At 43.2% G+C, this 119,757-nt stretch overlaps 2 protein-coding genes across 9 annotated transcripts; both read left to right on the top strand.

The window, feature by feature from the left end:
• The first annotated feature begins 1,926 nt into the window (after positions 1–1,926).
• Positions 1,927–31,355, top strand: LOC140915674 (uncharacterized). Of its 7 annotated transcripts, XM_073355751.1 has the most exons (12): positions 1,927–2,002; positions 3,963–4,126; positions 5,809–5,909; positions 7,313–7,428; positions 10,786–10,995; positions 11,834–11,991; positions 13,359–13,468; positions 14,790–14,899; positions 21,750–21,816; positions 26,472–26,518; positions 27,137–27,215; positions 31,250–31,355. In XM_073355751.1, the coding sequence occupies exons 1-12, from the start codon at positions 1,936–1,938 to the stop codon at positions 31,260–31,262; spliced, it is 1,242 nt and encodes a 413-aa protein (XP_073211852.1). In that variant the 5' UTR covers positions 1,927–1,935; the 3' UTR covers positions 31,263–31,355. The 7 variants fall into 7 exon arrangements, 4 of the variants coding, with proteins under 4 accessions (XP_073211852.1, XP_073211853.1, XP_073211850.1 ...); XR_012160241.1 differs by lacking the exons at positions 26,472–26,518; positions 31,250–31,355 and adding an exon at positions 17,787–17,929 and having other exon boundaries at positions 20,639–21,816; positions 27,137–27,168; XR_012160242.1 differs by lacking the exons at positions 27,137–27,215; positions 31,250–31,355 and adding an exon at positions 17,787–17,929 and having other exon boundaries at positions 20,639–21,816; positions 26,472–26,483.
• A 446-nt stretch (positions 31,356–31,801) lies between these two features.
• Positions 31,802–114,689, top strand: STK32A (serine/threonine kinase 32A). Of its 2 annotated transcripts, XM_073355754.1 has the most exons (13): positions 31,804–32,099; positions 32,310–32,484; positions 51,756–51,811; positions 52,802–52,953; positions 60,460–60,633; positions 79,507–79,544; positions 94,391–94,480; positions 100,263–100,360; positions 102,561–102,677; positions 106,399–106,524; positions 107,431–107,559; positions 111,963–112,027; positions 113,265–114,689. In XM_073355754.1, the coding sequence occupies exons 2-13, from the start codon at positions 32,433–32,435 to the stop codon at positions 113,356–113,358; spliced, it is 1,191 nt and encodes a 396-aa protein (XP_073211855.1). In that variant the 5' UTR covers positions 31,804–32,099; positions 32,310–32,432; the 3' UTR covers positions 113,359–114,689. The 2 variants fall into 2 exon arrangements, with proteins under 2 accessions (XP_073211856.1, XP_073211855.1); XM_073355755.1 differs by lacking the exon at positions 106,399–106,524 and having other exon boundaries at positions 31,802–32,099.
• The last annotated feature ends 5,068 nt before the right edge of the window (positions 114,690–119,757 follow it).

The raw sequence follows: 119,757 nt of genomic DNA on the forward strand, positions 1-119,757 counted from the left end.
TTTGAAATCACGTATGCCAGAGTACTGAAGCATGTCCCTTGTGGGTGATGTACATTAACTGTGTGCTCCTTCTCGGATCTCAGGAGATCTTCTTTTTGCAAGAGCCCTCTTGGGACCACAATATTGGAAGCGAATAATTTGGCTGCAAATGTTTAGCTTGCCCTGAGAAGAGTTACTCAGCCCGTGTCACTAGACCAGGGGTTCTCAAACTTCATTGCACTGTGACCCCCTTCTGACAACAAAAATTACTGCTTGACCCTGGGAGTGCTGGGGAGGAGGGACTGAAGCCTGAGCCTGCCTGAGCTCTGTTATCCTGGGTGTGTGTCAGGGGGGAAGCGAAGCCTGAGCCCTGCCATCCAGGACTGAAGCCCATGGGCTTCAGCTTCAGCCCTGGGTGGTGGGGCTCGGGCTTCAGCTTTGGCTCTGGGCGCTTGGGCTTGGGCTTTGGCCCCGGGCCCCAGCAAGTCTAATGCCAGCCTTTGTCACCCCATTAAAATGGGGTTGCAATCGACTTTGGGGTCCCGACCCACAGTTTGAGAACCGCTACACTAGACAATTACAACAGCATTAATACATGTCACTGCTGTAAAATCAAACATAATTAAGAATGCCCTGGAATGTAAAGTTCTCATTACGCCTAAATAATTCTGTGGTACTTGGTGATCGTTTATAGCCATTTGGAAAGCCAAGTAAATGAAGTGAGTTTTGCAGCTCTTATGAGCACAGCAGCATTGCTTGTGCTGGCAGAGGGCAGGATTCCTGGACCTTTCTCTGCCCGCCAAAATGAAACAGGTGCATGGAGTGGAGAGGGCTCATTGGGGTGGCGTACACATGCATATACATGATCACATACGTCTATAATAGCAAGATTTTCTAGCCTTGACAGTGTCCTTTAATCTACTGCTGTACCTATGTTTTACTAGCCAGAAATCGGGTTTAGTGTTACCTCATTAGATAGGGAATTGCATACCCTGAGATATGAAATAAATAGCCTGGAAAGAACTATTCTAGGTACATATTGAGTGAGGTACCCCTGGCCTCCGTATCCTGTCTCTTCTGCTTATTATTACAGTGAGCTGTAGGACTTTTACACTGGATTCCCTTGTGTACTATGCCATGGTTTCAATGATAATTTGTATCCTTTCCAAGTAAATAAAGTCTGTGCACATTTTCATGGTTGAGGCACTAATTGGTTTGATTTAGATTCTTGTCTCCATAGTAATTTCTAAGTCTCTTTTCACTGTCTATTTTTGCAGCTTGTGCCCCAGGGCACTATGGTCCTGAATGCCTGGGCAGTTGCACTTGCAGTAGAATTGAAAACTGCAGCCCCTTCACTGGAGAATGTGCAGAGAATTTACAGTGTTCTCAGGAATATGTGGCACAGCAATGCCAAAAAGGTACGTGATACACAACCCATCACAGTGGAGAAAGGAAAGCAGCTGGCAAAGCTGGCACAGAGCTTATTGATTTTACTCACACTCCCATCAGAAGACATAGCAGAAAATTCCTTGGCTTCACTATTGTTTTGGTTATCAGCATGTTGGCCATGTATGCTATTAAATGTAGTCTGCTCAGCTATCCCCATAATATTTGTGATTCCCTAAGACTATTAATCATTGTGCCGGCCTTTGAGTAATTTTGCAGTTTCTGTTAGAGAAAGAAGCAGACAAACCCAGGAGAAAATGTGTCTAAAACCTTCTTTCATTCCTGGGTTTCATGCCTCACTGTGCACCAAGACTTGCTCTGGCTGGCAGCTTCCAACCCATGTGAATGGTATATAAACAACACAGCAATTGAATGTCATGTGACATTTCAACTTGTGTCCTTGGCTTCAGTGTGTTCTGAATAGTAATCCTTTGTACTTCTGTGCAGCCTCTCATCAGAGGGTCTGAAAACACTTTATGTTCATCAATTAACTCTAACCATGTCTATGAGATGAGTATTAATATCCTCGTGTTGCACAACGGGAACAGAAGCATGCAGAGGTTAAGAGAGAGACAAGGTTGGTGTCTCAAAAGGAGCAGAGGTAAAGCCAGGAATAGCATCCAGACCATAGCTCTAACCACTAGATGGTACCAATTCCTTCTCTTTTTGTACTGTACTTTTGTAATACATAGCAATATACAGTTGTCATAAATATAAAGGGAAGGGTAAACCCCTTTGAAATCCCTCCTGGCCAGGGGAAAGCTCCTCTCACCTGTAAAGGGTTAAGAAGCTAAAGGTAACCTCGCTGGCACCTGACCAAAATGACCAATGAGGAGACAAGATACTTTCAAAAGCTGGGAGGAGGGAGAGAAACAAAGGGTCTGGGTCTGTCTGTATGCTGGGTCTTTGCCGGGGATAGACCAGGAATGGAGTCTTAGAACTTTTAGTAAGTAATCTAGCTAGGTATGTGTTAGATTATGATTTCTTTAAATGGCTGAGAAAAGAATTGTGCTGAATAGAATAACTATTTCTGTCTGTGTATCTTTTTTGTAACTTAAGGTTTTGCCTAGAGGGGTTCTCTATGTTTTTGAATCTAATTACCCTGTAAGATATCTACCATCCTGATTTTACAGGGGGGATTTCTTTTTCTATTTACTTCTATTTTTTATTAAAAGTCTTCTTGTAAAAACTGAATGCTTTTTCATTGTTCTCAGATCCAAAGGTTTGGGTCTGTGGTCACCTATGCAAATTGGTGAGGCTTTTTATCCAACATTTCCCAGGAAAGGGGGGGTGCAAGTGTTGGGAGGATTGTTCATTGTTCTTAAGATCCAAGGGTCTGGGTCTGTAGTCACCTAGGCAAATTGGTGAGGCGTTTTACCAAACCTTGTCCAGGAAGTGGGGTGCAGGGTTTTGGGAAGTATTTTGGGGGGAAAGACGCGTCCAAACAGCTCTTCCCCAGTAACCAGTATTAGTTTGGTGGTGGTAGCGGCCAGTCCAAGGACAACGGGGGGAATATTTTGTACCTTGGGGAAGTTTTGACCTAAGCTGGTAAAGATAAGCTTAGGAGGTTTTTTCATGCAGGTCCCCACATCTGTACCCTAGAGTTCAGAGTGGGGGAGGAACCTTGACAACAGTAAAAGCTATGTTACTCGGCACTTTACCAACCGGAAAGCTCTAGAAACCAATACAAATCTTCAATCTAGTAACTGGGACCGATGCCGAAGCTACCTGGAATCGATGCTGAAGCTATTCGGAACCCAAGTATTTCCGAGAGTAGTCAGACTACGCTCAAGTTAGCCTAGAAGAGCCGAATGCTGTTCTTTCTGTTTGTATCCGCCACTGTGATCCATTGGTTTATTACTCAGTGTATTGTCCTGTGTTTATCGTAAAATATCAATGCCATCCTACCGTTATGGCATCCAAAATACGGTGAAAAGCAAAGGAGAGAAGCATAAGAGAGTTGTGTTGACATTAAAACAGAAAATAGATATTTGTACATGTTTTGAAAAGGGCGAGAATAGGAATGTTTATTCATTTTATTGTATTCTAATTCTTTTGAAAATTGGTAATCCATTGGTAAGTATAACTCTTAGCTAACCAGAATTTTTGACTAACCAGCACCTCCCATTGTCCCAACAAAGCTTTTACTGTAATGTGAAAATATTGGTTCACTGAAAGCTGTACTGGTTTCAGTGAATTGATGTTTGTCAAAGGGATAGTCACATTATAGGCAACTTCCAGTCTTGAGAGATCACCCCACAGCATTCCCAAATACACTGCCTAAACCAAAGTCCATTTGAAGCCAATGGAAAGACTTGCATTAAACTTTGTGAGTTTGGGAATAGGCATGTAGTGAGAACATTTAAGCTTTTATACGAAGAAGCAGTTAATTTCATTGGATTCAGTAATGGTCACTAAAGCCAGGTTTCACTGTGTTGAATAATGGCACTTCTTTAACAAAGCTCTGGGCTACTGTTTCCAAAAGTGAGATTTTATGAGTGTTCCGGTTGTTTAAAATATCTCTGTTTGTTCCTCAGGAGTGATCAATATGAAATGCCCAGAGGATCCTGGATGGTGGTACTGGAATGGCAGCTGTTATTATATGGAAGAGACTAATAGTTTGACCTGGCTGGAAGCTAAGAATTACTGCACTGCCTATAATGGCACTGACCTACTATTGCTGGATAGCGCAGAAGAAAAGGTAAAGTGTTTCAGTTTATGCATTGTTGAAAAGGTGGTTATTGATGGACAAATGTCACCTTGCACCTTCAGAGAGCTGCTCCCTATCTGTCTTCAAAGTTATCGATGCCTGGTTTACAGGGATAGCCAGGCTTCCATAGCTGTTAGCACAGCTGATGTAATTTACTCTAGCTCCATTAGAGCCAGAGCTGCCAACTGAGCTGTATTCTGCAAGTCGAGCTTCAGTGAATCAGTCTTTATTGATGATCGGGGTGTGTGAACTTGTGAAAATATTGTCACAGTTTCGTGTTGGGTTCTCTGCTGGAGCAAAATATTACTGTTTGTCAGAAAAGGGCTTTGTGCATTGAAACATAAGACAAATTCCAACTTCGCTAAGGGCGATTCAAACATTGATGTTCTTTTGAACATATCTGTGAAAAGTGAGGTTTCTCCATTTTAACTCCAAAACAGTTCTACAAAACACAGCGACAACACTTAGCATGCCTGAAAGGATGATTCCTCCCTGTTACACCTTGTGTGCTGCCCGGTGCCTGGCTGGAATATAAGTAGTGACTGGGCTTTAGAGTTTGGCTTGACTGCACATACCAGTCTGTTATGGTGGAGCCATACAGCAGCAAATGGCTTTTTAACACTGCGTCTACTGGTGAAAAGACACTGAGCCAGGTCTCACTTAAATAGTTTTACACCATGCACATCATTACAGTTACTCCTGACTTACAACAGTGTAACACACAGAAACCAGTCAATACACACACTCTGTTTGAGACCCAATGCTACAAGTTCAAGCGTCGGGTCAGGTGTGTATATCCAGCCCAGTTGCATAGCCTTATGGGGCAAGCTAATAAAAAATCTGACTCTTACCATCCCAGTGTCCTGCACTCCCCTGTCTCTGACCATCACAGCATGAGCACATCAGCTAATCACTGTATAAAAGAGGGTGCTGGACTATGCTGACAGTGGCTCTTTTTATGGTGCTGCTGCAGCACAGTACTGGAATACACCTGGAAAACGTTTCTGTTGTATGTTGTAAGAGTAAAATCTCCTCACAAGTATCACTCACTCTTCCACCCTTGGACTCTCGTAACTCTTTTATCCAGGCTCTTTGTGTTTCAGACAGCAAACTCCTGAATCGTCCGTTCCCAACATTCTACATCCTTGGTCTAATTGCCAGGGTCATGCTTCTCAGCTATAAAACACATTATTGTGCAGCACATGCAAAAAGCACATCATAAACCAAGCGTGGTGTGAAACGGCTTCCGTACAAAAAGATTAGTGAATGACTTGTGTACACCCTTCTCAGTTTGCCTAAAAAAATCTTTTAACCAGCTGCTGTCATAAATTGTACTAAAGTGGTGATGTCATTGCTGTCTTATCTCTTTGTGGTACCCACATCTTTTCTGCAAAGTCTTTTGCTACAGGAGTGTTCTGTGTATTGCACAGATAAGAGCTGTTTGCCAAATTCAGATCTCGATTTGACTTTTGATTTTGAACCCCTCTCAAAAGTCAGAAGCTGTTCGGATGGTTTGCATAATTGGATACCAATACTAGTACCAGGACAAATGTTTACGACTGGAAATCCTGCCCTAAGATCCATCAAATAAACCTCTGCCATTTACCTGTTAATGGGCATGTCCTTCTTTATATACCTTAGTTCTCTAACATAAGTGTGCTTCTAACTTGCAGGCCTGGGTAACCTCTGTGTTACAGAAACCTGTTTGGATTTTCTCGTTGGGTGCCTCACAAAGCGATGCAGAGAAATCAAGCAGGAAGAATCAACATGTTACGTAAGGCGACCTTGCTGATTTCATAAAAATGGGGTTTAAACAGACTACGCATCTAATGGGGTTTTTAAAACACTTTTCACCCCAAGGGTCAGATCCTCAGCTGATGTAAATTGTAACTCCATTGACTTAAATGAAACTGTGCCAGTTTACACCAGCTGGGGATTGCAGGGAGGTTTGCAAAGACACATATGCCATTTAGGCTCCTGACCACCAATGACTTTCAGTGGGAGTTGGCTGCCTAAAAGCCATTTGTGCCTTTGGAAATCGGCCTCTGTCCAGAAATTTCTACTGGCTTCTTTGTGAAGTGGTTTTCTGCACATGTCCCTTATGAGCACAGTTCCTCCCTTCATCCACAGAATAGGACCAGCAGCGGCAGCAGCAGGGACCATGGAGAGACCACCTTTAGATGTAAGAGATAATGTAGTTTCCATGATAATTCAGGGCCAGGAGCCTTCCTTCCACACGGGGGCCAATTACAATTGCCATCCCTGTGCTTAGGGACCATGGCTTCATTGGGGACCATATTCTTGCCCCCTTTCTCCTTCCTGCACCGCCTCCTGGAGCATGCTGCTCCATCTCTCCACCTGAAATATGGGGAGCTCCCTCTGGGGCAGGACAGCTCCAGACAACTTGGCCCACAGTGTCTCTTCTTTCTCTCCACTGAGGCTACCAGGAATGGCTGGTTGCAAGGATGTATTTTTGTGACATGGATCATTGTCTACCACTGATAGCCACCTCCACTGGAAATCAGCTTCACAACATGGGAACTGCCTCTAGCCTTGATCTTGGGTCTGCTTATTTGCCTTGATCTTGGGCCTGCTTATTTGTATGAGGAGTCCATAGCCATCACAGCTTTCATATTGGCTTTGTGTCTTGGTTAAGGCTCTGCTTTCTGGATCCCAAAATGTATATGGAGTTTGGTATCTAGAGAGTGGTTTGGAGGCTAAGGGCTAAGCTAGAGGGAGCTGCAAAAGTGGGTCTAGTATGACGGAGTGAAAAGAATAAGGGGTATAGGAACATCCTGGGGGAAATGTACTTGGAGTCATTGGGAAGTAAGTAAGATATCTTGGAAACTGAAATAATAAGAAAAAACATTGCGTGAGTATCACTCAGGAGAGAGAAATGGAAGGCTAAAAAGGCCTATAGAGGATACACATTGCTAAGGCAGGACCCTAAATCCTGTATGAGTGCCTAAAACGGACATTTGGGCCCTACTTGCTGCTTTGAGTGCTCAAATGACAGACTGAAAATTTGTCTTGCATGGATTTGTTATGAGTCTTTTCATGAGGTTTAGTATAACTACAGTGTTTCTGAAATCATTTATTTTTCTTAGAGCCAAAACCCTGGCTCTCTCATCTGATGTGATGTTTAACATCCAGTACTGTGTGCTTTTGATTGTTCAGGCTAAGCCCCACCAAGAGTACTGCTCCAGACAGTTGTGATCAGCTGAATGCGAATGGGAGCTTGAACCAAATTAACTGTTCTTCTCTGGCTTTCTGGGTTTGTGAAAGAAGGGAAGGTAAGAGAGAATTCGGTGGGATAACCATTTGGGAGGTGTTCATCTTACTCTTCCAGGACAAAAAGCTCTGGCTGAACCGACTATACCATATATACTGTAGGTTCACATCTGTGTATGGCAAATATATAGGGCCTGATTCTGCCATTTACAAAGGTTGATCTGCTCACAGAGTGGGTACTTGGCACTGTCAGTAAGGGTGACAGAATTGGGTCAAAAGTGAAATTGATGAGTTTAGCTACCGTGTATAAAACGTGCCTGCGGCCATAGATAGCTAGTGCTGTGAACTGCACAGCCCTTAAAAGCTAAGCGGTGTCATCCTGGGTCAGTTCTGAAAATGGGAAATCTCTTCACAGCAACAAAACCAAAAGTCGAGGACATGGAGTTGGTGACTCAGTATGAACAGCCTTCTCGAGAAGGGCCAGATTGCACGTTTTATGCTCAGTACTGATGCATAGCTGCACTGCCACCAGAAGCTCCCAGGGAAGCAGCGTTCTGCAGAGAAGGAGTTCTTTCCAGGGCTCCCTGTCCGTGCCAGTGGAGGAGGAGAAATGTACTACAGTCCTTTTCAGGGTGCACCTAACTCCCTCCTCCCCCGTGCAATCAGACAGCTCCCCAGAGCACTGAAAGCTAAGACCTGGGTAGCCTTAACTCGAATCACTAAACAGTAGTGGTGGATATCCTTACTCTTCCACGTGACTGTGTGGGTCTAGTCACAATTAGAGTTGAGAAAATAATTGATAACATTGGTTTGGTGGCTGAACTGAAATCAAATTCAGGTAATTTTGGACTGATATTAAGTGTGGTTTCTTCTTCGAGTAGTGTCCCTGTGAGTGCTCCATGTTAGGTGTCGGTGCGTCCCTGTGCCGGAGATCGGAGATTTTAGGTAGCAGTACTTGGTCGGGGCGTGCGCAGCAGCTGTCTCGCGGTGTCGTTGGTGCCTCTTGTAGCGTGCGCGACCTGACCCCTCCATTCCATCTCTACGTCCTCGGCTGTAGCCACAGCTCAGTGGCCGTGCTGCCTCTTCGAACAGCTCTCGAAAAGAAAATCGTTTACGTCGTAGTTTTAGCGGAGACAGTTTGATTAGACTCTACTTAGCCAGTTATTTTTTACAAAAAGTTTTTTTTTAATTTCCCTTCAGTTTTAGTTTCTTAGATTAGCAGTAGAAATAAAGTTTTCTTCTAACCAATTTCTGCATTTTTCTTCACATTTCCCATCCCAGTTGTGGGAAAAATCATTGGACACAATGCCGGGCTCACCTGGGTTTAAGAGATGTGACTTTTTTTTCTGCCAATTTTTTTTGTCGAAACTATTCATAAAATTCAACTTAAATGTGCAACTTGTTTCAGGGTCTTGAAAAATGCACTTTCTTTGCTGAATTTCTGATTCGCCAAAAAAATGTCGACAAGTTCTAGTCACAATCTAGCACTAAGTTGGTACCAAAGCCTAGTACTAAGCCTAGTACTAAGTGACTATTCAGAATTGTCAAGCAGCGTCTGATTTGCAGCTCTTATTATCCGCACACACAAAACAGAAAAGCAAAGATCATGCTCTGGTAATTATATTTTAGGGCCATTTCTTACAGAAAAGCTTCTGAACTCGAAGTGTTGAATTCAAGGAAATGTCAGACTTGTTTAAGTCAGTCCCCGACTGACTTTATTTTACAGATCTTGCCACATTTAAATGAGAATGCTGAGCCTGGAGCAAACGAGGCTAATAGTATCCGTTTGTATTAAATTTAATAGTCTCACATTTGATTTATTTACCAAAAGGAGAAACATGACAGCAGTCTAGGAGAATTTAATGCATCCAATCTTATGAACATGAACTAGACAGACAAGGTCACTTCAGTCTGGATTTTCGATTGTTAAAGGGAATGATGCCAAAGAACCTGTGTTGTTTTTTTTTTTTCCCCAAGGTAGAAGTGTAAAAAGTCAACAGGTGTGGCTGGCTTTGAAAAACGGTTTGCAGTGATTGCCTGTGATCCAGCAAACAAGCTGCATCTAATTATAAAACACATTTCAGAGTGTTGTGCTTTGCACTGCTCAGGAAGACCATTGTCAGCTGCTGTAGTTCAGCAGGTCTCTGAGCTGATGGAGGAGCATGTGACATTGATCATGTAATTTGAAATGTTCAAAATTTGTGCCCATTTTTGAGCAACATTGTTTCTATTTCAAAAACATGCAAACCAGTTTGGTTTTTGCAGCTAAATTTTTGGTTTTGTGAACACAAGAAATGTGAGGGTGGGAATGGGGGTATGGAAATGGCAAAATGAAATTGCAGAATAGCTTATTAAAAAAAATTGTTCAGGGGATTTTTGTATAGTCCTAGAAAATGAATTGCACTTATTTGAATTGTATTGTTACATGTGCCCTGTCTTCCTTTCTTCGAGGTGCATATGTTAACACTGCTAGATAGAATGGCAGACCTGCTTGAGTTTGTGTTGATCACATTGTTAAACACTGTCACACAACCTACAGCACTGTGTGCATGTGAAATTGTGATGCCATCTTGGGGTAATCATTTATTTTATTGCAAGTGTGACTGTTTCTCAGGTTATTATTGGTGGAATATTATCCTGGTTCCTATGTGGACATAAGCTCTGAGGGGCTGAGATTTTTTATGAATTGACTGTTCATTGGTGTGAAAGCTGGATACATATATGGAAATAACACAGACCAGCAGTGTGTGTGTTCTTGGTTCCCGGATTTTCAGCTGACCCGTCAGGTCACCCAGTGTGTCACTCTCATTCTTTTCCATATATTTATATTGCCATTAAGATATTTGTTACAAAAGAACAGAGAAATGAGAGCAGGAATTGGTGTCAAATAGTACTCTAAGTCTCAGGTTTGAAACCCCTAGACTCCTAGGAAGCACAAGTTTGAATCCCAGCAAGCTTGGCTCAGCCCTTCATCCTTCTCAGGTAGGTAAATGGAGATCCATGGGTTTACTGCAGGGGTAGTCAATTATTTCTTGTCAAGGTCCAAATTTCTTGGTCAGGGTATAGTCAAGGTCCAGACTCCAGAGAAAAAAAATAAACAATAATAATGAGAAGTAAATCAAAAGATTTTGGGGTCTGTTCAAAAGCGTATGGTAGTCCAGATTTGGCTCACTGTCCTGCTATTGACTACCCTTGGTTTACTGAGTGTCAGTTTTTTAGATGAAGTATTTAAAGCAAAGGTCCTGTCTGATGTGCATTGACATGAAGGGCTGCACTTTCCGTGTGCAGAAAATGTGAGAGCCATTGCTTGCTGTTCCTCAGCGCCCCCATCTTGCACAGTGAAGGAAAGTGTAGTACAGGGATTGGCTCTGTAAAATGCAAAGAGAAAGTTTATGGATGCTTTTCTAAAAATCTTTCAGGTGACAGCATGTTTTGGAAATACTCCGGAAGGCTGCTCACTAAGCCTTCAGGGAGAGATACATATTCATCCTTGGAGTTCGCTCTGTCAGCCTGTATTTTAAAAGCAGATTGCACTGGAGTCACCTACTGGGGAAAGCGTTACATACCAGTCACTGGTAAAGAACTGATCTTCAGCAAAAACAGACAGGATGCTGTGTACCTGAGGAGTGGTAATTGTCGTCTTGTTTGTGCTATATATTAAGAAAAGGATAATGCTGTAGCTTTGTAAATTTGTGCATAGAAAAGGAAACGAAGGCATTGCTGATTGATTACTTTTTAGTTGTTCGTTTATTTTTCTGTGTTCCTTGGAAGTTTGAAACTGAAATGGAAAAAAATAAAATAATTCCTATAAAGCATGTTGACAGTATAAGTTTAAAGTTTAATATATCAAGCAAGTTTACTATATTATATTTCAAGGTAACCTGGCATTTTGTCTTTGTTTTTCTTTTCAAAAAAACAATTCAAATTTTCAAGAGATGCCAAAAATGGAAGCTAAATTTAGAGGTGTGGGTTTTTTTTTTTTAAAATTACTTTCAGCTTGCAGCAAAGGACATTATGGTGCCTATTGTCAAAAGAAATGCCCCACCTGTCTCAATCATACCGTGTGTAATAGACTCACAGGGCTGTGTGATGGTACAGTGACATGTCAAGAAAGGAAAAAATTAGAACTCTGTGAATACCGTAAGTACTGCAGCCGAGGAAAAATCAGCAATTGTTTTAAGTATTTTTAAAGAGTCAACTACTATCTAACAAGATACAAAAGGGCACCTTTTAGTGGCCTGCTAATAAAACACCAGAATGACTGAAGCAAACCACAACTAATGGGCTACCAAAATAGACTTTGCCCTGTATTATGGTATAGTACATGCACATAACATCCTACAGTTATATAGGAAATCATGGACAATATGTCTTTAAGTTGCAAACAACTATATAATATCTTTGCCTGCCTAATAGGGCATAGTGTTTGTTGCACCTTTAATTTGTGTGTCTGTATGTTTCAAAAAGGCCTTACAAGCAAGTTCTGTTTTGCCTCTTGGAAGTACTGGAATGGAAATTGTTACTACGTTCCTCCCTATGGGGTGCTGAATAAGAGCGAAGCAGAGTTCATGTGCAGTCGGTTCCAAGGGGCACAACTGATCAAATTAAACAGCACTGAAGAACAGGTCAGTCATATGAATGTCAGATTGTTAATAGGTTTCAGAGTAACAGCCGTGTTAGTCTGTATTCGCAAAAAGAAAAGGAGGACTTGTGGCACCTTAGAGACTAACCAATTTATTTGAGCATGAGCTTTCGTGAGCTACAGTGCTGTTGAGGTTTTTGCTAGTCTTTAAATTTGTATTGTTTTGCATTCCATTGTGTCTGAAATGTTGAAATAATATTCTCAGCTTATTGGATCCCTTTTATCTTCTTAAAGGAAAAACTAATAATTGTTTTTATGTATTTTATGGATCACATGCTGACATGATCCTCATTCTTTCACTCATTTATTTGTGTGCCAACATCAGCTTCCATTTCTTTTTCACTTAAGGGAGCACCCCCATCCATAGTTCGGTGATGCCAGGATTTCTGGAGATGGGGTTTGTAGTTATCTTGTAATCCATCAGCCAACTGGCTGGATATGAAGTAACAGAACACAAACTGTACTTAAATTGTAAGCTTTCTGGGGCAGAGACCATCTTCTTGTTCTGTTTGGACAGTGCCTAAGCACAATGGAGTTTTACTTCATGACGGTCTCCTACATGCTAACATAATATAAATAATAATAATACTGAGCTAAAGCTAGAGGTCCTTATTCAGGTAAAGTCCCACTTGATGCCAGTGGGAGTTTTGCCTGAGTAGGGACTGAATAAAAACTAAACAAGGATCTCAAGATTTAGCTATGTAGGTCCTACATCAGAAGTGGTTATTTTTTAATTTGTCTTCAATTTCTCAACAATTGAATGGTGGATATTTGCAAAAGTTCATCCCTGGAGATAGAACCAAGTCAGGGAGAGCAGAAGACACCATGAAGTTCTCTAGAAACCTCACCAGTCATCTGGTAGTGGTTAGATGATACTATGGGGATGGGCAGTATAGACAGAGAAGTTAGATTGTGCTGGGATCTGGAGAACATTCATACCCAACTAGAGCCATTATAAAGTAAATCAAAATTGGCCCTCAACTGCTTGACAGCACCCTTTTAACAATAGATACCAGGTTTAATACTTCATTATGTACTTGTAACTAATGTTTGCTTTGGTCACTGGTGAACTGTTACACAAAGTTAAACCTACTCCCATTTAAAACCAATAGCAAAACTACTTGATTTCAATAGGAACAGAATTGGGCCCTTAATATATTAAGCTAGTTCTCAATACCAGTTAAAAAGAGAATCCAAAAGTAATGGGCCAAATCCTCAGCTGGAAATATGTCCACATATATACCGATCATCCAAAGAAATGAGGCTGTGCTTGATGGTTACCGATTGCATTTATTAATGTATTTTAGCCACAGTTTATGTCCCAACACTGCTTCTGCTAATTCTTTGCAGAGATGGATAGCTAAAGTCATCGCTAGAAAAAGCTGGCTTGGCAGCCTGAGCTATAAACTCCAGTCAAACTCCTGGATCATGCCTGATGGAGATAGAGCAGCCCCTCGTTGGTAAAAATAAGCAGTTCCCCTTTCTCATTCTGTTCACCTTTCCTTTATTTAAGGGTGATAAGATCATGGGGGAGCTTGTCTTGGCCATATTTCAGTTATTTAAATATATTCACCCTATACAGAGAAATAGATGTCTGCTCTTTGAGGGCTCAGTCCTGCAGTCCTAATGCAGATTGTCCCAAAACTCAGGCTGTGTACTCTGCCCTTCAGTGCTGCTGGCATGAATAGATACCTCTCTAAATCAGTAATTTTGTGGTCCAGGGTATTAGTTTCGTGGCTGCTGGGTCTGCGAGATACTAAGCAATGTGTCAAACTGCAACTGCATTGTTTGGTTTTATTGCTGTGGGTTGAGCAAATACCTTAGAAAGGATCCCATCAGGAACACATGGCTGCAGAATGATCTCCCATGAGGAGGTGAGATTACGAATTGCCTTTTGACCTGACTAAGCGCACCTGGATTTATTGTGTCTTTTCCAAAAGGCATTGTCGAATATTTTGATCAGAGTGGACTGAAAGTTCTGTGGAAGTCGCAGCTATGGTCTAAGGTGCCAGCTGCTTTTGGAAAAGGAAATCCTTCATATTGACACCACTCTGGATGCATTTGTCTTGAGATGGTGACAGTATTCGGCTGGGAAAGGACAGTATGGTAACACATGAGTGAAACTGATCTTAGAGTCTCTGTTCAAGCATTTCAGACAGTTATAGGGCCATATGGAGCTATGTCAACTTATTCCAACTGAGGAGCTGACCTGTCTTTTTATATAAGGTGATGGTGGTAGCTATTCTAAGAGCAGTCAGTGGAGAATGATGGGGATTTAATACAGCTGTCTTGTTTTTCACACATGACCTTTGTACCCTGAAATCTTGGGGGACTCTGATTCTCAGAAGGATTTGGAAAAATCATTTTCTGCACCTTCCTGTGCAAGCACAGAAAGTAAAAGTTTGAAAGATATATGAAGCTGATACAAGTGTGAACCTGCGGGCATAATCAAGGCCATGACAGCTAATGTTTTTAATTAACTAACTAAGGGTGGTCATTGATTTAGATTTCTTTCTAATTGTGCCTATTAAAAGTGCTCTAGGCCTAGTCCATGAGTTAAAAAGTGACAGTGGAAACACACTCCACCCATTTTCCCCCCCGAACCTCTTCCCAACACCCAACCAACTCTACCTCCTTTATCTCTTACCCTTTTCCTCCACCCTCCCCGAGGAGCGCCATGGGGAATACAGATGAGATGTGTGTTTGCAGTGACTTTTGCTCATGAGTTGGAAATGCAGACTCGTGTAAAAGTGAGTTCCATTGCTTTGTTTTGCTTTGCAGGGGTTTCAGAGCAGTTCAAGATTTGTGTGTGCAGATTGAACCTGTATCTGGAACCTTAATTTCCTTTGCCTGCTCTGAACGGGCTTCGTGGATCTGCAAGGGAGCCCCAGGTGAGAGTGCGCCCTGCATACGATTCAGTGTTTTTAACAGCTCTCCCCGTGCAGTGACATGTCAGAGGGGTGCCTGAGGTGCAGCTTTCCAAAGCTCGTCTGCCGCTCCACGCCCTGAGCAGGATTCCTCTCCCTCTGCAGGAACTGCCTGCACCCAGCCAGAGTCTTGGGTTGGTATAGAGAGGAGTCCCGATGTGTTTTACAAGACACACCAGCCTCTACGCACCCTTGATCCTGGTCTGTGGGCATCTCTACAGTGCAGGTGGAGGTGGGATCACACTTGTTAGTGCTGGTACAGCTACACCTAGCTCGCGTGGCTGAAAAGAAGCAGTAGCACAGGCTAGACAAGCCCACTGAGAACTGTGGATATGTTCTAGTGTTGCTCGTCCGTGCTACCACACCTTCCCTGCTATTTTGAGCTTTGCTAGCTACCTTAAAGCTAGTGAAGGTATAAGCCGCATTCGCCCCTCTGAGAGCACTGTAGACGTACCTTTTGTGTGCTAGCTCAGCAGCCTAGCATAAATTACACGACTGCCAACATTCCCAAGAAGCTGGGATCGGTGAGGTGTAGGGAACCCTTGGCCACACTTTGTACAATGGAGATGAGCTGTGTAGGACCAGCTACGCTGCTCTTATGCCAAAAGCAGCCTCACGTCATCCTACAGTCTGGGCCACTAATTTACAAATTCAGGCCCAATCAGTGGGGCTAAATTCTGTGCCGACTTAGATCCTGAGTAGTGCCATTATAGCCAGTGGGGCTGGAGGGGAGTAGGGGAAACCAGTGCAGAGTTGGTCCAGAACCACGTCCTAGGTTTAGCATCTTTGCTCTTTTTCCCTGTTTGTTTTGCCAGTTCCTGGAGCGCTGGATTCCACGTATAAGTGGTGGACAACGTTGACCTCGTCCCTTTTCGTTTCAGTTTTCGTAGTTGTTGTGAGTGCGTTTGTTACATTTAAAGCTGCCCAGTGGAGAAGACAAGTGCTGGTAGAAAAGACTGATGGGAAAGAGCAGAGAAGTAAAGTGGGGATGGAGATGACACAGCACCCCTTTCAGCAAAGCAGAACATCCCTAGAACATGACTAGTTAAACACATTTCCTTAAATCATCTTGCATTTCACTCAGAGACGTTTTCATCAGTGTTATTTCTTTTTTAAGCAGTTCAATAAACTCTCAAATAGAAAATACGGCTTTGCTTGCTAGATGATTTTACAGCTGTTCAGGGTTTTTTTAAGCTGTAGGAAGGGGTTAATGGACTCTAATACATTCAGCCTTTTGCATCATTTTATCAAATACTATAAGGCCAGATTCAGAGCAGGTGATGTAGCTCCACTGAATTCTTCTCTGTGTGTCTTGGTGCTTCACTTCTCCAGTTTACACAGCTAAGGACTTGGTCCTCAGCATTAAACACACTTGGTCAATGGTACAATATTTGTGAACCAAATTCTGCTGTCAGTTACAGGCATTTAACTCAGTTATGAACACGGTTGTGAGCAGAATTTGAGCCCTTGTATTATTTATGCAGTATGGATTGAAAGCTGAAGTCCCTTAATCAGGAAGAGCTAATTGATACGAGCAGACGTTTTCCCTGACTAAGGGCTTCAAGACTGTTTTAAATACACTGGGGCCAGTTCCCCTCCCGCTCCAGGTTTATGCAGCTGTAACTCTAGTGCTGTTACTTCTGGCTACCAGCAACATGAGGGGAGAATCAGTCCCACTCTGCGTAAGTAACAGAAAGACTGACAAAATCATCAAGAGCCAAAGCAGCAGAGAGGCTGAAACTGGTTAATAGTAACAACAGTAGGAAAGTGAGCACAAACTGTCAGATTTAAGGATATGCTGACCATTATCATAGAAACGAGGTGATACCGAGGACAAAAGCTCATGCTTACGTAAGGATATTTACCTAAGGGATCTCTGTGTTCTGTTATATAATTACCTATTTAATATTTTGCTGATCTGAACCACAGAGCATGACCAAGTTAATATGAATGTGCATAGTGTAAAATAAAGCTACTGGACATTTGCAGTTTCCACTTCTCAAACATTAATTAACTGAAAAGTCCAAACAAGCCTAAATCCATATTATCAGCTCATTGGTATCCATAGCACTGACAAAATGTCACTCAGCCCATTAGCACGACTTTGATAGCATCTATAAATATACTTCTGAGAACACCTTGCACGTATAATGCATAAAGAGTCAAGTTTGGAAGAAGAAGAGTAGGGAAGCAACTACTGTTGCCTCTTTCTGCCATGGCTTCCAAAAACAAGTGAAGAGTTTTCTGGTAAAGTGCCTGGACAGTAGAGATGTTACATTTGCTTGCAATGAGGACACTGAACAATGGACTTTCCTAAGTGAAATCAAAAGGAAAATTCCTAAACTGTAAAGGAAGATGCATAAAACTTTATGGAAAATGGATCTTAAAAAAAAAAAACAAAAAACGTCCAATCAGAAATACGGGCCAGCATGGGAGTCTGCTCCATGCTGTTCCGAGGAAGAGCATTCGGATGATTATTCACTTTGAAAGTGCAGCTTTCTCATCTTAAAGGGGACATTTATGTGCAAATTTAGAATTGTGCGGAGTACTGTCTAACTAGAGGCCCTTGATCCATGCTACAATCAGCAGGAGATGGTTCAGCACTAAAGCATTGTCTTTTTCATGTCCGTGGGAATACTTAAGTGCCTCTTTTCTAGTCTTCCATTCTCTATTTAAAGACCCAGAAAAGAAATCTGCATAGTTTTTCAAAGAGTACAGATTGAGCTGTATAAATGGTGAAAGGAAAGTAGGAAAATGGTAGATTTCCTAGAGGCTAGAAATGTAAAAGTTACCTTGTCCCCTGAGCCTCTGGTTTCCTTGTAAATGTTAATACAGGATTTCATTTGTGCAGAGCTTTATTTTTGTGAGTTGGGTCTGCAAGACTGGGCCCTGGATCAAGTCTGTGAACACAGCAGACTGGCAACCTGGAAAATGAGACTTTTTGGTGAAATCTTTGCCCTTTTTTTTTTTTGTCAGAGGCAAGCAAAATTTGCGGTGAGTTCACTGGAGCCAGGATTTCAAAGCTCAATGTTTTTTTCCCTGAAATTAATAGACAGCAGGTTTAAAACAAACAAAAAGAAGTATTTTTTCACATAACGCACGTCAGTCTGTGGAACTCCTTGCTAGAGGATATTGTGAAGGCCAAGACTATAACAGGGTTCAAAAAAGAACTAGATAAGTTCATGGAGGATAGGTCCATCAATGGCTATCAGTCAGGATGGGCAGGGATGGTGTCCCTTGCTTCTGTGTGCCAGAAACTGGGAATGGGTGACAGGGGATGGATCACTTTATGATTACCTGTTCTGTTCATTCCCTCTGGGGCAGCTGGCATAGGCCACTGTCAGAAGACAGGATAGTGGGCTAGCTGGACCTTTGTCTGACCCAGTATGGTTGCTCCTATGTTTTTGTTATGTTTCTGACAAAGCTCAATCCCACAAGATGGCCTCAGCTCCCAAGCCCTATTGGCTTCAGTAGGAATCAGTCACAGAATTGGGTCCTTTTAACAATTTGGTATAAATGTATTGTAATAATTGCAGCAAAAAACCAACCAACCATAGTTTTAAATTGTTTATATTCAAAACAGCCATGTTCACTGAAACTCACTGCCAAAAGCTTTGAAAGGCCTTTATTCAGACCAAAGATCGGAGTGTTTGTTTTTGACATTGGCAGCATTTCACATGATCTGCTGAAGACAATGACTCCCTTATATCTTTTCAAACTCAGCCCTGTAGCCTCGGAGAAGGAAACTTCTTTCATGATTCAGGTTTTAAACAAATCTCATGTCTTGTGACTTTGAGGGCTCTTCAGAGAGAGAATAGATTATCCCTTTGTTTTTTCTGCATTGTTCAGTAACAGATGAGCATCTATAATGGCCCAGATCACTCAGCAGCGGATAAACATTTTTATTTTTATTTTTTTGAAATACTGGGCTGGAGTAAATGGACATATCTCCATTGGAGTCAGCAGAGTTACACCAGCTGAGGAGTTGGCCCACTGAGGGACCCCGGTCCCTGCTGTGGAATAACATACCTATGAGGATCAATCAGAGGCATTTGCAAGCAGATCTGCTGCTGTCTGAAGCTCACCAAAGTCGAGCTCTGTGGGACCAGCAAAGGGAAGAGATTTCAGAGGCTTAAACCACAAGGAGCAGACACTGGAGTGATCAGTCACCACACGAGGTGGCAATGCTACTACTTGATTGAGATACCAGGTGTGTGTCGAGGGAAGGGTGTGGCTGGGAGCCTGGGAGCACTGGAATCGACTCCTGGATCTTGTCTTGTTCTTCAGGCAGCACAGGGTGACAAGTATAGCTTTGGACAACATTGACCCCTTGTGGCCAGTGAGAGAGAATAGCATTGTCAGTTTCTGAAAGGAGGCTGGATGAGATCTCCAGGAGTGGAAGAATAACAAAAGCAACATAGGGTGGGACTTTTGTTCATAGGTGCACCCGTGAGAAAAAAATGGGTGTACCCATTGGCAGCCCCAAGGATCAGCTCCTCCCCCTCCCCCACAGTCCTGCCCACCACAATCAGCTGTTCAGTGGTGTGCCAGAGGCGCTGGGGGGGAAGGGAGAGGAGCAGGGGCAGGAAGGGAGGTGGAGATCAGGAAGGGGTAGAGGTGGGATCTTGGGGGAAGTGGTGAAGTGGGGGTGGGGCTTGGGGCAGAGTAGCGGGTGTTGAGCACCCCTCAGGAACTCAATAAGTTGGCACCTCTGCCTTTGTTACTCAGGGAGGAGCATTAAGAGGGGCTAAATGAAGGACTTATCTAGACACAGGTTAACATTCTTAAAATTGGTTATGTAAATCTATCTCTATGCTCTTCATGTCAGAGATGGGGAGCATTCAAAACTCCAACTTCATTGGAAGTTGAAAATGCTAAGCATGTCTGAAAAATCAGGCCTTTGGGGCAGTAGGAAGGGTTGGCAGGTTTTCAGCAATACATTTAACCCCCCCCCCCCGATATTTGGAAGAAATATCACACTAAACATCCATGACCCAACAATTGTGCTAAATGGGTTCAGTCTTGCAGGACCTGGAATTCCAGGATCGTCTTGTTTTACAGCATCTGGAATTTTTTAAACATCAAGATTTTAATAGGACAGCAACTTAATTTTGGACCCAGTCCTGCAAATCTTTAGGGTCATGTCTACACTGCAGGCAGTATGACAGCACAGCTGCAGCTATGCCACTGTAGTTCCACAGCATAGATGCTTCCATGGCAACAGAAGGGGTTTTTCCATCGATGCAGGTAATCCACTGAAGGGTCAAAATCCATTGCTGCTTATGTAATAACCTGATATAGGGATTGTGTCAGCTCTTTTTACAAGGCCCAAAGTCCAGAGTTTGGTCAAGAGGTCAGAGGTCTAGCAAATAGTGATCAGCTAAGAGAAGCAGAATAAACAAAAGATAACCTTGCTTTTGCGAAGATAAGTCTGGTCAGCAAAACGCCAGATGCTGAGAGCAATAATTGACTTATTTAAAGTTGCAAACAGAACAAAGAGGCCCTGTTTTTGTTGTGTTTGTTTCTTCTGTAGGGAGATGTTCTTCTCACACACCAACCTTGCGTGTTTGAAAGGGTTCAAGCAGGATATGGCCTTCTCCCTTTCCCAGAGACCAATGCCTGCCTTAAAAACACAAATAAGCAACTTGAAAGACAATCTTTATTGCCATATACTTTTCAATGTTTCTTTGCTTTTACCCCTAGATATGTACCTGTTGGACAAGCAGAGGAGTTGCTTCATTCCTATGGACCCCAAATTGAATTCAACATACATATATTTTATACTAATACATTTTATTGAAGAACTAATTAAATGTTACTTGTTAACCTGAAAACCATGGGCGGAGACATTATGTAACCTTTGACCATTGGCTACTGTGCTTATCTTGTCTTGCCACTAGACCTATCCGGGGTTTGGGACTACTTACCCAGTCACTTTCCCCCACCCATGGAGAATCCATATAATCCATTGTAATGAATTCATTAACAGTGTCTCTGAGCCTGATAAGCAAGGTGACACTCTACCAGCGCTGTGCATAATAAACTCCTGTGCTTGACTTCTACACGGTGTGGATTTATGTTCCTTTTTCCACCTCCCTGAGAGGTGGTAGCTAGGTTGATGGAATATTTTTTCCATTGATCTAGCTGTGTCTATGCTGGGGGTTTTTCAGATTAATTATGGCGCTTCAGTGATTTAGCCAGGTTGATCTAAATTTTAAGGCTAGGCCAGGCCTTAAACTTTCCGATCATTTGAAACCCAAAATGTAGTTGCAGTTCTGTTAAAATCAAAGTACTAGCACGACATTACCAATAGTTTTAAAATAATCCTCTACAGCAGCAGCGTGATCCTGAATGTTCAGCCCCTACACAGGGCCTGCAGGATTCATTTCACTAATCATTCTAACAGCCACTTTTCAGATAAAATGTGCCACCGTTTAACAGCACGGAGCAACTGTTACGCAAGCAGTTAGGGCAGGAGTACTGTATCCCACTGAATCTGCACAGATGGTTTGACATGGGATAGTTGCCTGATTTGAGCAAGACACTGAAGTTGATACCCCTTCCCATTGCAAAAGAGTCATGGGATCTTTAATGACCACTGGGGTCAAGACCTTATTTTTGTTCTCTTTTCCCTCTGGACTCTATTCCTTGTGTCCAGCGTTTCCTCCGTGGAGAAGGAAAGAGATCATGTGGCATACAATGTTGATCTGTTTTTTAAATAACTGATCAAAATATAGGAGTAAGACAGAGACTATTTTAAAGATAAAGTTTTCTGAAATTTATTTCGTTTGCATCACTGCCTTGTCTCCACTAGGGGGCTCCAGAGATCTCCAGAATGGCTTCAACGTCGCTCCTTCTTCCTTTAAATTATTTGAAATAAGGTAAGAACTTAAAAGCAAATTTCTATTTTCTGTTTAGTGGTCGGTGCTCTCGTTAGTACTGTTCCCTTCCTTACAGTATTGCTTTCTCTTTGTAGGGAGTTTTAAATAGAGCCAATGTGGTCCAATGGCTATGGGGCATTGCTGCTCAGGGGACTTGGGTTCCATTCCCAGCTCTGCCACTGACCTGCTGTGGGGCCTTGAGCAAGTCACTACACCTCTTGGTGTCTTTGCTTTGTCTATAGAGGCAGTAAGCTCTTTGAGGCAGGGACTATCATTGACACAGTGCCAAGCACGATGGGCCTGTAGGTGCTACTGTAGGTCAGATGTTACTGTTTCTGCTTGCATTTTCTTACCACTTTTGGGGCACGTTTTACAAGTACCGTTGGATTTGTATTTTGAGGTCAATGGGAGTTTGGGCAGGGCCCGGACTGCAGCTCAGGCACCATGGGTAGCAGTGCCATTATAAAACACCTACTGAGAGGCCTCTTCCATCAGCAGCTTATTTACCGGAGCCCAGGCTGTGACAGGATTAGGGGCCAGTTCTGAGTGTTATCCGCTACATGTGAAAGACCAGAGCCTGTCTCCACTGCCTGGCCAAATAGCCAAGTTGGGCAAATGTGTGGCAGGGGGAGTGGGGTAGGATAGGAGGATCACTGAGGATAATGGAGGATACAGATCATTACCCTGGCCTGTCCGTGCCCTAAACTCAACTCATCACACCCCTAACACACTGTCAGCAGAGGGTGCTTGATGGTAACAGTGAGTTAAGTAACTGAGCTCTAGTGTTGGGGCTAGTCTTTTCGTGCAGAAAGTCCTGGGTTCTATTCCCACTGATGAGTCCTCCAGATGGGATCTGTCTAGTACATTGAATTAACTACTTTGGTGTAGAACCAATCAAAGAAATTTGAATTTTGATTTTTTTCAATAAGCAATAAAAATATAGTATTCATGAATGTTTTTGTGCAATAGGAGACTCTATTTTCAGTCAAGGGGAAAGATTTCCAAAAGCACCTAATGACTCAGGTGCCTAAGTCCCTTACGGTATGTCTACACTGCATCAGGAACACGCCTCCCAGCCCAGGTAGACAGACTTGGGCTGTCAGGGCTCATGCTAACATGCTGAAAATAGCGGTGGAGACATGGCCGCTCAGGCTGCTGCTCCGGCTCTCAAGCCCATCTGGCCTCCTAGAGAGCCTGGCCTGCAGCATCTACACAGGTACTTTTAGCATGCTAGCTCAAGCCCCGTTAGCATGTGTCTGTCTGGGCGGCTCATCCCAGCTGCAGTGTAGACAAACCCTTAGGCAGTTTTCAAAATGTCACTCTACCTCTACTTTGGAGCCTTTGAACACAGTGGGATGAGTCTGGTGTATCCCTGTAGACAGGCATCCTTGTCTCTGGGGTGCCCTGTGTGCCCAGACACAGCATTGCAGGGGACTTGGCCTCCAATATTCTCTCTGACAGCCATCTGCTCTGCCGGTCCCTTCTCTGGACTCCCTTCCCGTGCTGTGGCTTAGCCCTCTGACCAAGTCATGTACAGTTCAGTCCCCTTCCAGGGTTAATTAAAGGTCCAGCTCCAAGTCCAAAATCAAATACTCCAAACTAACAAACTAGTGGTTCTTCTGCCCCTCAGACTCCATCATATCTTCTGTTTCTTCTCCGGCTGGATTCCTCTGCAGCCTCCCTTCCCCAGGGATTCTGACAGCTGATGGATACCCTGCTAGAGTTGTTCTCGTAACTGCCAGTTCTTCTAGCCCATCTGGGCTTTTCTTCTCCTCATAGGTCCTGGTTACTCACACAGGAACCTACTCTGCTCCCTATGGGTCTCAGTCTGTCTCTTCCCGGAGGGGCCCTCCCCTTTTTCCTCCCTGCAGGGGCTCCTCCTCTCTGCTTGCTTCTCAGCTCTATTTAAAGTCTAACTCCACCTCTTCTTGCCAGGAGGCAGTTAATCAATCACACTCGGGGTGCGGAGCATGACTGATTGGGGTCAGTTTCTAATTAAGCCCCATTACATGCAGCTGGGGTCACTAATTAGCTGTTAGTTATCAGCTCATGAGAGAGGCTGAGGGTTAGTTGCTAGGTCATGGGCAAGGCCGAGCCCAGCTTGCCTCAAAGGGCCATGACAGTCCAGTCCATGACAGTCCCGTTCCCTAGTTGAACAGAGCTGTGTCTGGTAAATGTGCCCGCTGCCCACATAGGCTGGGCTGGGAGAAGTTGCATGGGGTTGCGGAAATATATCAGGAGAGCTGCCTTCTCTGGTGTCCTGACTTCTGGCTGCAGGCCTGGCCAGTGGCCTTGTTTTAATATAGTTGATTGATGTTGTTTTACTGGACCACGAGAGCTGCAGTGAACAAACCTGGATCAATATTTATTTATTTTTGATTTACGAGAACAAACAAAACTCCATCCTGGTGTGGCCTTACGCCCCATATTCTTCATAGTAATATTATTATGATATAATTATGGCAAAACGATGATGTATTTTATGTAAGATAGGCCATGTGAGATATCATTGAATAGGTTATGATTCACTGAATATAATTATCCTATTTGTATGCATGTATCGTTTTGATATCTGAAGTTAGGAATGTTGTCTATGCATCTATTACAAATACCTGGGGAACTCCCACGAGGCAGAATGCGATCAGTCTAGATGGCTGGCTGGGAAGGGCTGTTAGGGAAAACAATAGGTCTTAGAAGATGCTAATATCCAACCAGGGAGCCTTCCTGAGGACATTACAAACAGCCTCTGTCTCATGGTTGCTATGGCCCTACAGAGACATGTGACCCAGTCACATGGTACTAGACTCCATCATAGAATATCAGTGTTTTTCCACTGAAAGGTGTGGGAACTAAAAAGCTGGAGACAAAAGGTTCCTGCCATATGCAAAAGCTATTTAAGGCGGGAGTGACATCATTGAGGTTCTTCACTGACTCCCCGGCCAAAGGAGATGCTTGGAAACACCTGAGAAACAAAAAGAAAAGGAGTACTTGTGGCACCTTAGAGACTAACCAATTTATTTGAGCATGAGCTCACTTCATCGGAGCTATAGCTCACGAAAGCTCATGCTCAAATAAATTGGTTAGTCTCTAAGGTGCCACAAGTACTCCTTTTCTTTTTGCGAATACAGACTAACACGGCTGTTACTCTGAAACCTGAGAAACAAGGACTGAACTGGGGGGAGAAGGGTTGAACCCCAGCTAGAGGAATTTCTAGCCTGGGAAAGGTTTAGCTGGGCTTTTTGCAGCTTGGCCTCAAGAATCTCTGCAAACTGTCTAAACCAACAATTAGGGTGAGAATTTGTGGGGGAGCAGAGCCACAGTTCCACCTTCTGTTCCTTTCTCCCTGCCCTGTTGGTGGTGAGCTGCCCCGGTGGGTGGAGGAGGGACAAAGTGGTAGCAGGAGTGCAGGGGGCTGCAGTTTTGGCTTGCCCGTGTGCAGTCTCTTACTCCCTTTCCCCCCATTGCACAGTTGTGTAAAGTGTGTGTGTGGGGGGCATGATGATTCCTGTTGTGAAAAAATCTGCACCATATGCTGTCAGTGGGATCTCATTTTGGCTTCAGTAGTGGGCGGAGCTTGCTTGGATTGGGTTGGATTTGAGACTGTACCAGCACATGCCATCTGACCCCTGAGAGGAAGGATAAGCCACTGGCTAGGGCATTAGCCAGAAACCTGGGTTCAATTCTCTGCTCTGCCAGAGACGTCTGTGTGACCTTGGGCAAGCCACTTTGCCTTTCTGTGCCTCTGTTTCCATCTGTAAGATGGGGATAATAGCACTGCCCTACCTCATGGGGGTTTTGTGGGGAAAGTATGTTAAAGGTTGTGAGGTGCTCAGAGACTAGGATGATGGGGGCCATATAAGTACCTAGGAGAGATTACAACAGCCATAGTGGAGACAGGCATTCTCATTTCGCTTCAAAGATAGGAGGGCAACCCAGCCCTTCTTCTGCAAGGCGAAAGGCACTATATTATTAGTGGAACAATTTATTATTTATTATTTGTATTCATGAGTGTTGGAAGCCCCATGGTGTGTCTGCTTCTTGACAGGAGTCTTGAACACAGGGATTTAGCTGGATAGTTAGGAAGAAGATGAGTATACTGGGCTTGATCCTGCAAGGTGCTGAACACTTTGGCCCTGATCCAGCAAAGCACTTAAGCATCTGCTTAACTCTAAATTTATAAATCATCCCTTTGACGGCAATGGGGATTACCCACATCCTTGAAGTTAAGCATGTATTTAAGAGCTTTGCTGGGTTGAAGCCATGGTGCTCAGCATCTTGCAGGATCAAGCCCTTTCTGCAGAGAGGAAGGCAGGGGGAAATTACCTGTTTTGCAAAGAGAAAGAGTGCATGGGTCAGGAAAATTCAGCCTAAGTCAGTGATCCTGACTACCCCTCCCTCCATGTGATTTTAAATCAGTAGCAGAATGTATAACCTCACATCTCTTAAATAATAATTTTCTAAAGCACTGTTCCAAACAAAGACAGTCCTGTTTCCATTACAAGTTGGGGGTGGGGGAATCCTGCCTAGAAGTAGCAGAGTGATCAGAAAAGATTGTCTTTGCCCTTGACCTGTGAAATGTCTCATTATGGGATCTCTGAAAAGTGCTGATCTGTTAAGTGTTTAAGCAACACAATGTGCCTTCGATGCTTCTGCAGTTGGAGAACCGGTGCCAATCTGATCAGCATTAACTACAGTTGCAGAGGTTTGCCACATCCTAGAGCTATCACTTTGCCTTACCTCACTAATAACACTCCCCATTTATTCCACTCTCCCCCCTCCCACCTTACTTCCTCCCTTGTGTCAGTGTGTGCATGCATTTGCATGTCTTTCTATCCGCTCTCTGGTGTATTTTACCTCTTGTGACAGCTGCAGGCTCCTCCTGCAGTCTGCAAAGGGAAACTTCCCTGCAATAGCCTTGGCTCTTCCGCTCTGATCCCAAGTCCACTTGCCTCAAACTAAGACTCCCCAGAAAGGAAACTTGTCTCCCTCCCTTCCCCCCGTCTGTCCAAACTGCATAGCAGTGCAGTGCCCACAGCTGCTATTTTTCCTGAGCTGCAGCTTCAGGTTGTTGCTGCCCTACTCCTGGCTACTGTTTCAGTCTCTTTGCTGCTTTCTCCCCTCTCTCAAGGTAGGTGGTTTCTTTTTTTTTGACTCCCTAAGATCTCTCATCAGTAACTGCATCATCCCCTTACTGATCTGCTTTCAGCATGATTTTAAATCCTCGGGGGGGGGGGGGGGGAACGACAGTGTAATAGTTGGCTAGTGCTTTGAATGTTTACATTTTGCAGCAGTATCTTAGTCACTTTCTGGAATATTGCAGATGTCTCAAAGCGTGGAAGCTGCAAAGGAAGAATGCTGAAGGAGCAACAGCTCAGGATCAGAAGCAAAGGTGCTTCAAAGTAAAGTCTGCTCCCTTCTGAACTTTCTTCTCTGTGACTAAGTGTTTGCAAGGGGGCTCAGAATACTGTGTAATTTCTTTGGGGGAAGCAACTTAGGGTAGTCAGTGGTCCATGTAGTCCTGTATCACAGCTGTGGTAGTGTCCAGTACCGGATGCTTCAGAGGAACATGTAAAAAACCCCTAATTAGTAATTAGATGATAATGTACCCCTGGGGAAGTTTTCTTCTACCCCCATACACAGTGGTTGGCTTATGTTCTGGTGGATGTGTGTTTATAACCTTTTTTGAATGGCTGTTCTAGGTAGTGTAACTGTGGCAATTCTCATTATTCATATACATGTGTAAACCTGTTCTTAATCCTGCGGGGCTCTTGCTCCATTGTAGAGGAAGTGCTACTTGCACTGTGAGATTAAACCCCTTGAAGCAATTGTTAAATAGCTGTGCCTTTTCTTTTTCTTTTAATGGCTGTGGATAAAATAGCTGGTCTTAAAGAAAACAAAGGAGACAGGACAATGAGTCTGCAGGTGCTTTGGTGTCAACCGTCCCCTGACCCCCCTCCCGCAATCCAAGTGATGCCTTCCCATCCGTATAAACATGCTGATGACCAGTGCTACTTTTAACAAGGCATAGGGCGCACTGGTCATTCGAGCCTTTGCCATTCTGGTAATGGAACAGTGAATGATTCGATCATGAAGGCTAATGCTAACCTAAAGCTATTAGCATAGCTCTAGGTCTAGGGAAAGATCAGTGGCTGATTTTCACAGTTAAGCAATGCTTGGTGAATTTAAAAAGGGAAACAGCAAAAAGTGTAGAAGGATTATCCTCTCATAGGATGGCTTTATTTTAAATAAATTACAGCCAAGTCTCCCATTTTACCCCAAACATCCTCTCTGAAGCCAGCTTAACTGAAAGCAAGACCTGTGTCCCTCTGGATAGGTCCTGCGGAGGTACTGCCAAGATGTAAATGAAAAAGCTATGAACTCCAGTACAACAAGGACTCATAAAGGATATGGCAACAGACCTCTAACAGTTGCTGGTGGTGGCTTTGCTATAATGTGAGGGCATCACTATGGGAACCTGTTTTATGGCCATTATCACAACATAATGTCATATAGGCTGTGTTTTGAGTTTATTAGTAGATGTGAAGTACCTATCCTCACTGCAGCCTTTTACTGTAGTAAGAGCAAAGCATCCTTCTGATGTGTTCTTGTTTGCTCAGAGAGTAAGTTCTGTAGGGGGAAAAGAGTTGCCCTTGGGGATATGTTAAAGGTCTGGAGTGATTCCTCAGCCTGTTCAGTTTAAAGACAGCAGCAGAAATCATGCTCTGATTTGTTTTATTATTGGAGATGTTTTCAGCCCTGTGAAATGAGCGCTTGGGGTTCAGAGTTTTTTTAAATAGTTTGCATCATTTTTAGCCTTTTGTGAAAAGCAAACTTTCTCACTCTTTGCTAGTGAAAGTGAGCTCTGAGCGAGAGTTCAATTGCAGCAGTTCAAATGAATTGCCATTAGCTTGAATTTATAAAATGCTATGGAGATGGGATGCATTGTGGGCCTGATTCTGCATGGTGTGGGCATCCCCTGTGAGGTACTGAATGCTTTCAACTCCTGTTAACATCATGGGGAAGTGAGGATGCTGAACCTCTCGTACTGGTACTCAGCACCTCACAGGATCAGCCTCTCCTAAATTGCTGATGGTGATTAGTTTGTAGTAGTACAGGATCAGTGATGAATGCATGTCCTATGCTGTAATAATTTTACTTCAGAAAGGGAAATAAAATATATTTTAGAAAAAGTACTATTAACTGCCAGATTTTGTTACCGTTACTGACATTAAATGGTACCTTTCTCGACAAGTCATCCTGTGGAGGCCAGTGAGATTACTCATGGAGTAAAGCACTCTTTGACATGAGTAAGGTTATTGGAATCTGGCTTTAAGGTCAAAGATGAACCCAAATCAAATCTCCTGCTACAAAGGGGAGGAGTGGGTTGGAATCCAATTGCAGATCCAGATCTGAATTGCACAAATCGCCAGTTTCTTTAGAATGGGTTGAATCCATCCCCTAGAACTGATACTTCCAACTCCAAAATTCAGAATGTTAAAAATCCCAAACTAAAATGAGTGGCTTGGGCCCATTTAAGTCAGCTCTCAAGTCGGGAGAGACTTAAACACTTGCTTAACTTTTGACTTCAAGGGGACTTCCGCACATTCTTAGCGTTAACCTTTCCTGACTCAGGGTCTGAGGCTGGCTGAAAGTTTGTGCTATTGCATCGCTAAGCTTTGGAAAGAAAAACAAAAGTTAGCGAGAAGAAGCTGGAGTGTAAAGCTGCAGGGAAAATGGAATCGGGCAGGAAAGAGGATGGGTTGGTGAGAGGTGAGCTAGTGTGTTTGTTTATGTGAGAGAGAACTCACAGCCAGGAGGGAGTCAAAAGCTTAGTCAGAGGAGACAAACCACATGGGTCAAGGTCATAGGAGCTGGTTGCCCTTCTTTCTCTGTTTCAAATATCTTTATTGATTGAAGATGAATAAAACAAGCCCCACTCCCACAATCAAGCCCCACTCATGAAGCCAGTCTTGGAAAGAAACCTCCTCTGTGTTTGTCCTTCTCCGTTTGCTGTAGCGTTCATCTCACTCTGTTCTGTAGTCTCCTTTCCAAGCTGCGTATGATCAGCACCCTCTTCCCACCTTGTTGGGTCTGCTCCTGCACCACAGCGCTGCCTGGCTGTGCTCCGTTTTCAGTGATTTACATCTGTCCAAAGAAGACCACATGAATAAAATGTTAACCATTTTAGCATCTGAATAAAATGTTAACCATTTTAGCATCTGATCCAGCAGTCCTTACTCGGATACAAGTCCCATTGACCTACCATGGCAGTTTTGACTGAGTAAGGACTTCAGGTTCATATCCATAATCTTTCCTTTGACCTCCGTGTATTGTGTTTTAATGATCCTTCCTTTTTTATGTTGCAATACTGAGAGTTTTGCCACTTTTAATTAAAGCATGTTGCTTGCTGAATCAACCTGTTAGTTCTGCTTATAAAGGGTAGTTCCCATTTTTTTAATTAGCTTGTGTTCTACCCTTAAATGGTCACAGAAAAATCTGAATCGCCTGCAAAGCCTCCCTTGCAGGGTTGAAACCCTCCCACCCATGGATGGACCTGTACACTGTTATTCTCTCATTTTAATCTCTGTACAATATCTACCTATGACAGGGAATAAGCGCTCTCTGTGTGTGTGTGTGGCTTGAGGTGCTTATATAAAAATAAGCCTATATTAATGGTCTATATGTAAACACGTAAAGGATGAGCTGTCCAGTAGGTGAATTATAACATCATCTGTGGCTCATCCTGTCACCCTAGAACTCTCATTATCTGCAGTGGGAACTCTGGCTACCAAAAGAATAATGAATTGAGTTCCTAATGATTACAGTAGAGGGTCTGAGACTCAGGACTTGGGGGGTTTTGTTCCTGGCCCTGCATCTAGCTTGCTGTGTGATTTTTAAGCAAATGGCCTAAATGTTCTGTGCCTCAGTTTCTCATCTGTAAAATATATAGAGAGGTTTATGATGAACAATTAATATTTGCAAAGAATGTTGAGGTCAGGGTGTGAAGTTCTATGAAGATTTAAAGTGGGATTATTCATTAAGATAGTGTTTTCTAGTTACCCCCGCCCCTCCCACATACACACACTCATACCCTTAAGTAACAGACATAATGGAATTGGAGCTACAGAAGATAAATATGAATAAGTTTAAAATATTTCTGTGAAGGAAGTTGAAAGAATAATTTCTTTGGCATTCGTAAATAGTCAGTAATGGATGACCATGCCCACAGTAAATTTATTTGACATTCATAATTAGTCAGTAATAGATAACCATGCCCACTGTAATTGAAAATCAAATTTTACAGTGGATTTATTAAGGGTAAAGAAATCTGTAACCTTATGTAATTCCTAAACTGAGTATATCATTTGCCATGAGCTAATTTGCAATTTCCTCTAATTTATTCATTAATTGAAGGAATTTTATTATTTTTTAGGAGGTTCTTTTAACTCTCTGACTTGACACAGACAGCTGTGAGTATTTGCTATCTGAGCTGTGTTGGCTAGTTGGGACTGGTCAGACAGGTGAGATGGTATTATTTCTGTTCCCGTGGTTGAATTGAGAATGTCATTACTTCCAGTTTGTCTTCTCACTCCTGGTAACTTAAAACGCGTGACTTTGAAATTCAGTTCCCATGAACTTTCACGCAGTAAAACTTGATTGCATGAAGGTGTGTGGGAAGCAAATATTTGAGGCATGGCTGAAGCAAATTCATTGAGGGCCAGATTCTGATTCCCTACTCACATTACTCACAGCCCTAAAAATGCACAGTGATTATTTGTGGAATTGTTTTTAGTGTTCACTCAGCCCCACCCAGTCTTTCCTGTGCCATAAAGTTCTGTATTTCATTCTCTTTCACACATGCTATTAGATTGCATTTTCAGTAAACACTATATAGAGGCAAGGATCTTACATTTTTTTGTATGTAAGAACCCAGTGTTACAACTTACCTCCCTGGCATAGTAACATATGCAGCCAGCAGACTTAGAATAATGTTAAAGAGACTGTGGGCCTGATCCTACGCTCCCAGTGCACTGTCAAATCCTACTGTAGCCAATGGAAATTTGAGGTTCATTGGGCGTATGGCATGAAGCCTGTGTAACATGTTTATTAAGGTTTATATGCAAACTTAACTTTCGTTTGGGGCCCAGTTGTCAACCCTTACTCATGGTGATGAGCATCTACCCTTGTGAGGAGACTAACTGAAGTCAATGGAACTACTCCTTGGAGTGAGGGCTCAGCAGTAGAAGGACGCACAGTTGGATCCTTGACGTGTACTCCTCTGGGTTTGTACAGCACTTAGCACAATGGGGCCCTGATATTGATTAGTTGTGAGGGGCTGCTGATCAAGAATAATAATGATGTTCTTCTCTTTTCTGAGACTCACTTGGTTTCGACATCATACGTTAACAGCCTGGCAAACGTGTGGCGATGAATTTGCAATGTTCCTTTGTCTGTGACAATGATGGCGAGTTGCTTCTTTTCTCTTTCCCCAGGTTTTACACATAGAAAGTTCCACAGATCTTCTGAGGGAGTACTAGATGGTAATGCTAACTTCAGCGCTATGCGTCCCAGGCTGGTGATGTAACTGCACGAGAGAACTTCGGGCAAACTTCACCATGGGCGCAAACACCTCCAGCAAGCCACCGGTCTTCGATGAAAATGAAGAGGGTAAGAGCACTTTTTTACTGTTCTGCTTAAACAGCACAGATGGTCCCTATGTGTATTCCACACGTGGAATACGCATGTGCACCAAGCACCGCACTTCCTTGTGAGCAGTGTCCACTGTCCTGCACTTGCATTGCAGCTCTCCTTTGGCTTCCACCCCTGGGCATAAAGGGCAGTGTGGGCCGACATCCCTCGAGTTCCTTCTTACCACCGCATGGTCTGGGTTGGAATCTTCAGTGTCCTCTGCTCCGTTTTGTGTCATTCCTGTAAGAATTGCATAGAGTTCATTTTTTTAGTAGTTTATCTACGGTATGCTATACTACAAGTTATATAGCGTTTTTTCCCCTTCCCAGGGACTTCCCCCCCCAAGAAGTCTGGCATTATGCCCAGAGTCCTCGGGTTCAAAAACTGTGTCTCCTGCCCTCAAACCTTATCTGTGAGTGACTAACATGCCTGGGTGATGCTCACATTTCTGCCAAATGCAGCATCTGTCTCTCTTCTCCCCCCAGAACTCTTGAAGGTCAGGAACTGAGACTCAGAAAACACCTCATAGAGAAGGCAATGAAGCCCAGTCAGATCTGGGCTGGGGACCCTCCCCTATAGATTAGCCTCAACAAGCAGGCAGTGCCCTCTGTGCATGAGCTCAGGAATGGAGGCTAATCCTGTTAAGCCTGAAAAGATGGCTTCAGAGGAGAGAAAGGGGCACTCTCATAGACATAAGGACAAGTTATCTATGTCTAAGATTGCCCGGAAAAGAAGGGATCCTTCCCTGACCCTGTCAGACTCAGGAAAGCCAGCACACCTGGGTGCTAAGGTCTTAGGCCCACCTAAATCTTTACAACAAGAGAAGGAGGCGCCCAAGGGTATGTATCGAACAGTTCCAAAACCGGCTCTGGTGGTGAAGATTCAGGATAGACAGCTCCTGGTGCTTCCATCCACTTTGGGTACCTAGGCTGTACTAATAACAACATGGCCCTGGTGGGAGCTGACTGCCATGGTGACCAGAGAGTCTCCGGCTCAGCCAGCTCCACCAGTGGACTCTCCTCATACTCCAGGACAGTCGGAGACATACATCTCCCCGGAAGACATATTTACCCTCCTCATTCGCATTCACAGATCCTGTTGGGTCCATGTGTATTCTGGGATGTTGTTACACCAGAGGAGGAGTCTGCCACAAGGAGACAGTCATTCTCCCATTCCACCCACCAGCCTTGAAACACAGTCCTCAGTACTCTTGATCCTGCTGGTGATGATCTGGCCTTTGCTTCCAATCAGTCAGCGGCTCCACAGGATTCTTTGCAGCACTGAGGAGAGGTGGCCCCAGACAGAAGCGCTAGAAGATGAGGGTTCCAACCCCCAACCAGACACAACTGGCCAAGGGACAGGTGGTACCCTATACTGTGGGGTCTCCTCTCCATTAGTGGATCCATCTTATTGCCAGTATTGGGGATCATGGGAACCCTACCCCAGACACCCAGGCTCAATGCACAAATCCTGCTTGCAATTGCCTGGCCATATGCAACCATGGAGTGTTTGGAGGAGGAAGAAGGATCTGACAGTTCCGATGGTTCCAGGATCAATCCCATCATTATCACTGGATGAGGCAGCTTCTCCATCTTCTCCATCTCTGCTGGATGACTTTAAACAATACCAAGAGCTCATGCAAAGGGTAATGGCAGAGCTACAAATCCAGCTGGAGGAAACTCAGGATCCTCAGCACAGTTTACTAGACATTCTGCAGCCCTCCCGTCCCACAGTGTCCTTCCCCATCAACAAGGTCATCATGGATCTAGCAAAGGCGGTCTGGCACAGCCCTGCTTCTTGTGCTCCCACTCCTCAGAGGGCTAAGAAGTGCTACTTTGTCCCATCCCAGGGGGAACAGTTTTTGTTTTCTCACCCTCCGTCAAACTCCCTGGTGGTACAGGGGGCTACAAAGCGGCCCAAGCAAGAGCACTCAAAGGCTACTTCCTCTGATAAGGGATACAAGAGACTCAACCTTCTAGGAAGAAAGGTCTTCTCTTCCACCTTCCTCCAGTTCAGGCTCTTTAATTATCAGGCTGTCAGTAACCTCAATTTTCAATGGGATAGAAAAGTTCAACATGAACAAGATACCTAGAATGAAATGTGACTCTGAGATCTACAGAACAGCCCCTGTTCTGTAATCGCTGATCACCCAAACTTATTGGATAAGCAAAGGCCATTCATGCCTTCTGACTGCACACACCAGCTATGACTTCACTTGCCTTTCCCAACTACCAAATGGCTTATAATGTCCACCTGAGGGTGGCATTTGAAGAGTGATCCTCCCCTTGGGAGCCAGTGGTTTTGAGAAGTGCCAGGAGAATCCCCTGGTGATTTGAGGGTGAGAACTGCAGGGTTTTGGAAATGGTAAGAGAGCTTCTTGTGGGGTTGGCAATCACGAGGAGTGCTAGAGTCGCCAATCGTGAGCAGTGCTGGTTTGAAGGGTGGTGGGAAAACTGTTATACCAATAAAATAAAAACCAGCAGGATCTTATTAAAGGGAAAAAAGGCAAAATACCACATTTATTGTGAATACAGAAAGAATCATAGTAAGCAGTTAGTTATAGCTATAACATTCCATTCAATCTCATATTTATTCACACATTCATTCATACAAACACACACACACAGGTTCTGCAAGGTTGTTATCATAGTTACCAGCCTTAGAGTTGCTCATGCCAAGCCACTGGCCAGGTGGCCTGGACATGAGGAGAGAGCAGGGCCTTGTCAGATGCTCATCTGATGCTCCTGGAAGTTGGTTTGCAGAATCAGACCCCAAAGTTCTCACTTTTTAGAGTCTATTTTTATAGGAATTTCTTCCTATGCCAGTCTATGGGAATTGCTTCATCATGCTGTTGCTGAATCAATCAGGAGATAGCACATTCCTGACGGCTCCAAGATGTTCTCTTGTTCTTTGGTTCTCCCATTCTTGAGGCTGTTGGGTGGATTCCAGTCTGCCCTCCGGGGGGGGGGGGGTCCTCTGGTTATTTCCACTTGACGCCTTCTTCAGCCGATGGACACTGGATTCTTAGGCTGGCACCTCCCTGATCATTCAGTTATTATCCACACCAAGCATCCATCCACAGACATCCTCTATCTCTATTTTAATCACAATTGTTAATACAACAAAAGGGCGGGGAGTCTCTGGGTGCTGTTTCTGTTGTTAGAGTATTGCTTTGAGTCTCTCTCTCTTGTGAATTGCTTTGAGAACAGACTGTCTTAGAATGTACTAACACAATTAGCAGCTTGCAAGTTTCACACACAGAGGGAGAGAAACAGTACCAAAAATGAAGAGACCTCTTAATTAGTAATACCCTGGAATTTAAACTCTGGGGAATCAAACTCATTTGTGATTTTAATACAGAACTTCTTTAATATGATCCAACAAAACAACTTGAGGACGGGGCGTTTCCCTGCCTGCCTGCTTTGGACTTGGTGGGAAAGCTGCTTCAGGGGGTCAGCATCCTCGTTGGAGGTTCTTGATAACTTTGCACTTCCAGGCCACTGTACTAGTTGTCACCATGAAACTAGAGCTCAGGGCTGATGTTACAGAACATGAGCACGCATTATCCCAATATTAGCGCTGAGAGACAGTTGCCTTGGTGCTGCTATGATTATAGATGCAGCCTTTCAAATATTGTCCCATAAACTTCCTGATGCACAGCGAGAGTCAGTTTATTAACTGCCCTATATGCTTTCACATGGCTGCATTAAATGCAATACATAAATAAATACAATTCATAAAATACTGGTGATGCGTCATATAAGCTACTGGCCTAGACCGATAAATACTGGTCAAATACTGAAAGATCACAAAAAGAAAAGGAGTACTTGTGGCACCTTAGAGACGGACCAATTTATTTGAGCATAAGCTTTTGTGAGCTACAGCTCGCTTCATTGGATGCATGGTGCCACAAGTGCTCCTTTTCTTTTTGCGAATACAGACTAACACAGCTGCTACTCTGAAACCTGAAAGATTACAGTACTTAATCATTAAAATGCTCAGTTTATCCTAGCAAACTTTGACTTCCACAGGAAGTTTTCAGTTTGGTTCAGCATCTTATGAAATATATTTGATATTTATCAGTTGCAAAATGAAATCTTTGAAGTGCCTTTTCGATAACACTCACAATAACCTTTCATATTCTTTATGCATGATGAAAGACAGCAAAATATTAAAAATACTGGAATGGTTGGAACAATTTTGTTTACTAGTTGCTCAGACAAGGGGTAGAGAAGGAACAGGAAACTACATACAAACTGGTGTCCAATCAGCAGCCTGCTGCTAGTCCTCTGATCCCACTGAGTCAGGAGGTACAGCATCTGGTTGCAGCCGTAGTTGCAATTCCCTTATCTGCTTTCACAGTGTGGTGGCAGTTCTCGCTCTGTAACCCTGTGGGCCTGGGTCGGAGCTCTGTGGAGGCTGGCAAAGGATGGAAGTGTTATGGGGGTCGCATGCCCTGGTCTCGGGTGAAGGGAGCTCCTGCAGCCAGAACTCCCTTTTCTGGTTATCAGGAATGGTGTTGATGGGCTGTACTGTATGCTCAGATGGGCATTCCTTAGCTAGCTAGAGAAATAGGGAGCAGGGGTGTGTGCTGGAGCCCAAGCAGAAACCAGTGCCACCCCCAAGTCTATTTCAGGCCTGTGCCTCAGAGCACAATCTACCATTCAAACACCAAGTTCACGAAGTAACAGAAAACAGGTCTGGGCCCTGGGCACTGCAGGGCTCCGAGAGTCTCTCTTCACCTCCCTGAAAAGGATACAGCCCTTCCTTTAGTCCCCTGCTGAACCTGTCAGGCAAGCAGTCCTTAGCCGTTTCCAGCTGTTTCACCCTGGCACAGTGTGGAAATGGGGAGCTGGGGAATACTGGCCTGCCTTGCTGCACAGCAATAGGGCAGAATGCCTGCCTGGCTCTCCGGAGAGCACTAGGAGAGGAACGTTGGTTGTACACCAGTTAACACGCCCTGGACTCGAGGACATGGAGCTGCCTGGGGCCTGCCAGCTCCTAGGTGTGCTTGCTGCAGTGTACAATGCACCCCAAGTGCTGACACGGTGTTCCTTTTTAAAGCAAGAGCAACTACAAACCAGCAGTATATTCCCCTCCACTAACCTGAGCCATCCTTCCCTGATTCTGCAGCCCCAGTTTATGGCTGCTACCATGCCATTCCCCTACCCTCTGTTTGCTGTGTCTAAGACAGGATTTCACTCTCTGAGCTCGCTCAGGGAACGGATTTATGATGATGTCCTCCAAATGTTATGAAGTCTGATACATGACTTCCATTATTGCTTACTGGATTGCTGGTGTCATAATAAATGCTGAGTAAGTACACGGACAACAGTAACCTGTACTTGGGCTAAACTTGCTGCTGGCCTCACTCCCTGATTATTATTAAACTGCTGTTGGTTATTTTGCATTAAAGTAATTGGAAAAAATGGAAGACAAACTCCATTTTGAGATTCTCCTGGAGGTTGCACCTCTTATTGCTGTACATTCGAACGCTCAGTATTGGCTTCAGTCATAAATAACTGCCAGCACTGACTCTGCAGTATATATAGGTGGCTGATTTTCACTTTTCCCCTGGCCTTCCTTGGAGTGGCATGGCTGGGAGATTGTTGGTGACAAAGAGACCTATTGCATTAGCTGGGTCTCATTCATTTCCCATGGATTTGAGACGCCTTGCACAACATCAGAGCCATTTGGCTTTGCTGATGGACACTTTTATTAACTGAAAATTAAATACATTAGTAAGAGACGCAGTACCCTCTGTAAAGCAACTGTCCTAGCTGCCATTAATCTTTCAGGACAGGTGCTTTCCTGTGAGAGGAGCATCAGTGTTTGTCTGGAATGTGGCTGGTTGTAATGGATGAAAGCTGACAGGGCATTCAGCTTAGATGTGCAGATCCATTATATGGCAAATGGAGTTGGGTTTTTCCAGATGTGAAGCACTGTTGCCACATGCCATGCAAGGGTCAAAAAGTTCAGTGAATTTGATTTGTATGTTAGTAATTACTTTCTTTTCATCGGTGGACAAGAGAAAAGCATTTTCAATTGTTAATGTCACATCTCAAAGGGTTAAATCAGTGTTCTCAAACTTTTATACTGGTAACCCCTTTCACATAGCAAGCCTCTGAGTGTGACCCCCCCCCCCTTATAAAGTAAAAACACTTTTTTATGTATTTAATTCCATTATAAATGCTGGAGGCAAAGCGGGGTTTGTGGTGGAGGCTGACAGCTCGCGACCCCCAATGTAATATCCTTGATACCCCCCTGAGGGGTCCTGACCCCCAGTTTGAGAACCCCTAGGTTAAATATACTAGAACTATTCATAAACACTGTGAGGGGTGGGAGACATGGCAGAAAGCTAAGGATTTCCCTGTTTAGGGGAGGATTCTCCAGGCATAGGCCCCAATTCAGGAAAACACTTAAGTATGTGCTAAAATCTTTCCCTCTTCAGGAAAAACATTTAAAGTATGTGCTTAAGTCCCATTGAACTCAATGGGATTGAAGCAGTTGCTGAAAGTTAAGTATAAAGAAAAGGAGTACTTGTGGCACCTTAGAGACTAACCAATTTATTAGAGCATAAGCTTTCGTGAGCTACAGCTCACTTCATCAGATGCATATCGTGGAAACTGCAGCAGACTTTATATATACACAGAGAATATGAAACAATACCTCCTCCCACCCCACTGTCCTGCTGGTAATAGCTTATCTAAAGTGATCATCAGGTGGGCCGCACATTGTGTAAAGAGTTGTCACTTTGGATGGGCTATCACCAGCAGGAGAGTGAATTTGTGTGGGGGGGTGGAGGGTGAGAACCTGGATTTGTGCTGGAAATGGCCCACCTGATGATCACTTTAGATAAGCTATTACCAGCAGGACAGTGGGGTGGGAGGAGGTATTGTTTCATATTCTCTGTGTGTATATATAAAGTCTGCTGCAGTTTCCACGATATGCATCTGATGAAGTGAGCTGTAGCTCACGAAAGCTTATGCTCTAATAAATTGGTTAGTCTCTAAGGTGCCACAAGTACTCCTTTTCTTTTTGCGAATACAGACTAACACGGCTGTTACTCTGAAACCAAAGTTAAGTATGTGAGTAAATGCTTTCCTGATCAGGGAAGCTTTCACAGCTTTAATTCACACTGGAATGGCAAATCAAAAGTACTACTGCTATGGTGTGAGTTGAGGAGCGTAACTTAAAAAATAACATTATACTCTTTGCAGGCAGATTCTGATCATGCTACAACCTGCACAGCATCGTCATCATAAATGTGCACGTGCATAACCATTCATCCAAAGCTCTCAAAGCACTTTACATGTGATATTATTTCCATTATACAGTCAGTAAAAATGAAGCACAAAGAAGATAAATGATTTGCCCAAATTGACATAATATCTGATCCTGTGCCCACTGGAGTCAGTGACAATGATTCCATTGACTTCAGCAAGTGCAAGTCCATAATGAGCCAATGGCAGATTCAGAAATAGAGCCAAGGTGCCCTTCCTGTCTCCTAGCCAGCTGTCATGTCCAGGGCATCTCACTGCCTCTCTTAAAGTGAACTGAAAATTCCTCCTCCAGATGTGGACTCTAATAGGGACTGTGGCATGGACACTTTTAAAATCATTATCCCTATATGGGATGGTCTGTCCTAAACAGCAGATTGTAAAAACGTGTGCTTTTATTTCCCCCCAAGTAAAACTGGTTGGATGTTTTGTGCTGGGCAGTGTCTTTTATTACATTTTCTAGTTAAATCTATTTTTTTACAATCATAAGCTCTTTGGGGGGAGCAACAATCTCTTCCATTCCATTTGTGCAGTGCCAAGGACAATGGTGTCCTGATCCTGATTGTGATCTATGGGCATTATCACAATACAAATAGATGATAATGGTAATACTTAATGCCAAGTGCAGATAGTTGTTTGACAATCTGCATGAATCCCATAAGTCTAATGTTCATATAAAATAAGCATTCAAAACTATCTTTAAATGAACAGACTATCAGAGCTACTAGTTGTCAGGTTAACTCATGCTTGATAATGTTATTTAAAAGGAGTTTATTAGTTGGTTCTTGTTTTCACTGAGTCTCATTGAGGATCTGATCTTCAGCCTACTGAAGCCAATAGAAAGACAATATGGCTTTGGATTGCCTCATTGCTGTAACCTTTGTTCTACCTCCTCCCATCCTCTCTGTGCTGTTTGTTAACCTTAACATCATGGAGATGTAGCATCACCACTTCTGTGTTGTAAGTCCTTTCTGGCAGGCACTGTGTGTTTGTGCTGTAAAGGGCCCAGCAACTTTGGGGCACTATAAAAAAAATATTCCTTGAAGTCATTAGGAGCTCAAGGTGCGGAGGAACTCAGCATCTCACAGTATTGGGTCCTAATTGCATCTGCACATCAGGTAATTGCTTGCTCAGATATATTCTCCTGCAAATGTTTTTGGGCTCAGTTAACAGGAGAGCTGTTGAAAGACCCTGAATGTCAATTGCGTGATAAATTACTCTTGGCAAGTACTTAAATCCAATGACTTGCCTATAAATTGTATTTATTTAAGGACAGATTCTGTCACCCTTACTCACACACCAGAGTAGTACATTACTCTGTGAGTAGTTACCTTGATTTCAGTAGGTCTGTTTCTGGAGTAATGTACTACTCAGCATGAGTAAGAGTGGCAGAATCTAGCTCTCAGCGATTTGTCTGGCACCTATCACAACTGTAGGAAAGTGATTCTTATAACACAGAGGTTCTCAAACTTTCATTGTGTGGCCCATGCCTTAATACAGACATCTCATGGACACTTACCCTCTCATTTCTGATCTTATGGACTGTCTCTTCCCTATTTCCAATCCCTGTGTTAGCTATGGCCTTTACTGACATGGACAAGTGATATTAGGAAAGCATTTAATATATGCTTTGGGACTCTTAATGCAAAGTAGCAGCTGCAAACAATGAAAGCCAGCATCACATACCTGCCAAACTCTGTGGACAAACAGTAAGTGTTTTATGGACCAGGGGTTGACAGTCCTTGCCATAAACTGGTCCTCAGATCCCACCTTCCATTAAGGACTCACCTGCCATAAAATTGAAGCTGAGGCATGGAAAATGTGATGGGCCACAAAATGTCAATGTCATTTTTTGCAATAATATACACCCCATTAGAATGCATGTTGAATTGCATGGCTAACTGGGATATGCAGTGGTTCTGATTGCATACATAGATTGAGAAAGAGAGTATGCAGATGGACCCTTAGGTATGCTGCTGGCTGTATGTTCAAGCAGGTACCCGACATATTCATTGCTAGCACAAATAAGGTGCACAATTATGCATGCATTTTTCCCATGCACCTAATTTTGAAAATCACTTTGTAAATGTTCAGTCCAAGGCATGGCTGAACCAAAAAATAGGTACACTGAACGCAGTTTCACAGAGTAGGAGATCGTGGAGATGTAGGATAATCCCAAGCAAATCAGGTTAGAGATGAGGAATAAGGAGAAACACTGAATTCAGGGCAAAAACTCAAACTAATGGATTTAAGGGTGAATCATTCATCATTTTACAACATTGACTTTTCATGTGGTTAGCAAACGATGGCCTGATATCCAGCCCTGCACCCTAGGAAGATTAAAAATGGATAATATGACACTATGCCCCATATTTTTCATAGAGATAGTGTTATGATATGAATATAGCATAATTAAGATGTGTTTTATGCCAGTTGGGTCTTGTGAGATATCATTGGAAAGGTTATGATTTACTGAATATGATTATCCTATTTCTATGCTCTGACAAATGACCGATTTTAGGCTGGTGGGTCCTTGCTTTTCTTGGTGGGAAGCTAAAATACCACCCCCTTGCCTCTGTTCTTGGGGCATAAATGGCCTCACTAGTGGCCCAGGAAGCTGGTAAAGGAGGGAAGGGGTCTGGGTTTGCTCCTCACTCTGAGCCCCAGCCCCTTTCAACCCCTGTGGGTTCTTACTCTCTTCCCCCTTGGGTAGGGTACTTGCAGTCCTTAGATGCTGGGGAAGGAAATCTGTCTCCCTCCCCTACTGGGCAGGATCCCCCTTATTTTGGGTCTCTGATTTTCCAAGTCTCACAGCACACCTCTAAGCTCCAGTCCTCTCCTCTTCCTCTGTATACCTGAAGCAGGGGGGTTTATTAGGTTCCTAACAGGGCCTTAATTGACTGCAGGTGCTCCAATTAACCTGCAAGCCACCTTCCCTAGTCTACAGGGAACCACACCTTAATTAGCCTTGATTTTATGTATTTGCCCTCTAGCACTCTCCCACTGCTCCCTGGCCTGCCTGTATCACAATGCATGTATCATTCTTGTATCCAAAGTTAGGAATATTGACTGTGTATCAATTACAAAAGTGTTTGCATCTGGGGAACGCCCACCAGACAAAATGCAATCAGCCTGGATGGGCTTTTAGGGAGAACAATAGGACTTTGAATTTACTAATCTCCCACCTTCCTGAGAAGCTTCCTGGGATACTGCTTTGACTCTGCAGGGTCATGTGATCATGTCACCTGGTACTGGATCCCATCTTGGCCTACTGGTACTTTTCCACTAATAGGGGGTGGGGACCAAACTGGGAAACAAAGTATTCCTGCCATATGGGAAATGAGTTAATCTTGGTCATCCATTCTTCACTGAATCCCTGCCCAGGATGACTGCGGAGAACATCTAAGGCAGTGGATCTCACTTTTGTACTGGTGACCCCTTTCACATAGGAAGCCTCTGAGTGTGACCCCCCCCCAAATTAAAAACACTTTTTTATATATTTAACAGCATTATAAATGCTGGAGGCAAAGTGGGGTTTAGGGTGGAGGTTGACAGCTCACAACCCCCCAAGTAATAACCTCGCAACCCTCTGAGGGGTCCCAAGCCCAGTTTGAGAACCCGTGATCTAAGGCCTTGTCTACACTGCCACTTTACAGCTCTGCAACTTTCTCACTCTGGGGTGTGAAAAAACAACCCCCTGAGCGATGCAAGTTTCAGCACTGTAAAGTGGCAGTGTAGACAGCGCTACAGCACTGGTAGCTGTGTTCCCAGTGCTGGTAGCTTCTCCCCTTGTGGGGGTGGGTTTCTTCCAGCGCTTTAACGTTGGTAGTGAAGACATACCCTAAGAAACAAGGACTTGGGGGGGGGGGAGAAGAGCTGAGCCCAGGCTAGAAAAGGTGTCCTGCTTGTGAAAAAAAATGCCTAAAACAGCATTTAAGGTGAGAAATTACTACTTGTAACCAGTTTTTTTAATATATTGAGATTCGTGTGTGTGTGTTTGTTTTATTTGCTCTGTAATCTGCTTTGATCTGTTTGCTAACCCTTATAATCACTTAAAATCTATCATTTGTAGTGAATAAACTTGTTTTTGTTTTCTGTAAACCTGTTAGTGCAATTCATAACTGGGGAGCAAAAAGCTGTGCATATCTTCCTCCACATTGAGGGAGGGGGTGATTTTCATGAGTATACTCTGTACAGATTTCTGTGCAGTGCAAGACAATACAGTTTTGAGGGCTTTGGTTTAGCAGGACAGGTGAAGGAGCCCAGGCTGGTGGAACAGGTGGGCTCAGTGGTACCCCAATATATCAGGTGGCACCCTGAAAGGGGGGGCAGCCCATCACAGATGGATGGATAATTACTGGTACCTAGATTGATCACTCCTGTAGTCCCTGGGGAGATTTGGAAAAGCATGTTGTTGGGAGTGGACAAGAAGTCAGCAGAGAGCTAGAGAGGAAAGGATTTGGCTGGGAGACTGTTTCATAGCGTAGGGAACCCTTAGTGAAGATCAATAACTACTGTTCAGTCACTATTGGAGAGAGGAATGTTACATACTTCTGGAGAGAGGAGCGTTACGGACTTTGACCTGAAATCAGGCACTGATTGTTGGACAAATATTATATTCCTGGATCATCATCATTCCAAAAGCATCAACTAACTGTAGAGGCAGATGATAAAGAGTCAAGTATTTGAAAGGTTTCTGGATGAAGTTCTTTTAAAACAAGGTCATTTTTTATTGAGCTCGTGGGTGGAGGAAAGGGGGTTTGATTTGTTTGTGTTTTGTGTTGTTTAACTAATGGACTCATTCAGAAGAAACCCGTCTGTTTGTTTCTATCTCTAGAAATAGCTCATTCTGTACATTGGCCTAAATAGCATTAATAATGTATCCCTTGGTACTGCTAGCCTGACAACATCAGTGATAAATGTCAATTAGTACCCGGTGCCAGATGCCAAGACGTTTAAAGAAGAAAGGTGCTGGTGACCCCATGAATACATTAAAATGGTGGTTTGAAAGACTTTTACGAGGACGTTCATTGTGTGTGCTCAGTAGCCTGGCAAGTTCCATGTTTGTTGATTAGCAATTAGCGCAGGACTTGGAGTACATATTTCTGGGACTTGTTTTGGGGAAGGCATTGTCTCTTGTTTTTTGCACCTAGCACAACAGGATTCTGATCCTGACCAAGCCTCCTGGGGCTAATGTAATATAAATATTATACATATGTAACAGATCTGAATCTGACTCTACAGTCTCATCACTTTCTGTGCTGCACCAAGCACACTCACTGCTCAGCTGATGATAAAATAATGTGAATTGTTCCTTACCTGGGTCTGTTGTACAGTAAGAGTCCCACTGTCAAGCCACAGTGACAAACCAGTATTGTATATGACTTTTACTCACTCCAGCAACCCGTACCATTTTGTTATCGTAATATCCTCATGGGTTTTTTATTTTGCTTTTAACAGCACCCAGGGATCCATTGTGCTGGGAAGGGCATTCTGTAAATAACTTGGTTGATAAAGGGGAGGATTTTCCATTCTGATAATTCCTAACGAGTAACCAGAATTCCTTAATGGCGTCTCTCTTCTGGGGTTTCATTCACAAAGGGATCTTTTTAATATTTCCTGTATGATGGAATGTACATTTGTCAAACGGTGACACATAACAATACATCGTTACTCCTGTTGTTCAGGAAATAAACATCTATTTGTAAGAAAGATGTGAGTATAAATAACATGCATCCAAATGCATGCACCTATAGAGTTGTATCTACTTGTGCAGTCATTTAGCAGAGTTTCTGTATTGTGATAGTTCAGTATTTAATTATTCTAAAAGGTCTTCAGTTTTGCTAAGAATACGAGTGGCTTGAGAATACCCACCCAGTCAAAATGATGAATTTTGCAGAACAGAGATGTGAAGTCACTAGACTGGGGCTCTGGAGAGCTGGGTGTAGTTCCCTGCTCTGCTACAACCTTCCTATGTGACCTTGAACAAGTCACTTAGGGCATGTCTATACTGCAGCTGGGAGTCTCTAGCTCTCAGCCTAGGTCCACAGGCTTGTGGTAGCGGGGCTCACACCCGACCCCCCAGGCTTGAGAGCCTGAGCTCCAGCCCAAGTCGCAATGTCTACACAGCTATTTTTAGCATGCTAGTGCAAGCTCCACTAACACAAGATTGTGTACCTGTGTGGACTGTATTGTACTATCTGTATGTATAGTACCTAGCACAACAGGCCCTTATCTCAGTTGGGGGTCTCTAGGCACTACCGTATTACACGTAAATAATGAAAATCCCTCCCTGTTTCCAAGCCCACCCATTCCTTGGCCTCTCTGCTAAAACTTCGAACACATAGGTTGGTTATTTCCAATTGTAGGGGTGTTTTTTGTGATGTGTGTCATGGGTTGGATCACAGAAACTCCCTTGGGAACTGCCAACTGATGTGCCAAGACTACTTCTGCCCCTGCTTTCCCTGCCAGCTTGGGACACCAGCACCCTGTCTTGCTGAGCCAGACACTCCAGTCTGCTCCAGCACAGACCCAGGGTCTGAACCACATGCCCCAAAGCTGCAGACATAACTGAAAGCAATTTAAGAAGGGTGCCTGTCTTTAACGCTCAGATGCCCAACTCCCAATGGGGTCCAAACCCCAAATAAATCTGTTATACCCTGTATAAAGCTTATAAGGGTAAACTCATAAATTGTTCGCCCTCTATAACACTGATAGAGGTGCACAGCTGTTTCTGCCCCCCCCCCAACACCTCCAGGTATTAATATATACTCTGGGTTAGTTAGTAAGTAAAAAGTGATTTTATTAAATACAGAAAGTAGGATTTAAGTGGTTCCAAGTGGTAACAGACAGAACAAAGTGTATTACCAAGCAAAATAAAATAAAACACGCAAGTCTAAGTCTAGTATGGTAATAAAACTCAATACAGATAAAATCCTCACCCAGTAAGCTTCCTTTTACAGACTAGTTTCCTTCTAGTCTGAGTCCAGTAATCACTCACAACCCTGTAGTTACAGGTTTCAGAGTAACAGCCGTGTTAGTCTGTATTTGCAAAAAGAAAAGGAGTACTTGTGGCACCTTAGAGACTAACCAATTTATTTGAGCATAAGCTTTCGTGAGCTACAGCTCACTTCATTGGATGCATACTGTGGAAAGTGTAGAAGATCTTTTTATATACACACAAAGCATGAAAAAATACCTCCTCTCACCCCACTCTCCTGCTGGTAATAGCTTATCTAAAGTGACCACTCTCCTTACAATGTGTATGATAATCAAGGTGGGCCATTTCCAGCACAAATCCAGGGTTTAACAAGAACGTTTAACAAGAACGGGGGGGAGGGGGGGTAGGAAAAAACAAGGGGAAATAGGTTACCTTGCATAATGACTTAGCCACTCCCAGTCTCTGTTCAAGCCTAAGATAATTGTATCCAATTTGCAAATGAATTCCAATTCAACAGTTTCTCGCTGGAGTCTGTATTTGAAGTTTTTTTGTTGTAATATAGCAACTTTCATGTCTGTAATCGCGTGACCAGAGAGATTGAAGTGTTCTCCGACTGGTTTATGAATGTTATAATTCTTGACATCTGATTTGTGTCCATTTATTCTTTTACGTAGAGACTGTCCAGTTTGACCAGTGTACATGGCAGAGGGGCATTGCTGGCACATGATGGCATATATCACATTGGTGGATGTGCAGGTGAACGAGCCTCTGATAGTGTGGCTGATGTTATTAGGCCCTGTGATGGTGTCCCCTGAATAGATATGTGGGCACCGTTGGCAATGGGCTTTGTTGCAAGGATAGGTTCCTGGGTTAGTGGTTCTGTTGTGTGGTATGTGGTTGCTGGTGAGTATTTGCTTCAGGTTGGGCGGCTGTCTGAAGGCAAGGACTGGCCTGTCTCCCAAAATTTGTGAGAGTGTTGGGTCATCCTTCAGGATAGGTTGTAGATCCTTAATAATGCGTTGGAGGGGTTTTAGTTGGGGGCTGAAGTTGACGGCTAGTGGCGTTCTGTTATTTTCTTTGTTAGGCCTGTCCTGTAGTAGGTGACTTCTGGGAACTCTTCTGGCTTTATCAATCTGTTTCTTCACTTCCGCAGGTGGGTATTGTAGTTGTAAGAATGCTTGATAGAGATCTTGTAGGTGTTTGCCTCTGTCTGAGGGGTTGGAGCAAATGCGGCTGTATTGTAGAGCTTGGCTGTAGACGATGGATCGTGTGGTGTGGTCAGGGTGAAAGTTGGAGGCATGTAGGTAGGAATAGCGGTCAGTAGGTTTCTGGTATAGGGTGCTGTTTATGTGACCATCGTTTATTAGCACTGTAGTGTCCAGGAAGTGGATCTCCTGTGTGGACTGGACCAGGCTGAGGTTGATGGTGGGATGGAAATTGTTGAAATCATGGTGGAATTCCTCAAGGGCTTCTTTTCCATGGGTCCAGATGATGAAGATGTCATCAATATAGTGCAAGTAGAGTAGGGGCGTTAGGGGACGAGAGCTGAGGAAGCGTTGCTAAGTCAGCCATAAAAATGTTGGCATGCTGTGGGGCCATGCGGGTACCTATAGCAGTGCCGCTGATCTGAAGGTATTCATTGTCCCCAAATGTAAAATAGTTATGGGTAAGGACAAAGTCACAAAGTTCAGCCACCAAGTTAGCCGTGACATTATCAGGGATAGTGTTCTTAACGGCTTGTAGTCCATCTTTGTGTTGAATGTTGGTGTAGAGGGCTTCTACATCCATAGTGGTAGTGTCCTTTGTTCCAGTTTCTTTCAGGTATCCTTGGGGGTGGAGAGGCTCACTCTTCAGCCAGACCAAATGGAATGGTCTCCCAGGGGTCTAAATAGATTTTCTCCTGTGGGTGGACACCCCATCCTCCCCCTGTGTAGAATCCAGCTACAAAATGGAGTTTTGGAGTCATATGGGCAAGTCACATGTCCATGTATGACTGAGTTTTTTGGATTAGCCCAGTGTGAGAGGCTAGAATGATAGGTAAGAAACAATGAGCATCCCTAATGAAATCAGAAGTGTCATGTTACTTAGCGACAGGTTTCAGAGTAGCAGCCGTGTTAGTCTGTATTCGCAAAAAGAAAAGGAGGACTTCTGGCATGTTAGAGACTAACAAATTTATTTGAGCATACGCTTTCGTGAGCTACAGCTCACTTCATCGGATGCATTCAGTGGAAAATACAGTGGGGAGATTTATACACATAGAGAACATGAAACAATGAGTGTTACCGTACACACTGTAACCAGAGTGATCACTTAAGGTGAGCTATTACCAGCAGGAGGGCGGGGGGGAGGGGGAAGGGGGAACCTTTTTTAGTGATAATCAAGGTGGGTCATTTCCCACCATTAGAGGGTGTCGTCACTGAGGGTGAACCTGGGCACCTAGGGAGCCTGGGATGGCTTCCTTGGTTGCACTTAAACCTGCTGTAAATCCTCTGAAATTGGGGTGGTTGGAGCTTTGATTGTGGATGGAGCCTGAGAATACCCCCACTCTGTCTTCCCAAATTAACTCTGGAATATGGGGTTTGGTTTTGTGCTCCTCTCTAGCTCTGATGAGACATCTAGGCAGTGATTTTCAAAGGGACCTTAGGGAGCTGGACTCCCAACTCCCTTAGGACAAATCCTATTGTAAGCAGTTAATGAAGCTTAATCTTCCTGGACCAGACGTATTTTAGTTGTAAGCCAGGTGCAATTTATTTTGGTTTTTAAGGCAAGCTCTTTCACTTTGATTTCACTTAAAATTCAAAGTGGAATTCAGGTGGAGTGCCATTATAGAGGAGAGAAGCCTTCAGACTATGAAATGGCAATGTGTATTTAGACTGAAGCCTTTCAGGTGCGGACTGTTTCTCGTAGAGCGATTAGGTGTGCCCGGTAAATGATGAGGACCATACTGGTTTGATCCCTGTATGGTGGCAGCAGAATGCAACTCTTTGTTGAGTGCTGGTCCCTGTGGGTACTCACTGTGCATGAGTTGGTGCACCATGTGCATGAAACCAGAAGACTTTTCAGTGTCCATTGGTTCATGCCTATGCCTTTATCCCTCCCTCTGTTGATCAGCTCTGAACTGGGAATAGAAGAGGCTGCACGGAGCAGCTGTCTCTCCAATTTCTTCCTATTGCTCATGGTCAAGCCTCCATATGTACGCTCCCAGAGCACAGTGCTGAGCAGTATGGGACCAGTTGTCTTCAAAAGTAATTAATAAAACGCCCACCATCACAACAGGTGCTTTTGCTGGCAGGCCCACTACATCTGATACTAATTGGCTCCCTTGCTGTCAACCTCAGCAGCGAGGCCATTGATTAAATGGGGCATGGAGACTAAACTGTCCTCTCAGCCTCTAGGAAAGGCTCATGTTGATAGAGCTGTGTGGGGAAAGCTTGCACTGCTGCTGTTGCCTATGTTGTCCTTGTTCTGTGGATAAACAATGGACGCTGGCATCTAGGGCTGTCAACCCAGCAAAACTAACTCTCTGTATAATGTACAGAAATGACTCTTTTTTACAAACATGTCATTGTCTGACCCCGGTGCTGCAGTTTTATTATTAAAGCAATGAACAGTTTAGAATGTAACCTGCTGCCTAGCTAGTGATGCAACTGTAAGGGAAAAGCTGGCGCGAAGGAGTAATACGGTGTCTCGCTCTCTGTCACTTTCAGTCCATCAAGGACGTTCTCACTGGCCTTTATTGTTCCACTCAGAACGGGTTTTCAGCAAAGCAGGTCAGACACGTGGTCCCCTCACATCCACTCACTAATTGACTGGAAATAAAGCAATGGACGAGACAAATTAACTCTGATTTCAGGCCCATCACTTCGGTGGTGCCTGATGGTTCTGGGGTCACAGTAATTAAGGCTAATGTGTTGTTAGAAATCTACCAGTAGCTTTGATTTGGTGCCTCAAATTAACCACATAGTGAGGTTTAAGTTGCTTTAAAGCAGTGGCTGGTATAAGGAATGGATTCCCAATTATGATCTTTTCTGGCTAATGGCTGTATGGTATAGTGCTGTGGGACCTCGGGGTGTTGCTTCATACAGGTCTTGACATGGCACTAGTTGAATTCAAATTCTGCAACTTAGAAATTACAGTTATGGTGCCTTGTCTTGACTGCTGATCACACTCAATTTCCAATTGAAGGACCTGGGTGGCAGGGTTTGAACCCAAAACAGTTAATCTGCCTCTTTGCTTTGATCTGCTGTTCATGTGCAAATCCCTTTCTTGCTTCAGCTGGGACATAGCCTAGCACACTGGTTGATCACAAATGCTTGATGTGAACAGATCGTTCCAGTTAGTGTGAATGAGAGTCACCTGCCCAGCATTCACAGAAGGGAGAGAATATCCCAGGAACCCATCTCTGTTCAGAGGTCCCAATGGAGAATGAAATAGTTTCCTTCTTTTAACTAGAGTTCACATTCCATAAAGCTGCATGAATGGGGCTGGGCTTTCCCCTACTTTGCAGAGACCAAACAGTCTTGATTCTGGGTGACAGAAGATTTTCCAACTTTTGGGGTTGATGGTTTTTATTAGTAGTTCAACAGAATAGTAATCTAAAGCACAAGAAGAACCTTCTGTACCTAGGCTCCTGAGCCAGGTGGTGCTTATTTCACAACCATCAAAGTGCGTAGATCTTTGATGGAGTGGACTCAGTGGATGTTTTTGCAGTTGACTTCAGCGGGAGCAAGATCAGGCTCCCATAGCTCAATAGTTGAGGTGATGTGAAAGCATTTTTTTGATGGTTTCCTGCCTGTACGCCATTGAAGAATGGACATTTCCTGCCCCAGGAACTTGCTTTTACAGCCAAATGGGGAATAACATGAATAGCATACTGTGGGTGGTGCCCCTACTGTCCATCAGCAACCGGAGCAGCATATCGCTTGGAAATCCTCCATTTTTATTAACAGTCTCAGTTCGGGGAGGGGGAAATTACATAATCAAATTGCAGCTCAAACACTGAACTTATGAACATATGTTGTTTCCTGCAGTGACCTTCGACCACTTTGAAATTTTGCGAGCCATTGGGAAAGGCAGCTTTGGAAAGGTAAGCTCCTCAAGAGTAAAACTACTGTGTTCTCAACAGAGACTGTAGCTAGCCAAGTAATGGGCACATTAGAGAGCTTAAATTTCAGAGCTTATTGCAGAGTAATGGAATATTGCTTGTCGATGAGATTTGACCTGAACTTCAGCTCCTAATAATCCAGGAAGAGTCTCTAAGTTTGACTTGTCATCCATTTGGAAACCACAAATCCTATTACAAGATATTAAACTGAAGTTAATGATAAACCCAATCAGCTGAATTTCATTATGTTAGATGGGTAAACATCCTCTGAAGGGAGACTCCCCCACCAAAGCCCACTTGAGCATCCTGGTGTCTCTTTGACAAAGCATTATGATTCTCCGAGAGCAGCACTGCAGGGAGCAGAGAAACATCTGTGTTTGAAGTCCCACTTTTGGGAATTAAACATCCTGTTAGGGCTGTGGGTTTTTTCAGTATGGTGAGTTCTGTGACAAAACCCATGTCTGGAAGATGCCAAAAGCCCAGAGGTTTGATGGATCAGCTGTGCTACACTAGAAAGATTGTGCTGGTCCTTATAGATAGGAGATGCTGTCACACTAGTACTCACAAGTCCTGCCTGCAGGGAGTGAGGCTGTCTCGGTGAATGCCCTCAGCTCTTATCCTACAGTCCTGCTTGGCGAAAGGGAGGGTCAGGAAGCAGCATGCAACACATGAATGGTGGATAATTATGGGAAAAAAGAGATTTGTCAGTTACTTAATAAATCTGCGATACCCCAACTTTGCTGTGACAAACTCTGTACTCTGTCATTCTTCTTAGCATGAATATTGACTGCAGCACTTACTGGTGATGTGCAGGGTTAAATCATAAGTGCATGAGGCTGTGACCCAGTGACTTGAATCTCATTGAAGTTAACAATAGGGTGCTCATCAGGGCACATTTCACCTGCACAAACTTGCTTTCGAGATGTCACCCAGCTACCCTGCCCAAGCTAACATCTTGGTTTGCTCACTTAGGTCTGCATTGTACAGAAGAATGACACCAAGAAAATGTACGCCATGAAATACATGAACAAACAGAAGTGTGTGGAGCGTAATGAAGTGAGAAATGTGTTCAAAGAGCTGCAGATTATGCAGGGCCTGGAACACCCCTTCCTGGTTAATTTGTGGTAAGTCATTAGTACTTTATTTATACCTTTTTCCATTTATTAGGAGCCTGCCTCTCAGGGGGGCTGAGCTCTGATCAATGTCAGTTGCAGCTGGGACTGCTCAGCAACTCCGAAAACCGAGGAGGTTTGTTTCTTTTTAAATCCCTGCTTATAAAAAAAGCTATGTTTCTATAAGATGTATTTTTGTTTCTTTTGTGGCTATTCTCCAGGGGTATCTCTGCCTGCCCGTAACCCAGTTTTATTTGACCCAGCTCCTTGATAAAAACAACAGCTTCCATTTCTAGCTCGAAATACAGTTGGACTCAGATTCAAACGGTGCTCCCATAATGGGGCCCCCTTCCAGCTCCTATTTAATTGAATAGATACCCACTGGCCTGAGGCAGCAGGTGCCCACTCCTTCCAGTTTTATTCCTTTCACAGTGGAGGCTGCCATGTCTTGCCTGGCAAAGTACAAATGCAATAGATTTTGCCCTGAGCTTTCTTTTTGCTGTGAAACAGTCACCTTTTGTGCCAAAGGGCCTTGGTGGATACCAAATGGGTTAGACAATCACTGACTTCCCAGACATACAAAGGCTGAATATAGTCTTTAGAAAATTGACACGATTTGCTTCCTCTGTGGCATTTATAATACACCAGTTTACAATAAATGAAACTTGATCCTGCGAGGTGCAGAGCACCGATAACTACCACTGATTTCAACTCTGTAGGATTGGGCCTCTCAAGCTATTAAACAAGCACCAGCCCCATGACTGGAAGAAAGAAACATTGCTGGCTTTTAATGCAGTGTGCATTAACTTCCTGCACTAATGTGATTGATAGCCTTGGTGAAAGGATTGGATGTTATTCAAACTGGCTCCCTCTTGGCAGCAGATAACCAGAAATCTAATATTAAAGAGTGGGGTAGAAGTATGCATCGCCCACTAAGTACCTCGGTAGATCAATCTTAATCTCGATCAATGTTGGTCTCCATCTCTCCTGTCCTTCCCTTTGCTCCCCACTGCCTCCCAGTTGCTATTTTGTGGTTTATTCTGTGCCATCAAAAGTCTGTCTTAAAACCTTATTGATATTTGCTGAACTAATGCTATTCAGCAAAGATAAAAGCCTTTGTTTGGTGGATTTAGTGACAGAAAAAAAAATCCACCACAATTCAGATTTTATTTCAGAAACTCAGATCTCTCCTTGGAAAATGTGCGCATAAAGCAGTCTCTTTCCTTTAAGCATTCTTGATCAATGCAGCCTACACAGTCTGTTTTCAGTGGTTTGCCAGCCATCAGCACTGGGATTGATCAACACAATGATAAAAGACATCTTAATCCCTCCATCTTCGTTTGATTCAGCGTGTTTTCCTGCAGTAGCACAGTGGAACGAAGGTTTAAATAAGGCTCTGTTACTGTTAAAGCTAGGTAATAATTTTACTAGGACATCAGTAACATTTCCAATTGTCAGGGGCTTAGATATCATGTGACTTTCCTTTAATTACATAGCAACTTAATAGAGTCCACTGGTAAATAACATACAACTAGAAGGTCCCTGCAGGATACTGGGTAATTACACTTATTAGCTGTAAAGGTAATTTTCGAATGGGGTAAAACATTCAAAACAAAACCCAAACCCACAGGAATCTTGCCTGGTTACTTGGAGTTTTGAGTTCAAAACTCAAAACCCACTGAGATCACACATTTTTGGAATGATTCTGAGTTTATTTATGGTTTCTTATTGAAATCCTCTGAGATATGTCGTTTCAGTGCTAAAGCAGGTGAAATGTAATAATTTTGATGGACAGAGAACTCAAAGCAGAACTCAGCCATGCAAACCCAAGTAGCTCAACATGAAAGGTGATGTTTATGCATAGACCACTCCAAAGCAAAACCTCGGAGTTTCCCATTTCTCTTGTAATTATGGTTACCTCCAGCTCCCATGTGGCCACATCCCCAAAATGTGACTGCTAAGCTTTGCTTGTGAACCATGGACCACATTTTTCACTGGATTATTTTGGTTGCTTGGTTTTGGTGATGCTTGCTATTCTATCAAATTGATGAGATACCAGCATGAATAGCCAATAGAAGGATGCTGCCCACAGCTGATCAATAGAGTTGTCTTGTGGGATACTTGGGAAACCTTATGCGATAAATGAAGACATCCAGTGGAGCTACTTAAACTGGAGCAGTAAATAACATCTGCATCCCCTAACTATCTGAGCAACTGGTACTGCACTATTAACAAGGTCTTGGGAACCAGTCTCAGAAAATGCATGTGAATTAATCATTCCTATACAAATCCAAACCTTACTTGTTGTGTTAATTGTGATTTTGAGTGCAGCCTTGTACACCACCTTATGGCTTCATGCTGTGTCATCTTCCTGATTTTGATAGGATTTTTTGGGTCTACATAGGAGGAGACAGGGTAGCCCGTCATAATTAGCAGAGAGAAGCCAAAAGCAGGTACACTGCCAGTTCAGAGCTCAGGCCATATTGCTAATGACATGCTGCTTTTCCAGTAAACCAACCAGCTGGGGCTTAACACCGTTATCTGGGGAAATGGCATGCCTTTCCCCCCCTCAGGCTTCCAAGATATAGGAGTATTTGGGGTCCAGACAGCCTGGCTTTTACTGCCACTTTTTACCTAGCACCATCAAAGTAACTGCATTGGTGACTTGTTACAACTGCACCAGGGTATAGTGATCAGCAGTAGCCTGTTTACAGGTTTTTGTGTTATTCCCTAGTGCCTCCTGAGTGTACGTGCAGAATAATAACAGTAAAGTTCTCCAGAATGGATTTCAGAAATAGAAACATTTTATTAGCTGATATAGATTTGCTGGCATCAATTCCTGATTACTGGAAAGAGGGAACAAATGCCTGTTGTATCTTGCATGGGGCTGTAGGAAAGGTTTGTAGGCCAAGCCTCCCAAAATAAGGGTGAGTTTAGGGTTCTACTCTGAACCTAAAACAACTGCACAGGTCCACAAATATGCAGCGGATCTAGGCTGTGCTGTTCAGTCAGACCAGCCCCACTGCCTGCGCGATACGCACTCCCTGAGCTGCCTAATCAGTTTGCTCCTTCTCCCCTTGCCTATGTTGCCTGGTTGGGAAGCGAGGCCATGCCTACGTCCTGGTGGCTTCCTCACTTGCCCTCACTGGACACTGGGTGGCCACTCCCTCTGTTACCTAGTTCAACCTCCTCCCACCCCTCCCCAAAGGGAGTAAAAACATTTGAAATGTTGCTGTTCTTACTACTACTGACAGCTACACTGAGATAGGGACATATATAACCCACCCCACCTGGGCTGAAAGCAGGGTTTGAACCAAGGAACTACTTGTCTAAAAGCACGAGCCTCTAGCACATGAGCTAAAGGACTTGTGTCCCGTAGCTAGCAGCAGTAGCAGTGGCCCGGTCAGCAGAAGGGGACAAAGAAAAACTCTTCCCTGATGGGAGAGAGGCAGATACTCCTAGTATGATGGCTAGTGGCTCTGGGCATCCTAACACAGTTCCTAGGGAATGCCCAGTACTCCCCACATACCATAAAAATTACAATGTGTCTGTGTTTTATTACTCACTGTGTTGCAGCCCACATGACCCAAATTCTACAGGATTTACCTACCTCCTATTATGTACTGAATAGCAAAAAGGAGATGGATCACAAGCATCTGCATCTCATGCAGGAGTGCTGGAACAATTCGTATAGTGGGGGTGCTGAGAGCCATTGAACCAAACTGCAAACCCTATGTATGATAGAAACCACTTCAGGCCAGAGGGTGCACCCCCAACACCCTTAGTTCCAGCACCTCTGATCTAATGGCCATGTTCTTTAAGCTAATGCTGTCAGAGCGGGAAAGATAGAAAGGGATTGATCCAATTTCATAACACGCTGAGGACTTTGTCGAGGATTTGGAGAGAGATTACCTAAAGTAGACACAGACAAGAGAAATATCCGACTTCCCAACCTAAATAAACTTGGCTGAGAGCCCTGCTGACAAATAAGGCCTGAAGAGCTTTCAAGATCAGCGGATGGAAAGATGACTTTTGTGGCTGATTGGTTAGTGAGGAGCCATTGGCTCTCTTTTTTAGCATAGACACCCAGGTTGTCCTGTACTGTTGCACAGACTGAAGAACCCTGTATGGAGCAGCATTGACAAGCACCAGCTGAATTGCTCACTGGACTTCTCTCTTACAGACCTTTTTCCCAACAGAATATTTTTTGTCCTCCGTAAAGCTAATCTGAGTCACACACCAGATATGGTAATAATGCCGCGTTGCTAGTGGATAAGTAGATACACCGCAAAACTGCCCTAACTGGAACCCTCATTGGCAGTCTCAGTAGAGCCAAAGACTGAAACCTCCTCTCCACAGAGGTAGTGCCATCAAAACAGCTTTCGGGCAGGCTCTGAGGAAAGTTTGCACTGCTACTGCCTGTTCTGTACGTGTTCTGTGGCCCAACACTGGACTGCCTTGTCCAGCTGCAACTTCTTGCAAGCATAACATTCACTTAAAAACCCCTTCTTTTAAAAGGAAAAAAGTGACCATGATCAGCCACTCTTAGAGGCACATGTGTGTGTTACAGAGCTTTTTGTGACACACAGTTTTACAGTGATTTAAGCCTTCCAATATGATGAAGATTTACATCACTCTGCTGCCTGGTTTGGTTGCTGAAGTTTGTGCAATCTGCTTTGCTTTTTAAGCAAGACAGAACCTGATTCAGCAACCTATTTGCTCATGCTGTTTCCTGGGGGGGGACTCTCTTGGCACGAGAGCAGGCATTTTTCATCTCTCTATTCAGGAGCCTGCTGTGAGCACTGGCTGCTCAGCATCTGGAAAGTATTGGTAACTTGAGCCATCATTTTTACTCCCCGTATTGTAGGCAGAGCTAACAATACCCGTAGTTAAGGTTGCCTGGCACTTTCATTCTAAAACTTTGTTTTCAGTTACTTTTAACTTTGCCCAACTTCAACAGTTTGGGCTGAAATTCCCCATGCTGGACGTCTGCCTCATGCTGAATTTTTTAGGAAAACTTCAGGAAAAATGGTCCAGACTTTTCTGAGAATGAGGTTGGGGGACAAATACATTGTTTGGTGCATTCTGGTTTTTTTAACTGCTTTAGCTGAGAAACTCTAATGCCTGCATGCTTTGGAGCAGGGTCTTGACATTTGGCAGGGTGTGGCCTTTGTGTCAGTGAGGTGCTTTTTGCCATCCCTGTGCCAGTTTGTCCAAATTTGCCCATGTTATAAGACTTTGAAAAATATCAGTGCATGCATGTTTAGTCAAGGCTGGCTAGAGTTTATCAATGAAATTCTCTAAAGACTGCTTCAGCCCCGAGGGACAATGACTGAGCAAGATTTTCTCTGCAATTGCTGTTCCTGGCTAATGTGAGCCATGTTAGGAATTAAGAGGCTGAGATTTTCAGGGAAAGGTTGATGTTGATGGTGGAGCTAGCAATATAAAATCAATGTGTTGTGCATTTATCCCCTCATAGTTAGCTGATGAGCTGCAGTTCATTAACAAAGTCAGTACAACAGTCCTGCTGACTTCAGCATTGATGCTGTTGCACAAACTAAATAGAGTAGACAAATAAGGACAAGCTGATGTCAAATCCCATGGTTTGGAAGCACAACTGAGGCTGAGGTGGGGTTGAGAGTTTAGAGGCAAATGGGACGGGACATTGACAAAACAGGGAATCCGTGTTTGCCAAATGGAAAAGCACAAATTGTTAAGAAAAAATATCAATTTCCTAAGCCCCTAGGGCACTATGGAGAAACTACCCAAAGCATTTAGCTATGTCCAGTCAAACATGCAGAATTTTTGCATTTGAGCTTTCTTTTCTGTCTGTAAGGACAATGGGCTGATGACCTGATCCTAAGCAGAATAATTACTGTTCACTCCCACTGCTTTTAAAAGAGACAGAACTTTACCCAAATGAAATGCCTACTTTTTACTATGTAAAAAAAGTATCCTTCTACTTCAATGTTTGAAACACCTTTTCATCTAGAAAAATGGCTTTTTAATACTTTTCAGTCACAACTTTACGCTGCACTTTATAACTATTAAGTGTCCTCACAACACCACTATGAAGTAGGTAGTAATTTAAAAGATGGAGGAATCAGGCAGCTAATTTAGGTAACTTGTTCAAGGCTACGGGGGAAGTCAGTATTAGAACAGGGATGGCTTTCATTCCCAGGGCCAGACATCTCCTTCTCCTATTAAAATTAGATGGCACCTTTCTGTTTAAGAAAAAAACTGGCACGTTGTTGCCTTTTAGACTATCACCTTTGATGGCATCTGTAACAAGGTAACAAGTAGCTAGTCTATGTTTTTCAGATGTATGTACACAGCACAATGATGTGGCACACTCTGTATTCTTCTGCCAGTATTAACTCAGGGGCACCTGCACAGTATGAACTGCTGCTGTGTCTCTCTCTCACTGGGTGTAGTTAATTGGATAACCAAACAGATGTGCCCAGATCAATCCAGTCATGAAATTGCCACAGAAATGTAAATAGAAGTGTGTGTAATTCAGCCATAATTACATATACCGGTATGCATTGTGCCTTATTGAAATTAAAGAACACACTTTGGAAAAATAACAGTATTGTCAAGGTCTCTCTTCAATTTGTTAAAAATATTTTTCCCTTCTTCCCTAAAATAACTCTTTGGAAGCTTGAAAACAAAATCTGCTTCTCTGTTGATCTTCCCTCCCTTCCGACATTTGTGAATGAACCAGCACAAGGCTGATTTATTATTTTACGGTTGCTCATAAGCACTGGATTGTTGACCCTGAGTATTACTTTCTTATTTAGAAATAATGACAGCTGTGAACCAATTCCTTTTTCAAAAATACATGTATAAAGATGTACAGAGATATTTAGAGAGAGACAAAGTCTTCATCAGTAATCAGTACATTTATCTCAAATCTGATTAGTGTTAATACTATGAACTTACATACAGTATCAGACACAGACATTGATCTAATTTGAAAAATTAGGGACCCAGTCTCATGAGATGCTGAATGCCCTCAGCTCAGCAGGATTGCAAGAGTTCCCAGCACCATTCTGGATTGGGCCCATAGGCTAAGTCTACACTGCAATTAGACACCCTCGGCTGGCCTGTGCCAGCTGACTCGGGTTTGGGCTGCAGGGTTGTTCCATTGCAGTGTAGACCTCCGGGCTCTGGGAGCCTTCCAGGTCACAGAGTACTAGAGCCTGGGCTCCAGCCTGAGCCCAGAAGTTGACACTGCAGTGAAACAGCCCCGCAGCCCGAGCCCTGCGAGCCCGAGTCCGCTGGCACGGGCCAGCCACGGGTGTCTAATTGCAGTATAGACATACCATGTGTGTCTGTAAAACGTAGTCTAGTCCACACATATGAGTGGGAGTGACAAAATCCCATATAAGTATGTAGCAGTATAATAATTTTGGTCAGATGTGGCGGTTGAGGGCAGCACTCTTGATCCCTTTTTCTTTGAACGTTACCTCTCCTGAGTCAAGACTTGGCTGTAGCATGGTGTTTTTGCTCTCTCAGGTACTCATTCCAAGACGAGGAGGACATGTTCATGGTGGTGGATCTTCTTCTTGGAGGGGACCTGCGTTATCATCTACAGCAAAATGTCCGATTTCAAGAAGGCACTGTGAAACTCTTCATCTGTGAACTGGCTTTGGCACTAGACTATCTCCAGGGTAGACACATCATCCACAGGTCAGTCAGGGGCTTCAAAGGTGGGTTGATGTTGACATTCTGTTGTTGTCTTGTTACGCATTACCTTATGGCTGAGGCAGAACCAATGGAGGTAATTTGTTTTAAACTGTAGCTATGAGAAAAAGACGTCAGCTTGTTACTGAATATCTCTGAGTCACAGCTGCCAACTTTACTCATTTTTGATGCCATCCCCTAAGTGGAGCAAGGTGCATTCCATTCTGCCTCATGCATGATTGCTACAAAGTTAATCACATTTTGATTAATAATTTTTATGGCTGACGATATTCGAAGCAGAAAGAACACAGCTTGATTTTCTGTTAGCAGGGGAGCCTGCTCTGTTAGTTGTAAGAAAAATGTTTTAATTTGTAAACTGAGGTAATTTGATAGGGAAATCATTGTTGGAAAGTAAATGGGATCATGGTCAGAAAATAATACCTACCCACATGTATGGTGACTTTTACTTGACAACCTCCGAGTGCCTTACAAAGGAAGTATTTTTATCTCTTTTTTACACAAAGGGAAATTGAAGCCTAGTGAGGTTAAGCAACTTGCCCTTTATCCTACAGAAGTCAGTAGCAGAATCAGGAGTCCTGACAAAGGTTTCAAGTTCTAACCACTTGTCCATGTATGGGTCCAAGTTGCATTGTTTTGAACTGTTCTTTGGCCAACTTTTCTTGGTTCAGGTCTTTCCCAGCGCTCAGGTTTGGGAAGCACTTTGGAGGCAATGTATATCTATAGGAATTAGAAGTGAAAAAGGTATGTTAAGTCATCTGCTTCATTCCTCCCAGGTCAGTGTGGGATACATAGCTTCTAAAACGTCTCCCATCATTCAACAGTGAAACTTGTAGGAGCATGGACACTGTGAAAGAAGTCTTTTCCAGGCTGCCTTGGCTGGGAGGAGGGTGCCCATGATGTGGAGCATCAGGATGAGGTAGAGAGTCCAAGCGAGAGGAAATGTTTTAGTAAAGGATATAATAACAATATTCGTCTGTCTTGTCCCTCACTGATGTGGAAGGAGAAGCAGAAGCTTAGGGACAGGGCAGAAAACTCACATTTGTGTCTTCCTGAAATCTTTTCTTAGGGAAGTTTTTAAGGTTTTACATATTTCTAATGCGGAGAGCACGTTATTTCCCTCCCTTGGGCAGATACCATAGAATATTTTTCCACTCACCCTGCAAGAAGATATGACTACTAGATTTAATTAGCTCCAGCTCCTCAATGTCAGACTTATCCATTGAAGGAAATGCAGTGGAGAATCATAGAATCATAGAATATCAGGGTTGGAAGGGACCCCAGAAGGTCATCTAGTCCAACCCCCTGCTCAAAGCAGGACCAATTCCCAGTTAAATCATCCCAGCCAGGGCTTTGTCAAGCCTGACCTTAAAAACCTCTAAGGAAGGAGATTCTACCACCTCCCTAGGTAACGCATTCCAGTGTTTCACCACCCTCTTAGTGAAAAAGTTTTTCCTAATATCCAATCTAAACCTCCCCCACTGCAACTTGAGACCATTACTCCTCGTTCTGTCATCTGCTACCATTGAGAACAGTCTAGAGCCATCCTCTTTGGAACCCCCTTTCAGGTAGTTGAAAGCAGCTATCAAATCCCCCCTCATTCTTCTCTTCTGCAGGCTAAACAATCCCAGCTCCCTCAGCCTCTCCTCATAACTCATGTGTTCCAGTCCCCTAATCATTTTTGTTGCCCTTCGCTGGACTCTCTCCAATTTATCCACATCCTTCTTGAAGTGTGGGGCCCAAAACTGGACACAGTACTCCAGATGAGGCCTCACCAATGTCGAATAGAGGGGAACGATCACGTCCCTCGATCTGCTCGCTATGCCCCTACTTATACATCCCAAAATGCCATTGGCCTTCTTGGCAACAAGGGCACACTGCTGACTTATATCCAGCTTCTCGTCCACTGTCACCCCTAGGTCCTTTTCTGCAGAACTGCTGCCTAGCCATTCGGTCCCTAGTCTGTAGCTGTGCATTGGGTTCTTCCGTCCTAAGTGCAGGACCCTGCACTTATCCTTATTGAACCTCATCAGATTCCTTTTGGCCCAATCTTCCAATTGGTCTAGGTCCTTCTGTATCCTATCCCTCCCCTCCAGCGTATCTACCACTCCTCCCAGTTTAGTATCATCCGCAAACTTGCTGAGAGTGCAATCCACACCATCCTCCAGATCATTTATGAAGATATTGAATAAAACCGGCCCCAGGACCGACCCTTGGGGCACTCCACTTGATACCGGCTGCCAACTAGACATGGAGCCATTGATCACTACCCGTTGAGCCCGACAATTTAGCCAGCTTTCTACCCACCTTATAGTGCATTCATCCAGCCCATACTTCCTTAACTTGCTGACAAGAATACTATGGGAGACCGTGTCAAAAGCTTTGCTAAAGTCAAGAAACAATACATCCACTGCTTTCCCTTCATCCACAGAACCAGTAATCTCATCATAAAAGGCGATTAGATTAGTCAGGCATGACCTTCCCTTGGTGAATCCATGCTGGCTGTTCCTGATCACTTTCCTCTCATGCAAGTGCTTCAGGATTGATTCTTTGAGGACCTGCTCCATGATTTTTCCAGGGACTGAGGTGAGGCTGACTGGCCTGTAGTTCCCAGGATCTTCCTTCTTCCCTTTTTTAAAGATTGGCACTACATTAGCCTTTTTCCAGTCATCCGGGACTTCCCCGGTTCGCCACGAGTTTTCAAAGATAATGGCCAGTGGCTCTGCAATCACAGCCGCCAATTCCTTCAGCACTCTCGGATGCAACTCGTCCGGCCCCATGGACTTGTGCACGTCCAGCTTTTCTAAATAGTCCCTAACCGCCTCTATCTCCACAGAGGGCTGGCCATCTCTTCCGCATTTTGTGATGCCCAGCGCAGCAGTCTGGGAGCTGACCTTGTTAATGAAAACAGAGGCAAAAAAAGCATTGAGTACATTAGCTTTTTCCACATCCTCTGTCACTAGGTTGCCTCCCTCATTCAGTAAGGGGCCCACACATTCCTTGGCTTTCTTCTTGTTGCCAACATACCTGAAGAAACCCTTCTTGTTACTCTTGACATCTCTGGCTAGCTGCAGCTCCAGGTGCGATTTGGCCCTCCTGATAACATTCCTACATGCCCGAGCAATATTTTTATACTCTTCCCTGGTCATATGTCCAACCTTCCACTTCTTGTAAGCTTCTTTTTTATGTTTAAGATCCGCTAGGATTTCACCATTAAGCCAAGTTGGTCGCCTGCCATATTTACTATTCTTTCGACTCATCGGGATGGTTTGTCCCTGTAACCTCAACAGGGATTCCTTGAAATACAGCCAGCTCTCCTGGACTCCTTTCCCCTTCAAGTTAGTCCCCCAGGGGATCCTGGCCATCCGTTCCCTGAGGGAGTCGAAGTCTGCTTTCCTGAAGTCCAGGGTCCGTATCCTGCTGCTTACCTTTGTTCCCTGCGTCAGGATCCTGAACTCAACCAACTCATGGTCACTGCCTCCCAGATTCCCATCCACTTTTGCTTCCCCCACTAATTCTACCCGGTTTGTGAGCAGCAGGTCAAGAAAAGCACCCCCCCTAGTTGGCTCCTCTAGCACTTGCGCCAGGAAATTGTCCCCTACGCTTTCCAAAAAGACATCTCTATTGGGATCTCTGTTGCATTTGAAGTTGTAGACAGCAGGGCTAACTCTGTGTAACAAACAGAAGGAATAGGAATGGAAATAGATGCCCCTTCTCCTATATATGAATTAAATGCCTCTCTCAATGTTGGGAATTTCTCACTGGAGTTTGTGCATGGCCAATGAAGCACAATTTGTATTCCTCCGACCAATGAAAGACCTTCTGCTATCTTATATCTTATAGGTGGTATGTCCATTAGCATGAATGGTAGCTCCAGTAGGATATGGGGTGGTAGTATATGGCAGAAGGAAACTGCCCCTGCGGTTCACAGGATACCACCTGCTCTGCAAGGTATCTATCACAAGGGGGGGAAAAGAGAACTTTGATAACAGGTGATTTTTGAAGGGGACCTTGAATTTCCACATCTCTTGTTCTGGTTCCTTTCCTTTGCTTGCTTTATTCAGCTATGTTGGATGACAGAGAATGTTCAAAATTTGGAGGAAGTGATTACTTGCTTTTAAAAATACCCATAAGAATAACAAAACTAATTACAATCAGCCCTCAGGACCTAATTGCAACCATCCCTCAGAAGAATAATTTCATGGAAACTAATTATTACAACTGAACACTACCAAAGACGAATTTATATTTGTCTTTTAAAGTCTGATTTTAAAAAAAAATGTATTCTTGACTGAATTACTAATGTGAGATTAAAAGATAGTTTATGCAATACAGGGAAGTGATAGGTCACCTTCCATCACAATCCCATTATGATTGATATTTGGTATCTTTAAGCCCAAAGAGGCAGTAATGTCAGGTTCCAAATGCAGACATTACTGGTGGGATTTTTTTTTTAACTTCTGGAACAATGGTACAGCTTAATTAGACAACTAGTTATAAAAATACAGTAAATGTGATGCCAGAGGGTGAATCTGATGCCTTCCTTTTCTATATAAAACTCACTACTTTAAGCAAAATAATAGGAATTGGCCAATATGCTGCATTTGTACATCATGGCCATAGTCTCTGCTGGTATAAATGGATGAAACTCCGTTTAAGTCAATAGAGCTATGTCCATTTCTATGAGCAGAGAATTTTTCTCTGTTTCAGTTTATAACAACATCATACTTCTATTACCTCTCATCCTGAATGATCACAAATATCTTTACAAACCTAATAATCTGATATACAAACTGTACACAGGGTTCAAGTCATTCTACATTGAAATGCAGCCACCACAGGGGAGAAGCACAGCTGCTGTTTGTTTTTTCAGTGCACAGCAAATAACGTGCAACAATTTAAGTCAGGAAGTAAAGGATCCACCCTGTGCAATTACAATTGCTTTGGGAGCTTATGTAGGTGCCTAGATGCTACAGTGATCGGTGGAGGGGGGGAAGGCATAGAAGTACCAAGAGAGAGAAGTGAAAATGACCTAAAGTAAAATGTAGCTAGGATCTCGGGTAGCACCCTACTCTTGAGAACAGTGCTATGGAATCTTTAATAGCCACACGTTATCCAGACATCGTTTTTACAATTTATCTCACAGATGCCACCTCCATCAACACACAGCTGCCTAATATCATGTTAGGACATTGGTTTGGTACTGACTGAGAGGAACGAGTGTCATCTACTGAATCACTAACGCCAGCCCCTGTGGTGCTCTGTGTGTTCCTTGGAGCTTTCAATAACTTTAATACAGGGATAGACCACCCTAATGATATCTTACATAAGAACGGCCATACTGGGTCAGACCAATCATCCATCTAATCCAGTATCCTGTCTTCCAACAGTGGACCGTGACAGATGCTTCAGAGGGAATGCACAGGACAGGGTAATTATCGAGTGATCCATCTCATCATCCAGTTCCAGCTTCTATCAGTGAGAAATTTAAGACCCCCAGAGCATGTGGTTGCATTCCTGGCCACCTGGGCTAATAGCTATTGAAAGAGCTATCCTCCATGAAGTTATCTAATTCCTCTTTGAACCCAGTTATACTTTTGGCCTTCACAACATCCCCTGGCAATGAGTTCCACAGGTTGACTGTGCATTGTGTGCAGAAGTACATCCTTAAGTTAGTTTTTACCCTGCTGTCTATTAATTTCATTGGGTAACCCCTGCTGCTTGTGTTATGTGATACGGTAAATAACACTCCCTTATTCACTTTCTCCACGACATTCGTGATTTTATGAACTTCTATCATATCCCTGCTTAGTCATCTCTCTTCTAAGCTGATCAGTCCCTGTCTTTTAATTTCTTCTCATAGAGAAGCTGTTCCATACCCCTCATCATTTGTTGCCCATCACTGTACCTTTTCCAATTCAAATATATCTTTTTTTGGATGGAGTGACCAGAACTACATGCAGAATTCAAGGTGTGAGTGTACCGTAGATTTATATAGTGGCATTATGGTATATTCTGTCTTATTATCTATCGCTTTCCTGGTGGTTCCTAATATTCCGCTAGCTTTTTTTGATTGCTGCTGCATGTTGAGGAGATGTTTTCAGAGAACTATCCACAATGGCGCCAATATCTCTTTCTTGAATGGTAACAGCTAATTTAGACTCCATCATTTTGTATGTACAGCTGGGATTATGTTTTCCAATGTGCATTACTTTGCACTTATCAACACTGAATTTCATCTGCCATTTTGATGCCGAGTCACCCAGTTTTATGAGATCCCTTTGTAACTCTTTGCAGTCAGTTTTGGACTTACCTATCATGAGTAATTTTGTATCATCAGCAAATTTTGCTACCTCACTGTTCACCCCCTTTTCCAGATCATTTATGAATATGTTTAACACTTTCACTGGTGCCTCTTAATTTGTTTGACCATATAAATTAATTTGCCTCTCCAAGGCATTGTGATGGCAAAGAATGCAGGGAGGTTTAAATCGGTTAGTTGTAAATGATCATTTGGAATCGCTAGAGGCATAGGTTCCCCTTGTTCTTCCACATGACCTTCTGTTCTGGCAAGAGGCCTGCAACACTAATCGTATGTTCCATTCAGTGGAATCTCACTGTTTGTGTATTGTTTTCAAATGACCAGCAGGTGCCTTCTGATTCTTTTGGTTGGCCTTGATAGCACATGAGTTTCTGGTGCAGTGTGTTATTCCAATGACCAGTTCAATAGAAATCCATTAAAGACTTGCAGTCTTTACTCAGGAAAAAAAAAACAATCCAGTGGAATTTTGTTTGAGTAAGGACTGTAGGATTTGGCTTTAAAGGGATAAATTGGTTGCATCAAAGTGTTGTTACTTCCTGCTTCTGCTACTGTATGCATTACCAACATAACACGCCAGAGGCCTTTGGAATGAATATCTGTTAATAGGCAACACAGCTAAGGAATATAAAAAAGGGAAGAAGAGAATGAATTTAAATATTGCTACAATAAGATTTATATCATAATAATTCCATGAAATCAGCTCAGCAAGAAACTCTGAGGTGTGAAGCTGTAGAAACAAGGCACTGCACAAAATTTGAATACGATATGATTAAGAACACAATATAGTAACAAAAAAACCCCAACCCAATATGTTAATGATCGTTAAAATGAGTCAGCGTCACTAGAAAGGGAAGGAGCATCCTACACAGGAGCCAGTGAAGCTTAAAATACCTTTGAGTCTGATGTTTTACAAATGTGACAAACAGAAAAAGGCCTGACTTTCAATATTCTCATAGGAATAATTCATCCCTCAATTAAGAAGAATCCCAGCCCTGTTGAAGAGTTCAGCTCTTTCAGCTTGAGACTGGCTCTGGCATGTTAGAGCTCCTATTTTGTCAGCAGTTTTATTTTTTTTCTTTCTTTTTCTTTTGTTTGAACACATGCCTGGATTTCTGCTTTGTGATGCGTGGATCTCTCTGCAACCAGGCACAGTTTAGCTGCCCCTTTCAAACTACTTGCCCACAGACACCACTTTGCTCTGGGAAACAAAACTGTAGAGTGGTAATGAGGGTATTGGGTTAACATCTCTACCCTGCAGCTGCTCACCAGCCAACAAATAATGGATGAGTATGAATTACACATTGTGAAGTAGGGGATAAGGTTTCTTTGGTGTGGACGCAGCGGCAAGATGAGGACAGACACATGGATGGATTTTAGTGGCAGCCGGCAACTTTTATTAAACATTAACCAGGGGAGGTGCACAACTTGCCTGTTGCCCAAAGAGCCAAAAGATGCTCCACATGGCTGCCGTTCCACATTAAATCCTGGGAGCTGGGGAATGCTGGCCAATCAACAACCCTTCTCACTATCTCCCTCCCTCACTGCTGGGATTGCCCCCTTTCACCGCTGGCCCCATCAAGTTCCCTCATCTGCTGGTAGGTAGCGTTGCATTTGTACTAGGGACGAAGTGCCAAAGCCTCAGGCCAGTGCCTGGTTTGAGTAGCTGGGCTGGGCATGTGCATAAGGGAGCAGTGGGGAGAAATCCTAACTCCCAGGTTGACGTTGTGACTATAATTTTTGATGTTATTAATTTATTTCTTTATGGTCATTCCGAGAGGCCCCAGTCAAGTGCTAGGGAGTGAACACGTTAGACCAAGAAGATGGGCCTGTCCCAAAGAGTTTACAGTATAAAACAAAAGGTGACAGGCAACAAAGAGACAGTTCACGATTTGTGTGATAAGCAGCGGTCACAGCAGCTGCCCCTTGACTTAACCACTGCTGAGGGCCGTGCATCCAGGTATGGGGCGTTTTAAGAAATTTAAAGGAGGACAATGTAGTGGCCTTGTGGATTTTTTCAGAGAGCTCCTCCCGTACACAAGTGGTAGCATGGGAGAAAGCAAGAAGCAACCCTCTGCTCCCATACATGCTTCCCACTATAGGGTTAGGGGTAGAGGATCCTTGGCTCACTCCTGCAGCGCCCTCACAAGTTGACAAAGCTGTGCTGTGCTCCTCATGAAGGGTTTGCATCACCCTGTGTGCTGCCCAGCACAAAAGAACCACACCAGTCCAACTTTCACAGGAGCCTCCATAGCCATTTTTTGTGGTTAACTTATATCAACAGCTGCTATTGGGACTCAACCCACCTTCTAATGACAATAGAAAAAAACAAAACTAAACCAGTCTGGCCTTGTTTTATCATTCCATCTCTATGAAAATCCACAGTTCATTGGAGGATGGCTAAACACTGCACACATACATCCACTAACTAGGAGTTCCTTGCCTATGGGGGGGAGTTTGCTTACTACCCTACATCAGACCTTTAGCAGAGAGGATATACACTGGGACAGAAAACATGCAGCAAAACTATGTCTCTCTTCCCAGTGACAGTTTCCACACACTTTTATTTCAAATAGACTGCAGAATGCAATGTGTCATTCTGTCTTTCCAACAGACACTGTTTAGGAATACAGAGATCTAATCCCTAAAATGTGCATTGTAAAAGGAAGAAATACTCACAGAAAACAGGCCTTAATCTAATGTAACTGAAACTTGTGAAGACTAAAGTCCAACAAGTATTTGATTTATTTGCTTCAGGTTTTTCGTATAAATTGCAGTGATGTGCCGACATCTGACCTTGGCTTACACTGGGTCAAGAGCTAGCCTGCAGTCAGAAAAGTGACTGCAGGAAATACCATCTCAGGTTCCATATTTATTCTTTTCAAGTGTCTTCAGAGCAAACACGTGCCATTTACAGATCAAAAGATTATATGTCTATGATCAGCCATCTTGGAGCATGGTCAGCATCCCAGCACATGTGCTGAAGAACTTTCTGCTACCCAGAGGCACTCTCTGCCTCTTTTTAAGGGAAAACAGCAGCGTACATTCCAGCCCATGTTTCCCCACCTGGGCCAGCACAGGATGACTTTTCAAATATATATGAGGCTCTGAACAAATATGTGTCCTGTGTAGCTCCCAAGGTTTAGGGCAAGATGTGGCTCTAAATTAGAAGAAAATTCCCATTTGCCTTCCTTTACTATCCACTTTCTGCGCTTGCAGTTGAAAGTTACATTACAGTCAGAATTCCAGTGGCATGACCACACCATCTCCAAAGGGCTGGGAATGGCCATCCAGCTGAGCAATAGTGCAGTTGAGCCAGGGCTCTTTAATGCCTTAGAACAAATGCACTAAGCCCTGAAAAAAACAGCCTTTCTGCTCCAGAAACTTTCACAAGAAGCGGAAGCTACCCTTAAGGAGCGTGACATGCAATCAGAGCTGCAGCTGGGGCTGTTAGAGGTACATGTAAAACATAGTTGGCCAGTTGCAAGATTTTGCAGGTCATATAATTATCACTGTACCCTGAGGGGATGACATTAAATTGATAGAGTGACTGAGCAGAGGAGTACTGCATCTGTAATTGGGAACCTCATGAGATGTGCAGATAATTGTTTACTTTGTATGAGCAAAGCTGTGCCAAGGCAGCAAAGACAAAGACTGATGGCTTGAAATGTTGGTGCACATATTTTTAAGGGAAGTGGAAAATATTAATTAATGTGGAGACATTAGGGACTGATTCTGATCTCACTGACGCTGGTGGGACCCCACAGATTGCATACCAGAGTGAGTGAGATCAGAACTGGACCCAATGGTAATACATCATATTTAACCCTAAATAATTAGTAAAGCTGGTCCAAAAAAAGAAAAACAAATTTTAATTAAATATTTCAAAATTTTGAAGGGGTTTTCATTCAAAGGGTTAGAAAAGGGCCCAGATTATAAAAAACCTTATTGAAAACATGATAGCAGTGGTTATTAAAATTTTTCATTTACCAAGAATCTACACTTTTGATAATCTGGCGTTTATGTTTTAAACTGTGGAGTAGTAGGTACTGTGCACCGTTGCATTGTTTAAGAAAAGAAAAAACCCACCTGCTGCATTTGACCCCAGAAGTGGCATTTCAGTGATGGCGAAGTGATCTTTATAGATCTCTTACCCATCTCACAGGGAGTAGCAACACGTAGTCAGTTGGTGTTTGTGAATCCATGTGAGTTGCTCAGATGAAGGATGCTGTGCTAGTGCAAATGATTAGTATTATGATTATATACATTTTCTTTTTCCCAGATACAGACGACTCTGTGAATCATACTTTTTTTTTTTAATAGATTACATTTTTAAAAGGCTAAATCCTAGCCCTGTAGATTCTTCTCATTGAAACCGCGGGCCTGGTTGAAAGCACCTGGCAGTTAAAGGGTTAGTTTCATTGTGGCTGAATGGTATTCTTCATGATTTCCATATGCTGTATTAAATTTCAAGGTGCATGGCTCAGTCCCAGAGCAAGTGAGGGATGTGGTGTAATTAGCCTATGAAAACCAGGTAATGTCTTGTAAAGTCAATCAAGTGCATACAGCAGGAATATCAGTTGTGAGTTTTCTCTTGCAGTAGGGAGTATTCCCTTTCTTCACTGGTTATGGAAATAGCTTTTCCCATTGACAAAACAAAATGGAATGCATTTTTTTTAAACAAAGATATTAAACAAACTGTTGAGAGATCACATCTGTAGGGGCACTTCTTTAATGGTGTTTTGTTTTGTTTTGAATGGAAGCAAATTAAAAAAGAAATCCACATATTACAGCAGCCTGTGTATTTTTCATTGGCAAACCAACCTTTACTAAGGACCTTATTTTTGCTCCGACTATGCAGTGTTGACTTCTCAAATGTTTTATTTTCCTGCTGAAATTCTGTCTTCCACCAGGTGCAGATATTTTCTACTCAGATTCTTTTGTAATTTAACTCTACACTGAGTTTTGTGCATCTCCTTTTCTTCCCTCCTGGTATTTCTCTTATCAGCTCCACTAGAGCTCAGGTGAGATGCATTCAGTAATATGGCCAGGATTGGCAAATGACATAAACTAGGTCTGTCGATTTAATCACAGTTAACTCACAGGATTAACTCAAAAAATTAATTGCGATTAATTACAGTTTTAATTGCACCATTAAACAATAGAATACCAATTGAAATTTATTAAAGATTTTGGATGTTTTTCTACATTTTCAAATATATTGATTTCAATTACAACACAGAATACGAAGTGTATAGTGCTCACTGTATATTTATTTTTTATTATAAATATTTGCACTGTAAAAATAAAAAGTATTTTTCAATTCACTTAATACAAGTACTATACTGCAATCTCTTTTTCATGAAAGTTGACCTTACAAAAGTAGAGTTATGTACAAAAAATAACTTTTTTTGCATTTTGCATTCAAAAATAAAACAATGTAAAACTTTAGAGCCTACAAGTCCACTCAGTCCTACTTCTTGCGCAGCCAATCGCGAAGAGAAACAAGTTTGTTTACATTTATGGGAGATAATGCATGGCGTGATATAAGGAGCACCGCTGGCTCCCCCGACCCTCAGTTCCTCCTTGCCTTTAGTGATGGTGCTAGAATGCCTGCTGCTTCGGCTACCATTGTTTCATTCTCTGTTCTTGCGAACTTTGAAAAGCTATATATAGTTAGTAGTTTATTAGTTACCCTTAGTAGTAGTTCTCAGTTCTTCGTTAGTCCAGAACGGACTCAGCCAGGGGACGGGGCATACCACGTTTGCCAGGGTTGAAGCCCTGTGATCACTGCAAACAGCCTATGCCCATCAGCCATCCACATACCAGATGCCTAAGGTGTTTAGGCAAAGGGCACATAAGCGACAAGTGCCATATCTGCAAGTCCTTTAAACCTAGGACAAAGAAGGAGCGTGATATCCATCTAAAAGCACTCCTAATGGAGTCGGCACTCACTCAGACACCGGGGCAGCAGTCCAACTCCGCACTGAGCACCGTGACCTCTGTGCACAGTGTTCCCCCGGCGCCGTCCACGAGCTGGCATTGGTCACCCTCCACGGCTCCGGTCACAAAGCCGAAAAAGACTGTGGGGGAAGATCTCCTACCTCCCGTAAGGGAAAGGAGAGGGCTGGGGGTGAGCCAAGACCCGTACCAGGCAAGGCCCCCTTTGGGAAGTTGGGCCTCAGCTCAAGTCAAGCGGTGCAGCCCATCCCATACTTTGCCTGCGACTCTGGATAGCAGTGCAGGCCCCAGCCAGCTTCCAGTACTGTCGATGCCCAAAGCCCTTCAAGTAGCTCAGGAGATCCTGACGCTCCCGGTACCGCCCACACCGGCTCCAGCAATACCCTGGGGAGCAAGCTGCTGGACCACCAGTGGAAGTGGAGGTTCCATGGCACTGGCATCGTCCTAGTTATCGCCAGACGAGGCTATCATGGGGCCCCCTCACCCAGTTCCTCAGGACATAGCTGCAGACTTCTTCTGGCGCTGGTGGGTGCTCGACCCCCCGCTGCTCTTGGCCCCGCCCCGACTCCACCCCTGACCCACCCCCATTCCAACCCCTTCCCAAAAGTCCCCGCCCCAACTCCGCCCCCTCCCTGCCCCATTAGACTCCTTCCCCAAATCCCCGCCTCTTCCCCGCCTCCTCCCCTGAGCGCACCATGTTCCCGCTCCTCCCCCTCCCTCCCGGAGCTTGCTACAGCTATATGGTGGCGGCAAGTGCTGGGAGGGAGGGAGGGAGAAGTGGAGACGCGGTGCACTGGGAGGAGACATTGGAGGAGGTGAGGCGGGGGGGCAGGGCGGGGAGCTTGGCTGCCGGTGGATGCAGAGCACCCACTAATTTTTCCCCATGGGTGCTCTAGCCCCGGAGTACCCACGGAGTCTGCGCCTATGCCTCAGGATGTCACAACAGCGCACCAGGAACTTTTGAAGAGGGTCGCTTCCAACCTGGGGCTTCAGGCAGAGGAATTGGAAGAGCCCTCGGACTCTCTGTTTGATATCCTCTGCTCCTCGACTCCTGCCAGGGTGGCTCTACCCCTTCATGAAGGGGTTTCCAAGATCACTAAGGCCCTGTGGCAGACTCCCCTCTTCCCTGGCCCCTGTCTCTAAGAGGGCCGAGCACAACTACCTTGTGCCGACCAAGGGGCATGATATATACTCCCACCCTGCCCCCAATTCCCTTGTGGTCGAGGCAGTTAACCGCAAGGAGAGGCAAGGACAACCCAGAGCCACCTCCAAAAATAAAGACTCAAGGAGGCTGGATCTTTTTTGATATAAGATTTATTGGTCTTCCAGCCTTCAGCTCTGAGTGGCCAAACCCTCCTTGGCCAATATGACTTCAATATGTAGCAAACCATGGTCAAGTTCGAAGGGTCGCTCCCCGAGGCTTCCAAGAATGAGTTATGAGCGATCCTTGATGAGGGCACGACCACGGCCGGGGGGCCCTCCAGGCAGCGTCAGACCATGGTTTCCGCTAACTCCATATGGCAAGCCTCCTGCTGCTCTTCTCTGGGTTGTCCTCCAAGACCCAGCCGTCAATGCAGGACTTGCCCTTCGACGTCTGAGCCCTATTTGCGGAGCAAATGCACAGCAAGTTGCATGGCCTTAAGGACTCCCGCACCACCCCAAAAACCCTGGGTCTCTACATCCCAGCCCCAGTGCGTAAGTGGTTCAAACCACAGCAGCCTCAGGGCCAGGAGAGCCAGACTCGGCAGTACTAGCCCCACAAATGAGCCATGGGCTACAAGCGCTGTCCGAGCCACCCGCCTCCACCCTCTGCCCGGTCGGGCTTGACCCGTACCAAGTAAGTGGCCAAATGGTCATTTTGAGGGTGTGCTCAAAGGCAACCTACCAGACTGTTCCCTGGATCCCTCTGTCCCAGTGTTCTCCAACTGCCTTTCCCTTTTCCTCCATGCCCGGACAGTTATAACCTTGGAATGTTGGGTCCTCAGCACAGTGGAGCAGGATTATACCCTCCAGTTCCTTTATACCCCCCTTCCCATCCGCCTCCCCCGTTCCTCTGAACGTGGCATCTCTCCCTCGCGTTTTTCCATACAGGCTGTCCTGTCTAGACTACCTGGTCCGTTTGAGGAACCAGGGCCTAGCACTCTCTTCCATTAGAGTGCATCTCATGGCCATCTCTGCTTTTCACCCGCTGATCCAAGGACAGATGGTGTTTTCCCATGACAGGATGGTCAGATTCTTGAGAGGGTTCGAGAGACTCTTCCCGCAGGTACAGACTTCTGTCCCGCAGTGGGATCTTAACTTTGTCCTCTCTAGGCTCACCGGCTTGCCCTTTGAGCCGCTGGGTTCCTGCTCCCTTTCCCACCTGTCATGGAAGGCTGCGTTCCTGGTGGTGGCAATGTTGGTGAGAGGAGTCTCTGAGATTAAAGCCTTGACATCAGAACCACCATACACGGCCTTCTACAAAGATAAGGTTCAGTTGCGGCCCCACCCGGCCTTCCTGCCAAAGATGGTTCTATATTCCATGTTAACCAGGACATCTCGCTCCTGGTGCTCTGCCCCAAACCGCACCGGGCCAGTGAAGAAAGGCGTCTTCATGCCCTGGATGTCCAGAGGGCCTTGTCTTTTTACTTTGAACGTACCAAGCCTTTCTGTAAATCAACTCAGCTCTTCATCGCTACAGCGGATAGGATGAAGGGTCTTCCGGTGTCTACGTAGAAGATTTCCAATGGATCACCTCATGCATAAGGACCGGTTATGACCTGGCAGAGGTTCTGCTGCCGCTGATGGTTAGAGCCCACTCAATGAGAGCGTGGGCGTCTATAGCGGCTTTCCTGGCGCACATCCCAATCCAGGACATCTGTAGAGTTGCAACGTGGTCCTCTGTCCACATGTTCATGGCTCATTATGCCATCAGTCAGCAGGCCTGGGACGACGCTGGGTTCGGCAGAGCTGTGTTGCAATCTACATGTCCATTAACTCCTACTCACCTCCAGGAGTACTGCTTGGGAGTCACCTAATATGGAATGGACATGAGCAATTACTTGAAGGAGAAAAGAGAGTTACCTTTTCCGTAACTGGTGTTCTTCGAGATGTGTTGCTCATGTCCATTCCACAACCCTCCCTCCTTCCCAACTGTTGGAGTTTCCAGCAAGAAGGAACTGAGGGTGTGAGGAGCCAGTGGTGCCCCTTATACTGTGCCATACAGGCACCACTCCAGAAGGTGCCAGAGCTGGTCCCCTACGGATACTGTTAAGGGAAAAACTTCCGGCACCAGTGCGTGTGTTGAGCGCACACACCTAATACGGAGTGGACATAAGAAACACATCTCGAAGAACACAGGAAAAGGTAACTGTCTTTTATCTGTGTAGGTTCAGGTTATTTTATTGTTATTTCACCCTTCATCAACCATAATTGCATTGGTTTCATAAAATTAAAAGCAATGAAATAAAAACCACCACTTGAAGAAATTTACATTGCTCTTCAAGAGCCATTAAGTACGTCGTGAAATTCGATTAATCCTTTTGTGTGGGGTAAAAGTCTTTAGCTCCTGCCCCCTGTCATTTTTTGCTTTACAGTTTTCATAGCTGCCATATTAGAGAATACCACACGGTTACTAGCAACTATTTCCCTACTTCTGGGAAACTCTTACACCATCTGGCTGGGAATTCCCTTTTGGCCATTCCTCCTGATAAACATATTTATGAATAGTCAACCTTCTGAGCAATCGAAAAAGCCATAACACAGCTAGAAAATTCAGGCTTTGAAACAATTACAAAAACTCTTATGATTAGAGAAGTAATTAACCCAGTTTCATGAGGATAAACACTGTCCTATTGTTCTTGAAACTTTGTAAAGTGCATGGACCACTGTGTTCCCTATCTGATATCCTTGATATCCTTGATATCAAGGGCTTCTTCTGTTCTCCTCTCTTTCTCCTCTGAAAGTATAGCTGCTGTTGATTTTATTCACGGCGTAGTGTTGTCAAGAATATTCCAGGCTTAGTGATTAGCTGTATTCTCCTCCTTATGGGTTGAAATTCCCCCCTGTGCGAAGGGCCAGTATAAATCCTGTGTCTGATTTAAGCCTTGTTTTGGAGGATTAACAGGGCATATGCATCAATTAAATTCCATTTCTGGGCCTCTCAACGGGTGATTTTTACCCATGGACAGGGATGGAGTGTGGAACTAGTTCCAGGTGGTACATATCTTTCTCTTGTTTTCTGTCCCTTTTTTAGATTTGGGCCTAGAGCACTAAGTTCAGATTCAAATCCACTGAAAGTCTGGACTTGTGTTATCCAGGGTTTTGGTTTGGGCCATTCTTTTTTTCCCATCAGTAAAATATTTATTCCAAAAATTAACTACTTTTAGGATATATATTCCTTATGATTGCAATATAATTAATGTTAAACCAAAATGGGCTTGCATAACTAGGCACTCACTTCTAAAACGTAATGGATGAAAGCAGAAACGATTCCAGTGCATTTTCTAACCTGTTTTGCCCTCTGCAGCTCAGCTTTTAAAATGTCTGCCAAAGTGTGACAGGGCATGTTTTAAAATGTTTCATATTTTTCATTTCATCATTTGAAAACTTTGAATAAATGTAGGTCTTCCTGAATAACTACACTGTCATACTGCAGTGTAGTTTTCTATTGCAAACTCTTGGTGGGTACTGTCTGGCCAGAGAGGGGTAACTGGTTCAGAGTTTATGGGCAGATAGTGTCTAAAGTATCACCCTACTAAAACCTGTTGAACAGCCATAAACCTCTGAAAAACTGGTGAACATTTCTTGGCAAAATTTTACAAGGAAACATTTGTTCTTACAGTTCAGGAAATTTTGCACTCTGCTTTTTAGTTTGTGAAATTCAATCAAAGGGTTATTTTTACATCAAAACATGAAAAAATGTTGAATTTGGGATGTCAGATTTTGAATTCACCAATTGATTTGAATGCTCTAATTTTTGTTTGGAATGGGCTCATTTTAAAGGGGGACACTTTTAAGCAAAGCAGTGCAATTTTTACACCAATTTTCAAATTCATAATGAAATTTTCATAGTGAAAAAAGTCATTTAAGAGATCACTGAGAAAGTTGTGCAGCAGCTTAGTTACTCGTTTTAAAACCTCGCCAAGATATCCCACAAATAAAACATGCATCTGCCATGAAGAGTGGTTATTTTTAAGGAAGAGGGCATTGGTTTCAGATATGAAAACCGCGGTGTGAAAACTGAATATGAAGCAGAAAGCTGTACATCCTGACTCTGCTTGATTAGCGTCTCCTGTTCGGGTCTGCTTTATGCCAATCAGAATGTTCTGAAGTAAACAGAGCTTTTGCACTTTTAGAGCCTTCCTATGATTACACCTGACAGAAAGGGGAAAACTTCTGCTTTTCTTTTTTTGTTCCAAAATATGATTCTATAATGTGATTGAATGCTTCTTAGTACAATACTGTGACACATTGGGGAATAGGTCTGTGTCTAATTATGAATTCTGTTTGGTTTCATGAACACTATTTGTAATTGTAACAATCATTGTGAATTAGACCATCCATTTTGTAGTAAGGACTTGACATTTAGTGGGGAAATTATGTCTGGAAAGCATGGGTAATGGAGTGGAAAATTTGTGGATGACACCAAGCTGGGAGGAGTTGCAAGCACTTTGGAGGGCAGGATTAGAATTCAAAATGACCTTGACAAATGGGAGAATCAGTCTGAAATCAGTAAGATGAAACTCAATAAAGACGAGTAAAACAGTTAGGACGGAAAAATCAAATGCACAGCTACAAAATGGGGAATAACTGGCTAGGTGATAGAACTGCTGAAAAAGATCTGAGGGTTGTAGTGGATCCCAAATTGAATATGAGTCAACAATGTGATGCAGTTGCAAAAAAAAGGCTAATATCATTTTGGGGTGTATTAGCAGGAGTGTCGTATGTCTATGGTAAAAATGTTGAAGCAAGTAGAAGGCTGTGGCACTGGTTTCAGGGTCTAGGTGGCTGGACTGTAAGGTCACACTGAATGTGTGGCAGACATGGGGTCTGCACCTGGAGAGTGCACCTGAGAGACCCAGAGCTAGGAATAGTGATCAGTCGCTGTCCAGACCCAGGAAGCTTAGCAGCACGTGAGATTCAGCAGTTGGATTCCCCTCATAACAGACTGGTGTCCGTTCTGAGAGCAGGACTGGACTAGAATCTAGCAAATACTACTTCCGATGAAAACAAAGCTAATAGTAAAAAGAACCACTCACATCTAGCTGGACTATCAAGAACCAGACACTGCAAACCAAAGCAGCCACATGATCATATCATAGGAACTCTAGTCCTCCCTTTCCTTCTTTATCATCATTAATCTAATTATGTCTAAATTAAGGATCACCGGCTCACAGAGGAAGAAATACAGAATAATCCCACCCCAGAAGGTTTCTGGGATACCAGGCCTCTTACTCCTGCCTGTAAAATGCCAGTAAACTTGGGTGCTGTATAAATGATAATAATATATCTTGCACAAACCTTTCCCTAGGCTTGTACAGTCACATTATGTATCACCATTCTATGCTGATATCCCTTTTTCCCTTCTCTGTCATTTCTAGGGACATGAAGCCTGACAACATCTTACTGGATGAGCATGGTAAGTGCCAGTTGTTTTGCGGTAACTGGAACATGTGCACGTACAGAGCAGCACAGAGCGGGTGACTTGAAATGGGTACCTTCCAGCCTGGATTTGGAGCCTGGTATTATGCAATGTGTTGTGTTGTTCCTGTCCCAAACTGCTTACAATCTAACAAGACTGTCTTTTGTATTTTGTTTGTCTTCACCTGCTTTCTGTAAAGTAACATCATGTAATCTTCTGGTGCTATACAATTCTATGCTGTTGAACTATATGGCTTTCTTCTACATTAATGTCCCATAATTTACCTAGTCTATTCTTAAATACTTCCAGTTATTGTAATTCAGTGACATTTCTAGAAGTCATTATTATAGGTGACACAATTAGTGCTGCCTAGAGTTGATTGACTGACACTTCTCCTTAGAAGATCCTGTTTTCAGCTGCTTATAACTTTATCAAACTTCAACCATTTGGACTGAAATTTTCCATGCCAGATCATGTAATAATAGACTGTATCATAATGCAGACACACAAAGAGGGGATGATGGGTTGCACAGGCAACCTTAATTCTGTCATTTCCTAACTTTTGAGTGCTTAACTTTGCAACCTTAATGTTCTTTTAATGTAGTTTTTTGTTTATATTGTAGATACAGATTTTAATCCTGGAATCTTTACTTAAGCCTCTCTCAGGCAAAACTTCACATGAACTCCTGTATTACTCTCTACACTTTTTTTTACTCTGACAAAACTCCCATTGAAAATTTGTCTGATATTTTTCTGCTTTTAAAATGTCAAATATCTGCTGAAAATCCTTGTAACCGGCTCATTTGTGAGAAATCTTTATTCGCACTTGCGTAAGCTACTTGTATAGTAAAAAGTTGTTGCAGAGAGCCTAGAATATATGAACGTCATTATCACTTCGCAGGTTTGATGGGTTTTGGTGCAGATGCTGAAATTCCTAGAGAACTGCCATTGTTTTAGCTTGTAACTAGCTTTGCCTGGCATTACCACCTGTCCCCAGACTGTACGTGTTTTGCATATGACCTCTAATTTCAAAGTGCTGGATAATTATTTATTTAAGAACTGTCAGGAAAGCTTTCCCTGCCTTCTTTTACAAATACACATCTCTCCCTGTCTCACTCAGGGATTTCCTTCTGCCTCCTCAGACACAGGTGACATAAATAAACGGGCCATATTCTCTCTCTCTCTTTGCCCCGCATTCCAATCCAGCCCATTTGGATTCCTCAGACAGCACAAGTGGTCACCTATTGGCAATATCTAAGAATGCTTCTGGTGGTGGGGAGCTGCCAGCTAGCATTGGAGCTGGCTCCTACATCACCCTCTCCTCCTTGTCCTAGAGAGGGGAAGCCAAGTCCAGAAGAGACAGTATTGGAGGTGGGAAGGCAAGTTGACTGCTCCATTCTGGCAGTTCTTATCTAGTTGACTGTCCCTTGGTGACTGTTGCGAATGGTCAAAAGTGCTACTCTGGCCTATATTGAGACCACGGTTTGAGCTGTGAAGGGTAGATATGTGCTGCCTAATGTGTGCACTTTAATTGAATTCTTGTGGTACATCAAATTAGAACTGGTCAGGAAATGTCATTTTTATTCCCTTGAATTTCAAATTCTGTTGAAATTTTCCATCAAAAGTCCGTTTTCCTTAACACCCCCCCCCAGTTGGTCAAAATTGAACATTTCCTATGGAAATTACTGTTTTGACAAAAAAGCCATTTTTCACTGACAAATGTTTCAAATGACAAATTTCAATTATCTCTACATAAAATATTAAAATTAATCCATTGATATGTGCACAGAAATTTGATTCAATAGCTTTGTGCACTTAAGGGCTCTTTAATCAAGCGGAGGAAGGCATAACAAGAACTAATGTCTGGAAGTTAAAACCAGACAAACCTCAGATTAGAAAAATTTGTGCGGTCTTTAACATTGAGGGTGATTAACCAGTGCAACAAACTAGCAAGGGAAGGGTGGATTCTTTGTTTCTTGATGTCTTCAAATCAAGACTTGGATGCCTTTCCGGAAGACATGTTTTAGCTCAATACAAGAGTAACTGGGTGAAGTTCTATGGCCTGTGTTATACAGGAGGTCAGACTAGATGTAATTGTTCCATCTGTTCTTAAAATATATGAACAATCAACATTTCATCTTTGGCTTTGGGACTGCTGAGGGATATCTTTGGGGGATATTTTATCAGCTTCCTTTTGTCTTTGCAAACGGTCAGCCCAGTAGAACACCTGTTTCTGTTCATTTTCTTGTATGATTGTAGGTAGGGGGTGAAGTTCACTTCCGAGGAGCTGATGCTGTTATCCCCGATTGCAAGAGTGATGGAGTATTTTGACAGTCTGACCCAGTAGGTGTCAGTCAGAGATGGCGTTCGACTCTAAGTGGTGCCTTTGTTCTCATGTTCCTCTTGTTGTCCATATGCAGCCCAGCGCATTGGGGTTTTTACTTCTTTCCGTGGGTAAGCTTCTGAGTTCCCACCTCTCCCAATGAAATTGGTGGCAATTAAAAGTGCTCATCACCTCGCAGGATTGGGTTTTACAGGGTCAAATTACAGAGAGGCCTGAGCACTAAATTCAGATCCAAAGCTGGGTTAAATATTTCCCAGTACAAAGTGGTGCTTGGATCTGGGATTGTGTTCTGCTTGGTATCATAACTGCTAACTTCCTTAATGTCTGTGCATTTGGGGCTGTTTTTTTGGCCCCATCTCTCATTCACTCTGAAATTTTAATTGGTTTCAGGTTGATGATGGGTTTGTTTCAGCGTGTTCTTTTCTGGAGTTGTGCCCTTAACTCCAGTGCCCTCCTGACTGTGACTTTCTGCTCTGTGGTTTCTCTCGCTGTGTTTGCTTCACCATGGCAGTAGAGGTGTGTAATTCTATTCATGCGTGCAAAAAGCTTTTTACCTACAGTTCACATTTGTTTTCCCCTGAGCAATTGTTCTTGCAGCATCTGCATCTATATTTAGACTGGTAGATCATGCTTGTTTTCCAGTGGCTCTTCCCCTTTGGGACCGAGCTGCACACTTCAGTTCCATCTTTGGAACTTCACACTTCAGTTCCATCTGCACACTTTCAGTTCTGTGTTTGCCAGGTTTGTGCCCGCACTACATGGGTACAGTCGGAGAAAGCTCTGTCTTCAGTTCACAGATGTTCTTTCAATTTTTTGTTGTTTTGGTTCTTCCTGTAGGCGTAAGGGTCAGATTTTGAAAGGCATTTAAGTGCTTAAAGATGAAAATAGGTGCTTCTGAAAGTCCCACTAGTCACCTAGCTGCTTCTTTAGGCACCTAAATACCTTTAAAAAATCTGGCCTTAAGTGTATTAATTTAGATTCTGCTTGCCATCTGTCTAGCTTTGGGCATCCATTCAGTGCAATGCAGGCCTTTGGCCAAACTGCACATCTGTGAAATATATTTCAACTACTAAGCTCTTCTTCCACATGAAAAGAGATTCGTGTTTGGGTTACAAAGGGCACAGACATTTTTATTGATTTTGACCTTTAACTGGGCCAAGAATCCCTGACTATTCTGTAATCATCATTTTGTCTTTGTAGATAGGGCTTTCTTTTGTAGATTTTACTTATTCCTGATCAATGGACATACCTATTATCACATTACACATTAAAATAATTGTATTGCCTTGACTTGAATAAACTGAATCTACATACGCAATATTTTTGCAACTACTGTAATTTGGTTCACTGTCTGTAAGGGGATGTTACGCATTGGAGATGAAATTCAGCCCAGTGCAGAGGGCTGGGTGAAGCTCTATGTAGCACTGAAGTTCCAGCCAAGGACCTATGTTGGGGCTTAAATGGCATAGGCTTTTTGCACAGGGACCTGTGTAGTCCCTAGAAGGGCCAATTCATCTCCCACTCAGGTCAGTGGACTTCAGTAAGAGTTGGATTGAGCCCTAGGAAAGAAGCCTCTTTCAACACCTGGTGATCATTAAATAATGATTCCAAGCTTAAGGTGATAGTTCTTTTTGATAATATGCACATAGCTCTTGGATCAAAGAAACAGCAGGTTCATCTGAGAATGAAAGAATCCAACTAATGTAAATTTGCAGGAATCATGATGGTTTAAAAGGATTTGCTTAGTTTTACTACACTAACAAAACGAAGACAGAAGTGTCTCGTAATGGCCTCCACTCACTTCTGTTTCCTCTGTTGCAGCCAGGAATTTCTGCTTCTCACATGGTTTGACACTGAATTATACTAGTTCATCCTATCTCATATATAAAATCAGGAGATCCTAGCATGTAGCCAAGATCCTTCCCTGGTAACACCAGTCTGGGATTTACCTGTAACTGTCCACAGTGAACTGTGCTAGCAAGCCATGAATACTAATTTGAACTTTTAGTTTTTAGACTTAAAACATCCTGTTCACACTCCTGGGGTTTCTTAACTCTTAAATTCCAGCAACAGCCATAGATGGAATGAACAGACTGCTTTCCTTCCAAATATTAGGCTGTAGCTACATCTCCAGCTGCAAATATTGAGGATTGAATGACATGGTTTATTATGTCATGTGACGCTGCAACATTTTTGGCTTTTAGAACCCTGCTTCCAGCTTAGTATTCCAATCGATCTGAGCTCTTGAGAGGCTAAAAGTTTAGGAAACTAGATGTGTTTAAATTAATCCCTTCAAATAAACGATATATCCAGAGGAGCATGGATTTTGGCTCAGAATATCAATGTCTGAATAATAATTAATAATAGCATCTATAATTCATATATATGTGATTTCCTGCAAAGAGGAGATGAGAGTGGCAAAGAGAATGAAAGCTGACACAACCAAGCATTTGTCTCGTCTCTACACAGCTCCTCCTTCAAGTGCTCTCCAAGAATTCAGTGCTGGGGTTTTCTTTTTGGAGTGGGAAAGGTGGTCTGGCTGATCTTGGAAGGCTGTTGAATTGGTAAAGGCAACACATATTCTGTCTGCTAATTAGTTGGTGGCTGAAAAATGCACTCTGACATCTCAGTCGTGTTCTTCCAGCATTGCAGATGGCAGGCCAGAGGGACAGTGGCTCCTCAAGCTTTACTTTCTTCCGTCAAAATCAAGCCAGACTGAAGCCTCACAACATCCAGAAGGAAGCCTGTGTTTCTGTCAGCACTAACCCTACCTACAGAGCACTCAGGCACTGAGCGGGGTGTGGCCTTAATAGTGCTCTTAGCAGACAAGCAGTTATAGCAATCAGTGCAGAGAATCACGTTTCCCAGTTTCAGGCCAGGCAGACTGTCCGAAGAATATGAAACTGCTGAAACTCCAGAAAGTGACTTTTTTGGAGTTATTCAGCATTGTCCTCTCCCGATGAAGGGGGCTATATTAACCAATGAACTGCGGCCCCATGGCCTTTATACTCAGACACTGTTTGGAATAAGACTTACCTACCTTTCATGCCTAATCTATTATTTGTATTACAGTAGTACCTAGAGTTATTCTAGTTGAGGGTGCATAGTGCCAGGTGCTGTTCACATACGTCACAAAGAGACAGTCCCATCCCAAGGGGCTTACAATCTAAGCACTGTACAGTTAAATTTGCTTAGTGTTACCTATTTAGGACTTCATACTGGATATTCATCTTCACCTCCCTCTGTTGAAGCTCTGATTAGTTTCTATTTTCATAGATTCTAAGTCCAGAAGGGACTGTTGTGATCTAGTCTGACCTCCTGTATAAAACACAGGCCATAGAACTTACCCAAAATAATTCCTAGAGCAGATTTTTTAGAATAATGTCCAGACTTGATTTTAATAGTCAGTGATGGAGAACCCATCATGATTAATTAATTGCAGTGGTTAATTACTCTAACTTTTAAAAAAAAAATTAGACCTCATTTCCAGTCTGAACTCTAGCTTCAATTTCCAGCAATTGGATCATATTATGCCTTTCTCTGCTAGACAGAAGAACCTATCATCAAATATTTGTTCCACATGTAGGCACTTGTAGACTGTAATCAAGTTGCCCTTACCTTTTCTGTGTTAATATAACTAGACTGAGATCCTTGAGTCTATCACTATAAGGCTGGCTTTCTAATTTTTTAAAAATTCTGGCTCTTTTCTGAATAATTTTTTTAAACATCCATCTTGACTTGTGGACACCAGAACTGGCCACAGTATTCCAGTAGTGGTGACACCAGTGCCAAATACAGAGGTAGATTAACCTCTCTACCGCTACCCAAGATTCCCCTGTCTATGCATCCAAGGATTGCATTAACCCTTTTGATGACAGCTTTACTCTGGTAGTTTCTGTTCAGCTGATTATCCACCACAACCCTCAAGTCTTTTTCAGAGGCACTGAATCCCAGGGGAGAGTAGCCCATCCTGTAAGTATGGCCTACATTTTTTGTTCCTAGATGCATACATTTACATTTAGTTGTATTAAAACACATATTGTTTGCTTGCACCCAGCTTACCAAAACAGTCTAGATCGCTCTGTATTAGTTACCTGTCCTCTTTATTATTTACCACTCCCACAATGTTTTTGCCATCTGCACACTTTATCAGTGATGATTTTATGTTTTCTTCCAGTCATTGATAAATGTGTTAAATAGCAGAGGGCCAAGAACCAAGGGCAGTGAGAGCACTACAAACCCACCCACTCAGTGAGGATTCCCCGTTTATAATTATATCTTGAGATCTATCAGTAATGAGCTTTAATCCATTTAATTTGTGCCATGTTAATTTTATATAGTCTAGTTTTTTAATCAAAATATCGTGTGGTGCCCCATAAAACACCATACAGAAGTCTTAAGTACATGAACACTATTAACTTTATCAACCAAACTTGTAATCTCATAAAAAAAATTCAAGTTAGTTTGGCTGGCTCTATTTTTCATAAATCCATGTTGATTAGCATTAATTACCTAACCCTCCATTAATTATTAATCGAATCCCATGTCAACCACTCCATTATCTTGCCCAGGTTCGTTATCAGACTGACAGACCTATAATACCTGGGTCATCCAGTTTACCCTTTTTAAATATTAGCACAACATTACCTTCTTTCCTGTTTTCTAGAATTTCCCCAGTGTTCCAAGACTTATTGAAAATCAACATTAATGGTCCAGCCAGTTCCGCAGCCAGCTCTTTCAAAACTCGTGGATGGAAGTTACTTGAATTTGCTGATTTTAAAATGTCTCACTTTACTAGCTGCTGTTTCTGACTCATGAGCCTGTTAATCTCCCATTGCAACAGACCCTGGGAGAGACCAAAATGGACAATAAGACTTCAGTAGATGATAGACAGATGTTGATATAAATGGGCCCTTCCTAGGGTCTCGGCCAAAGATGGTACTTAAAATCCTCATCTCCAGTGTGGAGGGATTCTCTGCAGAGAAGGCTGACATGTTGTCTGGCCTGAAAGCAAATATCATATGCCTGCAAGATACACTCAGAGGGACAGTAGCACCAAACATAGAATCATAGAATCATAGAATATCAGGGTTGGAAGGGACCCCAGAAGGTCATCTAGTCCAACCCCCTGCTCAAAGCAGGACCAATTCCCAGTTAAATCATCCCAGCCAGGGCTTTGTCAAGCCTGACCTTAAAAACCTCTAAGGAAGGAGATTCTACCACCTCCCTAGGTAACGCATTCCAGTGTTTCACCACCCTCTTAGTGAAAAAGTTTTTCCTAATATCCAATCTAAACCTCCCCCACTGCAACTTGAGACCATTACTCCTCGTTCTGTCATCTGCTACCATTGAGAACAGTCTAGAGCCATCCTCTTTGGAACCCCCTTTCAGGTAGTTGAAAGCAGCTATCAAATCCCCCCTCATTCTTCTCTTCTGCAGGCTAAACAATCCCAGCTCCCTCAGCCTCTCCTCATAACTCATGTGTTCCAGTCCCCTAATCATTTTTGTTGCCCTTCGCTGGACTCTCTCCAATTTATCCACATCCTTCTTGAAGTGTGGGGCCCAAAACTGGACACAGTACTCCAGATGAGGCCTCACCAATGTCGAATAGAGGGGAACGATCACGTCCCTCGATCTGCTCGCTATGCCCCTACTTATACATCCCAAAATGCCATTGGCCTTCTTGGCAACAAGGGCACACTGCTGACTCATATCCAGCTTCTCGTCCACTGTCACCCCTAGGTCCTTTTCCGCAGAACTGCTGCCTAGCCATTCGGTCCCTAGTCTGTAGCTGTGCATTGGGTTCTTCCGTCCTAAGTGCAGGACCCTGCACTTATCCTTATTGAACCTCATCAGATTCCTTTTGGCCCAGTCTTCCAATTGGTCTAGGTCCTTCTGTATCCTATCCCTCCCCTCCAGCGTATCTACCACTCCTCCCAGTTTAGTATCATCCGCAAATTTGCTGAGAGTGCAATCCACACCATCCTCCAGATCATTTATGAAGATATTGAATAAAACCGGCCCCAGGACCGACCCTTGGGGCACTCCACTTGATACCGGCTGCCAACTAGACATGGAGCCATTGATCACTACCCGTTGAGCCCGACAATCTAGCCAGCTTTCTACCCACCTTATAGTGCATTCATCCAGCCCATACTTCCTTAACTTGCTGACAAGAATACTATGGGAGACCGTGTCAAAAGCTTTGCTAAAGTCAAGAAACAATACATCCACTGCTTTCCCTTCATCCACAGAACCAGTAATCTCATCATAAAAGGCAATTAGATTAGTCAGGCATGACCTTCCCTTGGTGAATCCATGCTGGCTGTTCCTGATCACTTTCCTCTCATGCAAGTGCTTCAGGATTGATTCTTTGAGGACCTGCTCCATGATTTTTCCAGGGACTGAGGTGAGGCTGACTGGCCTGTAGTTCCCAGGATCTTCCTTCTTCCCTTTTTTAAAGATTGGCACTACATTAGCCTTTTTCCAGTCATCCGGGACTTCCCCGGTTCGCCACGAGTTTTCAAAGATAATGGCCAGTGGCTCTGCAATCACAGCCACCAATTCCTTCAGCACTCTCGGATGCAACTCGTCCGGCCCCATGGACTTGTGCACGTCCAGCTTTTCTAAATACATCCTTTGCACTCATATTGCTGCGAACATTGAAAGCAACATTTATGGCAGTATCATGGTGCCAGTGGGCCTTCAGGAAGGATCATGGCCTAATGGGCCCATGACGACTCTGTCGGGAATACCTAGGAGCAAACAGGTGGGAACCTTCCCCCCCAGCTAATTAGAAATAGAGCAACTGAGTTAGAGGGAGATTGCTAGAATGCTATAAAGAGAAAGTTGCCCAGCAGAGAGGGGAAGCTCTCTCTAGAAAAGCTCTGTGGCAGGCTAGAGGAAGACACAGGAGGTGGAATAGGCCTCTTTGGGGACAAGCCCTGAATGAGGGTGTAGAGTTGACAGTAAGAGCACCCAGAGAACTATCGGGGTCCCTGGCGATGGGAGACAGTGGGGAGCTTCTGTCAGGAAAGCTCCAGAAGGAGAGCTGGAGACTGCCTCTAGACCAGAGAGCTACAGTCAGAGCCTGGCTCCTGGGAATGGAGTAGGAAGATTAAGAGACCCAGAGACCCCCTGGAGAAGAAGCAAGTAATTTAGAGATTAGCTCTCCAAGGAGAAATAGCAGGACAGGGACTGAACCCCAGCATGGGCAGGGGTGGAGCAGCTGAGTCTGGGAGGCAAGCAGGGCTGCTGGTGATTTACTGGATCCTGCAACAAGGGGTGGCAACATTAGGGCAACTGAAGAGGGCATCTGTAAGGGAAATGGATACCTCAACTGAGCTACTGCTAGTGATCAAAGTGATAAAGTGACAACAGGACAGAGTTTGGCAAGAGCTCCAAAACACGCAGACGTGGTCTCCCCATCATGATTTTTCTGTGCAGTGTAGAGAACCATGGAGCCTTGAGGACTATGGAAGCTGGATGAGAGGAGAAACCCATGAAGGAGGTGTCTGCTTGGGGAGATGGGGCAGACTACCCCTGGGTGTAATCAGACTAAGGAACAGGGGGGTGCCTGTTAGAAAATGAGATTAGAGGGGTCTTGCGGGAAGAACCTCAGAGCCTACCAAAGAGGAATGCCCTCACAACTGCTGGGGGGAACTCTCCCACTGTGATGAAAGGGTGGATGATTCAGGGTCTTGGAGACAGCACCCATTAGGAGAGGCTCTGCTAGTAGGCAGCACTGTAATAGGGAAAGGAGACAGGTTCCCAAATGGAGATTGTGATGGAGGGTGGGTATGGAGGAAGATGGCCTCCTGGTTCAGTCCTAAAGACTAAAGGGGATCTATATTGACTGTGTCTTGGTGAGGGTATGGAGTGTAGTGTGGGCCACACTGCACAGGATCTGAAATGGCATGGACTAAGGACTTATTCCCTCCAGGACTGGGTTTAGGGATTATGGGGAACTTGTGGGGAGCAGGGCCAGTGCATCTGTGCCTGGTCCGCTGACCCCAATTGATACTGAGCTCATTCAATCCTATAGGATCATCACAGTGTGGAGGCAATATATGGGGGGAGGGCATGGCGGGTTAAGTGCTCCCCCCAGATTGGCGGGGCAGGGAGGGAGAGAGGCTCTGTCCTTCTCTCCCTGCATTACTATTGATAAATTATTTTCCCCATCTATTAAAGGACCAATATGATTGTTGGGATTCTTTTTGTTCCCAATATATTTTTTTAAAACTTCTTATTGTCCTTAACTCTGCTAGCCATAGAGTTCTCCTTGTGTCTCTTTGCTTTCCTTATCAATTTTCTATTGTTTCTACTTCTGATTTATAATAATTACTATCAACTTTCCCTTTCTTCCATTTGTTATATATTACTTTTTTATAGCTGCTTTCATTTCCCCTCTAAACCAAAAAAATTTTTTTAAACTAATATGGCCTTCTTCCTCGATTGTAGCTTTTTGGGCATCTATTAAAGTGTTCTTAAACAGTTGCCAATCATCACTCACATTTTTCTGACTAAATTCTTCCTCCCAGCTGATTTGGCTCATAATTATTTTCAGCTTTGTGAGCTTGACCTTTTTAAATTTCAAAGTTATATTGATTAGTGATCTGGACTTTATTCTATGTTGTTTCTTCTCTACCTGTGTGTTTCTGAGAGATATTTGTATAGAGCTTTATATCCTGATCACTACATGATCTTGTGAAAGTCTCGTAGGCCCTAATTTTGGTTTTTAATTTAGCCTGTAAGCCACAGAATACCTGTATCAAGTAGCTCTATTCTTGCTTCACAAGAAATATTTAGCCAGGATTGTGGAGAGGCACATAAAACCCTCTTGCATCATTCAGGCCAGAAACTCATAAGTAGAGTCTTTGTTCTTGCTCTTCAGAAAAGCTGATATTATTTTACTTATATGGCTTTAACACCGGACATAAAGTTGGCAGTGAATTCCTAGCTATGCATAAGCAATAAGATTTGATTTCATAAGCCCGTAATAACTCAGTGAGCGGAGGTGGAGGTTCTTACTGGTGTGGGCTTGATCTCTGTGGCAAAGGAAGAAGAAGCACTTCAACGATGTTCCAGTGTTTCAGAAAATAGGCTGAGGAGTCTGAAACATCAACATGCACAGTTCCTCTCTATGAAGCTTGCCATTCCTGATACAGACTCTGTTCCTGTCAAGCTCGGCACTCTGCATTCCCAGTGAAGTCTTTGGGGACTGAGAGGCTCAGGAGATGCTTGAACTCAGTGGGAGTTGAGGGCACCCAGCACTTCACTGGCAGCCCTCAGCACCTTGCAGGGTTGTGGCCACGCAGCCCACAGGGGTTCAAAAGGTAAAATTCACTGCAGTGCAGAGGGTCTTGCGGTGGGTGTTCGCACCACTTTGTATGGGAGGTCTGCCAACTGAGCGGCTGCCTGACTGTCCCTTGTATGCTACAGGAAGGGTCTTGGCTCAGGCTCCACATGGAGTGCCATGAAAGGCCACATTGGGGGAAGGCTGGGGGAGGGGGGCACAGGGGAGAAGTTACAAAGCCATATTTAAGGCCACTGGATCAGCATAACACCACCTTCAGTGGGTGCAGAGGAACTGTGCCTGCTAATCCAAGTCTCAGCAGACGCTGTGGATTTCACCTCCCTAACTGCCCTGTGCTCCTTGCACATAGAGCCCAAATACTCAGGTTCCACGTGGTTGCAGTGATTTCACCCTTAATGCACCTGCTTTCCTTACGCCATGTTGGCATTTAGGTTTGCAAACATGTTTGAGCCGTAGCTCACGAAAGCTCACGCTCAAATAAATTGGTTAGTCTCTAAGGTGCCACAAGTCCTCCTTTTCTTTATACATGTTTTTGTTGCCATTTTGGGGAGTAATATTACCTTAAAAGTGTCCTCCTTTGGATTGAAGCAGCACTGCAGAAAGGTGCCAGATTGATTTGCCTGCTCCATAATCGTGGTTCTGAATTTAGCCAGGAAGCAGTAACGTACAAAGTGTATGCAAGAAAATGCATGTATTAAAGAGAGTAGACGAAACAAAAGGAAGGGAAAAGCCAGGCGAACACATTCTTAGCAAGTGGCAAAACCCATGCGTCAGGCTGCCTGAAATTTTATACAACACACTTTGCGTGCCTTCTGCTGGGAAGTCTGTGTCTTTAAAGCCAATGTTTTCAGGGTTAGAATGTTGAGATAAAAGATTGAGGTTGGTACAGAATGAATTTTTCAGTAACAATTACCCAGACGCCAGTTTTAATACGATGGATCAAATATAATCAACATAATTTTAACATATGAATTGTTTCTTACCGAAGACCTATGTGTACCTGCCTCTTTGGGCCAGGTACAGCTGCCCTCACTGAGTGGCCCATCAACCCCATATGGAAAAATGTCTCCCATTTGAGAGGAGCAGTCTGGTTTACTTACCTAAGATAGAAGTTGGTGATTCTCTCCCTTTAACCTACAGGTCCCTGTGGTCTGCTCACCTGCTCTTGAGTTCACTCACCTATAATTTTTTTTACCTTTGGGAAGGGACTCATATTTGCCACTTGCCTGTATATAGCCCTCCTGAACACTCAGGAATTAAGACAATTACAACCAACCACCTGCCTTCCCATCCCTCCAGAAATTTACTGCCCTCCCTCTTTATTTACTTTTGTTTTTGAAGGGGATGACTGTGGCTATTTCCAGAGAAATAGTAATGAAACTGGCAAATTATCAAAGAGGATAAAAACTTGGGAAATATTTTCCCGTGTGGTTCCTCAACCCCTTACCCCAAGAGTGGATTTCACCACATTTAACAAACTTCCCATGCCAAACATCCCAGTTTTGCTGCTACGGTTTCATGAATATAGAAACATTTGGTGCAGATCTCGCTATGTTCTGCTGGAGGAAGATTGCAAGACATTAAAAGCATGAGGTTATAAATGGGCAAGATTTTAGCTAGGCTAGAAGGTCTGTGCTCAAAAACCTGAAAGCAGTGCAACTTTAAATGAATGTTCACTTGGAATGGGCTGAAGACCTTAGAAATGAGCTACAATTCTGGCCATGCCAGTTGAAGGTCACTAAGATAGTTGAAATCAGCATTGCTGTAACAAGGTCTGGATTACTGGTTCTTTCTCAATAGCGCAAAACATCATCTTGGGTGTCTTTGAGTGGGTAACAGTATTCCGAGCCCACATGTTACAATATGGTTGTGACATTAACAAGGTGAACAGAATCTAGGCCAGAAGGGACCACCAGATTCTCTAGTCTGACCTCCTGCACATCACAGGCCACTAAACTCCACCCAGTTACCCCTGTATATGAAATATGCCAAGAAATGAATTTACCTTGAACCAGGTCTTTTATTTATAATGATCCAAGAAAAAATGAAAAGGGGAGACAGTAAAGGGAAATGTGTGCTCTTATTGCCGTTTGTTCTCCCATTTTTGGGAGTTACCTATATGCATCAAGGAATAAAATCCATTCCTGTTAATCATTAAGGGACTATATTTATTTAGATGAGATTTGTAAGAGCATTAATAATTTCACAATCGAAGGTGCTTCCCATGTGAATTTCTTAAGAAGTGGGCTGCCGCATTCTGCCCTAGCTTTAGTTTTTGAGTGGTCTTAATGAGGAGCGTCATGCACAGCACATTATGGTAATCTAATGTTCCAGACATTAAACTGAGTGGAGTCATGTACTTGCAGTTTACCCCAATTATGAATAAGAGAGCGTTGTGTGCCTCCTGTTTACCAAAGCTTTGGGGGCCTTGGTCTCACTTGGAAGAGTTATGTTCCCAATGGGTTACATTCCCAATGAGTTGGATCCCCTTCTATACAGGCACCTTCCGTGTCTCCAAGAAGGATCCTGGTTAGTTGAATGGGATGATTAGACTATTTAAACACTAGTTGATTGTCAAAGACTTGTTTCTTGATAAGTGGTAATTCAGTCATCTATAACACTACTACCATGATCTTAATGAATGAATTTTATTCTATGAAATATAAATTAATTGCAGGGCTTAAGTGTAATTTGGACCTTTTAGGTGTAATTGCTTGGATTCTTAGCAGGTTCCCAGTATTATTATTTGTTTGTTTACTTGTATTGTGGTAGCACATAGAAGCCCCAGTCATGGCCCAAGGCCCCATTGTGGTAAACACTGTACAAACAGAGAACAAAAAAAAGGCAGCCATTGCTCCAAAGAAAGTATATACTTTGTTGTCCAGACAGCAGCAATTAGCTGTTTCCATGAACCATTTATAGTAAATTGGAGGGGTGAGCCTTATAGTTAACTAGCAGAAAAAGTATTGTTTCCTTTTCAAAAACGGTTTTGCACTGAATGCCGAAAGGGATGTTATGAAGAAGGTTATGTTGCCTATGAAACCCCCTTTCCGCTCCAAACCTTCATACCATTTAAGAATGTATAAAGCAGATTAGGTCTGGGTTTAAGAATCTACTGGCAGCACCAGAATTGAACGCAAAATAGAAATGAATTATTTATTAACTCTAATTTCTTTCTTTCAGGACATGTGCACATCACAGATTTCAACATTGCCACAATACTGACTAAAGGGATGCAGGTTACCACTATTGCTGGCACAAAGCCATATATGGGTAAGAATTCATAAAGATCTAGGCTACTTAAATGGCCATTCTTTGTTTAATACCTTCCCTTAATTCAAGGGATATATGAGGATAGAAGTGAAATCCTTTCAGGAAGTTTTAACTCTTTCCACTCCTGCCAGATAGGAATGCTATGGTTTTAAGTGAGACAAGCCACAGATGGAAAAAAGAAGATTCTTTTTGCCAGGAATTTTGTGTCTCCTATCTGTGAAATATTTTCTCATACGGATTTAGAATTGGGACCCATGCAGTGATTAACTAACAAAAAAGGTGGGGAGCCAGGAAAGATCTAATGGAGGCACTAATTTCAGTTACAATATTGTCATGCTACAAAGCGTTGTTCAAATTTATTGTGCTCATGTCAGATAAGTGTTAAATAAAATGTTTCTTTTTTGAGGCTCTAAGCATTTTACAAATTTTAGTTAAGCTTCATATCATCTCTATGAGGTAGGTACTATATTATCCTCATTTCATAGATGGATAAACTGAGAGCTGTAATAGGCTGTCTGTTACATCAGTGTAATGACTCAATCCTGCAGAGGGCTGAACATCACCTGTGAGTTGAGAATGGACTGAGTACTTTGCAGAAGTTGCTCAGAGGCACCTCTCATGATTAAGGTCTCAGTCTGAACTAACTACACTGAAGTCCATAGTGTTACTCTGGATTTAGACCAGCTGTAATGGCAAGCAGAATTTGGCGTGTAGAACTTGCATGAGCTGCCTAGATGAAATAGCGTGCCAGGAGAAAGAATACAGGGTCTCACATTGTAAGTTACATTGGGATATCAACCCATGGAAGGAAAGGATGAATCCGGCTCCAGGAGTCCTAGTTACTAACCCAGTGCTTTAGCACTAGCCCAATATCCTCTGTTTAATATTGCAAATATAAAATTAAAAGGACAGAGGAAAGCCAGTGTGGCTGCACAGTGGTATATAGGCATTAAGATAAAAAATGCACTACACTTATATACTGGGAGCATTAGATAGATGCAAACATCACAGCCACAACAGGCAGGAAAGCAATGAGAACGGTTTTCAATCTCATTTTGAAGATGCCTTTTAAAATTATTTACCCTGTTGATATGAATGGATTTGTGCCCATCTGTACCAAACAATCAGCCCAGCTGCAGTCTAGAAACTGAGGTGCACGAGGGAAAAAAGCTTGAAAATAAGCCGGAGGGAAATAAGGGCCGGCAGGATGAGTCAGTTCCCTAGTGCATGGCACATTTGTGCACTGACCTTCTGCACTTCCATGTGTTAAGTGTTACGCTCTTGCTAGGAAAATGTGATGCGAATCTTTGGGTTCCCATTGTGCTGGTAGCAGGGTCAGTTGCCATGGTGACAAAGGGAGTAGGGACACCATTTTTTTTCTTCTGTCCTTGGTTAGGAGAAAGAACAAACGTACACAAATATTGTATTATGTGCTCTCCATAGGGCAAAGGCACCAATTTGGTCCCAAGCTAAGTAAAATAGCAGGGCTAGTGTGTGTATGAGTGAGGAATGTTGCTGTTGAGCGGTGGCACCACAAAGTAGAGCAGTGGTTCTCAGCCAGGGCTCCAGGGCCCTCTGGGGCCTACAAGCAGGTTTCAGGGGGTCCGTCAAGCAGGGCTAGCATCAGACTCATTCAGGCCCAAGGCAGAAGGCTGAAGCCCCACTGCATGGGGCTGAAGCCCAAAGCCCTGAGCCCCACCACCTGGGGCTGAAGCCGAAGCCTGAGCAGCTTAGCTTCACGGGTCTCCCTGTGGCATAAGGTCCCAAGCAGTTGCCCTGTTTGCTACCCCCCCAATGCCAACCCTGGCTTTTATATGCAGAAAGTCAGTTGTTGAGATCAGGTGGGCCATGGAGGTTTTATAGCTTGCTGGAGGGGGGGGTGGGCCTCAGAAAGAAAAAGTTTTGAGAACCCCGAAGTAGATAACAGACTTTCTGCTGCTACTACCACCAACTATAGGAGCTACTTTAGATCAAGCAGAAGTGCCCTCAGTTTTTGAAATTGGAGGAGCAGGGTTCTAGTCCTGGTTCCCTGGATACATGTGACATTGCTACAATAATGGTATCAACAACATATGGTTTTACTACATTGGAGGCACACACTAGAATCAGTTTGTTTATCTTTTAAGTCACTAAGTATTAAAAAAAAAAAAAAGGAGGACTTGTGGCACCTTAGAGACTAACCAATTTATTTGAGCATGAGCTTTCGTGAGCTACAGCTCACTTCATCGGATGCATACTGTGGAAACTGCAGAAGACATTATATACACAGAGACCATGAAACAATACCTCCTCCCACCCCACTCTCCTGCTGGTAATAGCTTATCTAAAGTGATCATCAAGTTGGGCCATTTCCAGCACAAATCCAGGTTCTCACCCTCCGCTCCCCCACACACAAACTCACTCTCCTGCTGGTAATAGCCCATCCAAAGTGACCACTCTCCCTTCTCCCTAGGGAGAGTGGTCACTTTGGATGAGCTATTACCAGCAGGAGAGTGAGTTTGTGTGTGTGGTTTTTGGCTGGGGTGGGGGGTGAGAAAACCTGGATTTGTGCTGGAAATGGCCCACCTTGATTATCATACACATTTTAAAGAGAGTGGTCACTTTGGATGGGCTATTACCAGCAGGAGAGTGGGGTGGGAGGAGGTATTGTTTCATTGTGTCTGTGTGTATATAATGTCTTCTGCAGTTTCCACAGTATGCATCCGATGAAGTGAGCTGTAGCTCACGAAAGCTCATGCTCAAATAAAATGGTTAGTCTCTAAGGTGCCACAAGTCCTCCTTTTCTTTTTGCGAAGACAGACTAACACGGCTGCTGCTCTGAAACCTAAGTATTTAAAATGCAGCATGCAGGGCTGGAGGTGGGTATTCCCCCTCACTGATGGGATTCAGTTTCATGTCTGGATATTCCTAAACAATCACTGCCACAGATGCTGTTTCGTTCTTCCTCCTAATGCTATTCAGAACAAACTTTTATGGTCTTTGGAATGTACCATATCACACCAGTAGCAAATGGAGAAAAATGTGTAATGTTCTATATGGAATGACATTCCAGCTGTCACTAAAAAGGCTGCATCTATAACCTCCCTCCAAATCTCCTCCATCTACCCACCCACCCAAGTTTGTGTGTTTGGAGCAAAAATACCCAGTCTGTTTTTCAGACAGAGCTTGCTTACTATTCTTGCTGCTAGAGAAGTTTCATCTATTGATTTTCCCCTGCCACTAATGCAGAAAATTCTTACTTACGCCCCTTTCGTTGCCAAACGAGCAAAATACCTGGTTATTCAGAGACAAGAGGAGCCTGGTTTTGACCTCACTTTTATGTAAGGTTGCCAACATTGTATTTCAAAAATAAGGAACTGTTTTCTTAGCACCCCTGCCCCAACTCTCCTCCCAATATTATCATCATCAATAAATAATAATACTAAGCAGTACTCACCTACATTCACCAGAGGTATTGCTCGCTGCTTTTTGCAGCGCTCAGCAACGCCCAATCTTGTTTTACAGAGATGAAAAATAAGGGACATCCCTTGTAATAAGGGACTGTTGGGAATCCTCTTTGTATGGGTGAAGTCAGAGGGGTTATACTAGGGTAACCCTAGTGTAAGTAAGAGGAGAGTCTGACCAACAGTGCACAGCAAATGGCTGACAAAAGAAGGTGCTAGAACTAGGGCTGTTAGAACTGAGAGGCTCCTTATTTAAAGTTAAGAAGTGTCCATCTGTAAAATAGGCTATAAATCTGACCAACCGTAACAGTCATGAAAGCATTTCACTGCAGATAGCACAAGGACCCTCACCTCACACAGTAGGGATGGTCTGTACAGGAAAGTTAAAGCATTATCTAAGGTTTTCCCCTTACTGCTGCCATCCCATCATAATTATTCCTTCCCTCCATGGAAGGCTCCTTTTATTGGCATAACAGAGCTGACCTTTCACCCTTCAGATCACCTGACTCAACCCTGTAGTATAAAAAGAAACATACAAACAAATGCCCCCCACCCCTGCCAGATTTGTCCCTCTGTTTTGTTTTATTCCTTTGACAATGATCCTCACCCTCCACCCCTAAAAATATCACTGCTTTTCCTTCATCTTTCACATGGAGCTAAGAAGGTCAGGTCATCTTCTGACCCTGCCCTATTTCCTGTCAGGCTGGTAGCTTTCAACTATAAAAGCAATGGCTGTTGGGCCCACACCCACCTAGAAGTCACTCCCTGCTTTCCAGAAATATAGCTAGTATAAGGTCCATGTTTGTAAGTTCCAAATGCCGTGTTCACAATTTACCCTCTTCAGTTCTGCTAGACAGAAAGTGTTTTTGGCTTCAGATAAAGGAAGGAGGATATGAAGGAGGAAATTAGCTGACCTCTCAAATAAAAAAGCTTTAACTTGAGAGTGAGGACATTTCCTGCAGGATATTAGCTTTGGACTTGATAGAGCAGGGTTCAGTTCCCTGCTCTGACACAGACTTGCTTGGGGAAGACCAGAGCCTCTTTATGCCTCAGTTCCGCATATGTGAAATGGGGATAATAGCACTGCCCTGCCTCACAGGGGCTTGGCGTGTTGGGAGGACAAATATATTAAAGATTGTGACGTGATCAAATATTATGGTGATAGAGGCTATATAAGAACCTAAGATAGATTGAATTCCCAACCCCTAGTCAGTTATGTAATATTAGAAAACTAGTTTACCCAATGAGTGGCATAATTCTTAGGAGACATACAAACACTTTGTAACACCAAATTAATTAAATTATTTATCTATTATACATTGAGTGTTTAAATAATACTTCAATTTCTCCATCCAAGGCTCTCAAAACTCTTACATCCATTAATGGATTAAATCTCACAACACCCTTTTAGGGTAAGAAAATAGTAATAGTCCTATTTCCCACATGGGGGAAACTGAGGCAGAGAGGAGTTAAAAGTCTTGTCTCGGATCACAGAGCAAGTCAGTGACCGAGCATACTTCACACTGATTATACTGTCCATATCATAAGACTGCAAAGTCCAAATATCAATCTGTGTTCAATTCTCAGTGCAGACATATATGAAAAGTTGGGTCAAACTTTTAAATGAGTCAGATGCTGGTTCCACACCAAAGTGCAGTAATTTCCTAATGGCTGGGAATTGGCCTCAAGTAACCATCACACTGAAACTACAAATAGTAGCACATTATATAGAGCTTGTCATGTAATGACCCCAAAGCATTGTATAAACATCAGATTTAACTTCACTTCCCACCTTGATTTCTGAAGTAGCTGAATATTACTAAAAAGAAAAGGAGGACTTGTGGCACCTTAGCGACTAACCAATTTATTTGAGCATGAGCTTTCATCTGATGAAGTGAGCTGTAGCTCACGAAAGCTTATGCTCAAATAAATTGGTTAGTCTCTAAGGTGCCACAAGTCCTCCTTTTCTTTTTGCGAATACAGACTAACACGGCTGCTACTCTGAAACCTAAATATTACTGTAGATTATGAAACTGAGGCCAAGAGGTTAAGTGACTTCCCCAAGGTTAATAAGCATAGCAATGGCAGAGCTGGGAAAAGAACAGTATGTAGGTGATGGGAATCCCAACCAGCCTGTTACTGTCATCGCTTGATAAAAACCCAAAAATAATCAAGTGAAAGACTGGGCAAAGGGGAACAAATTCAATATATGGTAACTAGAACAGTCTGGAATGCTTTTCACACCTTAGGACTGAAACATTATATACTGCTGAAAATAGTCAATGATTACTGTTTGAGACTCTGAAATAAAGCAAACAAAATTTTTCTGTATTTTTCAGCACCTGAGATGTTTAACTCAACAAAATCTACTGGCTATTCCTTTGCTGTTGACTGGTGGTCTTTAGGAATTACTGCCTATGAGCTACTTAGAGGCCGGGTATTGTATATACAGCTGCATTCATTATTTGTTTGGGGTAGTTTTTTTTTTTTTTTTTTTTTTACTCTTTACTGTTTTCAATACTGTATTGAAATAAGTGCTTTTTAACAGCGATGAAAAAAAGACGAATAGGAATCTGGGTTCTAAATTTATTATAAAACGGGCAGCAGAAATCAAATCTCCATCAAGATTCTTATGATGGTCTCATAAGAATTCAAAAAGAAACCACTGCAGTGCAGAATAACTCAGGGTGACAGGTTCTTGGAGTGTCCAAAGCTCTGTCAGTTAACATAAGTTAGGCAGTAAAAACTGAGCCATCTAACTGATGGCTAAGAATTCCAAAAGCAGGGACTGTAATAGAATTTAATCAGAGCTCAGAACACGCAAGAAAAAAAAATAAAATCGTTTTACTATTGCATTAAGGCTCTGCAGTCTGAGAAAACATGAACCACTGTGTGTGAATTATTAATACAACACTATTCATGCCCTGTCATGCCTCAGTCTTTGGCTGTAACTTACTTGCAAAATTTGGTGCATCTTGGATAAGTCCTTTTAAACAATTTTGTAAAAATAGGTGAGCAAAATGGAAAGTTGCTTAGCATGAAATAAACGGTATTTTCCAAGCAAAAAGATTACATAACAATTTGTGAAATTAAAAAAATACTCTTCAAATACTATTTACGTTTCCAGGATATAGAACTTTTTATCTTTTAAGGAGCTGTGTGGGCAGAATGTATTTTAATTTATATCTATATATAAACTGGTCTAAATTTTAAAGTGAATTTTGGGTGGCTCAAGTTTCGGGGTCCAACTTGGACAGGTTAAAAGGATATGGTTCTCAGATGTGAAGTGCACCCTTTCTGCAGCCGAGCACTCAAAACCAAAATCTCTAAACACTTTTGAAAATGTAAATAATAAATACTTACTTTATAATTAGAAAATAAAATGGATTGCAACACTGTTGCACTTACTATTTCAAGGCTTTTGACGTTGTGTTATTTCCAAATCTAGTGTAGAAAATACTGCAGTATTTCAAATATCATATCACAGCAAATTGATGATATTAGTGGTGACCACAGTATAATGTGACAAACTTTTAGAGGAAGACTTGAGTTCCCCTGCATTGTTTGCAAATATTCAGTGTAATGCATCCGTTTCCATATATTAATTTGTATCTGCTCGCATATATTTTTAAAATGAACACTTATTGTCAAAATATTTTAATAAAAATCTGGGAATTAAAAACAACTTCAAAAACAAAATTATACAGCAATCCTTCCCTTGTATACACAAACATCTCGTATTAATTTCAAGTTAAATGTTGAGATGCATGCAGTTGGACGTACCAGTCAGATGTGCAGTTGGTCATCTACATGCATCGTTACTGTGATTGTTTTTTGCCTGCTTGGTTGCACATTTTATTCTGGAAAAATTTAGACTTGGTACACTCCAAATGCAGTGATCTGTCAAGGATGTTAAGAGGGGCAACGTCCTCTCCATCTTGCATCTGTATCCTAAAGTTCTCTGGCCAGAATTCAGACTGGCATCTAAAATGAAAGTGAGGGGTTCATTTATTCCTACCTCTAGGACATTCTTCATACATAAATGAACAGCCCTTCTGCACCCTGAACCGTACCTATGAAACTCTGTTCAACTACCTCTGCTGTGAGGTGTTATTTTTCATATTGTTCTTTTTTCCCTTTGCTGATGTTATCTTTCCAAAGGAAAGAAGAAGCAGAGAGAAAAACCACTAGCCTCTACTTTGTCAATATCATCTCAAACTTGAGAAACGAACAGAAAATATCATTTACATTTAACAGAGAATGTTGAGAAAGTACTGGCCTTTGCAGTACCACTAAATTAATTTCACTTTAATGGCCTTTTTAAGTACAAATACTGGCTTTGCCAATGGAATACCAGCTGGGTGACAGCTCTACCCTTTGCTTTTCCCTCCTATTCATCTTGCCGTTTAAATGTTTCATTATTATTACTTGTCATTATTCAGTCCTGTAGTAATCTATTTACTTCAATTGAGTTAGCCTCTGCAGTGACTGACTTTCAGTGGTTCAATCTAGAGCAGCAATGGGGGGGCTTGGAGAATGGCACAAAGAGACTCTGTTTGGAGACTTCTTGCCCTAGGAAGATTTCCAAAAGACTTTTTTTTTTTTTAAATGAAATGGTTTCCTTGTGTTTTTCACAGAGGCCCTATCACATTCGCTCCAACACATCGACAAACGAAATTGCTCACGTGTTCAGGACAGCTACTGTAATGTATCCTGCTGCTTGGTCTAAAGAAATGATGTCGCTACTCAAAAAGGTGAGGGCAGGTGGAGAAATGGGATAACTCAGGGGAATGGATATATTCGCATCTAAGAGTGCATTGTGCTCACTGGCCTTTGGATTGCTCCTTAGGCGTCCAGTGAAAATCCTGTCCAGGTCAGGTCCAGTGTTAGTGACCTTCTTATGGCTCTTGGTGCGCTCTTTAAAACGACTAAAGGTATCCACACCGATGTAATCACTAGCTGGAAGCCTTACTGACAGTGTCACGTCCAGGTCAGGCCCAGTAACAGGGAAGCTTGCATTGGTGTTGCCCCTGTTCTCAGGATATATGCAGGATCAGCGTCCTTCAGACTGGCCCAGTAGCCTTCTTTGTCCCTCTGAAATCATCGTTGGGAATTAGAGAGAGATAAATAGAGATGGTCAAAATTTTTCACACAAAACTTTCTATTTTGTTGAAAAAAACATTTTTTCCAAAATGCAAACTTTTCACAAAAAATGCTGATATTCTCACATTGTTCCATTTCCCATATCATTTTCTGAAACCATTTTTCCTCGATACTTTCACTGACGTTTTTATCAACGTTGTTTTCAAAATTGTTATAAATACTGTTTGTTAACCTGAACCCATGATTTCTTACTGAAGGCAGGTTTTCAGGAAGCAAAACATTTGATAAGGATTTCAGAAACAATTTGAATAACAGTCTTAGCGGAAGATATCATGAAAAAGGGTAACTAGTCCATTTTGAACCCTGCTAAATGGGAACGTCAACATTTTGAAATTTTGTGAGAAATATTTTGGGGGTATTTTTTTTCAGACTAGCCCTACATCTGAATAGTAAAAGAATCCCTAGCATTTAGGACAATTTTTCTTCCTAAAGACTCTGACTACAGTTATCCCCACCACTGAAAAAGACATGGGCTAGGCTACAGACATGGGAACAATTCTTCATTGGTAATGCAGCACAGCAGTGTTTTTAGGAGGACGATTGAAAAATACCCATTTAATTAATATTAAATGGGGGAATTTAAGAAAGAGGAATAGTTAATACTTGAGCTAGAGTTTAACCAGGCCAAATAGCGACACAGGGATCTTCATGCAGACATCCTTTGTATTTCTATATATTTTTACCTTTGCTAGAAGTTTTATCCTGAACCACAACATGCTGTAAATCCCACGGGCTTGAATTAATAATGCAATGTCACAATTTATTTAAGTTTCTGTGTGCCCCTTTGCATCTGGTTTAGCAGCAATATTTATTATATATGAGGCCAACTGGGATGTTAAGTTTTGTCCCGTTCAAATATCTCAAGTGAATTTCATATTAAGGTTCAATGCGTTTGATCATTGGTAACAGAGCCACATTACTTGCATTTTGTGTTTAAGCCACAGTACTTGGAATGGGGAAAATGAACTGTGAGTGATGTTTACACTCAGCCTGCATATCATTCACACGCTGACAGTATAGATTTTGCGCCTCCACTTAATATCATTCACACTCTGGTTGCAAGCACTAACACTAAAATGGTGTTTCAAGTTGTCAGCGTATTCATTACATTTGAGGAAGTGTTTTTCTGGGGTTATTTTAGAATGTGCTACTAGAAGTTCTTGCAATCTTGAACCACAGAACTTGAAAGACAGAATTCAATCGCTAATTTGTATTATAGCTAATATGAAAAATCCCCACTGGATTCATTGAAAAACATGAAGACAAGCAGGACCACTGCCATGGTTTTAGACTCATAGATGTTAGAAAGGGAGGATGGTCCAGCAGGTAGGGTATTAACCTGGAAATTGAGAGACCTGAATTCAGTTTCCTGCTCCATCACAAATGACTTTAGGCGAGTCATTTAATCTCTCTGTGCCTCAGTTCCCCATCTCTAACGTGGGGGTAATGGCCCTTGCCTATCTCCCAGGGGTGTGTTGTGAGGATAAAGCCACTGACAGTTGTGCGGTGCCCAGATACAATAGTAATAGGAAGCATCAGCATTCCTCAGTTTAAATAAATATTAAAACAGCCAGTTGTTTCCTAACAATATAGAGCACTATCCATTGTGACATTCACTGGTGTCCTTGGAAGACTATGATACAGCCTAATAGAGCTCACAATTAAAAACTTCTTAATATCCATACCTTGCATTTTTTTTTGCATCCCATTTCTCTTAATTATACCCCCTTATTAACACTTTAGCCAGTCCCTCTGCCTCCCTCGTGTTAACTGAGTTTTCTGTGCTGTGATTAGATATGTCTTCTTTGGAAAGATGCCTTTTTAATCTGCAGTTTCCAATTTCACTGTTGTGTTGGAGACAGGAGACTAAAATGCCAAATACATATACATTTTCAGTAGAGTTTGGTGGGGAAGTGGAGTGAGGAAATCAGATCCAAATACTGAGAAAGTGAAGATGAAGCTGGCCCCGCTGGGATTTTATTTAAATTGGAGAGAGGGGGGAAGAAACACTGTAGAACGTGTTCCATTTTTCTTAGTCTCCCTGTGAAAGAAAAGAACCTGTTAAAACAGACCATTCTGGATGACTTGTTCACACTCAAGGACATCTGGTGACATCTCAGTGGATGCACTGCTTAACTTGCTAATAAGAAAGAACTCAGTGAGTCGTTACTAAAGGAAAATCTTCAGTTGTAGCCAAGTAAGCAGCCCAGTTGAAAAATGATTAGCAATGAGATTACTTTGGCTCTGATGCCGGAGTTTGTGTGTTGCACCCTGGACTGAGTGATATGTGGGACCAGAGATCTCTGTGCTCTGAGCTTCAGGCCGGCACAGATTAAACCACTTGGCTTCTGACCAAGATTAAAAAAAGACCCTGCACTAATGTGTACTGACCTGTAATGCCAGGTTGCTAACACAACCCTCTGGAGTGGTGCTGGTGACTCTTCCTGCTTGTACAGGAGGGTGGACGCCTGGAGCCATAGTCGGGCTATTTAACTCCTGCAATATACTCTCAATGGGAGGGTTAAGGTTAACTCCACCCATCCAGGCACTGCAGTCAGTTACAACTGCCCGAAAGCTAATGGAGAATGGAATCTTAACTAAGAAGAGGGGGAAGAAAGTGGACAGATATAGACAAGGGGCTACATTGTGCCAGTAGGCACCACTCTTAAGAGACGGTGGTACATAAACTGCCAAATCAAGAGTAACCCTCTTTGAGGCACCACTCCCTCTCTGCTTCCCTTGTGCTCTGGGAATGGAGGAAATTTGCCATTGGCCTACAGCATAACAAATTACATCACCACCCATACCAACTCACCTCTGCTGGCTGCTGTGTTGGGGAGCAGGAGAAGAAAGACTGCCCATTGCCCTCTCTCCCTACCCACTTTATTGTGTGGTCTATAGTCAATAACAATGTAGCCTAAATTCTGTCCTCTTCCTACGCACTGATAGATAGCAAATAACATTGATATTCCTGGTATAATTATAGGCTTCAGGGTGTGCGTGTGTATATATTCCTATATAAACACAGATTGTTGCTCTTCAGAACTTTTCAATTTCCTTTGTAACTACATAGCATTACTACTGTAGTATTGGAAGCATTCCCTAGGTATAAAGAGAATAGGGTGAATATCATGGGATCGGTATCAAGTTATCAAAGGCAAAATTGGTACATTTTAAAAAGGCAACTGGTATACATATAGACAGATATAGATTCACAACTGTGTGATATATATATATATATATACCCTTTTTCTCCTGATTGTCTTCCCGTGGCCTGGCGTCTAAACTATTGTGTTTAATTCCCATTGCCAGTTGCTTGAGCCAAATCCCGAGGCACGGTTTTCTCAGTTGAAAGATATCCAGGACTTTCCGTATCTCGCTGATATTAACTGGGATGCAGTCCTACAGAAGAGGATAATGCCAGGATTCATTCCTACTGTAAGGCAATTTTTTTAAAAAACCCATCATTTAGAATGTCTACACGATCAGAGTACCCTCCTATACACTGCACCTGATTCTCCACTACTTTGCACTAGATCAGAAAAGTAATGTACTTTTGCACACACTTTGCACAGGTATATATTACTATACAAGGTGCAAGGCAAGGAAAAATCCAGGTGAGAATTTTCATTTTATGATTAAGACTATTAAAGGGATCATTACAAATGGTAGATGCTCACGATTTGTATTATTGTTAGTTTTGTAATGTTGTCATTAATTCTCTGTGTATTCAGAAGAAATGCTCTAATGCACTTACAAGAACCTTTGTATTTTCAAAACTATGTGCAGAGAATTCAATGCTCGTAACCAACCCTATCATAACAAACTAGCGTGCCTAGCCACTGCGCTCATGAGCAATCCTGCAGTAGCAAACGGCTATGAGCAACCGTGCTTGTGATCATTCTACAATTTAAAAAAAACGTCCACAGCCCAGAACTCTCAGATAACCCTATGTGTATAACTTGGTTCTTGCCAGCCACTTTAGAATAACTGCTTATCCTCACAAATGACCCTTAATAACAAACCAATGCATATATATCTAAGGGAGAAGATCATAATTATGGAAAGGAATACTCTAGATTTCTCCTTGAAGCATTCAAGGTTTCAGTATAAACAACAATGAATAAATGAGAAAGTGATTTTTAAAATGATGCAATGTACCTTGACAGTGTCCTTCTAACCGAGGGGAGTGATAAAATATGTAAAAGGTTCAGCAGGAGCTCTGGCTAGGTTATTGTTATTGGTTTATTCATTAGAGAGTTATTTCCCAGGTTCTTTCCTGTTTGTGAGAGCCTCTTCAATGCAGGGTCGATTCAGCTAAGGTGACCTTTCTCTCCCCTATAGAAAGGTAGACTGAATTGTGACCCAACCTTCGAACTTGAAGAAATGATCCTGGAGTCCAAACCGCTTCATAAGAAAAAGAAGCGCTTAGCTAAGAAGGAGAAAGACACCAACAAAAGCTATTCTTCACAGGTGAGAGAGAGAAAGAGAGGCAGGCTCCTAGAGTCCTGGAAATCTCTTTCTTTACACAAAAATCCACTAGATATTTCATATGGATGCAGCAAAATGCAAACATGTAAATAGTCTGATTGTTGCTGTTGGGATGGCTTTTTTCACAAAACCTCTCTGTACTAGTGACAGAGCGTACACCAGGGACAGCATGATATTGTAATATGAACATTAACTCATGCATTTCCTAAATCGCTATCTTAGTTATGTAATTTTTATGTTTTATAACATAAATTTTGCATTTAATTTCCTTTTTTAAAAGTCAGAGGTGGGTGGGGGGGAAGGAATTGCCCATGGTGGCTAATGTTGGGATTTAAACAGTCCCAGATGGCTTTTAATTTCAGGGAATGGAGTACGGGAAGGACTAGTTTCTGACTTTGCTGTTGATAATGTTTTGCTGGAGATAATTTACTGCAAGATTGGGTCAGAGTGGTAGGAAATGGTGCCGCTCCAGTTTCTCACACCTGGGCACAAGTCACGAAGGTGTTTTGCAAGCTTCTCCCAAGCAGTGCTTCCAAGGTACCAGCAAACTCTTATGACTCCCCCAGTATTCCAGACCTTGGCCTCTCTGCAGCCAACCTGGCTAATCATGCTCCATTATGCTAAGCTTGCAGCAGGATTTGCAATGTGGGCTAGAATCAGACCATCCACAACCTCATTTTCAGTTGTGATCAAACTAAACCAGGTGTTGAATTTAGGTCTCAGGAAGTGGAAAGCCAGTTTTTAAGGCACACAATGCACCACCCAGTTTATTTGTAAAATGCTGAAGGCCAATTTGGGGTAGGAGCCTGTCCTCCCTTTCAGTTCAGTCATCTAAAAGGTGAAGTGTTTCCAAGGCCATGTTTAGACTAGGAAAATCAGTTGTGTTTAAAACATGTTGGCAGGTCATGATAACATTAGGAGGGAGCCTAACGAAGTCCTAGAGTGAAATCCTGCCCCACTGAAGTCAATGTCAAAACTTCATCGACTTCTGTGTGGCCACAATTTCTCCCCTGCATTGATGCCATAGGGCTTTGTTAATACTGAAGTCTCCCTCATCCCTCTTCTATGATAAAGATCCTCTAATTAAATAGAATTGGATTCTTTAAAAATTAAGTTATTTTGAAGGTCAGCTGAATCTCTGAGCATCTTAAATATTTTATCATGGCCTGGGATAAGAGTTCTTTCATTTACAAAACTGATCCTTTTTAATACTCTTTATCAGTGGAAGCAAAAGCAGCCTGATCCCCACCCCTTCCCAATCAGCTGTGCAGAATGAATGTTGCCAGCAGGTTTAGTGCCGCCAAGAGGCAGCAGAAGCCTGTAGAATGTGTTGGGTTTTGTGAAAGCACTAGGAATTTGGAAAGTTTATTCCAAAAAACATGTTTTTTAAGTAAAATTTCTCAAGAAACAAAATAAAACAGTGTTTTCTAAGGAGGTCTGACTGACAACCCATGGCATTAAACATCAATGGTCTTCCTAGATGTGATAGTGGGTCATGCTTTGGTCTTAACTGCACCCTTCCCCTCTCTTTTCGTCTTTGGCACCCATCTCTTTCTTTGCTGTTAGGACTCTTTGTGTGCTTCTCCTCTCTGCCTGCATATTACCTCCCTGCTATAAAAGGCCTTTCTTTCCTCCCTCCAGCCCCACTACCTGTTTCCTCCTTTTAAAGGTTCAGGTTCCCCTGCACACACTTTCCCTTGCTGTAGGCCTCATTCTTTTAGTACCTTGAAAGGTAGGAGGTGTGAGGTGGAAGGGTCTGCAGCGATCATCTTTTTGGCTCCCATTCCTTTTTGTTGGGAGGACTCTTTGAGATCAGAGGTTGAGGAGGAATGTACTGTCTGGGCAGTTCTCTCAGAAGCATCTTTAAATAAATTTAGTTTATAGTAGTTCAAAACCTTGTGTGTGAGGTCAACATTACAATATTCTCCGTGTAGACCAGGGGTGAAAGTAAAATTGAACTCTTACTGGTATGGGGTCAGCTCTGTGCCCCCCCTCCAAAGGGGCATGGCTTCAGATGGAAGGGGGGGACTGGGGGGGGTCAGTGTCCCCCAGCCAGGCAATCCGCACTGCTTGGCCTGCGCCTCCCAAGGCTTCCGCGGTGATTGAAAGGGTCCGGAGCCCCAGGCCCCTTTTAATTGCCAGCCCCAGGGCAACTGCTCCTTTTGCGCCCCCCCACCCTCATCGGCAGCCAGGCGGAGAGGGGGGCAAAAGGGGCAGTGACGTTAAAACGCTGCCGTGGCAGCCACTTCTTACCAGGACGCGGTACCGGCCTGTACCGCCTTACTTTCACCCCTGATGTAGACCATGGCTATAGGGTTTTATAGGACATTTTATGTCTGCTGTATTGATTTTCTTTGTGCATTTAGGTCAGGAGTTTACTCTCACTAGTTTTCATTCAGGGAGACCCTCAGGGTAAAGTTCGTTCTCAGCAGGCAGTCACAAAGCCAGAGATATCTCTACTGTTCAAATCACTGCCACTTTGTGTGTGTGTGTGAAGGATGGCTCTGAGGACAGCAGCTGTAGGAAGGAAGCAACAGCTGAGCATAATGCTCAGAGGACATTAAAAGTGAAATACAAGGTTATGAATTCTTGGGGTCCCATTAAACCGGAGCCTGTGTCATACATAGCAAGGAGAGGTGCACTGTTGCTCACGGCTTTGGGGAGTACTATGCTGTGACAGCTGAATTGTGCTAGAGCTGTGTCTCTTTAAGGAATCCTGTCAGTGTCTGACTTGTACAAACGGTTTAAAGAAGGCATCTGTCCCTTTTTTTCCTTTTACCATGCGCTGGTGACTGGAATGCAGGTGGTGTCTGGTAGCCCAGTGAAACGTCTCTGTGGTGAATGAAGCAGCCAAACTCAAGAGCTGTCGGAACCGATCTTGCCAGTCAGAGTTAGGGCCTGTAAATAGAACAGGAGGACTTGTGGCACCTTAGAGACTAACCAATTTATTTGAGCATGAGCTTTCGTGAGCTACAGCTCATGTTTTATTTGCTTTCAGGCAGGTTTTTTCCCCCCTTTGTTGTTTGTAGGCTGTGTGTATGGCTGCTGATAGACAGTGATAGAATGGAGTATGTGTAACACTGATCCTGGCCTGAGGCTTGCCCACCTCTTCCATCAAGCTTCACTGAGCCCAAATGAGGCAGGCTCTCGACAGAGCTCTGTCACCTGGCCACAGCATAAGGAAATCTGGCTTTCCATACTAATGCTTTGCCATCCATCCTAGGTGCTAAAAGCACCTGACCAGCACTCTTGGGGAGTGGGTATCATTCTCCCCACTTTACAGCTGGGGAAACCACAACCCAGAGCTGGGAACAAAACAGTTTTGAGACAAGGCATGCACATAACTAACTGCATGAATCTATTTCCATTGCTCCTTTCTCCCAATCTACTGCTTGTAGCTCTCACATGTTGTGCCCTACCTACCCTTAAGCTGTAAGCTCTTCAGGGCAGGGAAAAGTGTGTCTTTGTATATTTTGTAAGGTGTGTAATGCCCTGTGATTAAATGGTCATCACAATAATGTGAACCCCCTAATTCTGTGCTTTAGACACAAGACTGCTCCTCCTTCAATCTCTCTTTATCTAATGAAAGAGGAGAGAGAAGAAGGTAGAGCTTTCTGTACATTTTCAGCTCGCTCCCACTCCGCAAATTCTCTCTTTCAGACAAGAGGTAAAACTGAGGCCTCAGTCGCTTATCGTTATGAAAGATACTAATGGCACATTTGGGACTATTGAGGAATATCAACCTGTCTGCCTTGGAGAAATTCTAGTTTGGGGATTTAACCTTTTGCCAACTTCAAATGCCTCCTGTAGAATCAACTGCTGAAATAGTTATTCCCAACTTCCTGCCCAAAGCAGTTGTGTGAACCGCATAAGCAAAACCAATCATGCACCTTATTTCCCTTCCCTAAAAGTGTGTGGGAGGTATTTCAGGAATGGATGGAGGGATCCCTCTATACATTCTGCAAGGCACTTTGGGTTCACCACAGCATTAACTGAAGCAATTTACACTTAACTTGCTTCTTTCATATTTGCCTAGCACGAGTGAGAGGAGCCAGCCTGCACAATAATTCTCTAGTTGTAATTCCCTGCATCCACATTGGTGCTGCTCTCACTCGTGTGTGGTGCTAAGACTTCTGGGCTCACATCCCATGCTTTGTACAGCTACGGTAAACTGAACTCTTCTATGACTCCTTTCTCAAAATTGGAGACCTTCTGTGATGGAATAAGTGCTATTGAATATAATACGTTACCCTGATTGCCATTCTTCAACCTGTAGGGGCAAACCCATTTATGCCTAATGGATGGGAACACCTCAGATACTGTCCTGTGTCAGTTGTGAACTCTAACTGTCCTCTCCTCTGCTTTTCCCTATTTCAACATGGAAGGGCTGCCGTCTTCAGAAGCACCTGGAGTCACTGCAAAGGGACTTCATTGTTTTCAACAGAGAAAAGTAAGTAGTGACATAGGAGAAGTGGACCACTCTGGCAGGTTTTTCAGTGTGTTAGTAAGATCTTTGACAGGACTAACTCTCCATCTGCTCAAACCGCTATAGGGTTCTATTATATTTTTAAAAAAACAGTTGAAATAGCAATGGAGAGAAGCAGATGTTAGTGAATGTTATTTAATCCAGGATCTGAAGGGGAACGGAGTGGCATTTTTACTCATGAGATAAAGGGTGAAGCCCACAGTACTGAAAACTGGAACCCATACTGCCTTAAATTCCAAATGAATTTGGATAAACTATTGTCAGAGATTGCATGGGATGTTCCCTGATGTTTTTAATGGAATTTATTCTGCATCCATGTATGCTGAATCATATAAACATTTCCAAATAGGGGACAAGGCTGAGGAGGCGATAACCAGTAAATCAATAAAAGAAAACCAAATACCCGGAAGTGTGCTTCAGCTTCATAAACCCCGGAGTGGGGACTGCCTCCCTGTTCTATGCATTAGCCATAGAACACAGCAGGACCAGTTCTACCACATCTAACCAAATCTCTGCCATTACAAATAACCCCTCATCATCTGCTACAGAGCTGAATCTCGAGCCTAGTTAGTATATCTTAAATGAATGAGAAGTGAAGTTGGAATAAATTCCCTTGAAAAGCACTGAACATTAGATGAAATTAACATACCAATCCTATGATATTTCATGCAAATTCATATGGATTTAAGAGTACATGCCTGTAACACTTGCTCATACAAGTAGAACCCATGGAAATCAGAGTCTACTCCTGTAAGTAAGTATTGTTCATGTGAGCAGGGATTGCTGGAGTGGGCCCAAAGTTTGTAATGATCCCCCTGAAGTAGAGCCTCCTTTTGGGGGGATGAAAAGAGCACTCACTCTGAAATGGCCAGACTCGGCCCACCCAGGACCAGGGGAGAGACTATGGTAGGTGTACTCAGAAAAGGGGTGGGAAAGAGTGCTGATAAGGGTGTGCTCAAGACCAGGGCTCAGGAGGCATGGCTGTTGCACTGTGCTAGCGGAAATGCTGTAGCTAGCGGAAATGCTGTAGCTAGCGGAAATGCTGTAGCACTCACTTTAGAGGGGAAATGGGCTGAAATCAAGCTTGTGTACGGGTTAAGAATTGGCCGGTAAAATACACACTGAACTGGCAGTGAAACAGTCATAGGCTGCTGCCTTTCTCCCTGGGGTTTTGACTCTTCATTTCTTTTCTTTTTTTAAGGATGAGGAGACACCACAATGAAATCCAAGAGAATATAACACTGGCACAAACCAAAGACCCGGAAGAAGAAGACAACCAGAACAACAACCTTTGAGCTCACTTAGCCTCTGCCCTGGTGTGTTCCCCAAGGGTTCACTGCACACCTACACATGTTCACGGAGCTTGGTGAATAGAATTACCCACTGATAAAAGGACAATGCACATACCCCAGCACAGGGCGTCTAAGCCAGAAATGTGTGCACCTTCCTTTTCCTCCTTCCACCTTAAGTCAGGTGGATACAGGGGGCCAGGGAGAGGTCTTTAGTACTGCCCCTGCAAATAGCCTGCCAAAATAAACAAGAGTCAGATCCTCCTCCTCTGCCGGAGATGGTTACAGGAATCTGAGCACAAGAAGATGTGGTCTCTTTTTCAGAAGAGACCCTGAGTGCAGGAAGGAGGAGCTTATCCTTGTGGGGCAGGATGCCTGCTGGCACAACATTTAGGTATTGAGTGCCTAGTGTAAATCTGGGCGAGGGATCAGTTGATTGCCAGTGGGAAGCAACAGAAGGGTATTTAATGCATAATTAGGTCTGTCATATAGACTCAATATTAGAGATGAGCTGGCAGCAGAATCACAGACCCAAACTCTTTGGAAGTTTGGATTTTGACATGAGCCTCATAGCTTAGACTCATCTCTAATTGTTAGAGGCAGAAGGGGCTGCTCTCAACTGCCGGGCTTGTATTTAATCTGCAGCATACAGAAGACAGGACCTTTGCTTCCAGCAGGGTCTCTTTATAATATTTCTTTAGTCTGTGGTAGGGAAATGATCTAGTTCCTCAATATGGGGAAAAGGCAATAATGGTTTCTTATGTTTCTGTTTTGCTGTCTCTGATGAAATTCCCTAGCTTCCCTGACTTTATGCTATTGGGCAGGGCTGGCTCAGCAATGGCTAAGAACATATGAACAATGGGGACTGGGACGGAGCCTACTAATTTGGGCCAGAAAAGGAAGAGGTAGCAGTTCTCTATTGCTGGATAACACGCTAGGGTGGATGCTTCACTAGCAGATAAAGTTCACCACTGGCATAAGCAGATGCAACTCCATTGAATCCAATGGGATTGTGGCCCCCTTTGGTCCCCTTACACCAGAGGTAAATTTGGTTATGCATCTTTAAGTGTGATAGAACATCAACTTTGTAGTCTCAATTTCCCTTTCGCTAAGGTGTTAGACGTGAACATTATGGACCAAATTCAACCCTGGTCTAAGCAGCCACAATACCCAATGGTAACTGCACCATTTTACACCAAGGCTGAAATTGGCCAAAGCACCTGGTTTATAGTCATGCTGTGATTGACACTATCTTTTTAAAGCATTAGGGCCCTGAGTTCTCACCTTCTTGTTTTGCTTGTCTTACTCTCACTGTGTGTTAAACTGTCTCCCATCTGCCCAAAGCCGTTCTTTGTATCCCCCTGCGACTTCCTTTCTCTCCCTGTCTGAATCTGGTCAAGTAGAGGTCTGAATAAAAACAAGGTATGATGAGACTTCTTCCCAGACAATCAAAAGCCAGTGTAGTTTCTGAGGTCACTTGCATTGCAAGCCAAAGTGTGAGTTTCCACTGTTCTGAGCCAACTGGAAATCTCCTTGACTTTTATTTTAAATGTGCTTTTCCCCTTCGCGAAGCTGTTTTAAAAATCCTTCGGAGAACAGCATCTGCACACTGCAACCTGGAAGGAGGCTTTGGTTCCATTCTCTGATGCATTCAGAAAACTTAAGAAAAGAGCCATCCTTGCTTTACATATTTAGACCACCTCGGGCAGGATGGATGCCTTCTCACAGATGCAAATGATTTATTAGTATTATGAGTAAGCCATATTCTCTTGATTAAACAGTGGCTGTGTGGTTTGGTTTTGGAGGATGTAGTTTATCCTTACACATTAGCAAGCAGCTGCCTCAAGGAGTGCTCAGAATGGCCTGTCTCCAGACCCTGTGAGCATGCTTGAGGCTGAGTTGAGGTAGCTGTCATCAGAGTGAGCAAATAGAAAATAAAGCCCTTGTCTCAGTCCTGCTGACTGAATCACTCCCATTCCTTTGCATGGCGCCCCGGGTCTCAGCACCAGGAGTGGCTGGTCCACTATTCCTTTTTAAAAATTTTTTAGGTCTCTTGAAATAAAATAGTCCCAGGTAGATGGCAGTGATTCAGCTCTGCGGATCAGGAAAGGACTAGAAGCCAGTAGCTCACTCGGGCTGCAGCATGGCTGTAGGAATAGAGTACTTTGTCAGATACCTTTCACCCACAGCTCTCCCATAGCAGCAACCAGGTGGGAGGCTGCTGAGCTCCAGGGAGCGTGATCAGTGTATGCAACATTAGAAGTAGCAGCAGTTATTGCACCAGTGCACAATCCCTTTCTGAAAAGCTTGGACCCCGCCAGACCCAAACTCCAGATCTGAATGTCCTTGAACTGTGGGTGTGTTTGGAATCCGAATGCAGCGCTGTAGCCTACAATTAGTCCCCATCTTCATAACAGAGGAACTTTAGGGGGAGGAATGAATGATCTGAATGCTGAGGCTTGAGCACATCACTGCTTTTAGCAGACAGTCTCATAGCGGAAAGATCTAGTGAGAATGGCCCCATCCTCACAGTGGGGTGTTTTGAGTTTGCTTTATTTTCCCCTATTTCATAAATCTTCTATGCAGTAGCCATGGCCCTCTTTCCTTCACAAGAAGTTGGATACCATTCAAGAAGAATAATCACCAAATGATTAAAAACAGGCAATGGTATGAATTGAAGTCAAATGAAGCTAGTAAGCAGCTTCCGCCCTCTCAAATGGTCACCCAATGCTCTCTCAAAAGTGGTAATTCTCCAGATTCCCTACCACCTTCCCCATGGAATCAGCTTCAACATTGATCCAATGAAAGCAGGATGAAAAAGACCCCCAGAAAACCTAGAACATGATGGCTGGATGGCATCAACAGACACCTGTCCCTCACAGGCATCCTACCCCATAACACGCTCAGACACAGCATTGGGTTTTCAATCAAGTCCTTACTTTGACCCAGTTTGGATTGATTGATGGAATTACAGGGGGATCAAGTGACCACCCACCCACCACATTCAACCACACTATCGATTTAAAAAGTCCTGGCTCCCAGGCCCTTGCTCTGACCAATCTCAGTATTAGTACTTACCTTAAAGTGCTGTACAAGCATTAAGTAATGAATCCTTACAACACCCCATCACAGAGGTCCTGACACCCTTTTACAGATAAAAAAACTGAAGCAGACAAACTATGACTTACAGCGGGCCTTTTGCTTACAGGAACTGGACACGGCTTCAGGAGCTCCAGATTCTATTCCTGGCTCTACCAAACTTCCAGTGTGACCTAGCCCAAACTGCTTCATATCTCAGTGGATCAGTTTGTCATCTGTAAAACAGGGATACACCTACCTCAGAGGGGTGTGGTGAGGCTAAAACGTGCTCTTTGCGGTGTACTCAGATACTATGCTAATAGGTGTCCATATAAGTACCTAGTTGAAATGCCACAGGAAGACTGTTGGAGAGCTACGACAAGTATACCTAGCTACTTGTTTTATGTAGCACCCTGGTATTTCAAGCCTTGCTACAGCCTTTATTAGCAAACACAGGTCAGAGTTTGTGCTTACGCCCACCCCCAGTGTTTTGTCAAATCTGTTTTTTTGACAATGGGAGACTCCTAACAGAGAACGTTCTAAATGCCCCATAGACTAGCACTCTAAGTACTTTTGGACAGAACAAGCATGCATTGATTCAGCCCGCAGCTGCCAAAAGCCCCACGTAACCTGAGTGATAGGAATAAATGTCTCTTTCAACCCAGATGCCCACTTTTCATCCCTGACAGTGGGATCAGCTTGAGTTTTGGTTCTCACACACTTGGTTGCATTCATCTTTCATCTACAGGTGTTAGCCCCAACCAGAGCTAATACTATTACTGGTCACTGCTCTGGCACCAGAAAGGAGCTGCTTTGTTTTGCAATGGGCCACGCAGATGGATGATGCTAAATAATTAAATCATAATCCCAGCGTTCCTGCTATCTCTGGTGGGGTTTTATTTGAGTAAATTAGTCTGCCATGAATGATTTCTGCCTTCAGCACACAGTATCAGCTGTCTAGGTATTTTTACCACCTGTATCACAGCAGTATTTGAGCATACCACATACCAACAAGAGCTTTCCCTCACCCACGGATTCCAACACATGAAGTGGAAGGAGTTTTTTCCCCATTGTAATGGATTATAAAGGAAGCCTTTGGAAGCCTTTGACCTGTGGGTGTGTTTAACATTTCATGGCAACTTTGCTCGTGACCATTCCAAGTTCCACAGTCAGTGGCCCGATCCCAAGAAAGCGTTGTCCCCCTCATATTAGTTCCATTGTTTCTGCTGAGGGCAGGTCATCCTTTCAGAGGTAAGGGAGGATCTAAGTTCCTCGGGCCCCACACCAGTGGACTTTGTCCAGGATCAGGAAGGAGTGTGAAGGGGAGTCAGCGTGGAGTCTGAAATACATGTTGTAGATAGAGTAGGTGGATTGCCGAGGTCTTTCAGCCTTTTAGAACTACAGCTTCTACCCTCATTCTAGATGAGGCTCCTGGATTTTGAACTGAGAGGGTTGGGATCCATCTTGCCCATCTACACAGCCTAATCAGCTAGCTGACTCCCACTCTTCAAACTGGCCTGCAAGATTTCTGTTGACCACTGAAAAGACCAGCAGAAGGATCTGCAGACGGCGACCCTGAGGCACTGTACACCGTGTGTGGACGTTAACAAAACCAGGCAGCTCTCACGAGCTGAAAAATCTAATTGCAGATTGAATTTAGTGTTGAAAGCTCACCCAACAAGTAATTTGATATAGCATCTAATTCAATATAGGTGCAAGGGGCAGACAAGCACACGTTAAAGGTAAGTTGCCATTTCTTCAACCCCATGGATGCTGGCACATTCACAACTATCAGCCAAATGAAGAATTAAGACAACTTTTATACATGGTCTCCAAAAAGGACAACTGTGTGAACAGCTGCAGCGCCTCAAGGTGGATGAGAGAGATCATTTCACTGAGTGATTTGTCCATCCCTCTGGGCCATCCACCTTTTCCTTTTCTTCCAGAAGAGCCCAGTTTCTATTAGTACTAAGGAAATCTCAATGATATTTTTCTCTACACATCCTAAAAAAACACTAAATTAAAAAAAAACTCCAAACAAACCCCTGAAGGTTTTACATTTTGACTCAACACCTGAGCCACTTCAATAACTACTGTCCCTTACATAGTGGGGAGCTGAAAGTTTTACTATGTTGCCAACTTTCTCAATATCTTTTTTTTAAAGACCCAGCTGTTGAAATCATATGAATACACAACACTGTCAGTTTTCATTTAAAATTAAATACAATTTCTAGCCCTTAGAGCTGTGGAGGAAAGCTTGAAACCATAAAGCAGGTGCCACCTAATGGTTCAGAAACCATAAAACAAACAAGAACCAATTTAAAAAAAATTAAGTCAATCTCAATTTTGGGGGGCCTGGCTCATGATTTTGGAATGCTTATGGTTAGAAATACTGCATTGCTCTTAATTCTCCCTCAACTCTATAATTAAGATGACAGAATTTATTATGAGAGAGGAATGGAAACTGGAACTTTCATTGCCCCAAACAGTAGCAGCTAAGTTTTCAAAGTGAGTCCTTGATTTTGAAATGTCTCACTTCTTGTTGCCCAGTGTGAATGATGGTAGCCAGGGCCTTCTTTTTAGAAGTGTTGTATATAACTCCCATTGATTCCAACTGGAGTCGTAGGGGCTCGTTTATCTGAAATATCAAGCCCACAATGTTTAAAGTTCAGCACCCAAAACCAAAGAACTCAAAGTCAGTGGTTATTTTTGAAAATTTGGGCCTAGAAATGTATCCAAGTTGAGTTGGTTCTTCTTTCTCCCGGCATTGGTAACTGCAGGGTTACCAAGTAGTGGGAGAGGTCTAACCTGCTGCTACTGACCCAGCTCTGCAGTGCGATGGTGGAGACAGGCTGGTAAACACCACAACATTTTAACTTAGTCCATTTTGAGTGTTTGCAACAGGTGTCAGCTTGGCAGCCCTGAAGGTAGAGATTGAAGTCCTCTGTTTATCCCTGGCTTGGGCAGTAGCAAGACAGGCTTCTCCCACATCTCACTGCCAAACCTGTTCTGGAGAGGTCATATCTAAACAAGACGGGATAGTTCAGTTTTCAAATCCATTTGGTTCCTGGCCTCTCTGAGACTGGCAAGAAATGTATCTCATTGTGGTATATTTAAAAAACTTGAAACAATCACTTTTCAGGGTCACTCTCCATTGGATTTCTCGCTCCCTTCCAAATACAGGAAAGCCGCTGAGGAGCTAAGTAACCTGCAATTCTTCATTTCTGATATCCCAGCACCACCTTGTGGGGACAAGTTAGTATTAAAAATATAAAAAACAGAACCCACTCCCTAACATTCAGCAGGATCCAGGAGCTTCATGTGATC

This window comes from Lepidochelys kempii, chromosome 8, assembly GCF_965140265.1.
Source record: "Lepidochelys kempii isolate rLepKem1 chromosome 8, rLepKem1.hap2, whole genome shotgun sequence".
In the NCBI taxonomy this organism is placed as follows: domain Eukaryota; kingdom Metazoa; phylum Chordata; order Testudines; family Cheloniidae; genus Lepidochelys; species Lepidochelys kempii.

Bases quoted from the DNA above. Each gene is read 5' to 3' on its own strand.
- LOC140915674 (XM_073355749.1), top strand. From the start codon at position 1,936: ATGAGTATTAATATCCTCGTGTTGCACAACGGGAACAGAAGCATGCAG. The intron at 5,910-7,312 runs GTAAGGCGACCT...TTGATTGTTCAG, and splicing joins AGGAAGAATCAACATGTTAC to GCTAAGCCCCACCAAGAGTA. The intron at 11,992-13,358 runs GTCAGTCATATG...AATTCTTTGCAG, and splicing joins TAAACAGCACTGAAGAACAG to AGATGGATAGCTAAAGTCAT.
- STK32A (XM_073355754.1), top strand. From the start codon at position 32,433: ATGGGCGCAAACACCTCCAGCAAGCCACCGGTCTTCGATGAAAATGAA. The intron at 32,485-51,755 runs GTAAGAGCACTT...TGTTTCCTGCAG, and splicing joins CTTCGATGAAAATGAAGAGG to TGACCTTCGACCACTTTGAA. The intron at 51,812-52,801 runs GTAAGCTCCTCA...TTGCTCACTTAG, and splicing joins GGAAAGGCAGCTTTGGAAAG to GTCTGCATTGTACAGAAGAA.